This window comes from Coregonus clupeaformis, chromosome 9 (assembly GCF_020615455.1).
Source record: "Coregonus clupeaformis isolate EN_2021a chromosome 9, ASM2061545v1, whole genome shotgun sequence".
NCBI classification, from domain to species: Eukaryota; Metazoa; Chordata; class Actinopteri; order Salmoniformes; family Salmonidae; genus Coregonus; species Coregonus clupeaformis.
The window spans coordinates 44088224-44210119 of NC_059200.1; the positions used below are offsets into that span (position 1 = coordinate 44088224).

Below are 121896 nucleotides of genomic sequence, written 5' to 3' on the forward strand. Positions count from 1 at the left end.
GTATTGGGAACTTCTATAACACAAAACACCTTCCTCGACACTTCTACAGACACAAAGTTGACAACATAGGAAGATCATTCTTTGGCATATCATTTCAAACAGTGTTCACCCAAACACACCCACACACAAACACACAAACACACACACAGGTACAGGTGTCACCTATCTATTTCAGTTTCTATTCCCTTTCACTGAAAGAATTAGCGAAGCGCGTGGCTCACACCACAAACACAGATATTTAACAATCAAACATGCCCTCTCTCTCCTTTGTGTTCAGTCTGGTTAGCTCAAATGTAACTATGCAAATAAGACCTAGTGTAGTATCTGTTTATCAGTGGTTTTTGAGTCTTTTATGTCTTTCACGTCATCAATCAGTTTACAGCACATTTGCACTGTTTCGCTATGGCTGTATTCATCAATCTAGCAAGAGGGCAACATTTTGAATAATGAAGTAGTGGGCTGTGCACAGGTTCTGTTATATTGCCATGCTGGCATTGTTCTCTCTCTTACATCCTGGATCAGTGAGATAGCTCTCAGAGTTGGTGGTCTGTGATTTGTGTATAATGATTAATTTGGAGTAGACTACGGTCATACAGTAGTAGCCTGTTCGAATTGCATAATAAACCATTTGATTCAAGAACGCGATCCAGTGTCATGGACATTATTTTATTCATGATCTATCGAGGTCAATACATTGGTTGTAGTCCGAGAGTGAAGGAGGAGGCGGGGGATGAATACAGTGATGGAGGTGCGTGTGCTTGGAAGTCGGAGGATCTTGCTGAGGAGTTTATGGGGGCATCGGGGCGCAGAGACGAATAGCGGCTTCTTCTGGACGGGCTGAACGTGTAACGTCCAAGGTGCATGACGGGAAGGCTCGGGCTCAGGATGTAAACAAACATGGTGGTTCCCAGGCGGATTGGGAAGCTTTTCATGCCCAGTTTGAACTGTTGGCTTATTCAGGGGAGTGGTCGGATGATTGATAATTGAATTTAATTAGGAAATATGGCAACATTTTCAAATGTTTCTGAAATCAGAGAATGGATTTTAGAGCACTTGGGTCAAAACATTTCAGGGGATCTCTCTCTCTCTCTCTCTCTCTCTCTCTCTCTCTCTCTCTCTCTCTCTCTCTCTCTCTCTCTCTCTCTCTCTCTCTCTCTCTCTCTCTCTCTCTCTCTCTCTCTCTCTCTCTCTCTCTCTCTCTCTCTCTCTCTCTCTCTCTCCCCTCTGTGGTGTGGCTCTCCCATTGATTTCCATGCTGCAGCATACATTTGCATACAGTTACAGCGCAGCTCCGGAGGACATCAGGACACAGTACAGTCAACAGTCTCCTGGTTGTCCGAATGAGGAAGCCATTCCCATACACTGGCTGAATCAACGTTGTTTTCACGTCATATCATCAAAAATAAATCTATATTTATCCTTCTGATCATGTTACAGTTTTTCTCGATTGCTAAGACACATTTCTTGAAAGCTGCTCTCATTTTCTCTTAACTGTGAACACAAAACCCAATTTTCAAGCTACATTCACAAAACCTCAGACTCTTCTTGCAAAACCAAACTTTCACCTCAAAACAGTTCAATCTGTGCTCAAAACTGAACTATGTTTTCAAATCGTGCCCCGAGTCAATCAAAATAAAAAACACTACTGAACAGTCACTAAACACTACGTAGAAAAATAGAAAACACAATGCTCAGGACATGAAGCTGGAGAAATAAATGTTTATTGTTCACTGTAGGCTAAATGCATGTTGCAAAACAAAAAAAAACTGTGCATTTAGCACTTGTACAAAAGACAAAACAGAAATCTTGTGCATTTACATGTAGCACTTGTAAAAACAAACAGAAATCTTATGCGTTTGCCACTTGTGTACAGTAAGCCCATGTAAAAATAAAGTACAAAAATATACAAATAAGTGCATTACTCAGCCACAGCATCATGTCTCCGTGACTGGGTCAGGCCACAGGACTTCATCCATCACAGGCCACATTTTGTCTGGCCAGGCAACGGGGGAAAAAACCCTGGCATGCCGTATCCAGGCTTGGCATGCCTCCACACCTATGTCACCACAGGCAAGTCCCATGGCTTGCAGGAGATTTACCCTGGTGTAAGGTTGGCGTTCATATACCTTCCACCGCCATGAGGAGAAGAATTCCTCAATGGGGTTTAGGAAAGGGGAGTACGGTGGAAGGCAAAGATTGATAAAACCTTGGTTCATATTGTACCACTCTCTAACCTGGAGGGCTCTGTGAAAACTCACATTGTCCCAAACAACAACATAGATGGGATGCTCATCCTGCTGCCCTAACAAAGCATCTCGCATGTGATTGAGGAAAATGAGGAGCTGGTGAGTGTTGTAGGGCCCCCAGGTTGGCATGATGGTGGACAACCCCCATGATTGCTGATGGCAGCACATAATGTGACATTGTCACCACGCTGCCCAGGAACACCAACAATGGCCCGATGGCCAATCACATTACGGCCTCTCCTTCTCCTTTTGGTGAGATTAAACCCAGCTTCATCCATGTAGATGTATTGATGGGGGTCTTTCCATTGCATCCAGTTGAAAAAACCCTCTGTAGAAATAGATATAGTTTTGTAAGTGATACGGAAAAAGTGATTTAAGCCACTACAGTAAATCACTACTTAGAGTAATCAACATTGAATGTGTCTGGATATATGCCAACCTGTACATACTGGAATCTTTGCTCTTTGACTCTGTCTGAGTTGCGATCAAAGGGCACTCTGTATAGCTGTTTCATGCGCAGTCTGTTGCGCTTGAGGACACGATCAACAGTAGAGAGGCTGACACTGTTGATACCCTCAAAATGTAAATGGTCCTCAATGATCTTCTGCTGAATTTCGCTCAGTTTAATGGCATTGTTCTCACGGACCATATCAACAATTAGGGTCTCTTGGTGTGGGGAGAACATACCTGTCCTCCCACCCCCATGTGGCAGTCTTTCAGTTCTACAAAAAGAGAACATGGAGTTACAAAAATATACATGGAATACTAGGGCCTACAAACAGTTAGACCAACCCTCCATTACAATACTACAGTACATTGGTACAGTGATGTACTGAAACATATATTCACTTACAGTATACTGTGGTACAGTATATAGTATGTCATACAGTAATTGCTGTCAACATTTACATACTGTACTATAATGTCAAAAAAGGTAATTACCTGTTCTCTTCTCTAAATCTTCGGATTATGGTGGACACAGTGAATCTACTGATGTTTGGTTGTACCCCTTTGTCCAGCCTCCTCATGTTCATACCATGGACAAGAACATGGTCAATCACAGTAGCTCTGATTTCATCAGATATTACTGTTCTTTGTCTTCGCTGACCACCTCGACCTCCTCTCACACGAACTCTTCCTCTCATATTTCTATCCATTGTAGGGGCCTCACAAACCAGTGCTCTCTGAACTGGCTTACTGTATATGTTCCCTCACATCATTAGCCACAAGTGTGATCAATTTTGAGTTGTTGTGTTCAAGTGGTGATACCTGTGCTCTAATTGTGTTTGACTTTTGTCACCTGTGCTCACCATTATGCAGCACGGGTGCATCACAATGAAAATGTGTTGGCAAGTTGTGTCTAAACAGGTGAAAAGTGCTTATGGTTTTGCCAAAAGAGTGATTGATTCAATCAGTGGGTTCAGGCAACTGAGCATTTGGTTCAGACAATAGGGTTTAGTGTTTTAGCAATTGAGAAAAACTGTAAATCAACATGGAAAAATGATTGGACTTGAAAGAAGTCATCAACATAAAGACTTTTCGTGATTTTCTTTTATCCACAAAAAATATGACCTTAATCCAGTGACGTGGTTCCATTTTTGTTTATTTCACTTTGAATTCACATTAGTTGATAACTGAATCAAATATAAATCAAAATTAGACCTTGAACTGACGTCTGTGCCCAGTCTGTCAAACCTGTCTACAGGAGTCCGTAGAAATGTTATCATATTCAACTACATAGAACTACATCTTTACACACAAACATAAACTCAGGTGTGATGACTACTCTACGACCATTATGGGAATGTTTCAAACAACATACTGTAGCGATCCTAGCTATATGAGCCACGTTACAATTCCCACCACGTGGGTTAACCCTATTGGTGTGATGTGTAGGGTGTTTGCCTTTTCACGCCAGTGACTCGGGTTCACTTCCCTTCCCCCACCGTTCACTACAATACCTTCAATAGATTCTCCCATTTAGTCAGTCTAAAGAATAGGGAGGGAGACTCAGCTATTGAAATTAATTGAAAACTTTTTTGTATTTTGTGTGTGATAATTTTTTGATTATTCATAAATTGTATGCACATTACGAGAAAGGGCTAAATAAACCAACAACCCCATCCCACCCCCTCGCCCAGGACCTCCCCAACCCTTTTCAGCTTTACCTTACAGTAATAACCTCTAAGGCTTACACGATTTCTTTAGCACCATCCATGCTGACAGTTTCCTGAGGACAATTAAAAACCATTCTTAACTATGTAAAGGACTCTCTTGCTGTTGTGTTGGGATGTTCTTCTGTTGACCTCTATGGCATTTGCATGTTGGGGTTTCATGTCTGGCTGCTGCAGCTGTATTTGCCATTCAGAATCCAGTGAAATGAGCCATGAGTTCCGTTCCTCTCTCTTTCAACTATACACTCTTAGAAAAAAAGGTGCTATCTAGAACCTAAGAATATTTTTCGGCTTTCCCCATAGGAGAACCCTTTGAAGAACCCTTTTTGGTTCCAGGTAGAACCCTTTTGGTTCCAAGTAGAACACTTTAAGGGTCCATGTAGAACCCTTTCCACATAGGGTTCTACATGGATCCCAAAAGGGTTCTACCTGGAACCGAAAAGGGTTCTACCTGGAACCAAAAAGGGTTCTACCTGGAACCAAAAAGGGTTCTAACTGGAACCAAGAAGGTTTATCCTATGAGGACAGCCAAAGAACCCTTTTGGAACCTTTTTTTCTAAGAGTGTAGGACCAGTGGTGGAAAAAGTACTTAATTGTCAAACTTAAGTAAAAGTAAAGATACCTTAATAGAAAATGACTCTTGTAGAAGTGAAAATCACCCAGTAAAATACTACTTGAATAAAAGTCTAACAGTATCTGGTTTTAAATGTACTTAAGTACAGGGGTGCAAAAAGTACGCAATTGTCATACTTGAGTAAAAATAAATGCTACACATCAAATTCCTTATATTAAACAAACGAGACGGCACATTTTTATTATTTTTTATTTAAAAAATGACAGACAGACAGGGGCACACTCCAAAACGCAGACATAATTTACAAACACAGTATTTGTGTTTAGTGAGTCCGCCAGTTAAGAGACAACTTCTCATATTGATAGGTGCGTAATGAGTGTAACGAGTACTGAGTACTTTTGGGTGTCAGGGAAAAGTTATGGGAGTAAAAAGTACATATTGTCTTTAGGAATGTAGTGGAGTAAAAGTAAAAGTTGTAAAAATATATAAATAATAAAGTACAGATACCCTAAAAAACGAGTTAATTAGTACTTAAAGTATTTTACTTAGTTACTTTACACCACTGTGTAATACTACTATTACCCTAATACAGGACTACTATACCATTACAAAAGATGATTCCAAAAGAGTTTAGGGGAGTTCTGAAAAATGAAACATAGATTTCAAGGAACATGGGGCTGGTTTCCCGGATCTAGATTAAGCCTAAACTCAAAGTGTGCAGTCGAAAGTGCTTTTTGCTCTGTGTTCTGTGTCCAAGGAACTGGCTCGTAGTTTTTTTTTTGGTATGCAGATATCTTATAACATAGATATAGACATGGGCCACATGGGAGCTCACACTGGATGCATCCCAATAATATCTCCTTTTTCCTGAAGTGTATACTGGTTCCACACTGGGCACACACTGGTTGAATCAACGTTGTTTCCACGTCATTTCAATGAAATGACGTTGATCCAATATGGAATAGACGTTGAATTGACTTCTGTGCCCAGTGGGTCACTACTTCCCACAAGTATAAAAGCTTTGGAGGCATAAACTAGTAGGAGTTTCCAACCTTATTTCTTATACCAGTAATTTCCTTTCAATTCCATCATTCCAATGACTCTTTGTTTCCATTCAAGAAATCAACAGCCATGAGTGGGGATGGAACGCTAACAAATGTGTCTCTAAACCGAGCAGTCAACGGAGGGCAAACAGTAGAGGAATTAACCCTTTCTATTGCACTTGAATGACCATTGTCTGTGTTTTTTGAGTGACCTAAATCTACCAGACAATTCAAGCAGGGTGGAATAGAAAAGGTAGATTTTCCTAGCAGTTCAGGCTGTAGCTTTTCCGTGCGTGCTCCTGTTACTCCGACCGTGCCCTCTGTCCAGGCACTGCCGGCCCACATTTGCATGGCTTGAATGTGGAGGCCAGATTCTCACAGCCTGGCATGCAAAACAAGTGGGGGACCAGTTAAAAGAGGTGCACACACACAGTCAACGCAGGTGCACACCAGTAAACCCCCCCGCCCCCACCATCGCAATGAGTGCTATGGAAATGAGCCTTGTGATTTTCTTGAGTTACCTGGACAATGGCCGTTGGTTGGAGGGTATAGGAAGGGTGGTGATGGGAGGGCCGGGGAGGGGGGGGGGGGGGATTAAGGTGATACCTGGTCCTGTAGCTGAACACAAAACCAAAAGTGGTGGGACGCAGGAGCATTTAACAGTTGCCTCAGGGTCAGAAAGTTGAACTTTCATACAGAGACAAGAGCAAGAGATAAATAAAGAGAGCGAGAGGATGCCGCGGTCATTCCTACTGTATAAGAAAAAGAAGAAACAGGGGGCATGTGGAGGTTGGAGGTGGAGAGACCCAGAACAGACAGACTGGAAAGAGGACAACCGATCAGGTCAGTTCTTACTGTATTTATTAAAACATTTTTTCTCCCAATATTGCTTTGATCAATTAATAATTAAAAATAAGATGATCCATATTTGCATTTACTGATTGTAGTGTTGTAATTTTTAGGAAAGTTACAGGTTTGTTTTATCAGAGGATATAATATTATAGAATAGCCCCACAGGCAGTTTGATAATGATGTTGCCTCATATGCTGGTTATTTCTTATGAATAATATGTCTATGCATGTTCTCAGTCTGTCTCCCCTACCTTTTCAGTGAGTGAGAATGCTGAGGTACAGTCTACAACAGTCATCTGCCCTGACCACCCTAAACCTGTGGCTCTGCCAGAGCCAGCTACCCCCTCCTCGACTTCAGCACTTGGGGCTGGGCCAATAAGTAGACAAGGACCAGTACCAGTACCAGGGGAAGAACCAGGGTTAGGGCCAGACAGGGGCCATGGTTGGTCTAATCTCCTGTCCCGGACCATGGGCCAGAGCCAGAATAATTTCTATCACCCTGCTGCTCTGGCTCTGGTCTCCCGAGCCAAGGTAAACTTTTACTATGTGTCAATGAGCTATGCTGCCCATGAAATGTCTGTTAAACTTTTACTTGAAAGCTGGAAATCAAGTGATCCTCCATCATTGGTGGAAGAATCAAATGCATTATATTTTAATATTGAAGGGTGTTGGCAACAGAGAATGGCAGAGTGGCTCAGTTTGAGGTAATGTGGCATAGAGTCTTGCAGACACTGGAGATGGAGGCGTGTGGGAGCATGTGGTCTGGGCAGGTGTTATGTCGTTGATGTTTGTGTGCGTCTTTATGTTCTGTGTATATTTATATTGTTTGAAAAATAAAATCTTACATAAATAGAAGAAAATAAATCTCTGTTGGTTGCTGTAAAACTACGGTTGTATGCCTACAGTACATAGGTAGATAGTCTCGGAATGCCATCATTCCAGGTTTCGTTCATCACTCATAGGAAGCCAACTGAAAGAAAGGGTTAAAAAAAAGGGTTCCTCGGCTGTCCTGATAGGATTATTTTGGGGGGTTTGAGACAAAATCCTTTTGGGTTCCATGTAGAACCCATTGAAGAGGAGTGGGACAACATTCCACAGGACACAATCAACAGCCTGATCAACTCTATGCGAACAAAATGTGTCGCGCTGCATGAGGCAAATGGTGGTCACACCAGATACTGACTGGTTTTCTGATCCACGCCCCTACCTTTTTTTAAAGGTATCGTTGACCAACAGATATTGATTAGATATATAATATATATATATATATATATATATATATATATATATATATATATATATATATATATATATATATATATACAGTGTGGGAAAAGTATTTAGTCAGCCACCAATTGTGCAAGTTCTCCCACTTAAAAAGATGAGAGATGCCTGTAATTTTCATCATAGGTACACGTCAACTATGACAGACAAATTGAGAATTTTTTTCTCCAGAAAATCACATTGTAGGATTTTTTATGAATTTATTTGCAAATTATGGTGGAAAATAAGTATTTGGTCACCTACAAACAAGCAAGATTTCTGGCTCTCACAGACCTGTAACTTCTTCTTTAAGAGGCTCCTCTGTCCTCCACTCGTTACCTGTATTACATTCACACTCCAAACTCCACTATGGCCAAGACCAAAGAGCTGTCAAAGGACACCAGAAACAAAATTGTAGACCTGCACCAGGCTGGGAAGACTGCATCTGCAATAGGTAAGCAGCTTGGTTTGAAGAAATCAACTGTGGGAGCAATTATTAGGAAATGGAAGACATACAAGATACTGATAATCTTCCTCGATCTGGGGCTCCACGCAAGATCTCACCCCGTGGGGTCAAAATGATCACAAGAACGGTGAGCAAAAATCCCAGAACCACACGGGGAGACCTAGTGAATGACCTGCAGAGAGCTGGGACCAAAGTAACAAAGCCTACCATCAGTAACACACTACGCCGCCAGGGACTCAAATCCTGCAGTGCCAGACGTGTCCCCCTGCTTAAGCCAGTACATGTCCAGGCCCGTCTGAAGTTTGCTAGAGTGCATTTGGATGATCCAGAAGAGGATTGGGAGAATGTCATTTGGTCAGTTGAAAACTTTTTGGTAAAAACTCAACTCGTCGTGTTTGGAGGACAAAGAATGCTGAGTTGCATCCAAAGAACACCATACCTACTGTGAAGCATGGGGGTGGAAACATCATGCTTTGGGGCTGTTTTTCTGCAAAGGGACCAGGACGACTGATCCGTGTAAAGGAAAAAATGAATGGGGCCATGTATCGTGAGATTTTGAGTGAAAACCTCCTTCCATCAGCAAGGGCATTGAAGATGAAACGTGGCTGGGTCTTTCAGCATGACAATGATCCCAAACACACCGCCCGGGCAACGAAGGAGTGGCTTCGTAGAAGCATTTCAAGGTCCTGGAGTGGCCTAGCCAGTCTCCAGATCTCAACCCCATAGAAAATCTTTGGAGGGAGTTGAAAGTCCGTGTTGCCCAGCGACAGCCCCAAAACATCACTGCTCTAGAGGAGATCTGCATGGAGGAATGGGCCAAAATACCAGCAACAGGTGTGTGAAAACCTTGTGAAGTCTTACAGAAAACGTTTGACCTGTGTCACCAACAAAGGGTATATAACAAAGTATTGAGAAACTTTGTTATTGACCAAATACTTATTTTCCACCATTATTTGCAAATAAATTCATTAGGAAATCCTACAATGTGACTTTCTGGAATTTTTTTCTCATTTTCTCTGTCATAGTTGAAACATACGTTTCTCTGGTTTTACTATTTATAGGTACCGTATTTTCCGCACTATAAGGCGCACTTAAAAGCCTTTAATTTTCTCAAAAAAACGACAGTGCGCCTTATAATCCGGAGCACTTTATATATGGATCAATTGGTTAATTGGTTGATCCATACTGGTTGTACACGGCGCTCAAGGCGCTCTGTCAAAATGTTTCAGTATGAAAAACCAATAAAAACAATTTAATAATAATGAAATGTTTCAGTACGACTGGTAAACTACAAAGCCGCACCGCTTGCATCATTACGGCTACCGTAGTCAGTAAACACCGGTACTGTGCTTACTCACAGTCCCACACCACTTGTGTGTGTATAAAGACCCCAAAATGGCACCTTTCAAGAGACACGCTTACGACGCAGAGTTCAAGCTCAAGGCTGTCAGTCACGAGTAGAATATGGGAATAGAGCAGCAGCGAGGAGAATTCAACATTAATGAATCAATGGTACGGAAGTGGAGGATGCAAGAAGATGACCTGCGCCAAGTAAAGAAGACTAAACAGAGTTTCCGAGGAACAAAGCGAGATGGCCACAGTTAGAGGACAAACTCGAACAGTGGGTTGTTGAACAGAGAGCAGCAAGTAGAAGCGTCTCTACAGTCACTATTCGAATTAAGGCAACAGTGCCCCGCACGGGACATGATCATCGATGAATTTCGAGGCGGTCCTTCTTGGTGCTTTCGCGTTTTATGAAAAGACGTGAATCTCTCCATCCGCACATGAACTACCGTCTCGCAGCAACTGCCAAAAGCTGGTCACTTTTCGCGCATACTGCAAAAAAGAAAATCACTGTAAAGAAGATCCGGCCAGAGCACATCACCAACATGGACGAGGTTCCACTCACCTTTGATATTCCCGTGAACCGCACTGTGGAGAAAACGGGGACCAGTACGGTGTCTGCTACGCACCACAGGGAATGAGAAGTCATCCTTCACTGTAGTTCTCGCCTGCCAGGCTAATGGCCAGAAACTTCCACCCATGGTTATTTTCAAGCGGAAGACCTTGCCAAAAGAAAACTTTCCAGCCGGCGTCGTCATCAAAGCTAGCCCGAAGGGATGGATGGATGAGGAAAAGATGAGTGAGTGGCTGAGAGAAATTTACGTCAAGAGACCGGGTGGCTTTTTCCACACAGCTCCGTCCCTATTGATCTACGACTCAATGCGGCGCCCATATCACCGATGCTGTCAAAAAACAAATGAAGCAAACTAAATCGGAGCTTGCCGTCATTCCGGTGGATTAACTAAAGAACTCCAGCCGCTAGATATTGGTGTCAACAGGGCGTTCAAAGCTAGACTGCGAGCTGCGTGGGAGCAGTGGATGACAGAAGGCGAACACACGTTCACCAAGACGGGGAGACAGCGCCGGGCGACTTACGCCACTATCTGCCAATGGATCGTGGATGCCTGGGCTGATATATCAGTCTCAACTGTGGTCAAAGCTTTCACGAAGGCAGGAATAATCTCTGAACTGCCAGGCAACAGCAGCGACACTGACTCGGATAACGACGAGAGGGAGCCGGGCAGGTTGGATGCCATAGTCGCCCAACTGTTCAATTCGGACACTGAAGAAGAAGAATTCGAGCGATTCGTGGACGGGGAATGAACTGAAAAAGTGAGCTTTACGTGTTATACGTAACTGAACAATGTTGAGTTATGCACTAACGTTTGATTTAGTGGTATCAGACTGTTTCTTTTACTACGTGTTTACTGAATCAGGGAAAAGTTCCCTCCACGTTTGGGAGAAGAGTGAGCAAGGCTGGGAGATATTGTTAATATGCACATTAACGTTTGAACAACGTTACCATGGGAGTGAACGGAGTTGTCAGAACGCTTAATAAAGTTTGACTTTATCTGACTGTTTTGTTGACATTCCCTTTAGCACAGCTCCATCTAGTGGATGCATAACGCAACCCCAGTCAAACGTTTGACTGCAGTATCTTCTATTCTATGCGCTTTATAATCCGGTGCGCCCTATATATGAAAACAGTTCTAAAATAGGCCATTCATTGAAGGTGCGCTTTATAATCCGGTGCGCTTTATAGTGCGGAAAATACGGTATGTGTTTGGGTGAAATTAACATTTTTGTTTTATTCTATAAACTACTGACAACATTTCTCCCAAATTCCAAATAACAATATTGTCATTTAGAGCATTTATTTGCAGAAAATGACAACTGGTCTAAATAACAAAAAAGATGCAGTGTTGTCAGGCCTCGAATAATGCAAAGAAAATAAGTTCATATTCATTTTTAAACAACACAATCCTAATGTTTTAACTAAGGAAGAGTTCAGAAATCAATATTTGGTGGAATAACCCAGATTTTTAATCACAGCTTTCATGCGTCTTGGCATGCTCTCCACCAGTCTTTCACATTGATGTTGGGTGACTTTATGCCACTCCTGGCGCAAGAATTCAAGCAGCTCGGCTTTGTTTGATGGCTTGTGACCATCCATCTTCCTCTTGATCACATTCCAGAAGTTTTCAATGGGGTTCAGGTCTGGAGATTGGGCTGGCCATGACATGGTCTTGATCTGGTGGTCCTCCATCCACACCTTGATTGACCTGGCTGTGTGGCATGGCGCATTGTCCTGCTGGAAAAAACAATCCTCAGAGTTGGGGAACAATGTCAGAGCAAAAGGAAGTAAGTTTTCTTCCAGGACATCCTTGTACGTGGCTTGATTCATGCGTCCTTCACAAAGACAAATCTGCCCGATTCTAGCATTGCTGAAGCAACCCCAGATCATCAACGATCCTCCACCAAATTTCACAGTGGGTGTGAGACACTGTGGCTTGTAGGCCTCTCCAGGTCTCCGTCCAACCATTAGACGACCAGGTGTTGGGCAAAGCTGAAAATTGGACTCATCAGAGAAGATGACCTTACTCCAGTCCTCTACGGCCCACTCCATAATGGTCGTTTGCAAACCTCAGCCTGTCTCTTCTTTGCTTCTCATTTTTCTAGCTTTGCACGACTTCAGCCCTGCCCCTAGGAGCCTGTTTCGAACCGTCCTCGCCTTGCACTTCACCCCAGCTGCCGTTTCCCATTCTTTTTGTAGGTCACTTGATATCATCCTACGGTTGTTGAGTGACATTCGAATGAGTTGGCGGTCATCCCGGTCAGTAGAGTCGTTTTCGCCCTCTGCCGGTCTGTAGCTTTGTTGTCCCCAATGTCTGCTGCTTGACCTTGTTCTTATGAACTGCCGTCTTTGACATTTTAAGGATGGAAGCAACCTGACACTCACTGTATCCCTCTGCCAGTAAAGCCAGAATTGAACCCTTCTTTTCCTCACTCAAAACGTTCCTTTTCAACTCTTTTGGCATGGTCAATCAGGGACGGCTTGTTCAATAGGGCGATATGGGCGACGCACTGCCAAACGGGAAAAGGAAGGGATTTTTTTTCTAATCAATTATATCACGGCAACAGCAGTTATCAGTGTTCACGTCTGATCTGCCAGCCACTAAATGTCAAATCAGGCTAAAGTCGTGCTTCAAATGGCCCGCTTGCTTTTGGGGCGATTTCAGTCAAGTTGAAAATCGCCCAGAAGTCTCTCGTAGCCTGTCATGTAAAATCTATTTTTTTCACATTTCAAAGCTTTCAACACATTCTCTATGGGTGTCTGTGGGCTTGCACTTACGCCGCTTTACATCAACGTGACTTAACGCTGAACGTAACTAAGACAATGGCGGCTAGAAGCGTCTCTGTTGCAGACCTGCAGTGCGGCGTTATTTTATGTTTTTAATTTGTAGACTTAGTTTACAAACATTCTGCCAACCATGGATTTCCAGTGGTTGGTTTGGACTGATCTTGTTGATCGTGTACATACCCGCCACGAACGGACTAAATAATGAAAACAGCTTGCTGCCAGCTGAATCCCAATACAGCTGGGAGACTTGGCTGGATGAGTCCCGGACAGAGAAGTGGAGCCGGCCACCTTCACCCTGGTCAGAGCGGACCGCGATCCTGGTAAGAGAGCGACTCTGTACCCGACATTGAACTGCTTTCTGTGTCATTGCGACCTTACTATCAATTCAATTCAATTTAAGGGCTTTATTGGCATGGGAAACGTGTGTTAACATTGCCAAAGCAAGGGAAGTAGATAGTAAACAAAAGTGAAATAAACAATAAATATTAACAGTAAACATTACACTCAGAAGTTTCAAAAGAATAAAGACATTTCAAATGTCATATTATGTATATATACAGTGTTGTTACAATGTGCAAATAGTTAAAGTACAAATGGGAAAATAAATAAACATAAATATGGGTTGTATTTACAATGGTGTTTGTTCTTCACTGGTTGCCCTTTTCTTGTGGCAACAGGTCACAAATCTTGCAGCTGTGATGGCACACTGTGGTTTTTCACCCAGTAGATAAGGGAGTTTATCAAAATTAGGTTTGTTTGAATTCTTTGTGGATCGCTGTAATCTGAGGGAAATATGTGTCTCTAATATGGTCATACATTTGGCAGGAGGTTAGGAAGTGCAGCTCAGTTTCCACCTCATTTTGTGGGCAGTGTGCACATAGCCTGTCTTCTCTTGAGAGCCAGGTCTGCCTACGGCGGCCTTTCTCAATAACAAGGCTATGGTCACTGAGTCTGTACATAGTCAAAGCTTTCATTAAGTTTGGGTCAGTCACAGTGGTCAGGTATTCTGCCACTGTGTACTCTCTGTTTAGGGCCAAATAGCATTCTAGTTTGCTCTGTTTTTTTGTTTGTTCTTTCCAATGTGTCAAGTAATTCTCTTTTTTGTTTCTCATGATTTGGTTGGGTCTAATTGTGTTGTTGTTGTTGTCCTGGGGCTGTGTGGGGTCTGTTTGTGTTTGTGGACAGAGGCCCAGGACAAGCTTACTTAGGGGACTCTTCTCCAAGTTCATCTCTCTGTAGGTGATGGCTTTGTTATGGAAGGTTTGGGAATCGCTTCCTTTTAAGTGGTTACTATCTGCCCCGTGAGTTCCCCCAATTGTTTGTTACCGTTGTGTACTGTTGATAATCACAAGTTTACTGGAGAACTGAGACCAAGTAGAGACTTTGGACAGGGTGGATATGGTATAATAAAGGCAGTTTATTCAGAGGTAAAGATATCTGGAATCGCGTGCACGGACTCGTGCACGTGTGTAGGTCACCTAAATCATCAGAAAAATTGCCCCTCCTGAGAATTTTTTCAGGAGCCGCCACTGTGGTCAATTGTTATTTTTTGATTAATATTACTTTTGAGGTACTATTAGCACTGTTTTTGCCATCCAGCTGGTCCTATTGCAAGAGGATAGTGATGACCACAGCAGTGGTTTTTATACTTTTCCTCGTTAAATAAGATTTAGTTCATGTGATCACCTAATCAGTACCTAATTCAGTAGAATGAGGTGTGCCTGTGTTGGAATTCAACAGACACTGGAATGGAATGGCTGTCATACATGTAGAGATGCTGATTTAAGAAAAATCTGCAGTGGTCTCTTAATTTTTTCCATATCTGTATTCCTAGTCATGTGAAATCCATAGATTATTTATTTAAATTGACTGATTTCCTTTTATGAACTGTAACTCAGTAAAATCTTTTAAATTGTTTCATGTTGCGTTTATATTTTTGTTCAGAGTACATTGAGAGTATCTTCATCATGATACTGATAGAAAATAACAGCAATCTATATTTTAATCTCATGTTCATATTTCACAACCTCTGCAGGCTTTTGGAGTTGCCTATACACGATCGAGCAAAAAGACTGAGCAAAATAATAGGCTACATTTTTGCATGTTAAATGTTTCTGATCAGTGATCGATGAGCAAATGAATATATAAGCTATACCACCTCCACTTATATACCCAGCCAGAGAATTAACCAAATATAGCTACAGATGTAGATTCAGTGAAACAAAATCACATTGATTGATTAAGACAAGTCACAGGCTTTTGGTCTTTTGGTCTTTTGGTCGGGAGTAGGCTTAGTGAAGAACTTGTTAAGCTACATAGCCTAACATGCTGGCAAAATGTTCTGATCAGTGCTAATAAATGAGCCAACTAGACAAGATGATCATGAGCAGTACTCACCATAATTTAGATAACATTTCCACAGCCTAATTGTAGTTTCAACCAATATCAAAATGGAGATTCAGTGAAAAAGAAACATCTGACATTGATTGATTTATCAAGAGACCTGTGATGAGTGTGATGGAAGGAGTCAGGCGCAGGAGGGTAATCACCGAATACAGAGTTTATTCCTTCGTTACACAAAATACGCTGGAATAGCGACAAACGAAACAGGCAAAGGGGAAACGATCTACCCTGGCAATACACTGTCAAACGGTATCTCCATACAATACATAGGCACAGGGGAAATATCTACCCTGGCAACAAAATGGTGTGAGTAGCTCCACCGAGCTACACTTACTCTCACATTCAAACAATTACCCACAAGGACAAGGGGGCAGAGGGAACACTTATACACAGACTAATGAGGGGATTAGAACCAGGTGTGCGTGATTGACAAGACAAGACAAATGTGATGATGATAATTGGGGCGGCAGTGGTTAGTAAGCCGGTGACGACGAACGCCGAAGCCTGCCCGAACAAGGAGGGGAGGCAGCCTCGGCGGAAGTCGTGACAAGACCCCACACTTGTCTCAAAGCAGTGCGAAATGGTAATTAAATAGTTGACCATACTCGTGTAGGCTATTGATTCAAATGTATTATAACAATTGGATGGCTTTGGGAGTTTCAATAAGCAATAGTTTTAGTCGTTCAATTGCATTAGCCTACTTTATTCCAATAACATTCAGTGATATTTATGTAATTCTTTATGGATCCATCCAGTTGTGGTTAACAAAAATGCATGTTGTGGCTGGGCTATGCAAAGAGCTGGGTGATTCAAGTGGCATGCCTAGCAGCGTTGAGAACTGCTTGATAGTAGTAACTGGCGCTGCCTAGCAACCATCAAGACCATAAAGAGTAACTTTCATGAAAAAAATTATGTTCATCGAGAACCAGATGTTTTAGGCTTAGTTATAGTTCATGAAGGAAATCAGTCAATTGAAATAAATGCATTAGGCCCTAATCTATGGATTTCACATGACTGGGAATACAGATATGCATCTGTTGGTCACCAATACCTTTTTAAAAAAAGGTAGGGGCGTGTATCAGAAAACCAGTCAGTATCTGGTGTGACACCATTTGCCTCATGCAGCGAGACACATCTCATTCGCATAGAGTTGATCAGGCTGTTGATTGTGGCCTGTGGAATGTTGTCCCATCCTCTTCAATGGCTGTGCAAGGTTGCTGGATATTGGCGGGAACTGGAACACGCTGTCGTACAAGTCGATCCAGAGCATCCCAAACATGTAAGGGGTGACATGTCTGGTGTGTTTGCAGGCCATGAAAGAACTGGGACATGTTCAGCTTCCAGGAATTGTGTACAAATCCTTACGACATGGGGCCATGCATTATCATGCTGAAACTATGAGGTGATGGCAGCAGATGAATGGCACGAGAATGGGCCTCAGGATCTCATCGCGGTATCTCTGTGCGTTCAAATTGCCATCGATAAAATGCAATTGTGTTCGTTGTCCCGTAGCTTATGCCTGCCCATACCATAACCCCCACCGACACCATGGGGCACTCTGTTCACAACATTGACATCAGCAAACCGCTCGCCCACACGATGCTATACACACTGTCTGCCATTTACCCGGTACAGTTGAATCTGGGATTAATCCATGAAGAGCACACTTGTCCAGTGGCCATCGAAGGTGAGCATTTGCTGCAGTCAGGTCAAGACCTGGTGAGGATGACAAGCACGCAGATGAGCTTCCCTGAGATGGTTTCTGACAGTTTGTGCAGAAATTCTTAGGTTGTGCAAACCCAGTTTCATCAGCTGTCCGGGTGGCTCATTGCAGACCATCCCACAGGTGAAGAAGCCGGATGTGGAGGTCCTGGGCTCAGTGGTAACACCGTGGTCTACAGTTGTGAGACCGGTTGATGTACTGCCAAAGTCGCTAAAACGACGTTGGAGGCGACGTATGGTAGAGCAATGAACATTCAATTATCTGGCAACAGCTCTGGTGGGTATTCCTGCAGTCAGCTTGCCAATTGCATGCTCCTTCAAAACTTGAGACATCTGTGGCATTGTGCTGTGAGACAAAACGGCACATTTTAGAGTGGCCTTTTATTGTCCCCAGCACAAGGTGCACCTGTGTAACAGTGGAGGCTCCTCAGAGGAGGAAGGGGAGGACCATCCTCCTCAGTGAATTCCATAAAAATAACAATAGTGAAACATAAAAAAAAGTTATTATTTTTTAGATAAAACTATACAAAATATATTCATGTCACCAAATAATTGATTAAAACACACTGTTTTGCAATGAACATCTACAGCAGCCTCAACTGCACTCTGTAGGATAGCACTTGGTGTAGCCGGAGGACAGCTAGCTTCTGTCCTCCTCTGGTTACATTGACTTCAATACCCAAACCTAGGAGGCTCATGGTCCTCACCCCCTTCCATAGACTTCACACAGTAATTATGACCACTTTCACAGGACGTCCTTCAACCTATCAGAGCTCTTGCAGCTGACATGTTGTCCACCCAATCAAAGGATCAGATAATTAATCTAGTACTGAAAGCATAATCTACAGCTAGCTAGCACTGCAGTGCATAAAATGTGCTGAGTAGTTGACTCAAAGAAAGACAATAGTTGAACAGTTTTGAACAAATAAATGTATTCAAAAAAGAAGGAGAAGTGAGAGAGATATTTTGTCTTTTTTTCCCACTTAGTTAGCTAGCAAATGCAGCTAGCTTGTTTAGCCTACTCAAACACCCTGGCTCAAACAGAGGGATGCTATGTTAGCTAGCTGGCTATGACTATCCAACACTGGAACTCTTTCCAAAACAAGGTAAGCTTTTGATTTTACTAAATGTATTGCCACCGGGGCTCACCGGTATAACTGCTAAACTGCTTACTGACTGTACACTGTACTGCATGATTGTAGCGGGTTTACTAACGTGTTAGTTCTATTAGCTATGTTGACTATGATATTACTTTAGCTAATATGGTAACAACAATGTAGGCTGTGTGTAGCGGTTAGCAGTTATGATATGGTTTGTCTTGTAAAGTTTTTTTTTGCCTGGTCACAGACAGCTGATGTGATGTGCATTGAAGTCCACAAGCGAAGGGAAAAGGTGAGAGGAAGAGAAACCGTAGATGCGAGAAGGAATACAATGTGGCTGCTATGAAAGTGAACTGTGTTTACGTATGATCGGGGTGTATTCATTCCGCTGATTCTGTTGAAAAATGTTTCTTAAACTAAAGCAAACGGAAAGAAACAGGGAAAAACATACCTGCATTTGTCCAATAGTTTGTCCGCTTGTTTGCAACTGTTGGAGTAATGATTACACACTAGATCAGTTAGATGCATGCAAGGGTGTGCATGGCAGTATTGAATGTGTCACTGTCTGTCCATGTGTCACTGTCTGTCACCTCAACATTTAATCTTGACCTGTGTGCACCTACGTTGTAAACTTTCATTAATACGCTAGGTTGTAGGAACCTCATGATGGATATAGGGAATATTTGAGTATCATGTAGTAGCCTAAACCTATTGATGTTACATTGAACTGGGTGAATGGAATATGAATGACAGTCATCCAATATGCTGTAATAGAAATAAGACCATGCTCATAAAAAACAATATCGTCCTCCCTCATCTTAAACGGCACCGACCGCCACTGCAAACGGCACCGACTGCCACTGCAAACGGCATCGACCACCACTGCAAACGGCACCGACCGCCACTGCAGTGTAATGGTAATCACTTTTTTATATGACAGCAGTTCCATGCATCCATGTTTATTGTACTGAATAAACATACAAAACAACAAAAGGCAACGAAACGTGACGTCGGAAGGCTAATCACTAACAAGCCCAAACTCACGGAACACAAACAAGATCCCACAACACAGGCAGGAAAACTGGCTGCCTAAGTTTCAACGAGCAACAGCTGCCTCTGATTGGGAATCACACCCGGCCAAACCTAGAAATACAAACATAGAATACCACACATAGAAAAAGCACAACAAGGAATATACACACCCTGACTCAACATATAAGCGTCCCCTGAGTCAGGGCGTGACAGTACCCCACCCCAAAGGTGCGGACTCCGACCGCACAACATAAACATAACAGGGTAGGGGCCGGGTGGGCATTCCGCCTCGGAGGCGGATCCGGCTCCGGGCGTGACGACCTCTTACTCTCCGCCTCCCTGTTGCGCCCCTGGTCTGGTCTGGACCTCGGCGCGCTGCTTCCCCTCTCCTTCATCCCATGATACGCCAGGACCCGTCTGGACCCTGGTGTGGGAGACCCCGAACCTGGAGAGGGGCTGACGTCATGGTCTGGACTGGAGCCGCTGACCGGAGCTGAACCAGGCACCGGTTGAACGGGCACGGGCCGTGCCGGACTGGCGACACACGCCACTGGCTTGGTGCGAGGAGCAGGAACAGGCCGAGCCGGACTGGCGACGCGCACCACAGGCTTGGTGCGAGGAGCAGGAACAGTCCGGACCGGACTGGGAACACGCACCACTGACTTGGTGCGAGGAGCAGGAACAGTCCGGGCCGGACTGGGAACACGCACCACTGGCTTGGTGCAAGGAGCAGGAACAGGCTGGGCCGGACTGGGAACACGCACCACTGGCTTGGTGCGAGGAGCAGGAACAGGCCAGGACGGACTGGGAACACGCACCACTGGCTTGGTGCGGGGAGCAGCTACGGGGCGTACCGGACTGGGAACCGGTGCTGGAGGTGCATGACTGTCTCCGTCCTTTACACTCCGCGCCCCGTCCTCCTCCAGTGAGGACTCCTCCTATAGCCCCCACGAGTGCAGTGGTCGGGGCTCCTCTCTGTCGCTCCCCGACCACCCTTTTAGCCCCCCAAGTCTTGACCGTTTAATGAACAAAATAACTATTGATGTCATATGCATGGCGCAGCCATGTAGCCTACAGGCTGCACAGACAAGTAACATAATTACATTCAAAATATGCCATTCTATTCTTTTGAAAACGCATTTGATTAGTTTTATAATGTTTCTTAGGACCTGCATGAAATGAATGAATAATGGATTTCTTTGTGATGGTGTATATTCAATGGATTTATTAAAATAGAGGTCCATCCACATCGGCCCATGTCTACTCCCACTCCTAAACTTGCAGGCATGTGCACAGGATATATAAAAGGCTTATCCCAGCAAGAATGTGGTAAAAATTGAACTGTGAATGAATTGGGTTCTAAAAAACTTTGCCACGTTTTTTTCTATGTGATATACTGTAAAAGGAGAGTTCACAACTTACAACTTATGTGAAGAGTTTTAGAGTTATAAGGTTTGATTGAATGTGTCCAAGGTACACCTACAGTACATTGAGGCAGTGTCTGTGTCATAACCTCCGTGTCCCTTTCTTCTCTCCTCAGCCCCGCCCACGTGTCCCCCAGCTCGGGTGACTTCCTGTGTTCGGAATGTGACAAGGTATTCCCCCTGCAGCGCATGTTGACGCGCCACCTCAAGTGCCACAGCATGGTGAAGAGACACCCCTGCCACTACTGTGGCAAGGGCTTCAACGACACCTTCGACCTCAAGAGGCACATGCGCACTCACACAGGTGAGAGGCATGCAATACTCACACACACACACACACACACACACACACACACACACACACACACACACACACACACACACACACACACACACACACACACACACACACACACAATCATACACAGGTTAGGGGCATGCAAACACACAGATACACACAGAGGTGAAACTCGTGGAAACAAATCACACACACCAGGCCTGTGCACCGATAGGGCTCTCTCTACCTGTGCAGAGCACATGCCCCTTTGCCCTTCAAGTCTCCAAAGGGACCTTTTGGGTGGTGGTTTTCCCCCCAAAATATATTATTTTTGTTGTTGTTTGGAACCATGGACTGTAATAAATATGGATGAAGCCATCGATGATGTCACCCCATTGTTTCCTATGAGAATGCTTAGTGGCACATTTGAAGATCAGGAAGTGTCATTTCAGCGTGTCGCCATCTTGCTACATGGTGGCGTTTTTGGAAACATTGCATGCGCAGCTTGAGCTACTCCAGGAAGTGACATTGCAGGCTAGCTCAGTGCTGTCCCCTCTCATGGAGTATCTCAAGTTGAAGGCCGACCGAGGTACTGCAGGTGTCACGCCCTGACTCAAGGGACTCGTATATGTTGAGTCAGGGTGTGTATGTTCTATGTTGTATATTTCTATGGTGTAGTATCTAGTATGTCTATTTCTATGTTGGCCGGTGTGGTTCCCAATCAAAGGCAGCTGTCGCTCGTTGTCTCTGATTGGGGACCATACTTAGGCAGCCTTTTGGCACTAGTTAGTTGTGGGATCTTGTTCCGTGTAAGGTATGTTGTTTGTGTGCTACCTTGGACTTCACGTTTCGTTGTGTTTAATATTTAATAAACATGTACGCATATCACGCTGCTGCTTGGTCCTTCTCGTTCGTCAAAGATCGTGACAGAAGATCCCACCAAACGAGGACCAAGCAGCGTGCCCAGGAGGAGCGAGTAGCGATGTCACAGGTGGGCAAATTGTGGTCATGGGAGGAGATATTCGCGGGGAAAGGGCCATGGGCGAAGGTAAATGCCCAGGCAGGAGAGGAGTAACGGCGCCAACCGTGCCGACGACGGAGACCCGAGAGGCAACCCCAATAAAAAAAATTTCGGGGGGCACACGGTGTGGACTGACGAGGCAGCAGGGAGGCCGTTAAAGGGCGGATCTGCAGGTTAGGAGAGGAGGCCACCATGTTACGGGGGGCTATTGGTTCAGAGGGAGCAGGAGTTATTCGGTCAGAGGGAGGAGCTACAGGAGGCAAAAAGGGAGAAGGAAGGTGTAGAGGCACGGCGAGAGGAGCTGGTTAGGCAGCAGAAGGAGCGGGGGTTTATAAAGGGAACCCAGTCCCGCTCCTCGCACCAAGCAAGTGGTGCGTGTCGCCAGTCCGGTCCGGCCCGTTCCTGCTCCCTGCACTAAACCAGTGGTGCGTGGTCTCCAGTACGGCCCGACCCGTTCCTGCTCCCCGCACTAAGCCAGTGGTGCGTGTTCCCAGTACTGGTCCGGCCCGTTCCTGCTCCTCGCATCAAGCCAGTGGTGCGCGTCGCCAGCCCGGTCCGGCCTGTTCCTGCCCCTCGCACCAAGCCAGTGGTGCGCGTCGCCAGCCCGGTCCGGCCTGTTCCTGTCCCTCGCACCAAGTCAGTGGTGCGCGTCGCCAGCCCGGTCCGGCCTGTTCCTGTCCCTCGCACCAAGCCAGTGGTGCGCGTCACCAGCCCGGCCCGGCCTGTTCCTGTCCCTCGCACCAAACCAGTGGTGCGCGTCACCAGCCCAGCCCGGCCTGTTCCTGCTCCCCGCACCAGGCCAGTGGTGCGCGTCGCCAGTCCGGTACGGCCCGTTCCTGCTCCCCGCACCAAGCCAGTGGTGCGCGTCGTCAGCCCGGTCCGGCCCGTTCCTGCTCCCCGCACCAAGCCAGTGGTGCGTGTGTCCAGTCCGGCACGGCCCGTGCCTGTTCCACCGGTGCCTGGTCCGGCACCGGTCAGCTGCTCCACTCCGGAGCCAGAGCAGTTCGCTCCACCGTCGTCGGGTCCAGCTCCAGTCAGCGGTTCCAGTCCAGACCCAGACGTCAGCCCCTCTCCAGGTTCGGGGTCTCCCACACCAGGGTCCAGACAAGGCTTGGTACTTCGTGGGAGGAAGGAGAGGGGAAGCAGCGCGCCGAGGTCCAGACCTGACCAGGGGCGCAACAGGGAGGCGGAGAATAGGTGGTGGTCACGCCCGGAGCCGGATCCGCCTCCGAGGTGGAATGCCCACCCGGCCCCTACCCTGTTATGTTTATGTGGCGCGGTCGGAGTCCGCACCTTTGGGCGGGGGTACTGTCACGCCCTGACTCAAGGGACTCGTATATGTTGAGTCAGGGTGTGTATGTTCTATGTTGTATATTTCTATGGTGTAGTATCTAGTATGTCTATTTCTATGTTGGCCGGTGTGGTTCCCAATCAGAGGCAGCTGTCGCGCGTTGTCTCTGATTGGGGACAATACTTAGGCAGCCTTTTTACACTAGTTAGTTGTGGGATCTTGTTCCGTGTAAGGTATGTTGTTTTTGTGCTACCTTGTACTTCACGTTTCGTTTGTTGTTTTGTTGTGTGATTATTCGTTAAATAAACATGTTGGCATATCACGCTGCGCCTTGGTCCGTTCCGTCTATAAACGATCGTGACAGCAGGCTGCCATTAGCAACTAAATTATCCCTATAACTTTGTGTGTTTTGTAAAGTAATCGGCTTAAGGACATACATCTGGTGAAATAGAAGCAATTATTGGTACCATGATTGTGTTAGATTTATTTATTTATATATCCACGAATATTGACCACGAGGATCGCCATTTCCCCATTCACCATAATGGGGGATCCTGTTTTCTGGAAACAGTGCTGCGGTCGACCTTTAACTTGAAATCTTCAATGCGAGGGGGCAGTCGTTCTCCCCTGTTCGGAACCCACTGCCCTCAAGTCGTCGTCAAGTTCGCCACCCCCCACCCCGTCCGTTGGTTGCGCCTGTTGATCTGCCCTGTAGGGAGTTCGAATGTGCCTGGTTGTGCCTTTCCCCAGTTTTTTTTCCCAGGTATCCAAACATACATGGCTTGAGAGATGCGGTCACCGGTCGAGTGTGTGTAGCTAGCTATCTAGTTTAAATATCAACAGTACTGCCCCAGCAGCATAACATTTGATTAACACTTGATAACGCTTGATTTAGCCTACATCATCATCAATATTGGGTCTGGTTGGCTGATACATGCAGCAGAGAGAGGCAGAAAGACAGGTAAATCACAATCAGTGAAGAAATGGAGCTAGCTAACTAGCAGATTTACATCAATCATCGTCATCAATGATCTGCTGATAGCCCACCCTCTTTTCCCGATGTCAATCATGTCTTTAGGAGTCACTGTAACTAACTTGCTTACAATTTGTAATGATGATTGAGTGTGTTGTTGCAGAAATAAATAGGCTGGTGATTACTACTAAGCGGTGCCTTTTGGACCACATAACTTTTGTGAAAAAACGTATATATTTTTCATTTGTTTTGTATTCTATCAGAAAAAGGACATGTTTGACTTTCAGAAAAACATATTGATCAAGCTCAGGCACTTAAATCCTAATAAATATAGGCAGATTGTTCACACATGGACCAAGGGATATTTCCACCCTGTCAGGGATATACACATAACTATCTGAAAGTGTTAACAATGCGTGTATGTACAGTGCATTCGGAAAGTATTCAGATCCCTTTACTTTTTCCATATTTTATTACTTTACAGCCTTATTCTAAAATTGATTAAATAGTTTTTTCCCCCCACACAATACACCATAATGACAAAGCAATAATGTTGGAAGGTGAACCTTCGCCCCAGTCTAAGGTCCTGAGCGCTCTGGAGCAGGTTTTCATCAAGGATCTCTCTATACTTTGCTCCGTTCATCTTTCCCTCGATCCTGACTAGTCTCCCAGTCCCTGTCGCTGAAAAACATCCCCACAGCATGATGCTGCCACCACCATGCTTCACCGTAGGGATGGTGCCTGGTTTCCTCCAGATGTGACGCTTGGCATTCAGGCCAAAGAGTTCAATCTTGGCTTCATCAGACCAGAGAATCTTGTTTCTCATGGTCTGAGAGTCCTTTAGGTGCCTGTTGGCAAACTCCATGTGCCTTTTACTGAGGAGTGGCTTCCGTCTGGCCACTCTACCATAAAGGCCTGATTGGTGGAGTGCTGCAGAGATGATTGTCCTTCTGGAAGGTTCTCCCATCTCCACAGAGGAGCTTGGCCAGAGTGACCATCGGGTTCTTGGTCACCTCCCTGACCAAGGCCCTTCTCCCCCGATGGCTCAGTTTGGCCGGGCGGCCAGCTCTAAGAAGAGTCTTGGTGGTTCTAAACTTGTTGGTACCCTTCCCCAGACCTGTGTCTCGACACAATCCTGTCTCGGAGCTCTACGGACAATTCCTTCGACCTCATGGCTTGGGTTTTGCTCTGACATGCAATATCAACTGTGGGGACCATATATAAACAGGTGTGTGCCTTTCCAAATCATGTCCAATCAATTGATTTTACCACAGGTGGACTCCAATCAAGTTGTAGAAAAATCTCAAGGATGATCAATGGATACAGGATGCACCTGAGCTCAATTTATAGTCTCATTGCAAAGGGTCTGAATACTTATGTAAATGAGGTATCTGTTTTTGTTTTGTTTTATACATTTGCAAAAATTTCTAAAAACCTGTTTTCACTTTGTCATTATGGGGTATTGTGTGTAGATTTATGAGTAAGTCACTTTCCGAATGCAATGTATCTAGATGTAGATTTTCTAAGACATCAAATGTCCCTTACTCTATTAAATGTATTTATTTTCTTCAAATAATTATAAATCAATGATTTTTAAGCAAAACGTCTTATTTAATCGGGAACCAGCACTTTATTTGCACCACATTTTTCCTAATAAGAGTGCATAACAACATCATTTGTTCAACATTTTTGCATATGTAGTTGACCCCTTCTATCTCTACAAGTTACCACAAAAATATACATAAGATTTGATGGTATTGTTCAATTATGATTTTAAAACACAGACCTAACAGGGTGGAATGAAGCATAGCAGTGTGGAACTAACACCAATAATGAACAAAATATTTAAACAATGAAAGATGTTTCATTAGCTTAGAAATCTGTGAACTGGTTAAAGAAAAACACTACATTTATAATTAGAACCACTTTCTATGTATTTCATCTTCAATTTACTTTGTCTTTTTAAACACATTGTCAACCTAAGTTGGTAAAACAACACAAAAATAGATAATTAGAACATGAGTATTGCATTAGAACAACATAGCTAGATGTAAAACAATTGGATTGTATTTGAAAATCACTATTAGTTCAAGTTTAATAACACTAATCAGGCATTTTATTATAAACAGCCCTACTCATTTGGCTCCTAACAATTCTGGGCTCACGGTTCAAGCTTAATAAGATGGTTATTCAAAAAGTGTTAAACAGCATTTATAAAATATGTCATACATATAAGGATACATTAACTTTTAAAAAGTGCCCCCCCTCCCCTTCTTACCTCTCTCCTCCTCGCCTCTCCTCCACTTCACTACCTTCCAAAACCCTTCCCACTCCACCCCTCTCTTACCTTTTCTTCACTCCACTCCATCCCCTCCTCCACGTATTGCAAGTCCCTTTGCTCCAGTTGTAGCTCTATGGTTTCCAAAGTGGTCTTTTATGTACAGACCTTTTATTAAGTGCCTGTTGCTCTGGGATCAGGCATACTACCTGGTTGTCAGCGTACCAGCTGATGTTGTCGCATGGGTGTCACGCTCGTTGAAGGACAGGTCAGACCAAGGCGCAGCGTGAAATGCATACATGTTTATTACAACGAATAAACACACGAAACGAAAACAACGTAACGTGAAGTCCTCAGGCTAAACACAAATTCAAGCCTCTAACACGGAACAAGATCCCACAACTAATGAGTGCCAACAGGCTACTTAAGTATGATCCCCAATCAGAGACAACGAGTGACAGCTGCCTCTGATTGGGAATCACACCCGGCCAAACATAGAAACACACAACATAGAATGCAAACATAGAAATACTAACATAGATATCCACACCCTGACTCAACATACAAGAGTCCCATAAGTCAGGGCGTGACAGTACCGTGACAGTGCGGCTCCGACCGCACAAACCTTACATAACAGAGTAGGGTCCGGGTGTGCATTCCGCCTCGGAGGCGGATCCGGCTCCGGGCGTGACGACCACATTCTCTCAGCCTCCCCGTTGCGCCCCTGGTCCGGTCTGGACCTCGGCGCGCTGCTTCCCATCTCCTTCCTCCCACGATGTACCAAGCCTTGTCTGGACCCTGGTGTGTGAGACCCCGAACCTGGAGGGGGGCTGACGTCTGGGTCTGGACTGGAGCCGCTGACCGGAGCTGAACTGGGCACCGGTGGAGCGGACTGCTCTGGCTCTGGACTGGAGCCGCTGACCGGAGCTGGACTATACCCCGGTGGAGCGGACTGCTCTGGTTCCGGAGTGGATCCGCTGACCGGAGCTGGACTGGGCATCGGTGGAGCGGACTGCTCTGGCTCCGGAGTGGAGCAGCTGACCGGAGCTGGACCAGGCACCGGTGGAACGGGCCGTGCCGGACTGGACACACGCACCACTGGCTTGGTGCGAGGAGCATGCACGGGCAGGACCGGACTAGGAACACGCACCACTGGCTTGGTGCGAGGAGCAGGAACGGGCCGGGCCGGACTGGCGACACGCACCACTGGCTTGGTGCGGGGAGCAGGCACGGGCCGGGCCGGACTGGCAACACGCACCACTGGCCTGGTGCGAGGAACAGGAACAGGCCGGGCCGGACTGGGAACACGCACCACTGGCTTGGTGCGGGGAGCAGGAACGGGCCGGGCCGGACTGGGAACACGCACCACTGGCTTGGTGCGGGGAGCAGGCATGGGCCGTACCGGACTGGGAACTGACGTTAGAGATCTCCGACTGTACCAGTCTTTCACTTTCTGCGCCCAGTCCTCCTCCCGTGAGGACTCCTCCCTGAGCCCCCACGAGTGCAGTGGTCGGGGTTCTTCTCCATCGATCCCCGAACACCCTTTTAGCCCCCCCCAAAAAATGTCTTGGGGCTGTCTCTCGGGCTTCCTCCTCGGCCGGCGCCTTCTGCGTTGCCGTTGCGCCTCTCTAAACCGGGCCTCCACTGTCTCCTCCCAAGGACGGCAATCCATCCTAGCCTGAATCTCCTCCCATGTCCAGGATCTCCTCCCATGTCCAGGATGTCTGCTCCTGGGCATGCTGCTTGGTCAATTTTTGGTGGGATCTTCTGTCACGCTTGTTGAAGGACGGGTCAGACCAAGGCGCAGCGTGAAATGCATACATGTTTATTACAACGAATAAACACACGAAACAAAAACAACAAAACAACGTAACATGAAGTCCTCAGGCTAAACACAAATACAAGCCTCTAACACGGAACAAGATCCCACAACTAATGAGTGCCAACAAGCTACTTAAGTATGATCCCCAATCAGAGACAACGAGCGACAGCTTCCTCTGATTGGGAATCACACCCGGCCAAACATAGAAATACAAACATAGATATCCACACCCTGACTCAACATAAAAGAGTCCCATAAGTCAGTGCGTGACAATGGGCTTGGCCAGAATAATTGGTTTATTCCATTACGGTGCATGTCCTTGACCTGGATGTTATCCTCCTCCACATCTGTTATGATTCCTGAGTATGGCTCATTGTCGTAGGACACCACACAACACTGACCAATATGCTGAGAGTGAATGGCCTGGTCGCCACTGGGTTTCAATGGTGCACACAGATCTTGGCATCTCAGCAGCTTCTAGTTGATCTTGGAGCCTCAGGAGCTTCTAGAGTTGCTTCTTTTAACTCAAAGCAGGGACAGTCCATGACCCCCTCATCTCTTTGGCAGAGACAGGTTATGTCTCTGTACTTGATGTGACCTGGCAACACACTTATCACTTGATGCATCTTCATTGTGCCTTTCACTGCAGTTAGATGGGTTACCTGAGAAGAGATGAGACAATATACTGAGATTAGAACAACTTTGAAAACATTCCCCTACTCACACAGCCACTAGACAAGATCTGCTTCTCGCAGTTAAAAAAATGACATGCAAAAAATAAGTTCTGTGTGTGTATGCGCACACACCTACCTCAATCATTTCCTGCACCTTTGTGTCGACACTGTTCTCGCTGACAAAGAACAGCTCTACTGATGATTCCAGACTCTTGATGAGCAGTGCCTCAGCATCTGGAATGTCTTCTCCTAGGCGCACTAGCATGTTGGCTGATCTCTTCCGGGTCCTGCCAACACCATCTAGCCTCGAAGAAATTCCAGTTTATGTCGTGGAAGCCTCCCTTGAATGGTTCAGTCGAAAAGAGGAAGACGCTTCCCTTCTGTTTATACTGGCCAGTCGCTGAAGAAGTGCAGCTGGTAAACTTCTTGGTATCTCTCCTTAACCATCTCCAGAACTGGATCAAGGTGTGCCCAGATTTCTGGCGGGTCATGCCTTCTTGATGGGGAGATGGAGCAGAAGGCAGCAGGTGAAGGCTGTGCTCCTGCATATAATACTCCAGTGTGGAGGGTCGCCTGCTGATGCGATCCTCCAAAATGAACCGACTGGTATTTGCAGGAGTAATTCTTGTTGAAGTCCACATGGATCAAACAGTCGTTGTACTTGAGACTCTCCCTCAGCTCTCTGTACGCTGCATACTGCCATCTGATGTTTAAAAGGTGGTGCCTGAACCTGAAGAGCCTGTCCTGGAACTGACTGACAAGTTCGTCCTCAGTCGTTATCACCTCCTTCTTCACTGTAACGTTGGTCCTCTGTTCTTCATCTTTGGAGATCTCAACTGACCATTGGGTCAGGGCAATTTCTTTGTTTGATGGAGGTTTCACATGGGTGTGAGTGGTATGGTGGCACTCCTTACACTCACCATACGCACAGGTTTTAGACTTGGTGTTGTACACAGTGGCATCTGCCATCTCCTCAAGATTTTTGGACAATAAAAGCCCACGGCTGTAAAGGCCATGAATTGGAGATTCTCGTGGGTTTTACATTGGCACATCTCACGGTCAGCGTCTGTGGGTTCCACAACCCAAAATGGCCTAAAGGTGTAGAAGAAAGAGTAGGAGATTGAGTCTTCACTATCTGACAGGAACTTTCTGTATAGATTCTTCATTGTGTCTGTCAGCAACCTTTTTTTGCATTTTCTTTTTGTTTCGCGTGACAGTTTGTTTCCTCCCTGTAGTGATGCGACACATTATCCCTCAAAAATAAGGATTTCACTCTCTTCTTGGATTCAACAGTTGCCCAGTTTCTCTTCGTCCACACAAAGGTACAAAGATCTCCATCCAATCCAGTCCTCTTCTTTAAAAAAACCTAGAGTAGTCTGGGCAAGCGTTTTTCAGACGGTACTTCATCACTAAGTTCCCAATACTTACTCTTGCAATCATCTGCCTCTCTTTTTCTTTTCTGGTGTTGCGATATTTAGTTCTAATGTCTTCGACCAATGATGAGTGCAACAGAAGGGTTATTCTAATGGTTGGATGGACAGGATGATGTCTCAGCATGGCATTCACTTTTGAGCGAGGAGATTAGGAGTTTCCCTTAATGCGTTGGAATCTCTTCTTGTATTTTTCCTTTTCTCTTTTTCCAAGGTGGCTTGAAGTTTCTTGATTTCAGTTCATTGGTCTTGCTTTGACCTTGACGTCTTTGCCTAAAACACAGTAAGCACTACTAGTATTGTAATTAGTAAACTAATCAATAAATCAATCGACCAATCAGTTTATCAATCAGTTATTCAATGAATCAATCAATAAACCAATCAATCAAACAAAAAAACATAGTAATAGCATGGGTATGTTTAGTAATATAGAATAGAGCACAAATATTGTGAACTGTTGTGAACACAACGCAAATAGATCCTGACTAATAAAGCATCAAAGTGCCCAGCTTCAAGCTTGCTCTAACCTTGAGGGCCCTGGCATTGGGTCATGTTCAGGAAGTGGGGGAGGTGTGGGGGGAGGGGTAAAAGATGCCCTGGCTGTTGCTCTGGACTTTTCTTCTCTCTTCGTCTCTGTCAATTTTTTCCTTAGAACACGCTTCTCTCTCTCTCTGTCATACACTATCCTCTTATTTTTCTCTGTCTCCCTGTCTCTCTGCCATCTCTGTCTCTCCTTCTCAAGGTACTTTTGTCTTCTCTCTGGGTCTGCATCACGGCGTGCTCGGTAACGCCGCTGCATTTCAGGAGCACTGAGTGATGGTGCCATTCCCTAACAAATGCATGTAACCGTTTTAATATATTAGTTTTATATATATACACACAATATATGTTATATTTCAGATTCTTCAAAGTAGCCACCCTTTGCCTTGATGACAGCTTTGCACACTCTTGGCATTCTCTCAACCAGCTTCATGAGGTAGTCACCTGGAATGCATTTCAATTAACAGGTGTGCCTTGTTAAAAGTTAATTTGTGGAATTTCTTTCCTTCTTAATACGTTTGAGACAATCAGTTGTGTTGTGACAAGGTAGGGGGTATATACAGAAGATAGCCCTATTTGGTAAAAGACCAAGTCCATATTATTGCAAGAACAGTTCAAATAAGCAAACAGAAACAACAGTCCATCATTACTTTAAGACATGAAGGTCAGTCAATACGGGACATTTCAAGAACTTTGAACGTTTCTTCAAGTGCAGTCGCAAAAACCATCAAGCGCTATGATGAAACTGGCTCTCAAGAGGACCGCCACAGGAAAGGAAGAACCAGAGTTACCTCTGCTGCAGAGGATACGTTCATTAGAGTTAGCTGCACCTCAGATTGCAGCCCAAATAAATGCTTCACAGAGTTCAAGTAACAGACACATCTCAACATCAACTGTTTAGAGGAGACTGCGTGAATCAGGCCTTCATGGTCGAATTGCTGTAAAGAAACCACTACTAAAGGACACCAATAAGAATAAGAGACTTGCTTGGGCCAAGAAACACGAGCAATGGACATTAGACCGGTGGAAATCTGTCCTTTGGTCTGATGAGTCCAAATTTGAGATTTTGGGTTCCAACCGCTGTGTCTTTGTGAGACGCAGAGTAGGTGAACAGATGATCTCCGCATGTGTGGTTCCCACCGTGAAGCATGAAGGAGGAGGTGTAATGGTGTGGGGTTGCTTTGCTGGTGACACTGTCAGTGATTTATTTAGAATTCAAGGCACACTTAACCAGCCTGGCTACCACAGCATTCTGCAGCGAAACGCCATCCTATCTGGTTTGGGCTTAGTGGGACTATCATTTGTTTTTCAACAGGACAATGACCCAACACATCTCCAGGCTGTGTAAGGGCTATTTTACCAAGAAGGAGAGTGATGGAGTGCTGCATCAGATGACCTGGCCTTCACAATCCCCCGACCTCAACCAAATTGAGATGGTTTGGGATGAGTCGGACCGCAGAGTGAAGGAAAAGCAGCCAACAAGTGCTCAGCATTTGTGGGAACTCCTTCAAGACTGTTGGAAAAGCATTCCAGGTGAAGCTGGTTGAGGGAATGCCAAGAGTGTGCAAAGCTGTCATCAAGGCAAAGGGTGGCTATTTGAATAATCTCAAATATAAAATATATTTTGATTTGTTTAACACTTATGGTTACTACATGATTCCATATGTGTTCTTTCATAGTTTTGATGTCTTCACTATTATTATACAATGTAGAAAATAGTAAAAATACAGAAAAACCCTTGAATGAGTAGGTGTTCTAAAACATTTGACCGGTAGTGTATACTATATATATATACACACACACAGGAGGCTGCTGAGGGGAGGACGGCTCACAATAATGGCTGGAATGGAGTAAATGGAATGGTATCAACCACATGGAAAACATGGGTTTGATGTGTTCGATACTATTCCATTTATAATGTTCCAGCCATTACTATGAGCCCGTCCTCCCCAATGAAGGTGCCACCAGCCGCCTGTGATACACACATATTTAGGTGCTAATTACATTACATTACAATTACTAATTATAATTTCATATACATTAAAATACAATGACATATATCACATTTACGCAAATGTAAATAAGCTTAGTCATTGTAATGTAATAAGAAACAAATATGTATCTAAATATACATAAAATATAAATGTATTATGTAAGTAATAATACATATTGACATAAGTCATTATTTTTCTATCCTTTCTGCCAAAATGTCTACCCTGTTAGGTGCATGTTCCACCCAGTTAGGTGGATATGCCTAACAGGGTGGAACCTGACAGGGTGGAAATTTGGAGGCTAAGTTAGCCATAGCACTGTGAGTGATCAAGATCCAGCTAGCATAATGGTGAACACTTGAAGAGAATTTTCATTTATTTGTCAAACATATTTAGAAATTATTAAATTTGATAACATGTTCCTCTAATCAAATCAAATGAAATCAAATTGTATTTGCCACATGCGCCGAATACAACAGGTGTAGACATTACAGTGAAATGCTTACTTACAAGCCCTTAACAACAATGCAGTTTAAGAAAAAAAAAAAAAAGCAAATAATTAAAGAGCAGCAGTAAAATAAAATAACGGTAGGGAGGTTATATACAGGGGGTACCGGTACAGAGTCAATGTGCGTGGGCACGGGTTAGTCGAAGTAATTGAGGTAATATGTACATGTGGGTAGAGTTAAAGTGACTATGCATAAATAATAAACAGAGTAGCAGCAGCGTAAAAGAGGGGGTTGGGGTTGGGGTTGGGTTGGGGTGGGGTGGGGTGGAGTGGGGGGTAAATGCAAATAGTCCGGGTAGCCATGATTAGCTGTTCAGGAGTCTTATGGCTTGGGGGTAGAAGCTGTTAAGAAGCCTTTTGGACCTAGACTTGGCACTCCGGTACCACTTGCCGTGCGGCAGCAGAGAGAACAGTCTATGACTAGGGTGGCTGGAGTCTTTGATAATTTTTTGGGCCTTCCTCTGACACCGCCTGGTATAGAGGTCCTGGATGGCAGGAAGCTTGGCCCCAGTGATGTACTGGGCCGTACGCACTACCCTCTGTAGTGCCTTGCGGTTGGAGGCCGAGCAGTTGCCATACCAGGTGGTGATGCAACCAGTCAGGAAGCTCTCGATGGTGCAGCTGTATAACTTTTTGCGGATCTGAGGACCCATGCCAAATCTTTTCAGTCTCCTGAGGGGGAATAGGCTTTGTTGTGCCCTCTTCACGACTGTCTTGGTGTGTTTGAACCATGATAGTTTGTTGGAGATGTGGACACCAAGGAACTTGAAGCTCTCAACCTGTTCCACTACAGCCCTGTCGATGAGAATGGGGGCGTGCTCAGTCATCTTTTTTTCCCTGTAGTCCACAATCATCTCCTTTGTCTTGATCACGTTGAGGGAGAGGTTGTTATCCTGGCACCACACGGCCAGGTCTCTGACCTCCCTATAGGCTGTCTCATCATTGTCGGTGATCAGGCCTACCACTGTTGTGTCGTCGGCAAACTTAATGATGGTGTTGGAGTCGTGCCTGGCCATGCAGTCATGGGTGAATAGGGAGTACAGGAGGGGAGTGAGCACTCACCCCTGAGGGGCCCCCGTGTTGAAGATCAGCGTGGCAGATGTGTTGTTACCTACCCTTACCACCTGGGGGCCGCCCGTCAGGAAGTCCAGGATCCAGTTGCATAGGGGGGTGTTTAGTCCCAGGGTCCTTAGCTTAGTGATGAGCTATGAGGGCACTATGGTGTTGAACGCTGAGCTGTAGTCAATGAATAGCATTCTCACGTAGGTGTTCCTCTTGTCCAGGTGGGAAATGGCAGTGTGGAGTGCAATAGAGATTGCATCATCTGTGGAACATCATGAAACATTAAAATATAAATAAAACCGAGTGTTGATACTTACTTAGCTTTGCACTGTTGTTTTCCCGCTCAAAACATTATTGACGCTTCCTGAACATGATGTCATTGTGGGAAGGGGCTGTTTTTTTAAGGGGTATTACTACTACTCCACAGGGTGGAAAGTGAAATCAAGGACACAGAAAATCTTAAATACAGTAACAATAAATACATTAATCATGAAAAAAAAGTATTGATGACTGATATTTTAAGTAGGACTATAAAATAATGAATAAATATTGAATATTTTATTATTTAATGGCTTATATTTCTCGTAGAAGTTGATGAATAGCACCCGGGGACATGGCAAAAACACCTACATCCACTGAAAACAAAATGGTCAAAATGCATAAAATTCCCTTTGAGAACCATATCTTTGTGTTTTTATGGTAATGGACACCTAACGTTATATTTTAAGCCCTTTGGAACAACACATTTTAGACTAAATAAGATATGTTATTTCCTGGGGACAGAAAAGGCACCGCATAACAGGAATAAAAGGATATGTTCCGCTACAGAGGCATTTGGTATGTTATGAATATTGAGATAGCATTATGAAATAAAACATTCATTTTGAGCACCTACCCCCTGAAAGGTCTGTGCACGGCCCTGACACACACTATTTCATGTTCCACCTCCCCCCCACATACACCGTCCTCACTCTCTCTCCCCTCCTGCCAGGTATCCGTCCGTACCGCTGCGAGCTGTGCGACAAGGCCTTCACCCAGCGCTGCTCCCTCGAGTCCCACCTGAGGAAGATCCATGGCGTGTGCCAGCAGTATGCCTACCGCCAGCGCCGCTCCAAGATCTTCGTGTGCGAGGATTGCGGCTATACATCCAACCGGCCCGACGAGTACTTCCTCCACATGCGCCAGTGCCACCCGGGCAGCCAAGCCCTGCGCCGCTACTACCGCCGCCGGGCAACTGAGAGCGCCAACAACATGCCCGCTGAACACAAACCCAGCCCCTTTTTTATGTATACTATGGCTGGTTACTATATGAGTTGATTAACACTCCGGAGTGAAGTTTCCCCTAGGTACAGATATAGGATCAGCGTCCCATTCCCCATAACCTTAACTATTGGTGGGGGAAATGCAAAACAGAGATTAGCGTTTACAGGCAACTTTACTCTTTGATTTACACTACTTTGCTGAGCCAAGGTGTACTGCACTGGCCTGGTTTGGCATCCACCATAGTTGCTGGAACTGTGCTGGAAAGGACAATGTGAAAAGAAAATATCAGAGTCAGCATGGTACACTTTGGGTTGGTACAATAGTGTGATAGGTATGTGAGGCAGAATAGTTGTCAATCTTCCTTGTGGCTTCATTGGAACTGAATGAATGATGTACTGTATGAGAACTGCTAGACATTAGTGTTGAGCATGCTCTGAAAATGTTCTGCACTCAGAAAGTATTCTATCTTTAGCTAATAACATTCAATCAAGAAGCATTCAACATTCAAGTGTGCTAATCTGTTTCTGCCTCAAGTGTGCTAGTCTGTTATTTAAAAACATATACATTCCATTCTCAGCATCAACAAAACTCTCCCTATCCTCTATCTCAGGGGTTCTTAAACTTTTTCAGCCTGGGACCCAAATTAGAAATTCTGTGTTTTCCTGGGACCCAAGCTTATGAAAACATGTAAATATGGGTACATTGCATTGCCCTTATGGCTAAAACAAATGCAATATAGACAAAAACAAATAACAATGAAATGAAATACCCATATAAATAGCTATTCATGTTTATTGTTCCCCATTAAAAACACTCTTACATATCTGTCTAGGTTCGAACTGTTGCTGTTAAAATACAATAAATCATTTTCATTCTGAACAGGAATAAACTGATTGATCACATCACACAAATGTCTAACAGAACACACACACACAGGCTCAGTTTTTGATAGTGCAACCCTAAGTAACAGTACAGATGAAAAATGGTCAGGCCTACTGTACATCTTACTGTAGAAATGATTGGTGAAAAAAAGTATAGGTTGGAACTGTGACTGTTAAAATACAATACATAATTTTTATCATGAACTGGAATAATCTGATCACATCACACAGATGTAGACCAGCAAACACACACACACACACACACACACACACACACACACACACACACACACACACACACACACACACACACACACACACACACACACACACACACACACACACACACACATACACACACACACACACAATCCTAATGAGAGGTGTGTGGCTGGTTGAAGTTTTAAACAAGCAGGTCTATTCTGGGAATCCGTTTTTGACAGTGCAACCCTGAGGTCATGCTCAGCATTGAGTCTGTTTCTGTACTTGTGTATTAAGTACGCCAGAGTTGAGAACCAGAGTAAAATGTTCTCAGAACCTCCCTGCAACCTAAAAATAAACCTTCCCAGAACAAGTGAATTTTCACTTGTGTTCTCAGAACATTAAAAAAACTCAGTTTTAACAGTCAGGAAACTTATGGCTTCAATCCCAGAACCAATGGGAAACTAAAAAATTTACATTTCCACAACTTCCAAGGAACCAAATATGCTAGCTGGGGAGCTCAACTATGGTGCTTTTTTGAGCCCTCCTAGCATGCATTTGAAGAACTAAAGCAAGCACACTTGTAGTTTTTTTGTTTGTAACACAGCCCTTCGTCCCCAACATCACACAAATACGGTTGTTGTTTACGCAATCCAAAAACATTCCATTATCAATCGCAATCTGGGTCAGGTGAGCATAATTTGAAAGCTTTAAAAAAAGTTATAAAATAGGATCTTACAGTGTTAGGGTTAGGGGTTTCAAAAGGCACTTCAGAAAAACAGATTGTAATTTTGATTCGTCATAAGTGCATTCAAGTGCGTGTTCTGCGGCTAATGTTCTTCACAATACGACATAGGCGCATGCCACCCTTGTAACTCTGGATCAAACTTGGCGATCATAAACATTGATACTGTAAATTACATGAGTTTTCAAATATGGAAATTTGAAGTGCACATTTGGACTCATGCGTGTGTGGTTTGCTTGTATGACATCAAATTGGTATTTATTAAAATCCTCAACGTCTCATCTTTCAGAACACACCGACTCCTCTCGATTTACAGCCTTTCCCTCAATCAGACAACAAGAAATGTGCAAAAGTAGCTCAATTAGTGGGAGGGATGGGGGCATCTTCTTGTCACGTTCAGTGCTCTAGTTTATAAGGGCTGTCAGTCAAAACCCGTACAGGACTGTGAAGTGGAGAACCTGAGCTCTGACGTCATGTAGAGCATATGATATGATGATATGATATACTTTATTGTCCCCAAGGGGAAATTTGACTTTGACAATAGAGAGTGCTGCTGCTTCCACATAAATACATAAATACATAGAATCAACTGAGAATAACACCCCATCACACACTTCCCACACACACAAATAGTTCATAAGTTCATGTCATGTAAGGCTGTGACTAGGTTGCAGTTCCACATGATGAAGGCCTACAGGCCAGGCTCCAGTCCGTCATTGCCGTCTCCCTCGTCTGCCTTAATGTCTCCCCTGCTGCTAAGCAGTTCAGCCTGCATATGCACCCTATAACGCCTCCTCGATGGCATCAGCTAGAACTCTGTGTTCAATGCATGTGTGGGGTCCGATATGACCTTTCTGGCCTGTATGATGATGGTCTCCTCAAAAATGTCCTGGAGAGAGAAGGGAAGTGTCATGCCTATAATCTTCCCTGCTGTCTTGGTCAGTCTCAAGATTTGGGCTTTGAGCTGCACTGTCAGGTTACCAAACCATGTAACACGCCGTAGCGTAGGATTGACTCAATAGTGACCCTGAGTCGACGCAGGAAGTGTAAGTGCTGTTGGAATGCCTGAGCACACACTCTCCACATGGGGTGCGCCAGCACAGCCCACTGTCAATGTGGACCCCCAGGTACTTGTATGAGTTCACCTGCGTTCCAATTTAGGCTCATCAATGACAAAATCTGACATGCTCAACCCGTACACGGGAGGAAAGAGGCTGTGAGTGGAAAGAGTTAAAGGTATGTTTTTGTGGAGTGATGCCTTATCAATGTATGCTTTAAAATGAACTATATCCCTGGCACATAGGCTTTTTCCTCCTGTCCTTGCCCTCCATCCTCCCACCTGTACATAGCTACAATCCCCCCATGTTATATTGACTTGCTTCATATTTATTTGCATGATGTTTATTTATACTGCATGTTTGACGTTTCATGATGATATTTTGTGTTTTAAGAGATGTTGTGAAGCTTAAAATGCCATAAGAATTTCCCAAGCTTAGGATAATAAAGGACTTCTACACTGAACAAAAATATAAACGCAACATGTAAAGTTTTGGTCCCTTGTTTCATGAGCTGAAATAAAAGATCCCAGAAATTTTCCATACCCACAAAAAGCTTATATCTCTCAAATTTTGTGCACAAATTTGTTTACATCCATGTTAGTGAGCATTTCTCATTTGCCAAGATAATCATTCCACCTGACAGGTGTGGCATATCAAGAAGCTGATTAAACAGCATGATCCAACCAGCCTCACAACCACAGACCACACGTTGTGTGGGCGAGCGGATTGCTGATGTCAACGTTGTGAACAGAGTGCCCCATGGTGGCGGTGGGGTTATGATATGGGCAGGCATAAGCTACAGATAACGAACACAATTGCATTTTATCGATGGCAATTTGAATGCACAGAAATACCGTGGCAAGATCCTGAAGCCCATTATGAGGCCCATTTTTTTTTAAAGGTATCGGTGACCAACAGATGCATATCTGTATTCCCAGTCATGTGAAATCCATATATTACAGCCTAAAGATTTTATTTCAATTGACTGATTTCCTCATATGAATTGTAACTCAGGAAAATCTGTGAAATTGTTCCATTTTGCGTTTATATTTTTGTTCAGTATAATTCTAATTCCGATGGGATGACGTGTGCTATAATATGTTACCTGGGCTCTGTTCAGAAGGGTGCAACGTTACAGAACAGTGTAGAACAGATATGATTGTCAGGTAGAATCGTGAATCACGTCAGGTTTATACATTACATTTCTATTTGAATGTTCTGTAACGTTACCTGGGCTCAGTGTTCAGTGAGGTGAAACTTTCAAAATGTTGACTATTTGCTTATCTTTGTATGTCAACAACTATATTTCTTTGAGGCACAACCAGATACATTGGATTGTAGCTTAGGCACATATTTACTTATTGTAACTCAGGATCAGGGAAAATGTAGAATTAAAACTGCTGCCATCTACTTGTAACATCTGTACTCTATAAGAATGATCCAACAATCCATAGGAATTACTACTACTGTAAGAAGTTAGTTCAATATTGTGAGTCTATAAGAATGAGAAGTCTTCAGTGAGTGAGTTATTAATCCAAAAAGGGATTTGATAAATGGGTCATGTTCATTAGGGCACACAAGGGAAACATTCTAAAAACGTTTTGCAACAGAAAACCCTTATTGGACAAGTTCAGGAAGTTCCTCCCTATTTCAGTCAGTTTTTTCCGTTTGGTGCATAATGAACATGACCCAGGAAAGGAATAGATACCTTTTCTGGGGGCTTTGGAGAAAAAAACAATCTAACACTGTCACAACAAAACATTTTAGATTTATTATCAAAGACAAAATATTTGTCATAATAATTTTTTAAATAAATCATACAGTCATCTAGTACCTTTTATTGTACGCAGTTTATAAAATAAATCTGGAGAGCTGGTTTATGGTACATCTAAGGTAACATTACATTCAAAACACAGGAGGAGGGGAGGACGGCTCATAACAATGGCTGGAACGGCGCGAATGGAATGGCATCAGACACCTGGAAACCATGTGTTTGATGTATTTGATACCATTCTACTAATTCCGCTTCAGCCATTACCACGAGCCCATCCTCCCCAATTAAGGTCCCAGAGTACCATGAGTCATGCTGGAGTAAATTATCATAGAACTCTGGAGCCATCTTTTTCACCTGGACAAAAGAGGGATGGAAGGAGAGAGAGAAAAAGAGAGAGTGAATATTAATTAAATGTGAACGGGTGAGAGTGAATAGCATAGCAGTGAGGACTCACACAGAGGATGATAATTGATGGATCCATTAGTAGGATAAAGACACAGTATACAATATACAGTGAGGTCTGTATTCACAAAGCATCTCAGTAAGAGAACTTATCAGTTTAGCCATTTAAATTATAATGAATAAAATTACATGGACAGGGGGGACCTGATCCGAGATCAGCACTCCTACTCTGTGATGCTTTATGAATACAGGCCCTGATCTATAGCTTCAGCCGGTCACTTAAGAATGTTTTTATCTTTATTTCATGACCTCACGTAAAAGGGATTACCTAAGATTACTCTTTAGAGGAGGGGTCGGCAACAGGCGGACCGCAGGCCAAAACCAAAGTTGTTTTATAAAAAGAAAATCACTGGGAATTCAGCTAAAAATGAGTGTAATTTAGAAAAATCGGTTCCCAAGTATTCCCACAAAAATGTATCAATGTAATCAAGGTATGAACTGATTGTTATTTTCAAATACAACCTCTTTTTGGGCTTAGTTGTGGTCAGTTTGCAGTGTGCAAATTATTATAATTATGTTATGGACACCCAACCATCCACTCCGACAACAAATTGGTCCATGGCTGAATCTAGTTGCCTGCTTTAGAGGGTGGGGTACATGTTTTGTAAGGCTATCTGTATAAATCACTAGTATACAACTTAACTGATGAGTTGCTTGACCAGTGGAAGAGACAGGTACAGTTCTAGATACCAGTAGAGTTTGAGGAAAGGTGAGGAGTGTCTGAAACATAAAACTTGTCAAATAGAATGTTTAATATCGCTGCATCCATAGTAACTAAAGTCAAGCTCATCTGGGGTCCAACATAAAATATAAGTACATTGTATTTCCAACCACACATGCACACTGTTTTTATCAGTATTGTTGTCTATCACTTGTTTTCTTTGGTGCAAAAAAATCACACAAAAAAATTAAAGTATATATCCATATACAAACACATTACACACTACGGTGTTCATATGTTTTCTGTCTGTTTGCTATATGCATGAGAGACATGCCTGTAACCAGAAAACACTCCTAACAAGAATGGGCAATACGGTGGAGTTGAACAAGCCTAAAACAAGGGATTCCTGCAGCATTAATCTAAATCCCTCAAACTCAACTCTGGACCTCGAAGCCATTCCCACTGCATTTTTTTAAATTGCTCCCCTCTAATCAGGGACTGAAATTCATATCTAGAGGCTAGCAGTGAGGGATCATTGGATTGGTCTTGTTCTGTAACCACTATGGTTTTGTAACACTTTATTGTGCTTGAAGAGATACAATCCCCTAACTAACTAAATATATATATATATATATATATATATATACAGTGAGGGAAAAAAGTATTTGATCCCCTGCTGATTTTGTACGTTTGCCCATTGACAAAGAAATGATCAGTCTATAATTTTAATGGTAGGTTTATTTGAACAGTGAGAGACAGAATAACAACAATCCAATCCAAAAAATCAAGAAAAATCCATGTCAAAAATGTTATAAATTGATTTGCATTTGTCAAGGGGTGCTGAAGGTGGGTGTGGTGCATGAATCAAGCGCAGGACGCAGAAGCTCAGTCCAAAAGACTTTAGTGCAATATTCACGTAGAAAATAAGCACAATAAGCCCGAAGGCGAAATAACGGCGCACACAGGCGTCAAACAAACGGCGCACTAACATGTGCGAAAAACCTCTCCAAAACACTGGAGGGAAGTACGTAGCTCCAAACACGAAACAGAAGAGCAATCACACACAAAGACAAACACACACAACGAGAACTAAATAGGACACTAACGAGGACTAACAAGACAAAGGTGTACAACATCAAGACAAAACCAAACGAACATGAAACATAGATCGGTGGCAGCTAGTACTCCGGGGACGACGACCGCCAAAGCCTGCCCGAACCAGGAGGAGGAGCAGCCTCGGCCGAAACCGTGACAGTACCCCCCCCTTGACGCGCGGCCCCAGCCGTGCGCCGACCCCGGCCTCGGGGACGACCAGGAGGACGCGGAGCAGGGCGCGCGGGATGGTCCCGGTGGAACTCCGACAGGAGAGATGGGTCTAGGATGTCCCTCCGCGGCACCCAACACCGCTCCTCCGGGCCGTACCCCTCCCACTCCACGAGATACTGGAGACCCCCCATCCGGCGTCTTGAGTCCAAGAAGGACCGAACGGTGTACGCCGGAGCCCCCTCGATGTCCAGTGGGGGCGGAGGAGTCTCCCCTATCTCATTGTCCTGGAGTGGACCAGCTACCACCGGCCTGAGAAGAGACACATGGAACGAGGGGTTAATATTCTTATACTCAACAGGTAGATGTAACCTATAACACACCTCGTTCAATCTTCTCAGGACTTTAAAGGGGCCCCACAAACCGCCGACCCAGCTTCCGGCAGGGCAGGCGGTTGGGGTAGGTTTCTGGTAGAGAGCCAGACTCGATCTCCGGGTGCGTACACCGGCCCCTCACTGCGGTGGAGATCGGCGCCGCCTTGTGACGAAGGGACGGCCCGCTGCAGGTGGATGTGGGCAGCGTTCCACGTCTCTTCCGAGCGCCTCATCCAATCATCCACCTCAGGGGCCTCGATCTGGCTCTGCTGCCAAGGTGCCAGAACCGGCTGGTAACCTAACACACATTGGAAGGGGGGTTAGGTTGGTAGAGGAGTGGCGGAGAGAGTTCTGGGCCATCTCGGCCCAGGGAATGTACCGTGCCCACTCCTCCGGCCGGCCCTGGCAATACGACCTCAGAAACCTACCCACATCCTGGTTGACACGTTCTACCTGCCCGTTACTCTCCGGGTGGTACCCTGAGGTAAGGCTAACCGAGACCCCCAAACGCTCCATGAACGCTCTCCAAACACGGGAGGTAAACTGGGGGCCTCGATCAGACACTATATCCTCGGGTACCCCGTAATGCCGGAAGACGTGGGTAAATAGGGCCTCAGCGGTCTGCAGGGCAGTAGGAAGACCCGACATAGGGAGAAGACGACAGGCCTTAGAGAACCGGTCCACAACGACCAGGATGGTGGTATTCCCCTGAGAGAGGGGAAGGTCTGTCACAAAATCCACCGAGAGGTGGGACCATGGTCGTTGTGGAACGGGCAGGGGTTGTAACTTACCCCTGGGCAGATGTCGGGGCGCCTTACACTGGGCGCACACCGAGCAGGAGGAGACATAAACCCTCACATCCCTAGCCAAAGTGGGCCACCAGTATTTAGTGCTAAGGCAATGCACTGTCCGGCCAATACCCGGATGTCCAGAGGAGGGTGACGTGTGAGCCCAGTAAATGAGTCGATCCCGAATCTCGAGCGGAACGTACTTCCGACCCTCAGGACACTGTGGAGGGCTGGGGTCGGCACGCAACGCCTCGCTCGATTTCGGCATCGACCTCCCACACCACCGGTGCCACAAGGCAAGACTCCGGTAGTATGGGAGTAGGCTCAACGGACCTCTCCTCCGTGTCATACCGCCGGGACAGCGCATCTGCCTTACCATTCTGGGACCCAGGGATGTACGTGATTTTAAATACGAACCTGGTGAGAAACATACTCCATCGAGCCTGGCGAGGGTTCAGTCTCCTCGCTGCCCGGATGTACTCCAGGTTCCGATGGTCAGTCAAAATGAGGAAAGGGTGTTGAGCCCCTCAAGCCAATGCCTCCACACCTTAAGGGCTTGAACTACAGCTAACAGCTCCCTGTCCCCAACGTCATAGTTCCGCTCCGCCGGGCTGAGCTTTTTTGAGTAAAAAGCACAGGGGCGGAGTTTAGGTGGCGTGCCGGACCGTTGAGAGAGAACGGCCCCTATACCAGCCTCAGACGCGTCTACCTCAACCTGAAAGGGTAATGCGGGATCCGGATGCGCCAGCACCGGAGCCGACGTAAACAGGTCCTTCAGTCTCCTAAAGGCCCTGTCCGCATCAGCTGACCACTGCAGGCGCACCGGACCCCCCTTTCAGAAGGGACGTGATGGGAGCTGCCACCTGTCCAAAACCCCCGGATAAACCTCCGGTAGTAATTCGCAAAGCCCAAGAACTGCTGCACCTCTTTTACAGTGGTTGGAGTTTGCCAATTACGCACAGCGGACACACGATCCACCTCCATTCTCACCCCTGACGCGGACAACCGATAATCCAAAAAGGAGACCGACTCCTGGAAAAACAGAAATTTCTCTGCCTTGACATATAGGTCGTGCTCCAACAGCCTCCTCAATACACGACGCACCAGGGTTATATGCTCGGCTCGGGTAGACGAGTACAACAGAATGTCATCCATGTACACGACCACCCCTTGTCCCTGCATATCCCGGAAAATGTCATCTACGAAGGATTGGAAGACTGATGGAGCATTCATCAACCCATATGGCATGACGAGATATTGTAAATGACCTGACGTGGTACTAAACGCTGTCTTCCATTCGTCGCCCTCCCTAATGCGCACCAAGTTATACGCGCTCCTGAGATCCAATTTTGTGAAAAACCGCGCTCCATGCAATGACTCTGTCATGGTCGCAATCAGAGGGAGTGGATAACTGTATTTCACAGTAATCTGATTGAGACCACGGTAATCAATGCACGGGCGCAACCCTCCATCTTTCTTCTTCACAAAAAAGAAACTCGAGGAGGCGGGAGAAGTGGAGGGCCGAATGTATCCCTGTCTCAAAGATTCGGCTATGTAAGTCTCCATAGCTTTTCTCTCCTCTTGAGACAAAGGATACACGTGGCTCCGTGGGAGCGCTGCTCCTGCCTGGAGATCAATCGCACAATCCCCCTGTCTATGAGGAGGCAACTGCGTCGCCCTAGTTTTACTAAACACGAGAGCTAAATCCCCATATTCAGGCGGAATGTGCAGTGCGGGCATTTGGTTTGGACTTTCCACCGAAGTCGCCCCCACGGAAACACCCAGACATCGCCCCTCGCACTGAGCAGACCACCCATCGAGAGCCCTCTGTTGCCACGAAATAGCAGGGTTATGGGTGCTTAACCAGGGAATTCCCAGCACCACTGGGTACGCAGGAGAGTCGATCAGATACAGCTGTATAGTCTCTTCATGACCCCCCTGCGCACACATCCTAAGTGGTGCTGTGATCTCCCTAATCAACCCCAACCCCAACGGGCGGCTATCTAAGGCATGAACGGGAAAAGGTTTGTCAACAGGTAGGAGAGGGATCCCTAAATCTAAACAAAACTTCCGATCAACAAAACTCCCAGCTGCGCCTGAATCTACTAGCGCCTTATGCTGGGAATGAGGTGCAACCTGTGGAAAACACACAGGTATACAAAAGTGCGCAACAGAAAGCTCTGGGTAAGTGGGACGTCTACTCACCTGGGAGGCCCCCCCAGTGCGTGGCCTGTCGTCTTCTCCCCCGGAGAACCCTCCCCAGCACCTGGCCGCAGTGTGCCCTCCACGACCGCACTTGGTGCAGGAGACAGGCCCCCTCGGGCTCCTCCTCCTCCTTTCTCTAGCGCCGGCACCCCCGAGCTCCATAGGGCTCGGCTCAGAGGTGCCGGAGGGCGGAAAGGACGGACCCCCCTCGGGACGTCCACGGGTGGCCAGCAGGGTGTCCAGACGGATGGACATATCGACCAACTGGTCGAAGGTGAGATGGGTATCCCTGCAGGCCAACTCACGTTGAACGTCCTCCCGTAGGCTACATCGAAAATGGTCGATGAGGGCCCGTTCATTCCACCCTGCGTCCGCCGCTAGAGTCCGGAACTCTAGAGCAAACGCCTGTGTGCTCCTCCTCCCCTGTCTCAGGTGAACTAGACGCTCCCCCGCCGCTTTGCCCTCAGGTGGATGGTCGAACACAGCCTTGAAGCGGCGGGATAACTCGGCGTAGGAGATGGTGTTGGCGTCCATCTTCCTCCACTCGGCGTTAGCCCACTCCAACGCCTTGCCCGTGAGACGGGAGATGAGGGCGGAAACGCTCTTGTGTCCCGAGGGCACCGGGTGTACAGTGGCCAGGTAGAGCTCCAACTGCAGGAGGAACCCCTGACACCCGGCAGCTGTTCCGTCATACGCCCTCGGGAGCGAGAGCCGATCCCCCTGGGTTCCGGACCTGGGACTGGTGGACCGGCCGATGGGGTTGGCAGGGTAGGTGGAGGTGTGGGTACCCCGCTGGCCTCCCATCGGTGCAGGGTGTTGATGACGTCCTGTAGAGCTGTCCCCAGTTGTCGTATCTGGTCATCTTGGCCGCGAACATGTTCCTCGAGCGACTCAGGCGTAACTGCAGATCCTGCTGATTCCATTTAGGTGTGTGATTCTGTCAAGGGGTGCTGAAGGTGGGTGTGGTGCATGAATCAAGCGCAGGACGCAGAAGCTCAGTCCAAAAGACTTTAGTGCAATATTCACGTAGAAAATAAGCACAATAAGCCCAAAGGCGAAATAACGGCGCACACAGGCGTCAAACAAACGGCGCACTAACATGTGCGAAAAACCTCTCCAAAACACTGGAGGTAAGTACGTAGCTCCAACACGAAACAGAAGAGCAATCACACACAAAGACAAACACACACAACGAGAACTAAATAGGACACTAACGAGGACTAACAAGACACAGGTGTACAACATCAAGACAAAACCAAACGAACATGAAACATAGATCGGTGGCAGCTAGTACTCCGGGGACGACGATCGCCGAAGCCTGCCCGAACCAGGAGGAGGAGCAGCCTCGGCCGAAACCGTGACAGCATTTTAATGAGGGAAATAAGTATTTGACCCCCTCTCAATCAGAAAGATTTCTGGCTCCCAGGTGTCTTTTATACAGGTAACGAGCTGAGATTAGGAGCACACTCTTAAAGGGAGTGCTCCTAATCTCAGCTTGTTACCTGTATAAAAGACACCTGTCCACAGAAGCGATCAATCAATCAGATTCCAAACTCTCCACCATGGCCAAGACCAAAGAGCTCTCCAAGGATGTCAGGGACAAGATTGTAGACCTACACAAGGCTGGAATGGGCTACAAGACCATCGCCAAGCAGCTTGGTGAGAAGGTGACAACAGTTGGTGCGATTATTCGCAAATGGAAGAAACACAAAAAAACTGTCAATCTCCCTTGGCCTGGGGCTCCATGCAAGATCTCACCTCGTGGAGTTGCAATGATCATGAGAACAGTGAGGAATCAGCCCAGAACTACACGGGAGGATCTTGTCAATGATCTCAAGGCAGCTGGGACCATAGTCACCAAGAAAACAATTAGTAACACACTACGCGGTGAAGGACTGAAATCCTGCAGTGCCCGCAAGGTCCCCCTGCTCAAGAAAGCACATATACAGTGGGGAAAAAAAGTATTTAGTCAGCCACCAATTGTGCAAGTTCTCCCACTTAAAAAGATGAGAGAGGCCTGTAATTTTCATCATAGGTAAACGTCAACTATGACAGACAAAATGAGGGGAAAAAATCCAGAAAATCACATTGTAGGATTTTTATGAATTTATTTGCAAATTATGGTGGAAAATAAGTATTTGGTCAATAACAAAGTTTCTCAATACTTTGTTATATACCCTTTGTTGGCAATGACACAGGTCAAACATTTTCTGTAAGTCTTCACAAGGTTTTCACACACTGTTGCTGGTATTTTGGCCCATTCCTCCATGCAGATCTCCTCTAGAGCAGTGATGTTTTGGGGCTGTCGCTGGGCAACACAGACTTTCAACTCCCTCCAAAGATTTTCTATGGGGTTGAGATCTGGAGACTGGCTAGGCCACTCCAGGACCTTGAAATGCTTCTTACGAAGCCACTCCTTCGTTGCCCGGGCGGTGTGTTTGGGATCATTGTCATGCTGAAAGACCCAGCCACGTTTCATCTTCAATGCCCTTGCTGATGGAAGGAGGTTTTCACTCAAAATCTCACGATACATGGCCCCATTCATTCTTTCCTTTACACAGATCAGTCGTCCTGGTCCCTTTGCAGAAAAACAGCCCCAAAGCATGATGTTTCCACCCCCATGCTTCACAGTAGGTATGGTGTTCTTTGGATGCAACTCAGCATTCTTTGTCCTCCAAACACGACGAGTTGAGTTTTTGCCAATAAGTTATATTTCGGTTTCATCTGACCATATGACATTCTCCCAATCCTCTTCTGGATCATCCAAATGCACTCTAGCAAACTTTTGACGGGCCTGGACTTGTACTTGCTTAAGCAGGGGGACACGTCTTGCACTGCAGGATTTGAGTCCCTGGCGGCGTAGTGTGTTACTGATGGTAGGCTTTGTTACTTTATAATAATAATAATAATATGCCATTTAGCAGACACTTTTATCCAAAGCGACTTACAGTTGTGCGTGCATACATTTTTGTGTATGGGTGGTCCCGGGGATCGAACCCACTACCTTGGCGTTACAAGCGCCGTGCTCTACCAGCTGAGGTCCCAGCTCTCTGCAGGTCATTCACTAGGTCCCCCTGTGTGGTTCTGGGATTTTTTCTCACCGTTCTTGTGATAATTTTGACCCCACGGGGTGAGATCTTGCGTGGAGCCCCAGATCGAGGGATATTATCAGTGGTCTTGTATGTCTTCCATTTCCTAATAATTGCTCCCACAGTTGATTTCTTCAAACCAAGCTGCTTACCTATTGCAGATTCAGTCTTCCCAGCCTGGTGCAGGTCTTCAATTTTGTTTCTGGTGTCCTTTGACAGCTCTTTGGTCTTGGCCATAGTGGAGTTTGGAGTGTGACTGTTTGAGGTTGTGGACAGGTGTCTTTTATACTGATAACAAGTTCAAACAGGTGCCATTAATACAGGTAACGAGTGGAGGACAGAGGAGCCTCTTAAAGAAGAAGTTACAGGTCTGTGAGAGCCAGAAATCTTGCTTGTTTGTAGGTGACCAAATACTTATTTTCCACCATAATTTGCAAATAAATTCATTAAAAATCCTACAATGTGATTTTCTGGAGAAAAAAAATCTCAATTTGTGTGTCATAGTTGACGTGTACCTATGATGAAAATTACAGGCCTCTCTCATCTTTTTAAGTGGGAGAACATGCACAATTGGTGGCTGACTAAATACTTTTTTCCCCCACTGTACATGCCCATCTGAAGTTTGCCAATGAACATCTGAATGATTCAGAGGAGTACTGGGTGAAAGTGTTGTGGTCAGATGAGACCAAAATTTAGCTCTTTGGCATCAACTCAATTCGCTGTGTTTGGAGGAGGAGGAATGCTGCCTATGACCCCAAGAACACCTTCCCCACCGTCAAACATGGAGGTGGAAACATTATGCTTTAGGGGTGTTTATCTACTAAGGGGACAGGACAACTTCACCGCATCAAAGGGACGATGGACAGGGCCATGTACAGTCAAATCTTGGGTGAGAACCTCCTTCCCTCAGCCAGGGCATTGAAAATGGGTCGTGGATGGGTATTCCAGCATGACAATGACCGAAAACACACGGCCAAGGCAACAAAGGAGTGGCTCAAGAAGAAGCACATTAGGGTCCTGAAGTGGCCTAGCCAGTCTCCATACCTTAATCCCATAGAAAATCTGTGGAGGGAGCTGAAGGTTCGAGTTGCCAAACGTCAGCCTCGAAACCTTAATGACTTGGAGAAGATCTGCAAAGAGGAGTGGGACAAAATCCCTCCTGAGATGTGTGCAAACCTGGTGGCCAACTACAAGAAACGTCTTACCTCTGTGATTGCCAACAAGGGTTTTGCCACCAAGTACTAAGTCATGTTTTGCAGAGGGGTCAAATACTTATTTCCCTCATTAAAATGCAAATCAATTTATAACATTTTTGACATGCGTTTTTCTGGATTTTTTTGTTGTTATTCTGTCTCTCACTGTTCAAATAAACCTACCATTAAAATTATAGACTGATCATTTTCTTTGTCAGTGGGCAAACATACAAAATCAGCAGTGGATCAAATACTTTTGTCCCTCACTGTATATATATATATATATACAGTGGGGAGAAGAATTATTTGATACACTGCCGATTTTGCAGGTTTTCCTACTTACAAAGCATGTAGAGGTCTGTAATTTTTATCATAGGTACACTTCAACTGTGAGAGACGGAATCTAAAAAATCCAGAAAATCACATTGTATGATTTTTAAGTAATTAATTTGCATTTTATTGCATGACATAAGTATTTGATACATCAGAAAAGCAGAACTTAATATTTGGTACAGAAACCTTTGTTTGCAATTACAGAGATCATACGTTTCCTGTAGGTCTTGACCAGGTTTGCACACACTGCAGCAGGGATTTTGGCCCACTCCTCCATACAGACCTTCTCCAGATCCTTCAGGTTTCGGGGCTGTCACTGGGCAATACGGACTTTCAGCTCCCTCCAAAGATTTTCTATTGGGTTCAGGTCTGGAGACTGGCTAGGCCATTCCAGGACCTTGAGATGCTTCTTACGGAGCCACTCTTTAGTTGCCCTGGCTGTGTGTTTCGGGTCATCTTCAATGCTCTTACTGAGGGAAGGAGGTTGTTGGCCAAGATCTCGCGATACATGGCCCCATCCATCCTCCCCTCAATACGGTGCAGTCGTCCTGTCCCCTTTGCAGAAAATCATCCCCAAAGAATGATGTTTCCACCTCCATGCTTCACGGTTGGGATGGTGTTCTTGGGGTTGTACTCATCCTTCTTCTTCCTCCAAACACGGCGAGTAGAGTTTAGACCAAAAAAGCTCTATTTTTGTCTCATCAGACCACATGACCTTCTCCCATTCCTCCTCTGGATCATCCAGATGGTCATTGGCAAACTTCAGACGGGCCTGGACATGCGCTGGCTTGAGCAGGGGGACCTTGCGTGCACTGCAGGATTTTAATCCATGACGGCGTAGTGTGTTACTAATGGTTTTCTTTGAGACTGTGGTCCCAGCTCTCTTCAGGTCATTGACCAGGTCCTGCCGTGTAGTTCTGGGCTGATCCCTCACCTTCCTCATGATCATTGATGCCCCACGAGGTGAGATCTTGCATGGAGCCCCAGACCGAGGGTGATTGACCGTCATCTTGAACTTCTTCCATTTTCTAATAATTGCGCCAACAGTTGTTGCCTTCTCACCAAGCTGCTTGCCTATTGTCCTGTAGCCCATCCTAGCCTTTTGCAGGTCTACAATTTTATCCCTGATGTCCTTACACAGCTCTCTGGTCTTGGCCATTGTGGAGAGGTTGGAGTCTGTTTGATTGAGTGTGTGGACAGGTGCATTTTATACAGGTAACGAGTTCAAACAGGTGCAGTTAATACAGGTAATGAGTGGAGAACAGGAGGGCTTTTTAAAGAAAAACTAACAGGTCTATGAGAGACGGAATTCTTACTGTTTGGTAGGTGATCAAATACTTATGTCATGCAATAAAATGCAAATGAATTACTTAAAAATCATACAATGTGATTTTTTGGATTTTTGTTTTAGATTCCGTCTCTCACAGTTGAAGTGTACCTATGATAAAAAATTACAGACCTCTACATGCTTTGTAAGTAGGAAAACCTGCAAAATCGGCAGTGTATCAAATACTTGTTCTCCCCACTGTACAGCTGTGGAAAAAATTAAGAGACCACTGCACATTTTTCTTAAATCAGCATCTCTACATGTATGACAGCCATTCCATTCCAGTGTCTGTTGAATTCCAACACAGGCACACCTCATTCTACTGAATTAGGTACTGATTAGGTGATCACATGAACCAAATCTTATTTAACGAGGAAAAGTATAAAAACCACTGCTGTGGTCATCACTATCCTCTTGCAATAGGACCAGCTTGATGGCAAAAACAGTGCTAATAGTACCTCAAAGTAATATGAATCAAAACATAACTATTGAACATGCCAAAAGAGTTGAAAAGGAAAGTTTTGAGTGAGGAAAAGAAGGGTTCAATTCTGGCTTTACTGGCAGAGGGATACAGTGAGCGTCAGGTTGCTTCCATACTTAAAATTTCAAATACGGTGTTTCATAAGAACAAGGTCAAGCAGCAGACATTGGGGACAACAAAGCTACAGACCGGCAGAGGGCGAAAACGACTCTCTACTGACCAGGATGACCGCCAACTCATTCAAATGTCACTCAACAATCATAGGATGACATCAGGTGACCTACAAAAAAGAATGGCAAACGGCAGCTGGGGTGAAGTGCACAGCGAGGACGGTTCGAAACAGGCTCCTAGGGGCAGGGCTGAAGTCGTGCAAAGCTAGAAAAAAGCCCTTCATCAATGAGAAGCAAAGAAGAGCCAGGCTGAGGTTTGCAAAAGACCATAAGGATTGGACCGTAGAGGACTGGAGTAAGGTAATCTTCTCTGATGAGTCCAATTTTCAGCTTTGCCCAAAACCTGGTCGTCCTAATGGTTAGACGGAGACCTGGAGAGGCCTACAAGCCACAGTGTCTCGCACCCACTGTGAAATTTGGTGGAGGATCGGTGATGATCTGGGGTGCTTCAGCAAGGCTGGAATCGGGCAGATGTGTCTTTGTGAAGGATGCATGAATCAAGCCACGTACAAGGTTGTCCTGGAAGGAAACTTTTTTTGCTCTGACATTGTTCCCCAACTCTGAGCTGCGCTTCAGCTCACAGACGGATGGTCTGACATTCTCCTGTAGAATTCTCTGATACAGAGCAGAATATAACGGAAAAGTGGTGCGTGCATATGTATTCACCCCATTTGCTATGAAGCCCCTAAATAAGATCTGGTGCAACCAATTACCTTCAGAAGTCACATAATTAGTTAAATGAAGTCCACCTGTGTGCAATCTAAGTGTCACATGATTTGTCACATGATCTCAGTATATATACACCTGTTCTGAAAGCCCCCAGAGTCTCCAACACCACTAAGCAGGGGCACAACCAAGCAATTGGCACCATGAAGACCAAGGAGCTCACCAAACAGTTCAGGGACAAAGTTGTGGAGAAGTACAGATCAGGGTTGGGTTATAAAAAAATATCCACAACTTTGAACATCCCACGGAGCACCATTAAATCCATTATTATTATTATACTCACTAACTGTAAGTCGCTCTGGATAAGAGCGTCTGCCTAAATAACTAAAATGTAAATTATAAAAGAATGGAAAGAATATGGCACCACAACAAACCTGCCAAGAGAGGGCCGCCCACCAAAACTCACGGACCAGGCAAGGAGGACATTAATCAGAGAGGCAACAAAGAGACCAAAGATAACCCTGAAGGAGCTGCAAAGCTCCACAGCGGAGATTGGAGTATCTGTCCATAGGACCACTTTAAGCCGTACACTCCACAGAGCTGGGCTTTACAGAAGAGTGGCCAGAAAAAAGCCATTGCTTAAAGAAACAAATAAGCAAACACGTTTGGTGTTCCCCAAAAGTCATGTGGGAGACTCCCCAAACATATGGAAGAAGGTACTCTGGCCATCAAGGAAAACGCTATATCTGGCGCAAACCCAACACCTCTCATCACCCAGAGAACACAATGTTTTTCATCGGCAGGGAAACTGGTCAGAATTGAAGTAATGATGGATGGCGCTAAATACAGGGAAATTCTTGAGGGAAACCTGTTTCAATCTTCCAGAGATTTGAGACTGGGACGGAGGTTCACCTTCCAGCAGGACAATGACCCTAAGCATACTGCTAAAGCAACACTCGAGCGGTTTAAGGGGAAACATTTAAATGTCTTGGAATGGCCTAGTCAAAGCCCAGACTTCAATCCAATTAAGAATCTGTGGTATGACTTAAAGATTGCTGTACACCAGCGGAACCCATCCAACTTGAAGGAGCTGGAGTAGTTTTGCCTTGAAGAATGGGCAAAAATCCCAGTGGCTAGATGTGCCAAGCTTATAGAGACATACCCAAAGAGAAGTTCTGTTTTTTTGTCTTATTTCTTGTTTGTTTCACAAAAAAATATATTTTGCATCTTCAAAGTGGTAGGCATGTTGTGTAAATCTAATGATACAACCCCCCAAAAAATTAATTTTAATTCCAGGTTGTTAGGCAACAAAATAGGAAAATGTCCAAGGGGGGTGAATACTTTCGCAAGCCACTGTTGACTAACAGTGAAATGCTTACTTACGGGTTATTTTCCAACAATGCAAAGTTAAAATAGATACAGTACTAGTCAAAAGTTTGGACACACCTACTCATTCCAGGGTTTTTCTTTATTTTTTACATTGTAGAATAATAGTGAAGACATCAATACTATGAAATACACATATGGAATCATGAAGTAACCAAAAAAGTGGCTATATACAGGAGTAGAAAATAACATGGCTATATACAGGGAGTAGAAAATAACATGGCTATATACAGGGAGTAGAAAATAACATGGCTATATACAGGGAGTAGAAAATAACATGGCTATATATAGGGAGTAGAAAATAACATGGCTATATGCAGGGAGTAGAAAATAACATGGCTATATATAGGGAGTAGAAAATAACATGGCTATATATAGGGAGTAGAAAATAACATGGTGTCACGCTCGTTTAAGGACAGGTCGGACCAAGGCGCAGCGTGATATGCATACATGTTTATTATAACGAATAAACACAACGACAAAACAACAAACTAAACGAACCGTGAAGTCCAAGGTAGACACAAACAACATACCTTACACGGAACAAGATCCCACAACCCACTAGTGCCAATAGGCTGCCTAAGTATTGTCCCCAATCAGAGACAACGAGCTACAGCTGCCTCTGATTGGGAACCACACCGGCCAACATAGATCTACACATAATAGAACTACAACATAGAATGTATATATCAAAGAATATACACACCCTGACTCAACATATAAGAGTCCTGTCACGATCGTCGGGAACAGAGGACCAAGGCGCAGCGTGGAAGGTGAACATACTTATTTAATGATACACGAACAAAACGATAACGTGACGTCCTTGGTTACAATAAACACACCAACACGGAACAAGATCCCACACCCCACTGTGGCAAACAGACTGAATAAATATGGTTCCCAATCAGAGACAACCAGCAACAGCTGACACTAGTTGCCTCTGATTGAGAACCACTTTGGCCAACCTAGAAACACAACAACTAGAATCGACAAAGGAAACTCACACCCTGGCTCAACATACAAGTGTCCCCAGAACCAGGGCGTGACAGTACCCCCCCCTAAAGGCGCGGACTCCGACCGCGCCAACCAAATACCACAGGGGAGGGACCGGGTGGGCACTCCGCCTTGGCGGCGGATCCGGCTCCGGGCATGATCCCCACTCCCTCTCTAACCCCCCAAAGTACCCCTGGTCCGGTCTGGCCCTACTGGCCGGAGCTGGACCGAACACTGGTGGAGCGGATTGCTCCAGCTCCAGCGTGGACCAGCTGACCGGTGCCGGACCTGGCACCGGTGGAACAGGCACGGGCCGTGCCGGACTGACGAGGCACATCACTGGCTTGGTGTGGGGAACAGGCCGGGCCGGGCTGGCGACGCGCACCACTGGCTTGGTGCGGGGAGCAGGAACAGGCCGGGCCGGGCTGGCGACGCGCACCCCTGGCTTGGTGCGTGGAGCAGGAACTGGCCGGGCCGGGCTGGCGACGCGCACCACTGGCTTGGTGCGGGGAGCAGGAACTGGCCGGGCCGGGCTGGCGACGCACACCACTGGCTTGGTGCGGGGAGCAGGAACTGGCCGGACCGGGCTGGCGACGCGCACCATTGGCTTGGTGCGGGGAGCAGGAACAGGCCGGGCCGGGCTGGCGACGCGCACCATTGGCTTGGTGCGGGGAGCAGGAACAGACCGGACCGGGCTGGCGACGCGCACCACAGGCTCGATGCGAGGGACAGGAACAAGCCGGACCGTACTGGGGACACACATCACTGGCCCTACGCGGGGATCTGGAACGGGCCGGATCGGACTGGTAACACACCCCAGTACTTCTCGCCGTGCCTCTACACTTTCCTTCCCCTTTAATACCAGTGGCCCCCGTAACCTGGCGGCCTCCTCTGCCAACCCGTTGGACCGCTCTATCGCGGCCTCCTGCTGCCCCGTCGTGAGCCCCCCCCCTAAAAAATTTCTGGCCGGCTCTCCTCTTGGACCAGGCCTCCATGTCTCTAGCCAGACACTCACTCCACTGCTTCAAAGTCCAACCTCTCTGCTCTTCACTTGGCTTGGCCCAGTCGAGACTCTTACTCCACTGCTCCAACGTCCAACCTCTCTCCTCTTCACGCTGCTTGGTCCAGTTATGGACCTTCTGGTGGGATCTTCTGTCACGCTCGTCGGGAACAGAGGACCAAGGCGCAGCGTGGAAGGTGAACATACTTATTTAATGATACACGAACAAAACGATAACGTGACGTCCTTGGTTACAATAAACACACCAACACGGAACAAGATCCCACACCCCACTGTGGCAAACAGACTGAATAAATATGGTTCCCAATCAGAGACAACCAGCAACAGCTGACACTAGTTGCCTCTGATTGAGAACCACTTTGGCCAACCTAGAAACACAACAACTAGAATCGACAAAGGAAACTCACACCCTGGCTGTGTCCCCAGAGCCAGGGCGTGACAAGTCCCCTGAGTCAGGGCGTGACACATGGCTATATATAGGGAGTAGAAATTAACAGTACTGAGTCGATGTGCAGGGGTACGAGGTAATTGAGTTAGCTATGTACTGTAAATATAGGTAGGGGTAAAGTGACTAGGCAACAGGATAAATAATAGATAGTAGCAGCAACGTATGTGCAAAAAAGTTAGTGAGTTGGTGCAAAAAGGGGTCAATGCAGGTAGTCCGGGTAGCCATTTGATTAGCTATTTAGCAGTCTTGTTTAACAGTCTTATGGCTTAGGGGTAGAAGCTGTTCAGGGTCCTGTTGGTTCCGGACTTGGTGCACTGGTACCAATTGCCGTGCTGTAGCAGAGAGAACAGTCTGTGGCTTGGATGGCTGGAGTTTTTGACAATTCTTTGGGCCTTCCTCTGACACCGCCTGGTATAGAGGTCCTGGATGGCAGGGAGATCGGCCCCAGTGATGTACTAGGCCGTACACACTACCCTCTGTAGCGCCTTGTGGTCGGATGCCAAGCAGTTCCCATACCAAGTGGTGATGCAGCCAGTCAAGATGCTCTCGATGATGCAGCTCTATAACTTTTTGAGGATCTGGGAGCCCATGCCAAATCTTTTCAGCCTGCTGAGGGGGGAGAGGCATTGTCGTGTTGGTGTGTTTGGACCATGATACATCCTTAGTGATGCGGACACAGAGGAACTTGAAGTTCTCGACACGCTCCACTACAGCCCCGTCAATGTGAATGGGGGCGTGCTCGGCCCTCCGTTTCCTGTAGTCCACGATCAGCTCCTTTGTCTTCCTGACGATGAGGTTGTTGTCCTGGCACCACACTGTCAGGTCTCTGACCTCCTCCATACAGGCTGTCTCATCGTCGTCGGTGATCAGGCCTACCACCGTTGTGTCGTCGACAAACCTAATGATGGTGTTGGAGTCTGAGCTGTAGTCAATGAACAGCATTCTCACGTAGGTGTTTCTTTTGTCCAGGTGGGAAAGGGCATTGTAGGTGTAATAGACATTGCGTCATCTCAAATGAAATCAAATCAAATTTTAGCAGATGTTATTGCGGGTGTAGCGAAATGCTTGTGTTCCTAGCGCCAACAGTGCAGTAGTATCTAACAATTCACAACAATGCACACAAATCTAAAAGTAAAAGAATGGAATTAAGAAATATGTCAATATTAGGTTGAGCAATGTCGGAGTGGCATTGACAAAAATACAGTAGAATAGAATACAGTATATACATATGAAATGATTAAAGCAGTATGTAAACATTATTAAAGTGACTAGGGTTCCATTATTAAAGTGACCAGTGATTCTGTGGAACTGTTGGGGCAGTATGCAAAATGAAGTGGGTCCAGGGTGTCTGGGATGATGGTGTTGATGTGAGCCAGCCTTTCAAAGCATTTCATGCCTATAGATGTGAGTGTTACGGGTCGATAGTCATTTAGACAGGTTACCTTGGTATTCTTGGGCACAGGGACTATGGTGGTAGGCTTGAAACATGTACAGTTGAAGTCGGAAGTTTACATACACCTTAGCCAAATACATTTAAACTCAGTTTTTCACAATTTCTGACATTTAATCCTAGTAAAAATTCCCTGTCTTAGGTCAGTTAGGATCACCACTTTATTTTAAGAATGTGAAATGTCAGAATAATAGTAGAGAGAATGATTTATTTCTGCTTTTATTTCTTTCATCACATTCCCACTGGGTCAGAAGTTAACACACTCAAATAGTATTTGGTAGCATTGCCTTTAAATTGTTTAACTTGGGTCAAACGTTTCAGGTAGCCTTCCACAAATTTCCCACAATAAGTTGGGTGAATTTTGGCCCATTCCTCCTGACAGAGCTGGTGTAACTGAGTCAGGTTTTTAGGCCTCCTTGCTCGCACACACTTTTTCAGTTCTGCCCACACATTTTCTATAGGGTCGAGGTCAGGGTTTTGTGATGGCCACTCCAATCCCTTGACTTTGTTGTCCTTAAGCCATTTTGCCACAACTTTGGAAGTATGCTTGGGGTCATTGTCCATTTGGAAGACCCATTTGTGACCAAGCTTTAACTTCCTGACTGATGTCTTGAGATGTTGCTTCAATATAGCCACATACTTTTCCTTCCTCATGATGCCATCTATTGTGATGTGCACCAGTCTCTCCTGTTGCAAAGCACCCCCACAGCATGATGCTGCCACCCCGTGCTTCATGGTTGGGATGGTGTTCTTCGGCTTGCAAGCACCCCATTTTTCCTCCAAACATAACGATGGTCATTATGGCCAAACAGTTCTATTTTTGTTTAATTAGTTCAGAGGACATTTCTCCAAAAAGTACGATCTTTGTCCCCATGTGCAGTTGCAAACCGTAGTCTGGCTTTTTTATGGCGGTTTTGGAGCAGTGGCTTCTTCCTTGCTGAGCGGCCTTTCAGATTATGTCGATATAGGACTAATTTCACTGTGGATATAGAAACTTTTGTACCTGTTTCCTCCAGCATCTTCACAAGGTCATTTGCTGTTGTTCTGGGATTGATTTGCACTTTTCGCACCAAAGTACGTTCATCTCTAGGAGACAGAACACGTCTCCTCCTGAGCGGTATGACGGTTGCGTGGCCCAATGGTGTTTATACTTGCGTAGTATTGTTTGTACAATTGAATGTGGTACCTTCAGGCATTTGGAAATTGCTCCCAAGGATGAACCAGACTTGTGGAGGTCTACAAAAATTTTTTCTGAGGTCTTGGCTGATTTCTTTTGATTTTCCCATGATGTCAAGCAAAGAGGCTCTGAGTTTGAAGGTAGGCCTTGAAATACATCCACAGGTACACCTCCAATTGACTCAAATGATGTCAATTAGCCTATCAGAAGCTTCTAAAACCATCACATCATTTTCTGGAATTTTCCAAGCTGTTTAAAGGCACAGTCAACTTAGTGTATGTGCATTTCTGACCCACTGGAATTGTGATACAGTGAATTATAAGTTAAATAATCTGTGTGTAAACAATTGTTGGCAAGATTACGTGTGTCATGCACAAAGTAGATGTCCTAACTGACTTGCCAAAACTATAGTTTGTTAACAAGAAATTTGTGGAGTGGTTGAAAAGCGAGATTTCAACTGTAGGTATTACAGACGGTCAGGGAGAAATTGAAATTGTCAGTGAAGACACTTGCCAGCTGGCCAACGCATGCTCTGAGTACGCTTCCTGATAATCCGCCTGGCACTGCGGCCTTGTGAATGTTAACCTGTTAAAGTTCTTACTCACATTGGCTACTTGACAAGATGGCGCCGACAGACATGGTCACCCTGTTCCTAGCTCCTAAATATCTTTGCAGTATTTTGTGTGTGTGTTATTTCTTACATTATTTGCTCAGAACATTTCTTTCATTATTACCTACAGCCAAAAATAACTTTTGGATATTAGATTGGCTGTCACTCACCAGCATTTCGACCAGAAATTAGACTTTCCTGAATTGGATCCTTTTTTCGCACACCCAGAAGCATTTCCACTCATCCCAGGGGCTGCTCCAAGACGCACTCTGACTCAGGAGGCTTGCAATACCATCCACCACTTCCGAGTATATTACTTGCTAATGTTCAGGGTGAGGATCTCCTTCCAGAGAGACATCAGGGAATCGTGTCTCTCACTAGATATACTTTACCCGTCTTATGGTGTGATTGTGGCAACGTACAGGAACTCAAGTCCTTTTGTTTTCCTGATTTGGAATAGATCACTATCAAATGCCGACCACATTACCTCCCTAGAGAATTATCTTCGGTCATCGTCACGGCCTGTATATTCCCCCTTAAGCCGGCACTGTTACGGCTCTCAAGGAACTACACGCATATCCCGAGGCCGCATTTATCGTAGCTGGGGACTTTAATAAAGCAAATCTGAGGAAAATGCTACCAAATTTTATCAACAAATCTAATTTTATTGGTCACATACATTTTTTTAGGGTGTTTCTAGCTCAAACAGTGCAGTAATATCTAACAGGTGATATCTAACAAATTCACAACATATACCCAATACACACAAATCTAAGTAAAGCAATGGAATTAAGAATATATATGGATGAGCAATGTCAGAGCGGCATAGACTAACATACAGTAGAATAGTATAGAATACAGTATATGCTGTACATATGAGATATGAGTAATGCAAGATATGTAAACATTATTAAATTGACTAGTGTTCCATTTATTAAAGTGGCCAGTGATTTCTAATCTATGTATATAGGCAGCAGCCTCTAATGTGCTAGTGAAGGCTATTTAACAGTCTGATGGCCTTGAGATAGAAGCTGTTTTTCAGTCTCTCGGTCCCAGCTTTGATGCACCTGTACTGACCTCGCCTTCTGGATGATAGCGGGGTGAACAGGCTGTGACATCGGGTGCTGTAGGTGTCCTGGAGGGCTGGCAGTTTGCCGCCAGTGATGCATTGGGCAGACCACACCACCCTCTGGAGAGCCCTGCGGTGATACAGCCTGGCGGGATGCTCTCAATTGTACATCAGTAAAAGTTTGTGAGGGTTTTAGGTGCCAAGCCAAATTTCTTCAGCCTACTGAGGCTCTGTTGCGCCTTCTTCACTGTCTGTGTGGGTGGACCATTTCAGTTTGTCAGTGATGTGCACGCCGAGGAACTTGAAGCTTTCCAGCTTCTCCACTGCTCTCCCGTAGATGTGGATATGGGGGTGTTCCCTCTGCTGTTTCCTGAAGTCCACGATCATCTCCTTTGTTTTGTTGACGTTGAGTGAGCACCACACTCCCTGTAGGCTGTCTCGTCATTGTTGGTAATCAAGCCTACTACTGTTGTGTTGACTGCAAACTTGATGATTGAGTTGGAGGTGTTCATGGCCACGCAGTCATGGGTGAACAGGGAGTACAGGAGGGGGCTGAGCACGCACCCTTGTGGGGCCCCAGTGTTGAGGATCAGCGAAGTGGAGGTGTTGTTTCTTACCTTCACCACCTGGGGTGGTCCATCAGGAAGTCCAGGACCCAGTTTCACAGGGCGGGGTTCGTAGCCAGGGCCTTGAGCTTAATGATGAGCTTGGAGGGTATATGGTGTTGAATGCTGAGCTATAGTAAATGAACAGCATTCTTACATAGGTATTCCTCTTGTCCAGATGGGATAGGGCAGTGTGCAGTGTGATGGCGATTGCATCGTCTGTGGATCTATTGGGGCGGTAAGCAAATTGAAGTGGGTCTAGGGTTGCAGGTAAGGTACTACGGGGCGATAGTCATTTAGTTCAGTTACCTTTGCTTTCTTGGGCACATGGACAATGGTGGCCATCTTGAAGCATGTGGGAACAGCAGACTGGGATAGGGAGAGATTGAATATGTCCGTAAACACACCAGCCAGCTGGTCTGCGCATGCTCTGAGAACGCGGTTAGGGATGCCATCTGGTTAACACACTTAAATGTTTACTCACATCGGCCACGGAGAAGGAGAGCCCACAGTCCTTGGTAGTGGGCCGCGTCGGTGGCACTGTGTTATCTTCAAAGTGGATCGAAGAAGGTGTTTAGCTTGTCAGGAAGCAAGACGTCGGTATCCGCGACATGGCTGGTTTTCCTTTTGTAGTCTGTGATTGTCTGTAGTGTAGACCCTGCCACATACGTCTCGTGTCTGAGCCATTGAATTGCGACTCCACTTTGTCCCTATACTGACGTTTTGCCTGTTTGATTGCCTTGCGGAGGGAATAACTACAGTGTTTGTATTCTGCCATATTCCCAGTCACCTTGCCATGGTTAAATGCGGTGGTTCGCGCTTTCAGTTTGCGCGAATGCTGCCATCTATACACGGTTTCTGGTTAGGGTAGGTTTTAATAGTCACAGTGGGTACGACATCTCCTATACACTTCCTGATAAACTCAGTCACCGTGTCAGTATATATGTCGATATTATTCTTTGAAGCTACCCGGAACATATCCCAGTCCGTGTGATCAAAACAATCTTGAAGCGTGGATTCCGATTGGTCAGACCAGCGTTGAATTGTCCTTAGCATGGGTACTTCCTGTTTGAGTTTCTGCCTATAGGAAGGGAGGAGCAAAATGGAGTCGTGGTCAGATTTGCCGAAAGGAGGGCGGGCGAGGGCCTTGTATGCATCCCGGAAGTTGGAGTAGCAGTGGTCGAGTGTTTTAGCAGCGTGAGTACTACAGTCGATGTGTTGATAGAAATTCAGCAAACTTTTCCTCAAATTTGCTTTGTTAAAATCCCCAGGTACAATAAATGCAGCCTCAGGATATGTGGTTTCCAGTTTGCATAGAGTCCAGTGAAGTTCTTTGAGGGCCGTCGTGGTATAGGCTTGAGGGGGGATATACACGGCCGTGACTATAACCGTAGAAAATTATCTTGGGAGATAATACAGTCGCCATTTGATTGTGAGGTATTCTAGGTCGGGTGAACAAAAGGACTTGAGTTACTGTATGTTATCACAATTACACCATGAGTCGTTAATCATAAAACATACACCTCCGCCCTTCTGCTTCCCGGAGAGATATTTATTCCTGTCTGCGCGATGAACTGAGAACCCAACTGGCTGGACCGACTCAGACAGTATATGCCGAGAGAGCCATGTTTCCGTGAACTAGAGTATGTTCCAATCCCTGATGTCTCTCTGGAAAGAAACCCTCGCCCTGAGCTCGTCAACTTTATTATCCAGAGACTGAACAGTAGCGAGTAATATACTTGGAAGCGGTGGGTGGTGTGCACGCCTCCTAAGTTGGACTAGAAGGCCGCTCCGAGTACCTCTCCTCCGGCGTTGTTTTGGGTCGGCCTCTGGAATCAGTTCAATTGCCCTGGGGGGTGCGAACAAAGGATCCGCTTCGGGAAAGTCGTATTCCTGGTCGTATTGCTGGTAGTGCTGGTGAGTTACCACCGCTCTGATATCCAATAGTTCTTCCCGGCTGTATGTAATAACACAAACAATTTTCTGGGCTAATAACGTTAGAAATAATACATACAAAAACAAAATACTGTAAAGTTACCTAAGAGCAAGGCAGCCCTCTCTGTCGGTACCATTTTCTATAGCCCAGTGATACTGTTACAAGTTGACACAACCTTTTCATTTCCAACATTTCTATTTGGACCTAGAGATATGTCAGGGGGTTTCTTATTTACTGTTCTTTTGGGTGTCACGCATCCTCCATAGTGACTGCTGTACACAAATGGTATAGCCACACCTCTGTGTAGTCACTTTTTCAGTATCTATTGTCCCTTTGATGTCGGTCTGTCAGCATTGCCCTTTTCACACAGAAAAAGCAGCAAAACCACAGAAAATCCAGACACCACTGCTCCCCACCAATTTGCAGCTTCTGTGCCTGTATTAATAAAGCGTCTCTGAGTAGGAGTTCTGATCTGGGATCAGTTTAGCCTTTTAGTTCCTAATAAATAAGATTAAATAGACAGGTGGGGGCCAGATCACTCCTACTCTGAGACAATTTACAAATCCGGGTCTTGAATCGTTCACAATTTTCAGTTTGGAATACCATCAAGGTTTAGTGTTGCATGCCATGTGACTGATATGAGACAGCTATCATAGTGGCAAGGAGTTTGTCCTGACCCGAATGGCCAAGAAAAACTCCTGGCCCTAGTGATATTGCGTGCACATTAGCCGATAGAAAACAGCTGTTGCTACATATCACCAGTGATATCCTACATGAGTTCAAATTCTATATCAACCACATCATACATCACCATCATTCACATCCAGACTGGTTTTAATACTTGGGGAATCATTTTCAAATACTTTATATGTGCCTGTTTGAGCTTGCCTGGCTTAATAAACCAATAGAAAAGTTCCAAAACTGCAGTTTATTTGAAAGGATATTAAGTATTTGAGCCCAGGCCAGTTCATATCCTACATCAACTACATCCTACAAAATCAGTCAGATTATCTTACATGAAAAGTCAGTTACCTGAGGAAGGCGGCTGGCGGGCATGCTGGGAAAGCCATGGTGCTCCATGTGGTAGCCCACGTTAAAGGTGATATAGTTGATGAGTACGTCTTGATTCTGCTCAGGTACATGTAATGTTCTGCAATAAAGTGCCCCAATATCGGGTGCAGTCCCATACACAACAGCGAGCCTGTTATCAGATAGACCAGATGCGATGCTTCCAGAAGTACACTATAAGCGTGTCGAAGGCTAGCTGCACTGTTAAATTCAACAGCTCGAGCCTGCCGATGGGCTTGGGGTTGACCACCAGGGGGTAGAATAGTGGCTGCAGGAAGAGCCCAAGGACCGTGCGGGCGGAGGAGCTGAATAGGGGAGCCTCCAGATGGGTTCAGGACGTCCACGTCATGCCCATGGCCACCCGGATAGCAGTGGTGGTCCACGTGGTACTTATTGAAGATGATGGAGTAGGGCCCACCAATGGGTAGGTTGGCAAAGATGCCAAAGAGGCGGTTGTACATAGCGTCCTTAGTGCCGAAGACCACATTGTGAGAGATATTGTAGATGGCGAACGTGATGGAGTGGTTGATGCAGCCGCTGAACATGTAGGCCCAGAATACGAGGCACTTCCTGCTGAGGTCACAAACCAGGAAGTCGCAGAGCACCTGAGTCAGGACCATGGTCATCACCACCCACTTGAACTGAGGATCGGGGCCCATCAAGGTCTTGATCTTGGGGGAGAGAGGGAGGAAAGGAGGAGGAAGGTGTGTGGAGGAAATGATGAAAGAATGGAGACAAATTGAGGTACAGTATTACTTTTACACTAGTCTCTCGTGACACCCTTAACATTATAATATAGCCGATTTGAGTAGCTGATTTGGTTCTGGCTGCCATGATTTACTTTTACATCGAGTTGGCAGAAAAAAATAGTAATTGACTCCTTATTCATATCATCTAAAATTTCTAAATGGTGCATATTTCAATCAGAGTAATCTCAAAGTCACATTGGCCAACAGAGCCATACGATGGCTCCAAAATCTGTACAGTGGGCTAAACGTGCATCAAAATTATGGGACTACAATTTAGGAAATAAAACTTAAATGGACCTAATAGTGTGACTTTTTGTCTGGTTAGAGCCAGAGAATCAACATTATGCAAATAAAGAAGCTCCAATTTAAAAGTGTAGGGCTGGCGGGATCTGCATTTCCTTGCCTTGATCCCAAATTATGCTAGACTACTTGGCAGGGAAAACTTGTCGTACCTGTCAAACAGGTGGTTGCACCTGTTTCGGTCATGACTGTATACTCTGCCTCAAAGCCAATATTTGGTAACACTTAATTTTAAGGGGTCCTTATTACAGTGTAATTAAATATGTGATTACATTGTAACAGTTATGGTGGTAATTGCAGTCTGTAATTACAGAAGTATAACAACAAATGCTTGTTACCATGCTTGTTACAAATGGGCAAGTTTAGTTTCTTCTCAGCTGCATCTGATTCAGTATTAACTGTCACAAGGTTGTAATCTCTTGTGGACAGATGAGCTGGGGGTCCGAGATTACAAAGGTTGGAGGCTCAATAGGCTCTAACTACCTACCCGTGAATTTGCACTCTTCAAATTCTCCACTCAATGTTGTTGCTAGCACTTGACCCCCAAAAGTGTACCATCTGGGTTAACTTGGTTGAGTTTACAAAAACAGATCAGATATAGGTCAACCTCACTGACTGGTGTCTACCATACGGGTTTCATCCCAGATTGTAATAAAACAAATAATTTATAATTAATATGTATGTTAACGTTAGCCATTATGACAACCTGAACCTCCTTGCCATCCAAGTGAGAGGATAAACCCACAAGTACACCACAGAGTACAAGTAATATCTGCATAAGTACAATGTAGTTACTAGGTGTTACATAGGATTTAGCTACTTAAAATGGAGTGTATTTTGAGGGGTAATTACTTGCAATTAATGTGTACTTATATAGTACGTTACCCATCTTGACAACCTAGCTCCAATTTTCAAGCTTCTGGAAGCACCATCCAAGTCTGAAAAGAGCGGTTGGGTAGGCTGTTGGTTTCGGCCGGCTGCATTTAGGACCATGCAGACACCAAAGAGTGTGCGGACAGACTGTGTGAAGGCAAAGCTTCTGAAAGGCTGGAGAGATGAAAAGAGGTAACTGCTGTCTATGTGTGTTGCTCTTTTTCTCAGAGTTGTAAAAGCAAGCAGAGCAGAAACTGGCTACTCTTTATTTGACTGATGTAGCTGGCAAGGTAACTGATGTTTGACTTAACAGAAACACATTTTTATTCCCAGTATTGAGCTAGTAGTGTACTTAACTGACATGTAACGTTAGCTAATGTTTTATCCCCTCTCGACTGAAGTTCTGTCTGAAGTGAATGAACTAGATAGATAGCTAGTAGCTACCACAGACAGTTCAGCTCTAGCCTTTAGCTTGCTGTCTGTCAGGTAGCAGTAGCTAATAGCTGTTGTGTGTATGGAAATGTTTTGTAGCCTTTGTTTTGTCCCGTTTCAACAGAAGTAAATTAACTTGGCTAGCTTTCACCAGTTGATGTACCATTAAAGCTAGCTAAAAGTTGGCTAATGCGAGCTAGCTAAGTCACTAACTTTAGCTATTATTTTTGTCTCATTCACACATGACCTGAATCAAACGATGAAACCAGCGGCCAAACGATTGCATGGCTGTGTGCTTGATTCGGATGCTTTTGACAGTGTGAGTCAGTATAATTTGTAGAGTCAAAAGCTTGATGTAGTCATTGCGTGCTATGAATATGGGACCAAATACTTAACTTTTTCCACTTCAATACACATCAGTGAATTTGTCCCGATACTTTTGCTACCCAAAAATACTTTTGCTCCCTTATGTACAAAAATAGCTGTAATTTCTAAACGGTTTACCCGATATGGATGAAAATACACTCAAATTCAAGCTGACAGTTTGCTCTTTAACCTCCATAATCATTGGTTGATTTCAAATTCAAAGTTTTGAAATATAGAAGAAAAAGAAGTAAGAAGAAGAAATGCTTCACTGTCCCAATGTCACGGATCTCACCGGTACTGCTGCTCATTCCGTTCACCAGCTCTGGAGGTCTACGTCACCGGGTTTCTAGATGTCATTGTCCTGGTTCATTACCACCAAACCCGGACTGTCTTGTTTCATTACGCACACCTGGATCCCATTCCCCCTGGTTAGTATGTGTATATATGTGCCCTCTGTTCCCCATTGACCTCGTTGATTACTGTCCCATGTCCATTGGTCTCGTGAGTACCGTGTATTGTGTTCTTGTTATTACGGGTCTCATCCAGTGTATTGTTTAGAGGTTTACACCTCGCTCTTTTGATTGGGTTACCTCCCAGTGTTATATGGGATTCCCTTTAACATTACAAGTAACAATGGAAATCGACAACTCTGACTCCGTCTTCATTTGTTTCAAGCATTTTCTCATCCTGGAATTTGAGACCTTGTGGGAATCTGTGGTAGAGAAGAAGAATGTATGACAATTTCAGCACTCGGCTGTCCTGTTCTGTGAGCTTGCGTGGCTTACCACTTCGCGGCTGGGCCGTTGTTGCTCCTAGATGTTTACCACTTCACAATAACAGCAGAAATTTTACGAACTGACTTGTTGGAAAGGTGGCATCATATGACGGTGCCACGTTGAAAGTCACTGAGCTCTTCAGTACGGGCCATTCTACTGCCAATGTTTGTCTATGGAGACTGCATGGCTGTGTGCTTGATTTTATACACTTGTCAGCAACGGGTGTGGCTGAAATAGCCGAATCCACTAATTTCAAGGGGTGTCCACATACTTTTATATTGTAATTATCACAGCAAAAAGTGTAATAATTCCCTTCAAAATATGCATGTTTGACAATACGTTTCATAATTTTCCGATCACATAGGGGCGCTATAGGCTATGTCGCACTTCATTCATGAGCCAAGCAAGAGATGAGCCAAAGATTTTATTAGTGTAATTAATATAGTTTCCAAAAGATGATTAAATATGTGCAATAAAACCTTAAGGCATCTCAGTAATACAATATATATACTGACTATACCAAACATTAGGAACACCTTCCTAAAACTGAGTTGCAACCCCCCCCCCTTTTGCCCTCAGAAGAGCCGCAGTTCATTGGGGCATGGACTCTACAAAGTGTCAAAAGCGTTTCACAGGGATGCTGGCCCATGTTGACTCCAATGCTTCCCACAGTTGTGTCACGTTGGCTGGATGTCCTTTGGGTGGTGGACCATTCTTGATACACACGGAAAACTGTTTTGCAGTTCTTGACACAAACTGGTGTGCCTGGCACCTGCTACCATACCCCGTTCAAAGGCACTTAAATATTTTGTCTTGCCCATTCACCCTCTGAATGGCACATATACACAATCTATGTCTCAATTGTCTCAAGTTTAAAAAATCCTTAGTTAATCTGTCTCCTCCCCTTCATCTACACTGATTGAAGTGACATCAATAAGGGATGATATCTTTATCCTGGTCAGTCTATGTCATGGAACGAGCAGGTGTTCTTAATGTTTAGTATACTCAGTGTATAATGCCACCTCTTTTAAACAAAATACATTACCTTTTATAGTACCCAGTGAGTGACAATCGTGCTCTTCCACATCTCGAGTATTGCTCACATACAAAAGACCTTGCAACCTACAGTATACAGTGCATATTCTGTAGTATAGAGCCCCACAGTGGAGGTGTCATGACACCCATAAACCTAGTGGTCAAACAGGCAAATACATTGATAAAAGTCACCTTGTCCTAGAGAGATTTACACGTCTATCAAAATGTCACGCCAGGGTAAGCCTATACGAAACACAGCCCTTATTTTAAGTGTTTCTAAAATCCCCTATAGGAAAAATGAATGGTGGAAAAACGATTAGAACCATTTCCCTGTTTGACCACTAGGTTTTATGGGTATTATGACTCATACTGTGGTACTCTATACAGTTTCTCTCACCAAAATCCAGTATTATTCTCTTTCATGCCTCAATGTCCAAAGGAACATTTTAGGCCTATATGATTTAAAATGGCTTACCAAACAGCAAGGTGTATTTACAAAAGCATTTTGACAGCATAATAGCTAGCACAGGACACATCGTTTGTCTTTTTCTTATGGTGTCTTCTTTGTTTTCAGTGCTCGCTTTTACCTCTGTCCGCTCAGAGATATAAATGTATACATTGTGACTCTCAGACAGCCACAGGCAGCAATTGGTAGTCCAGGAGGAGATGTCCTTCATTTGATTCTTTCCACCTCCTCATTCCTTTTAGTGACAGTCCTTAGCTTTCCCATGTCTGTCCAACTGCCTGGAAGTTTCCATTTCTGCTGTCCCCATTGCTCTCAGTTTATTTATGCCCCAGTACTCTGCTCAGTGCCATGAGTACCATTGTCTTTATCACCCACCCACCATACTCAAAACTCTCTCATTCAAAGATACTGTAATAGGACTCCTAGGTGGAATAGATAAGTCTGTCATTCCCCACTATAGTTGGGGGGGGGTTCAGGAGATCTCAGCACAGCAGTGTCTGTCCCAGGCTTGTGGCTCTCCCCCCTCCGCACACACCAACAGGTAGGACTCAGTCCTCTCCTGTGGCCAGCGCACCTGAGAGAGAGGGTGAGAGGGAGAGAGAGGAGGCGAGAGAGGGAAAGGAGAGGGGGAGGGAGGGAGGGAGGGAGGGAGGGAGGGAGGGAGGGAGGGAGGGAGGGAGGGAGCATAAAGGGGAGAGATGTAGAGAGAAGACATTGTGGGAAAGATGGGGAGAGAGTGCAAGAGAGCGCAGAGAGAGAAAGGTGCAGTCAGTAAGGGAGGGATAGAGAACATGAAGAGGAAACAAGAGAAAATAAGAGTAATTTTTTCATCAAGTATATATCGCTCTAAAGATTTGAACCACTGTGTGTCCCAAATGGCACCCTATTTCCTATATATGGGTCCTGGTCAAAAGTAGTGCACTAAATAGGGAATAGGGTGTAATTTAGGATGAAGGCATTGTTTCTAGTCCCCATGTAAATGTTGCCATCTCCTACCCTGTGGAACAGCAGCAGGTGGCGGTGGAGAGGGATCACCAGCGGGTAGTGACAGGCAGGGGGAGATCTTTTCCCCTGAAACACACTCACAGTCAGGCACTGAACAGGATTGCAGGCCAGGGTACAGATGCAGTCTTTTTTTGTGTGCGAGTCACAGCACAGCACAGCACAGCATGCCACACTCGCCTGGGACAAAATCCGTGAAAGAAAGGCAGAAAATATTGTTTTATTTCCCTGGGGATGATGAAGACACGTGGCATTGGTAAATTCTATTTAATGCAGCAAAATAGTATTCCCCAGGCAATTTTTCCCCAGGCGAGCGTGGCATGCTGTGCTGTGATGCCCGCAAAAAATACTACATTTGTAACATTTTATTTAGATAGTACCCTACAGATGGTTTACAGGCCACATTTATCCAATCTCACCCTACCCCTAACACCATCAAGGGGTACAGACCAGAAAATTGTATGAATCATCTATAGAGGACTATCCAAATAAAGTGTGATACATTGCAGGAGCATAAATAGGGGTTTGTATCGATTGTGAGCTTGTTTTCTTCTCTTTACATTACCTCTATATCCTCATGAAAATGTACACACACATTCTCTGTATATACCCCAAATAAGGCTAATATTACTTGCTAAAACAAGACATTTCCAAACTGACAGAGCAGACAGCCAAACAGGTTTTTTGTATGCCCTCAGAAAGCCTTTGATCATCTCAGAGAGAGAGCGAGAGAGAGAGAGAAAGAGAGAGAGAGAGCGTGAGTAAGGCTTACATTGTCCAGACAGTGGGCAGGCAGAGAAAGAGACGACGGGCAGACACGTAGTTCTGTGATTGGAGAAGAAGAGTTATATTAGAACAGCCCAAGACAGCAGGGGCCTGTTCATGATGTGAAAACGTTACAGGAACGTTCAGATATAAATATATTGTGTAGAACAGATATGGTTGTCTGTCACCTAGAATTGGGGATTAGCTCTATCGTGTCAGCTCTATTCATGACATTTGTATCTGCAACGTTCCACAACGTTTGCCTACTGGACGTGGCACAGGACTATGTAGCGCCACTGTTGCAGGCGACTGTTTTGAGTGGGAGCACGGCTGATGAGCCAGCTGAATTTGCCATCCATGTGAAAAAGACACAACAACAACAAGAACAATTTCAGCAGGAGTGATTGCGTGAGTGAATGGGTGTGTGAAAGTGAGAGAGAGAGAGAGACAGTGATGAAAGTGGAAACGGTGATAGGCATTGCCAGTATTTCTTGAAAACCTTAAAAAGGTACAGTACATATTTCTTGAAAACCTTAAAGGACCCTTCCAGAGGAAGTTGCTGTCACTCTTTTGACTTAATTCCTAGTGCAGAAATGTTGGTTTAGTTTCAACCTTCGAACACCGACGTATGGCTCCTTATAAATATTGATTGATCGGGTGTGCACATCTACACCTTCCTCCGTGTGCACGACCCATACGGTCTCAGGCACAGCCCACACTCCGTGAATTGTAAACACACCAAAAAGCCAGGGTCAGGGTAGCTTTGCATGTCGATAACTTACAGAGCACAGCACAGCTAGCTAGGACAAGCGGAGGACCATCCACTCTTCTCCTCCCTCTTCTGCAATGGAATTGAATGATCAAGGATAACTACAGAGTTTAGCGGTAATACTGGAGTTTTACCGGCGAAGCTAGAGAGGCTAGCTAACCTACTCCCTGGACCAATAGAGCTAGCTAGCTAGCCAAGTAGCTACTGGTAACTATTAATTTCCAGTGTTGTTTCAAGCATAAGAGTACCTGTAACTACGCTAGCTAGCTACCATTTAGAAGTTCTGATAACCTCATTATCTGAAGAGTCAAGGTTAGGTAGTTAGTAGCTAGCTACTGTACTCAAAATGAAGCTAGCTTGTTAGGTACCTGGCTAGCTAACTAAACAACAGCTGAAAGGACCTAGCTGTAATGTTTACAAGTATCCCACAAGTTGGCTACTAGACAGCCAATATAACAGTTGGCACTTTCGGATCCCCAGCTGCATGGCCCCACCCACAGTTGACACACAGTGCTTTCTCTATCCCAACTGGACACTCCCTCTGACTATGCCCTCCTGCACATTTCTCACATCGTGGGATTTCCCTTCCACACACTGCTGCAACATGTCCGTATCCTTGCCACCTAAAGCACTGTAGCGGGTTCGAACATAGGCCCTCACAGAATAGCAAATATAACCTAACCTGACCTTATCAGGTAGAAACTCTGTGTCAAAGCTCAACAAGACAGACAGGGTATTCTCAGTCTCGTCATTGCCACTGAGTCTACGTCTCATCAAATGGTGGGTGTCACAAACACCAGGAATATTATTTTTCGTTTGATCCACCTCTACACTCAACGCTACCCCACTACTCACTCATTTGAGCGGGCCTTGCTCCGGAGAGCAAAGCACGACACAGGTTGAACCCCAAGATGCGTGACACGCAACGCCCGCTGCCTCTGGGCAGAGGATGCACAAAAAATCGAAACAATTCCACTTCTCGAAATGTTCACAGATGTAACCGCTCCCAGTTTGTACTTTACCCAGGCTGAAACAATGTATGGTCAGCCAAAAAGCAGCTATCCACCAGAATCTACTAGTCCAAAATCATCTCTGATAGGACTCCCATGGCAAGCGCTGGAAGTGTCTACCACACCTGTCGTCGCAGGTACTTTGGTCTGGTTCAACTTCAGAGCACTCACTACTGCTGACCGACTTATAGGTAATTTTACTTGGTTTGTACACAGGAGACGAAGGATTGAACGAAGGTTTGTACTCAGGAGATATAGGTATGTACTTTGCGCCATTTTTACTCTTTCACGTCATCGCACCGTCCTTGGGTTCAACCTGCTCTTCTTCTAGAGGTGCTGGAGCACCTGCCCGTTTGCCTTCCTATGAAAAAAAGTGCCATTTTGACTGGTAGCATTTTCTTTTACAAATTGTATTTTTTTTTATAGTCTCTTTTCTCTCTTGTAACTTTGAGAAAAAGGAAGAAACCTGCACACTACCCTTGCTAGTCTCACTGCTCTTTATTAAGCTTTACGTATCGGCCTTCTTCAGATCTTTTGTGAGTGTTTATAATTTGCACCCTTATGTAGACATTGCTCCATCCACATCCGTTCAATGCATCGAATGGGGTTGGAGTCGAGGGAAAATAAGCAAGTGTTACCAAATATAACAATGTGCATTTCAGAAGTATTCTAATAAAGTGTGTACATAAAACGTATTAAACACGTCTGTAAAACCCCAATGAGGACATCGACCTATCAAGTAAGCGTTCATAAATCATTGGGTACAGTGCAAGAAAAAACATCAGAGTAAACTGAAGTGGTGGCATTAATTCATGTTCACATTTACAACATAACATGCATGGGAATTTCATCCTTAAGACCTTTTGGGAGGGTGAAAATCCAAAAACATTATCTTTTGCTCAGAGTATTATTTATATCACCTCCCCTGTCTGATATATTGACTTTCTCTATGCCACAAAATCTAAAGGTAGAAAGGTCATGTTTTTGGTCATTAAAATGTACTGCAACTGGATAATCCCTGTCGTTTTTCCTGATTTTGTGTTCACTAATTCTCTGTTTGAGAGAACGAGAGCTTTTACCTACATAACACATGGACATTTTTGTAGATAACCTGGGTGGTGGAGCATGTAATAATGTCATTTATTTGGAACCGTTTTCCTGTATGTGGGTGGCATAAATATTCACACTTCATCATATTGTTGCACTGTGCGCAACCTCTGCATTTATAGCTACCATTCGGAAGAGGGCGTAAAAGAGCCTGGCTCATCCTGAGTAAAAAATAAAACAACACCCCATTCCACTATTTAACCCTATCTAATCCTACTCCAGACCAACGGTCTGCCAGGACAGAAAACTACCACTCAACACCCCATGCAACTGTTCTGCAGTAAATCCTCGCAATCCCAAGTACTTCTCAGCCGCTGCCACCACAACCTCTATTTTTCTGTGACTTCCGATCCATTTTTGCAGTACAATTGACAATAATAATAGTAATATGCCATTTAGCAGACGCTTTTATCCAAAGCGACTTACAGTCATGCGTGCATACATTTTTGTGTATGGGTGGTCCCTGGGATCGAACCCACTACCTTGGCGTTACAAGTGCCGTGCTCTACCAGCTAAGCTACAGAGGACAACCATGGCTATGAATGCTAAAAAGCCCACCCTACTGAATCACATATTCTTCCCATCACTCTCTCTTTGTCTTCCTACTTACAGGAATCCTCTCAGTATCCCTCACCCTATAACCATCTTCCTCTACTCTCTCCACTGCTTCGGCATACAACACTTTCTGTACTACTCTAACCCTGGCAACCTCATCCTGCCTTTCTCTCACTGGACACCTCCGATCTCCAGTCCCATGGGCATCCCCACAACTAACACACACTATCTCCACTGATACTGCACATTCCTTTGTCTCATGCCCTCCAGCACATTTCTCACATCTAGGACTCTCCTTCCTACACACTGCTGCAACATGCCCATACACTTGACACCTAAAACACTGTAGTATTTTCGGAACAAAAGCTCTCACGGAAATAACTTACACTTAATAACTTGACCTTGTCAGGCAAAGACTCTACATCAAAACTCAGCAGGACAGACAATGTCTTCTCCATTTCCCCACTCTCTCCACCGGTTCTGCGTCGCACCAAACGGTGGGCGTCACAGATACCGGGAATCTTCAATTTCAACTGATCCTCCTCAACACTTAATGCCACCCCAGTTATCACTCCTTTCAATGGCGCCCTGCTCCGGAAAGCAAAGCAGGTCAAATGTATTTTCCCTAATCGTGTGATCCGGAGCGCCCGCACCCCTCTGGAACACAATAAATCATCACTATTCCACTCAGAGTTACAACTTAACAGTCCCCAACCTCTTCTCCACCCAACCTGACACCACATATGGATCAGCCAAAACGCAATGATCCATTCTCTCCACAAATCTCACTCCCACTGGGCCAGAATCATCCTTTTCATCCTCGGGACGAGGCCTGAACTAGTCGGTCCTCACCTGCGGTCCTCACCGCAGGTTCCATCTCTGAGCTACTAGAGCACGTATCCCTCTTTTTGCACTTGGCGCCAACCTTCCTCACCACACTGCTTCCCTCGACACTCAGCTCCTTCTCGGCGGTCATCATTGCACCTGCCACCACAATGAATTCCCCCTCACACTCTTCACGTTCACTTTCCTTGTCTAGCTCTTCTAACAGTTCTGTGCGATCGTCCATTCCATATTCCCTCAAAACATATTCCACTTTTCTCCTTTTTTACTTATCTGCCATCTTCTCCTTCAACAGATCTTTCAGAAGGCTAGTGCAATCCCCCACTCCATATTTATTCATAATATGTCCCACTTTCTTCCTTTTTTCCTTGTCCGGCATCTTCTTTCATCCTACCTCCATTCACCCCCACACGGTGATCTTCAGTAGTAGGTTACTTTGGAGTTGCTAGTATATGTTGTCTCATGGTCAGGGACAGGGAAGCTGATTCATCTAGTCTACATTCGTGATGATCAGCAGATGCAGCCCAATAATTGAGTAAAGGAGCCTAATGTTACTCCTTATAGTCCCAGGACCATACATGTTCTGTTTAAAGGCGATTTGGCACTGGAAGCCAAAACAGCCAAATACTCCATCTAAACGTGAATTGATTCTCAATTGCAGTACGATTCTAGGAACATAAACCCCTTTACTTTCATATCACATCAAAATAATTTCACAAATGCAAACTACACACTTACTGCACAGTACACTGTTTTAACCGGATTTAACACAGTTGCAACCGACAGTATTTTTCAGTGACAAGACGTTTGTGGCGTCCATTTCCGTTTACACACAGGGTTTGGAGACGCAGACAGCTACAATTAGCACAGGTAGTCCACTCTGCCTTCCGTCTATTTTCCGTAAACAAGCGCTGTAACATGGAAATATGGCTGTGTGGAAACCATAACCCTATCAAGGCGTGTATCAATTTAACCTTTACTTTTTTCTATTATTATTATATCTTGCTGATATGAAAGATAAGGTCCTTATGCTTCCAAAACCGTACCGCAAGCGACGTGTGCTAATGTTCAGATTGAGCGTCGGGGCTCTTAACAAAACTCCCCCTTACAGAAGACGCCTTTGTCCAATGACGCTTATGTGTAATGTAATGGAACTGAGTGGTATGATCGGTGGGCTACAGCTGATGTAGCCCACCTCGGTAGTGTTTCTAGCAAAGATCCTTTAGTTTAAACTAACTTGCTTTTATCTGTGGTTCTAGCCCTTGATCATGCCACTCAATTGCATTACATTGCAAATAAGAGTCATTGGATGAAGGCATCTTCTGTACGAGGGAGTTTTTGTGTTATCTTTCACATCAGCAAGAAATAATTTTCAAAAAACAAAAGGTTAAATTGATACACACCTTGATAGGGTTAGTGTTCCCACACGGCCATATCTCCATGTTACAGCGCTTGTTTACGGAAGACAAGAGACGACCACCTGTGCTAATTAGCTATCTAGCATGCTCTGAACACCTGTGTGTAAGTGTAACTCAGGAAGTGTAGCAGAAGTGTAGTTTCCTCGGATGGAGGCACCCATAACTGTATGGATCTGTGCACAACTGCTATAGTAAGTATCTTTTTTATTTGAAGGATTCTTTCTCGCTGATGAAAGATAAGGGCCATATGTTTTGAAAGTTGCATCGAAAGCAATGATTATTGACATTTCTAAACGTTAAAACACAGCGTCGGGATTGTAGTTCACATGAGGTAGTCGTGGGCGAAGCTAATGGCTGAAAGCTCTAGGGAGAAGGCAGAATGCTGCCTAGAGTTTTCGAGAGCTACTGTGGTGGTTCTAGCTTGCTTAGCCTACAATATGTGATGGACGAAAAATATTGGAGAATTTGGCTACGGGAGCAGTAGAAAACTATTTTTAAAAAATGGAATTAGGTCAACTCTTTTCGTTTGTGTGTGTGTGTGTGTGTGGTGGTGGGGGGGGGATTCCACTTTGAGCACCTGCCCCACCAAAGGTATGCCCCACCAGACATCCATCCATTGGAAACCTTCCCCGGAGAGGAGGGAGACCCCCTAACACTGCTTATTTAAAAAGCTCATTATGCTGTTTTGATTTATAGTCAGGGAGGGCCAACGGCTGCATACCAGACCTGTTCTTAGAGGGGATACTTATCGTTTTGTTCTGGCCAAGGGTTCCAACATAAGCAGATGGAGCTCGGTGCTTCTGCTATGCTCCTGCTATGCAACACTCTTTTTTCACAGTATGTGGCTCATATGGTCTGGAATTCCTACCATCTCACATTAGTCTAGATGTTACACACTGCTGCTAGTGAAGAAATGCTATATATATATATATATAATTATTATTTTTTATTTTTTCATTTTAGCAGATGCTCTTATCCAAAGCGACTTACAGTTAGTGAGTGCATACATTATTTTTTATTTATTATTATTATTTTTTTCAATCATACTGCCCCCCCCCGTGGGGGTGTCTATAGGATGAGTTAATGCTGTACACAATACAAGAGTTGTGTTCATTAGGGATCAAATGTAAGAAAACTGACTGAAAAAGGGAGGGACTAGCTGGATGTGTCCAATAAGAAATGCTCATTTTAGTTTTCCGTTGCAAAGCGGTTTAAAACTTTTTCAGTTGTGTGCCTTAATAAACACAACCCAGACCTTATCTTACTGAACTTGACTAGAGAGGCCACAGGTCAAAAGTTAAAAATGATCTCTCAAATGGATGGAACAGAAACCCAAGGAAGGATGATAGAACAGGCAATGATTCAGGTATTCATTTTTTTTAAGAGGAGATGAGGAGGGATGAGTGCTAGGTCCCTTGCCTGTCTCCTTGGGGGACTTCAGGCCCTCGATCTCCACCCTCAGTCTCTCCATCTCTTTCTCCAGCTCTCCATTCCTCTTCTCTGCCTCCTGTAGCCTTCTATGGGGATGAGTGGATAGGGTCAGCTTTGAATACAAGTGCTCTGGTATTGGCTATGAATACTCACCTAAATATCAAATGACATCATTACATTATGGCTACCTATATAATATACATGTACATTACCTAGATGTCAGAGTTGTCAAGTCTGAAGGGAAAGGTGAGCAAGACCCATTTTTAGCAGTAGAGCAGTACATACCTGTATCGTGTGTGTGTGTGTGTGTGTGTGTGTGTGTGTGTCTATCTGTCTGTGCACACTCAGGGTTGATCTAACCTGTGCAGGTCCTCATCAAGTCCTGAATTCAGGTCTGTCTCCACCTCTTCCTCCTCTATCGTGGTGTGAGTGGACTCTGCAGTACCCTGCTCCAAGGCTAGGGGGAGCTCAAGCAGGGCAGGCAGGTTGGCAGTCGATGTCAGAGCGTCTCTGAGCTGCCACATCTGACTCTGAAAGCACCACCACCCTCAGTGTCAGAAATACATGGCATGGTAAAGGTAAACATATCAGTTCCCTGAAAATAACATAATCTAGTAGCCGTTAATATATCTTGCATGCCTAACTCTCTGATGCATGCCACAGAACACATCAGACAATCAAGACGCCGCTAGCTCAAGAAGCGCTAAGCATTTGTGTCACAGCTGACTGACACACTTGAGATGAGGTTAACTATAGCAGTTAGCATAAACAAACTGACATGTACATGTGTAACAGAGCTACAGCTAACTAGCTAGTGATTCCACATCGGCTACATGAGACCACTCAAATTGTCTTAACTAGCCTAGCTAGTGGTTAGTATTTAGTCTAGTTCTGACTATTACAACTCAACTCAGCTAGTCGCTAGTGTGGATAGTCAACCTACCAGCTTGTCCTGGAAATTTTGGCTTGGCAACCCTAAATGTCGCTGGTGGTCAATCTCCATCATGATGTCACAACTGCGGTCCAAGGCACCTGTCTGTCTGTAAGAGATTGAGCAATTGGCGGAAAAAAACGTAACTGTTTTGACATCATTTTGTATGATACCCCATTAATTTGAAGGACGTTGATACTGAGACAGTATATGATATGAATGTGACCTTGTAGCTGTGTAGGAGTAGCCAACAAAAGCCAGGTGAACACCGATAGGGGCCCTGTCCATCACGTCACTCAGTGTTTCCTGCAGGACAAAAGACAGCATTACATCTAGTGTGCTTTATATGCATGTCAGGTATGGCCGATTCCATGCCAGCGCAGATGGATAATATTTTTGGTATCTCAGATTGTAATGGCAATTCTCAAATAGAAACTTCATTGGGAGGAAGGATGTTTGACATGCTTTTATACATTTGTATCACAAACAATTTAAGGCACTTTTAAGACCTATACATGCCTCCTGTAAGACTGATCTGTGAACAGTACATGATACAGACAACATCTTGGCGTCATTATACTCTTTATAATGTGCCCAAACTCGGTCCTGGGGCCCCCCCTGGGTGCACGTTTTGGTTTTTGCCTTAGCACTATACAGCTGATTCAAATAACCAACTCATCATCAAGCTTTGATTATTTTAATCTGCTATGGAGTGCCAGGGCAAAAACCAAAACATGCACCCAGGCGGGGCCCCAGGACCGAGTTTGGGAAACCCTGCTCTAACATATGGAGTATGTCTAGATTCTGAAATACACATTTTCACACTAATTTATTCAACAATTAAAAATATCTCAAAAGTACCCTTTTAGATTTTCCAGGGTCGGTTCTCTGCTGATTTTGAAGTTCTGATACATTTTATGAACACCACAAACACAGCAAATGGTAAATGTTTTCAAAGGGAACTCCCTCTGCTGGTGATTTGCTGAATGTGCAATCCTAAAGGAGTGCTGTGATTGGTTAATGACCTATTGTATAATGTCCATTCCCATGTATACTGAACAAAACTATAAAATGTAAAGTTTTGGTCCCATGTTTCATGAGCTGAAATAAAAGATCCCAGAAATGTTCCATATGCACAAAGGCTTATTTCTCTCAAATGTTGTGCACAAATTTGTTTACATCCCTGTTAGTGAGAATTTCTTCTTTGCCAAGATCATCCATCCACCTGACAGGTGTGGCATATCAAGAAGCGTATTAAACAGCATGATCATTACACAGGTGCACCTTCTGCTGGGGACAATAAAAGGCCACTCTAAAATGTGCAGTTATGTCACACAACACAATGCCACAGATGTCTCAAGTTTGTAGGGAGCGTGCAATTGGCATGCTGACTGCAGGAATGTCCACCAGAGCTGTTGCCAGAGAATGTTCATTTCTCTACCATAAGCTGCCTTCAATGTCGTTTTAGAGAATGTGGCAGTACGTCCAACTGGCCTCACAACCGGAGACCACGTGTAAAAACGCCAGCCCAGGACCTCCACATCCGGCTTCTTCACCTGCGGGATCGTCTGAGACCAGCCACCCGGAGAGCTGATGAAACTGAGGAGTGTTTCTGTCTCTAATAAAGCCTTTTTGTGGGGAAAAACTCATTCTGATTGGCTGGGCCTGGCTCCCCAGTGGGTGGGCTTGGCTCCCAAGTGGGTGGGCCTATGCCCTACCAGGCCCACCCATGGCTGCGCCCCTGCCCAGTCATGTAAAATCCGTAGATTAGGGCCTAAGGAATTTATTTCAATTGACTGTTTTCCTTATATGAACTGTAACTCAGTAAAATCATTGAAATTGTTGCATGTTGCGTTCATGTTTCTATTATGTATATAAAATGGGTCATATCTTTAAAAGTACCAGAGAGCCCACTGTGGAAATTTGACGTGTTTGAAGAGTAATAACAATATGTTTAAAAATAAGCAAAATCAAAAAGGGTACTTGTGAGATTAATAGTAATATTTTTATGTTTAATAAATTAATGTGCATTTCTTTTCTCCTGAATCTACACATACTCTATATTTTAGAGGGCCCTATAAGGAGTATAATGACACCAAGATGTTGTCTGTATCATGTACGGTTCACAGATCATAGGATCTTACAGGAGGCATGTATCGGTCTAAAAAGGGCCTAAAATGGCCACTTTCATCATGATTTCCTCAAAAAGGGTTTGTGATACAAATGTAAAAAGCATGTCAAACATCCTTCCTCCCCATTAATATTCTATGTGAAAATTGCCAGAACAATCTGAGATACCAAAAATATTTTCTGCCTATGCTGGCATGGAATTACCAGTATACGTTTTCTACTTTTTTTGCTTTCCAGGCTTGCTTCTGGAGCCATGTCATATTCTATGGGAGTCGCTCTATATTGGTTCCCTTTACATTTGAATTGATTGTATATAGATTATAAATAGGCTTTTCGGATTAAAACCATTTCACTGAGGCAGTCGTCCAACACGTCAAAGTTGGAGGTGTCAGTGGCGTTGGAGACTTCAGGTTCGAAGGGTGCTGGAAGTTCATGCAGGGAGCCCCAATCTAGTCCACAGAAGAAAGGGTGGCTCCTGAAGTCCCCAGAGCCCCCAACCCCCATACGATCCTCCCTCTCGCAGATCAGCCCCATGATGAGGGAACGGGCCTTGTTTGAAACCTTGGGGCCAGACGGGGGGAACTCGAAGTGCTCCTGGAGGGACATAATGATTGGTTCCTCTTAGTTCAAGTTTGCAGCTCTTCTTCACAATTCTTTAGGTTTGAGCTCAATATATACCTTTTTGCAGTCTTTGCAGATGTATAAGAAAATGGTTACAAAGGCCCAATCCCAAATCGACTTCTACACCCTACGTCCTATGCACTTGTGAAGATCTGATTAGATCTGTACTCCTGAGTGGCGCAGTGGTCTAAGGCACTGCATCGCAGTGCTAACTGTGCCCACTAGAGATCCTGGTTCGAATCCAGGCTCTGTCGCAGCCGGCCGCGACCGGGAGACTCATGGGCGGCGCACAATTGGCCCAGCGTCGTCCAGGGTAGGGGAGGGAATGGCCGGCAGGGATGTAGCTCAGTTGATAGAGCATGGCGTTTGCAACGCCAGGGTTGTGGGTTCGTTTCCCATGGGGGGCCAGTATAAAAAAATATGTATTCACTAACTGTAAGTCGCTCTGGATAAGAGCGTCTGCTAAATGACTAAAATGTAAATGTAGATTTGACAGGTGTAAGCAATATTGTAATAGCTCTACCTTGCCCTCTGATAGGTGGAAGTAGGTGGAAGTTTCACAATGTTGCTTATACTAATCAAATTATCTAAGATCTCCACAAGTGCATAAGTTGTAGGGTTTAGGGGTCGATTTGGGATTGAGTCCTATTGAATATTAGCTCTTTTTAGACATCCCTTCCTCCTCAGATCTCCCACCACTCTTGGCACCGATATGTACAGTACCAGTCAAAACTATGAAATAACACATATGGAATCATGTAGTAACCAAAAAAGTGTTAAACAAATCAAGAGGAGACTGTTTGAATCAGGCCTTCATGGTTGAATTGCTGCAAAGAAACCACTACTAAAGGACACCAATAAGAAGAAGAGACAATAACCCAAAACACACCTCCAGGCTGTTAGGGCAATTTGACCAAGAAGGAGAGTGATGGAGTGCTGCATCAGATGATCTGGCCTCAACCCAATTGAGATGGTTTGGGATGAGTTGGACCGCAGAGTGAAGGAAAAGCAGCCAACATGTGCTCAGCATATGTGGGAACTCTTTCAAGACTGTTGGAAAATCATTCCTCATGAATCTGGTTGAGAGAATGCCAAGGGTGTGCAAAGCTGTCATCAAGGCAAAGGGTGGCTACTTTGAAGAATCTAAAAAATAACATATAATTTGATTTGTTTAACACTTTTTTGGTTTCTACATGATTCCATATGTGTTATGGATTAGTGTTGATGTCTTCACTATTATTCTACAATGTAGAAAATAGTAAAAATAAAGAAAAACCCTTGAATGAGTAGGTGTCCAAACTTTTGACTGGTACTGTATGTACATTTTCTGATGACCCTCAACATGTTCTCCTGATCAATCTGTAAAATGTGTTTCTCTCAGTCACCATCTTACCTGGAAGTTCATGATCTTGGCGTAGGTCTCAGAGATGGACTCTGCGTAGAAGGGTGTGGTCCCCTGCAGCATCTCGTAAGCACAGATCCCTAGAGCCCACCAGTCACACTCAAGGCCATAGCCTCCCCCTCCCTCCACTGCACGCAGGATCTCTGGGGACAGGTAGTCGGGTGTGCCTACCGCCAGGGACGAGTGCACCTGCAAATACAGTGACATGTCAACACACACAAATGCATTAACAAAAGTATGATTCTATCCTTGGGATGCAACACGTTCACATTGTAGAAGAGAGGATCAATAGACAAGTACATCTGCTGTATTTAGTGGTTGTTCAGTGATTCACATCAATGCATTGAGTCAGAAAAAAATAGCTGAAGAGAACTACATGTAATTTAAGTAAAACATGTAAAAGCTATGTTTACTTGATAGCTACCTATACATAACTAGCTACCTAGAATAAAATGTGTTTAAGATAAAAATTCATTCCCTCACTGAAAGTAGTAGTTCTAACACATTAGTAGCAACATAAGTCGCACACTGTCACACTATAACACACAGAGGAGTATACCTTTGTGTCACCAAGATGGTTTGGTGAATGAGTAACCCTACCTGTTCCCTAAAGACTTGTGTTAGCTCCCTGAGCCTTGGCTTTAGCTCAGAGGGCTAACACAGCCTTCCCACTGGGCACGAACTGGTTGAATCAACATTGTTGCTAGAGCTGCCCCGGTCAACTGTAAGTGCTGTTATTGTGAAGTGGAAATGTGTAGGAGCAACAACGGCTCAGCCGCGAAGTGGTGGGCCACACAAGCTCACAGAACGGGACTGCCGAGTGCTGAAGCGCATAGCGCGTATAAATCGTCTGTCCTCGGTTGCAACACTCACTACCGAGTTCTGCCTCTGGAAGCAACGTCAGCACAATAACCATTCATTGGGAGCATCATGAAATGGGTTTCCATGGCCGAGCCTAAGATCACCATGCGCAATGCCAAGCTGGAGTGGTGTAAAGCTCGCCGCCATTAGACTCTGGAGCAGTGGAAACGCGTTCTCTGGAGTGATGAATCACGCTTCATCATCTGGCAGTCCGACGGACGAATCTGGGTTTGGTGGATGCCAGGAGAACGCTACCTGCCCCAATGCATAGTGCCAACTGTAAAGTTTGGTAGAGGAGGAATAATGGTCTGGGGCTGTTTTTCATGGTTCGGGCTAGTCCCCATAGTTCCAGTGAAGGGAAATCTTTAATGCTACAGCATTCAATGACATTCTAGACGATTCTGTGCTTCCAACTTTGTGGCAACAGTTTGGGGAAGGCCCTTTCCTGTTTCAGCATGACAATGCCCCGTGCACAAAGCCAGGTCTGTACAGAAATGGTTTGTCGAGATCGGTGTGGAAGAACTTGACTGGCCTGCACAAAGCCCTGACCTCAACCCCATCGAACACCATTGGGATAAATTGGAACACCGACTGCGAGCCAGGCCTAATCGGCCAACATCAATGGCCGACCTCACTACAGCTCTTGTGGCTGAATGGAAAGTCCCCGCAGCAATGTTCCAACATCTAGTGGAAAGCCTTCCCAGAAGAGTGGAGGCTTTTATAGCAGCAAAGGGGGGACCAACTCCATATTAATGCCAATGATTTTGAAATGAGATGTTCGACGAGCAGGTGTCCACACACTTTTGGTCATGTAGTGTATCTACAGCTACGATTTGGTCTCCCTTCCAGGGTTTTAACCAAGCCCAGCCCTGCTCTGCTTAGCTATGATATTTGTCTCTGACTATTACCAATGTGCCATCGTGAGAATGATTGTTGAGAGACCTCCACTTAAAAATGAAATTGATTCACAGTTGCTATTGAAGTCATCAACAGCTATAGTTTCAATTCAATCCAGGATTCAACAAAACATTTAAAATACATAGGCCTAGGTTTTCAAGCTCTGGTTGATTTCAAATGTAATAATTTTTTGTGATATTGAATTATGTTTAATTGTCAACGCAACCAAATATGAACATTTGAAAGAGATGTATCTTCTGCTTGGATAGTTTCATATGTGCCACTGACTTGGTCTGGCTTTAATTCCAGTTTGTCTACAAATGACTAATTGATAGTTTGGATTCACATCTTCATCTCAACCAAAAATCTAAATCAAAGAATAGATCTAAATCAAATCAAACTTTATTTAAAGTGCATTTATAGTTTGATTCCGCCATTAGGCTCCTAAAGTTGCCGGTAATAGGGTACACCAGTTGTAGGCAAACTTTTCCATTTGGAGTGCCAAGTTATCGTACCATTTATATTGATCTGCATGCTAGTTATTATTTTCATATGCACATTTTGTGGAAAATTTCATTAATAATAAAGTATTCATATTTCAAAATCAATGTTATGTGGTTAATCAAAATTCTAAATGAAAATGATACACATCTAAAAGTAACTTCCATTGCAATTGCAAATATGTAAAAATAGCCTTCATAAACCAACAAATAAAAACATTGCATCCTGCAGGTAGAAAATATCCTGATACAAATAAATATTCTATAAATCACATTGGCTACGCATGGCCTGTCTGCAAGGAACTTGAAACATTATATCAACTATGAACTTGGCCCAGCCCGATCATGCTAGCAAACTTGCAACATTGTATAAAATATTTTATACAGAGTTTCCTGCGCTCCAGACAGATACAGCTGTAGAATATTTGCACAGAGGATAAGAAGTAATCAGGTAGGCCTATTTTATGGCGTTTCCACTGGATCAGAGCATTACATGCTGAGTGGTTATCAAAAAGGAGAGAGCTGGAAAGATTTTTACAAATAGGCTGTTGGGGAACTATTTTCATTCTCAATGGATGAAAAAACAGACTTTGTTTACTTGCTGTTTGAGGCAAAGACAAAATTAGTTTGAGAAGCTACACAGTGATGGTGAGATAAGACAATCAGAAATACTATCAGATCCCCAAATGGGCACACTTATTGGCCTACATTTACGCGCAGGCCAGGTAGCAACAGGCCTACTTATATGCGTAATCAGGTGCTTTACTTACTGAAGAAGACAATTAATAAATTCACAACTCATAAATGGAATGAAATAAACAGAAAAAAATGTCTCACAAGTGTAGCCTAGGTTGTGCGCTCTGCAAACAACGTGTCCAATACAGCCTATAAACCAAACAATCGACCAGTCGACTGAATGGGGTCAGACCCAAATTTTTTTTGGGTGCAAAGCATGCTGTGTTTTATTCTAATGAGCTCCGCCCCGAAACAAGTACACATTTGGTCGGTGAGGCCCAGATCCAAATCTGAACGAATCATAGACGTCTAGCTAATGTTTCAGAAGTTTGAACACAGTACAGTACGGCACAGTTTAGTACAGTAGAGCTCAGTAGAACACAGAAGAGTACATTACAGTATGGTATGGTACATGACAGTAGAGTTTAATTCAGTAGAGTAGAGTACATTAGAGTAAAGTAGGGTAAAATACAGTACACTATGCTTTACTTTTCTTTACTGTGCTCTACTGTGCTCTATTGTATTGTACTGTACTTAACTCTACTGTACTATACTCCACTTTTTCTTTACTGTACTGTGTACTGTAATGTACTGTACTCTGCTGTGCTCTACTGTATTGTGCTGTACTGTGCTGTCCAAACTTGTGACCATAGATGTCCCAGACCGGACCAAATCTGAACCAATTATAGACTTCTATTTTTGAGCTAAATTCAAGGCCGGTCTGACGTCTGTGGACGTTTATGATTGGTTCAGATTTGGTCCGGATCGGACCAAAGAAATACCCCAAAAGACGGAGGACCTGTCACGATCGTCAGGGTAAGGAGTAGACCAAGGCGCAGCGTGATGAACAAACATGACTTTAATTAGTTAAAGCGTCAAAATACAAAACAAAACACGACTCGTGACGTCCACGGTATCAGTGACCGAACACGGAACAAAAACCCACAACCACAAAGGGAAAACATGCAGTTTAAATATGGCTCCCAATCAGAGACAACCAGCCAACAGCTGACACTCGTTGCCTCTGATTGGGAGTCACTCAGGCAAACATAGAATACAACAAACTAGAATGAACACCAACATGGAAATACACACATAGAAATGAACACACCCTGGCTCAACATAATGAGTCCCAGAGCCAGGATGTGACAGTACCCCCCCCTAAAGGCGCGCCTCAACTAAACAAACCAAGGGAGGGCTGGGCGAGCATACCTCCTCGGCGGCGGTTCTGGCTCCGGCCTTGACCACCACCCTCCAATACATCATAGTACCCCTGGTCCAGTCTGGCCCCGCCGGCTGGAGCAGGACTGGACTTAACAGGAGCGATCCTTACCAGGCTGTCGACTCGCACCCCTGGCTTGGTGCGTGGAGGAGGAACGGGCCTTACCAGGCTGACGACGCACACCCCTGGCTTGATGCGTGGAGGAGGAACGGGCCTTACCAGGCTGACGACTCGCACCCCTGGCTTGGTGCGTGGAGAAGGAACGGGCCTTACCAGGCTGACTCCTCGCACCCCTGGCTTGGTGCGTGGAAGAGGGACGGGCATTACCAGGCTGACTTCTCGCACCCCTGGCTTAGTGCGAGTGGCAGGAACAGGCCGGACCGGGCTGGCGACGCGCACCGTAGGTTTGGTGCGAGTGGCAGGAACAGGCCGGGTCGGGCTGGCGACGCGCACCGTAGACTTGGTGCGGGTGGCAGGAACAGGCCGGGTCGGGCTGGCGACGTGCACCGTAGGCTTGGTGTGTGGAGCAGGGACAGGCCGGGCTGGGCTGTCGACGCACACCGTAGGTTTGGTGCGTGGAGCAGGGACAGGCCGGGCTGGGCTGTCGACGCACACCGTAGGCTTGGTGCGTGGAGCAGGGACAGGCCGGGCTGGGCTGTCGACGCACACCGTAGGCTTGGTGCGTGGAGCAGGGACAGGCCGGACTGGGCTGGCGACGCACACCATAGGTTTAGTGCGTGGAGCAGGGACAGGCCGGGCTGGGCTGTCGACGCACACCGTAGGCTTGGTGCGTGGAGCAGGGACAGGCCGAACCGGGCTGTGGAGACGGATAGGAGGCCTGGGTGAAGAGCGGCCACCACCCGTCCTGGCTGAATGCCTACCCTCACACACTCTGTGTGAGGCATCCGCACAGGAGGTACAGGGCGGTGTACCCCTGGCCTGGTGGCCTTCTGGATCCGCCCCCCTTTTCTCCTCCGTCAGCCCCGTCGTCCATGCCGTGTCCCCCTAAAAAAATTTCTGGGGTTGCCTCACGACCGTCCGACGGCGACCCTGATCACGCCGTAGCTCCTCTCTACGGCGCGCCTCCACCGTCTCTTCTCCCGGCGCATCCTCCCATGTCCAGCCCAAGAGCTGCCCCTGGACACGCTGCTTGGTCGTTGCATGGTGGGTTTTTCTGTCACGATCGTCAGGGTAAGGAGTAGACCAAGGCGCAGCGTGATGAACAAACATGACTTTAATTAGTTAAAGCGTCAAAATACAAAACAAAACACGACTCGTGACGTCCACGGTATCAGTGACCGAACACGGAACAAAAACCCACAACCACAAAGGGAAAACACACAGTTTAAATATGGCTCCCAATCAGAGACAACCAGCCAACAGCTGACACTCGTTGCCTCTGATTGGGAGTCACTCAGGCAAACATAGAATACAACAAACTAGAATGAACACCAACATAGAAATACACACATAGAAATGAACACACCCTGGCTCAACATAATGAGTCCCAGAGCCAGGGTGTGACAGGACCTGAAAAATATGTCAAAAAGACGTCAAATGCTTAGTGGGTAGAATCATTTTGGATGTGAAGTGCATTATCAAAAGCCGTTGTCCTTTCTTTATAACAAAATGCAATTTACCACTTGGCTGTCTATTGTATCAACCTGTCACAGGACCTCCCAGTCAATACCACCTCATAAAATGAGAAAGTACAGTGGGGAAAAAAAGTATTTAGTCAGCCACCAATTGTGCAAGTTCTCTCACTTAAAAAGATGAGAGAGGCCTGTAATTTTCATCATAGGTATACGTCAACTATGACAGACAAAATGAGAAAGAAAATACAGAAAATCACATTGTAGGATTTTTAATGAATTTATTTGCAAATTATGGTGGAAAATAAGTATTTGGTCAATAACAAAAGTTTCTCAATACTTTGTTACATACCCTTTGTTGGCAATGACACAGGTCAAACGTTTTCTGTAAGTCTTCACAAGGTTTTCACACACTGTTGCTGGTATTTTGGCCCATTCCTCCATGCAGATCTCCTCTAGAGCAGTGATGTTTTGGGGCTGTCGCTGGGCAACACAGCCTTTCAACTCCCTCCAAAGATTTTCTATGGGGTTGAGATCTGGAGACTGGCTAGGCCACTCCAGGACCTTGAAATGCTTCTTACGAAGCCACTCCTTCGTTGCCCGGGCAGTGTGTTTGGGATCATTGTCATGCTGAAAGACCCAGCCACGTTTCATCTTCAATGCCCTTGCTGATGGAAGGAGGTTTTCACTCAAAATCTCACGATACATGGCCCCATTCATTCTTTCCTTTACACGGATCAATCGTCCTGGTCCCTTTGCAGAAAAACAGCCCCAAAGCATGATGTTTCCACCCCATGCTTCACAGTAGGTATGGTGTTCTTTGGATGCAACTCAGCATTCTTTGTCCTCCAAACACGACGAGTTGAGTTTTTACCAAAATGTTCTATTTTGGTTTCATCTGACCATATGACATTCTCCCAATCCTCTTCTGGATCATCCAAATGCACTCTAGCAAACTTCAGACGGGCCTGGACATGTACTGGCTTAAGCAGGGGGACACGACTGGCACTGCAGGATTTGAGTCCCTGGCGGCGTAGTGTGTTACTGATGGTAGGCTTTGTTACTTTGGTCCCAGCTCTCTGCAGGTCATTCACTAGGTCCCCCCGTGTTGTTCTAGGATTTTTGCTCACCGTTCTTGTGATCATTTTGACCCCACGGGGTGAGATCTTGCGTGGAGTCCCATATCGAGGGAGATTATCAGTGGTCTTGTATGTCTTCCATTTCCTAATAATTGCTCCCACAGTTGATTTCTTCAAACCAAGCTGCTTACCTATTGCAGATTCAGTCTTCCCAGCCTGGTGCAGGTCTACAATTTTGTTTCTGGTGTCCTTTGACAGCTCTTTGGTCTTGGCCACAGTGGAGTTTGGAGTGTGACTGTTTGAGGTTGTGGACAGGTGTCTTTTATTACAAAGCATAATGTTTCCACCTCCATGTTTGACGGTGGGGATGGTGTACTTGGAGTCATAGGCAGCATTCCTCCTCCTCCAAACACGGCGAGTTGAGTTGATGCCAAAGAGCTCGATTTTGGTCTCATCTGACCACAATACTTTCACCCAGTTCTCCTCTGAATCATTCAGATGTTCATTGGCAAACTTCAGACGGCCCTGTATATGTGCTTTCTTGAGCAGGGGGACCTTGCGGGCGCTGCAGGATTTCAGTCCTTCACGGCGTAGTGTGTTACCAATTGTTTTCTTGGTGACTATGGTCCCAGCTGCCTTGGGATCATTGACAATATCCTCCTGTGTAGTTCTGGGCTGATTTCTCACCGTTCTCATGATCATTGCCACTCCACGAGGTGAGATCTTGCATGGAGCCCCAGGCCGAGGGAGATTGACAGTTATTTTCTGTTTCTTCCATTTGCGAATAATCGCACCAACTGTTGTCACCTTCTCACCAAGCTGCTTGCCGATGGTCTTGTAGCCCATTCCAGCCTTGTGTAGGTCTACAATCCTGTCCCTGACATCCTTGGAGAGCTCTTTGGTCTTGGCCATGGTGGAGAGTTTGGAATCTGATTGATTGATTGCTTCTGTGGACAGGTGTCTTTTATACAGGTAACAAATTGAGATTAGGAGCACTCCGAATTAGGAGTGTGCTCCTAATCTCAGCTCGTTACCTGTATAAAAGACACCTGGGAGCCAGAAATCTTTCTGATTGAGAGGGGGTCAAATACTTATTTCCCTCATTAAAATGCAAATCCATTTATAACATTTTTGACATGCGTTTTTCTGGATTTTGTTGTTGTTATTCTGTCTCTCACTGTTCAAATAAACCTACCATTACAATTATAGACTGATCATTTCTTTGTCAGTGGGCAAATGTACAAAATCAGCAGGGGATCAAATACTTTTTTCCCTCACTGTATATGTTTGTCAGATATCACCTATCCTAACTGCCATTGGTAATAGAACAGTGACTGTGTATGTGTTCATAGATGCATCTATCAAGCCAGCACTTGGAGACTTGCAAGATGATGTGATGGAGTCCTGACCGATAGACAGGCTTGATACTGACGTCTCTGAATGGAGAGAGACCTGGCACTCAACACATCCACAATGTGGGACTGAAGGGGATTACTAATATTACAGTACAGCAGAAATGTCCAGTATTTGCAACACCCTTTTCATTCCATGGGTCACTGGTGAGCTCTGCCTCTACTCTGACTATTTCTACAGATGGAGAGGACTGTAGATGCTTTTGCCAGACGCCAGCTTTGACCGTTTGATGGGGAAACCATCATTGGGTAGGTTTTATCTGACCTGTTCAAACTTCAACATAGTACCGGTTTGTGTGTCAGATATTACCTATCCTAACTGCCATTGGTAATAGAACAGTGACTATGTGTGTGTGTGTTCACAGACACATGTATGGAGCCAACAAATGGAGACTTGCAAGATGATGTGATGAAGTCCAGGCTGACAGACAGGCTTGATACTGATGTCTCTAAATGGAGAGAGAGACCTGGCACAAAGCATTAAAATGTTACTAGACATAACTATTAATTGTATTGTCTTTTTTATTGAATTAAATGGTATCAGTCAATATGGAGAGGGAGAAACCCTGTGTATTCTGCACCAGGATCAGGGAACTCCTGTTGTATACGGGACACCAAACAGGAAGGTATGACCACTCTGACATGTTTGCCAAGGTAGCCCCATTACCACCAGACAAAATGCCGATAGGCACAGTATCTGTATTGGCTGGGAATGACAATGAAAGGTGAAAGGTGGACATCGTTAAACTAGCAGAACACTGCTTCTATGGTATTATGTAAAGGGTTGTTTATTCTACATTGACCTGTTACTCCATTTGAAAGTCATCAAAACACTTAGTTTAGAATATCTACATAAATTCAGCAATTGCATTCTTCTCATATTACTCTGTAGGCTACTGACCTATTCAAAGGCTCCTCCGGCTCAACATACATCTGCCTGTAGGTTAGTTTGTTGTGATTGAGTGGGAAACAGCTGGGGGCAAGGTTCTGACAGATGGGTGTGTGGCAAGGACACACCCAAGAAACACCCACATCAAACCACACCCCCAAGTCAACTCACATTTGGCTTCTGTCATGGACGCCTGCATTTCATGAGGAGCAAGCCAAAAAACAAGGCCAAATCAGCGGGTGATGATCCCCTTTAACTTGTCGACAAGTAAATAAATGATATGTTGGATTCCGAAGCACCGCGTTATATTTTACAGAGAAGGCTGCAGCAGAAGCGAACTCCTTTGTCGGTGACTCTTTCGTCTGTGTGCGCGATTTGCTGGGGTATAATACGTGTACGCGATTGGCTGGGCAACGACGGCTGGCTGGTGGTAAATTGGTTCATATGGCAGAATATTGTATAGAACAGGGTCTAAATAAAAAAAAAAGTGCTGCATTCGTTGCCTTCCTTTTAGACAGAATAAATAAAACAGGGTTGGGCGAATAACTTGAAAATGTAATCCATAAGCCTACTAATACATTAGTGGGTAAACTCATTTAAACCTGTCTGAAGGCTCTCATATATAGGTTCACTTATGCCCTAAAATACATTTGTTCATATGGGCAGAATATTGTATATACATTTGTTCATATGGGCAGAATATTGTACATAAATTCATTCATATGGGCAGAATATTGTTTAAAATAAATAAATAAAAACATGCTGCATTTGTTGCATTCCTTTTATACAGAATAAATAAAACAGGGTTGGGCGAATAACTTGAAAATGTAATCCATAAGCCTACTAATACATTAATTAATTAATTAAAAAACGTGGGACGAAAGTCTTGCTGCGTCCATGAGATGGTGCACTATTAACGGCAGCACAGCTTTATCAAATGTTCTTCTTGATGTTTTAAGCTACGCCATTAAAACAGTTTTTATGGGCACACAAATTCAAAATGATGTGTGCAATTGCAAAATCGAATGCTTCTTACCGAAAGAGTCACCTAACTTGCATGGTTCTTCAATAGGCTATGTGTAGGCTAATAGACCTACTTGTTGGATGCATGTTTGGTATCCAGCTGTTTAGTTAGGCCTAGTGATATTGTCGACCATCATCAGCTGATCCAGTAAAGTGACAAACAACTGTTGTGCTATAGCAAGGGATACAAAAACAGCCAGTGTGGGAAAACGCTGGCCAGAATATGTTGATGTCTCATTTGTGGCGCCAGTGAAGTTGTGATCCATGTTGGATCCAATCCAATACCCATACATTTATGTTGATTATCTGCTATTTTCTGCTTGATTTACAGCAGGGTCTAGAAGATTTAACAGAGAAAGCATAAAGGCAATGAGTTAATGGTTTCATATGTTTCTGTGCATCGGATTGGACACCGAGGTACTGTGCGTAATTGTGTAGGATAGCCTAGGCTATTGCGCGAACACCCAATAGTTTTTTACTTTCTATTATTCAGGACATTTAATGACAACAAATGAGTAGCCTAGTAAACAAAATGATTTGGTAAATTTGAATGATGTAAATAATGAAAATGATGATGGTGAGAGCCCAGTAACAGATAGCCTCTTAATCATAGAGGCTATCGTTACTTTGTGTCTCTAAAATCACAATGTTTCCAATTCTATTGTCATGTGACAAAGAGTCTTTTTTCAGTTGAAATGACCAAATGTCGGCCTTTTACCAGATCCAAATATTTTCACGTGAATTGTTTATTTTCATAAATTCGTTATCCTGTGCTACAAAATATAGGCTTAATATTCTGCCCATATGAAGAATAGACTAAAGAACAGCGACATGATTTAATGAAAAGCAGCAAACAGACACAACATTGTTTCACATTCTCATAAATATAAACAGGCAATGGGCAACAACTGGCTTCACAGTTTGCCCAACAAATAGGCCTACAAGGAAACTCGATGTACTTTATGTTGACAACGTTGAGTGCCTGGGGTCTGTACGCAGTGTAGTACCTTCCACAAAAAGTTTTGCTCGACAAAATGTCACATCTCCAACTCAACCAAAAATGTAAATTAAAGAATGGGATTAAGCCGTTGGCTCAGATGGAATTATCCAAGCACTAGATACATTTCCTTTAAATGTTAATATTTGGTTGCATTGTCAACCAAACACAATTCAATATTACTTTTGTAATGCATGGAATCTCAAACGGCATTGATGGCTGGCATTGATCGTGTACTTTTAACGTAATCTCAACTGCAATCCAGGTCATTTTGGTTCTGCTAGTAGATGAAGCACAGTGATAACACAATCTGTTGAATAAATAAACAATTTGACATTGTATTCCCATTTGAACATTGCTGTGCTTTGAAATGGTTGAAAGCGCAGTGATAGACATTTGGGTGACAACTAAACCAAAAATTAGACATTGTTTTTCCATTGGAATTTGGTTGTGCTTTTAGATGGTTGAAAGCATAGTGATAAAACATTGGAAATTCAACAAGCTTTTAGTTGTCTTTTTGAGTGGGTGAATATAGGTTGTAATCTCATTGATCAACGTCTCAACGAAATGCCCAATTATCCATGTTGAAATGACGTGGTGTGCCCAGTGGGTTGTGACAATAGACCCAGGTTCTATACCCAGTCCGTAACTTTTGCACGGCAATATTGTTAACAGTGGAGTGAATTGTGAGTGTTTTGTGGCCCTTTGGGGCCTCTCACCATGCCATCCTCCTGGACCCTCTGACAGGAACCAAAGTCCCCCAGCCTGACGTGGCCATCTGCCGTCAGCAGGATGTTGTCAGGTTTGATGTCCCTGCAGAAGGGAGAGTGAAGGATGCCAATCTGTCTATGTGCTTTCAACGGTCTTCCCGTTCCCAGGCCATCTATATGGGATTTCATAGCTAATGTTGCCATGGTTCTTGGAACCCTGCACTCATTTGCGGTGCATGGAACAAAATTAAACCATCAGATGCAGTAGACGGTCCACAGTAAAAAACAAATGCAAGTTATTGTATGCTTATATATTCATCCATTCTAGAGTCAACAATGTTCTCGGAACTTCCCTTGTAGGTGTTCCAAAGTAAGGAACAATAGTCCCAGTCGGTATTAAATAGACGTACGGCCCCGCCCACCTGTGGGGAAAACAACCTGTGGTTACCTTGGTTACCCCATTGGCTCACAAAGAAAAACGTAACCTTTTTCAAACACAATTTTCTTGTTGTCTGCTTTTTAAATCAATTACAAACCTACATTTAAGAAAAGTACAGCTAGCTACCAACCAGAACATCATTAAGCTAGCCAAGACCAACAACACAAAAAAAACTGACTATAATGCTTCAAGTAGTGAGTGGAGTTACAAACAGACTATATTACACAAGTTAATTGTCTTACCTGTCATGAAATGTTTTCCACACACATAGCTACGTCTAGCCTACTTGAACACCGGGTCCCCACAATTTCCGACTCTTACACACTGAATACCCTGAAGCCACAGGGCTCTTCTCGCAGGCTCAGTTTCCCTACGTGGGAGCATTGCGAAATAATGATTGTTTTCCCCAATTTGTGGGCGTGGTCAAGGGGAATTCCTTCTTATGTAAATAGTCTGAGTGTTCTGAGAACATTCCTTCTAGAAACAGAAAAACTTTAGGGGGGCATTGTTTTCAGAACTTTAGGGGGGCATTCTAGGAACACCACAAATGGTTTGCTGGATGTTGTCGTCTTTCCGGGTGTCTCTGACTAACTAACCTGTGCACATAGCCCATCCTGTGGATGGAGTCGATGGCCATGACCATCTCAGCCAGGTAGAACTGCGCCATGTCCTCAGGGATACGGTCGCCAAACTTACTGAGCAGGGTCAACAGGTCACCACCCACATAGTAGTCCATCACAAGGTACTGAGAGAGAGAGAGAGAGAGAGAGAGAGAGAGAGAGAGAGAGAGAGAGAGAGAGTGTGAAAGGGGAGCGATAGTGCCAGTGATGGTGGAAAGTAAAGAGAGTGAAAGAGAAATTCATTCATTTTTCCTTGGTGTATTTTAAGGGAAAGAAACTGAGGGAAGCTACATTTACACATTTACGCTTCAGTCAAACTAGACAGGGGTTATCCCTAAAGTGACACTGATGAACAGAACAGACAAGAATCTGCCACTGAAACACACAAGGTAGACTGCAGTGTCAGACTTGAAGGTCGAAGTGACCCTGGTACTGAGAGTTTGTTACTGATACCCACCAGGTAATTGTCATCCTGGAAGGCATAGTGCAGCTCAGTGATCCAGCGTCGATCACCCTTCAGCAGAACCTCTCTCTCCTCCTGGTAACAAGCTGTCTACAGGACACACATACAGACACACAGAAACGCAACACAGGTAGAAGGGATGACGTCACATTATGTTTTACACTAGAAGCGAGAAGCCACAAAGGAAGGAAGTCCGTGCTAACACAAAATGTATCCGTTATGTGAATAGGGAGAATGCAGTATACTAAAAAGTTCCTGTGTGTATGTGTGTTTATATTTACCTCTCCTCGCTTCAGCATGTCCCACTTATTCATAACCTTCAGGGCGTACACTTGCTGTGTGCTACGCATCCTCGCCACAGCCACCTATAAATACAGCAACACAAACATGTCACCACGGAGACAAGATTCAATTGTCCAATGTGCACCTTGACCTTCGGCGGTGTCCTCTCACCTCACTGAAGGTCCCTCGACCAATCACCTTCAAGATGTGGAAGTCATCCCTCTTGATGCGCGTCTTCTTCACCTGCCTCACCAGGGGCTCCGCTGTGATTGGATGATAGAGAGTTGTTATTGGACGAGAGAGGGTGTTTGAATAAAAGTTCATGCTAACCAGGGCCGGCATTTTTTATTGATGATGTTTTGTATGGTGAAAATGTTTTATACATTCACGTCCTCCAAAAGCAAGCCTGACACACACTGTTAACAAGAAGGCATTCGGGCATGCTGGCAAGAGCCGTCCGTTTCCTTTTACCTTTCATACAAACACTTCTAAGTGTCATGGGTCAACCAGCCTCCCATGAAATACAACATAGAGAAAGCCAGCACATGCATGTGTATGTCTGTGACTCAGTTGGTAGAGCATGGGGCATGCAATGACAGAATTGTGGGTTCAATTCCTGCTGCACTTATGACGGTAACAAGCACCCACTTCCCCTTTAAGACACTGGTGGTCTGAAATAGTCTAAGAATAGCCACCACGATTAATACCTTTTAAATAAAAGTTTTTCAGCCCATTCGTTTTTCTTTTTTTTCTCCCACGCCTTCTTGTGTGGGGAGGAATGCGTGCAAGACCAAGGCAACATTGTTTTAGTGGGGGGAGAGAGAGAGAGAGAGAGAGAGAGAGAGAGAGAGAAGCTTCCAGACCGACTCAGCCTTTCAGGCTTGTTGTGGAAACAACAGAATCCTGCAGAGTCCTGTGGCTTCCTTGACTGTGGCTTCTGGCTTCCTTGACTGGGTCCCAAATGGCACCCTATTCCCTATACAGTGCCTTCGGAAAGTATTCAGACCCCTTGAGTTTTTCCACATTTTGTTACGTTACAGCCTTATTCTAAAATTGATTACAGCAATCTACACACTATACCCCATAAAGGACTAAGATTGAATCGTACTACACCGGCTCTGACGCTCGTCGGATGTGGCAGGGCTTAGAAACTATTGTGGACTACAAAGGGAAACCCAGCCGCGAGCTGCCCAGTGAAGCGAGCCTACCATGGAGCTAAATGCCTTTTATGCTCGCTTCAAGGCAAGCAACACTGAAGCATGCATGAGAGCACCAGCTGTTCAAACGACTGTGTGATCACGCTCTCCGTAGCCGATGTGAGCAAGACCTTTAAACAGGTCAACATTCACAAGGCCGTGGAGCCAGACGGATTACCAGGACGTGTCCTCAGAGCATGCGCGGACCAGCTGGCAAGTGTCTTCACACCATCATCCCGGAAACCCTAGACCCACTCCAATTTGCATACCGCCCCAACAGATCCACAGATGACACAATCTCAATCGCACTCCACACTGCCCTTTCCCACCTGGACAAAAGGAACACCAATGTGAGAATGCTGTTCATTGACTACAGCTCAGCATTCAACACCATAGTGCCCACAAAGCTCCTCACTAAGCTAAGGACCCTGGGACTTAACACCTCCCTCTGCAACTGGATCTTGGACTTCCTGACGGGCCATCCCAGGTGGTAAAGGTAGGCTACAACACATCTGCCACGCTGATCCTCAACACTGGGGCTCCTCGGGGGTGCGTGCTTAGTCCCCTCCTGTACTCCCTGTTCCACCACCACTGCGTGGCCAAGCACGACTCAAACACCATCATTAAGTTTGCTGACGACACAACAGTGGTAGGCATGATCACCGACAACGATGAGGCAGCCTATAGGGAGGAGGTCAGAGACATGGCAATGTGATGCCAGGACAAAAACCTCTAACTCAATGTGAGCAAGACAAAGGAGCTGATCGTGGACTACAGGAAAAGGAGGGCCGAACAGGCCCCCATTAACATCGACGGGGCTGTAGTGGAGCGGGTCAAGAGTTGCAAGTTCCTTGGTGTCCACATCACCAACAAACTATCATGGTCCAAACACACAAAAACAGTAGTGAAGAGGGCATGACAACACCTTTTCCCCCTCAGGAGACTGAAAAGATTTGGCATGGGTCCCCAGATCCTCAAAAAATTCTACAGCTGCACCATCGAGAGGATCCTGACCGGTTGCATCACCACCTGGTATGGCAACTGCTCGGCATCCAACCGTAAGGCGCTACAGAGGGTAGTGCGTACAGCCCAGTATATCACTGGGGCCAAGCTTCCTGCCATCCAGGACCTCTATACTAGGCGGTGTACAAATTACCTTGACACATTGACTCGGTACCGGTACCCCCTGTATATAGCCTCATTATTGTTATTTTATTGTGTAACATTTTTTGAGTATTTTCTTAACTCTATTTGTTGAACTGCATTGTTGGTTAAGGGCTTGTAAGTAAGCGTTTCACCTGTTGAATTCGGTGCATGTGACAAATACAATTTGATTTGATTTGATTTGAATGACAAAGTGAAAACAGGTTTTTAGAAAATGTATTAAAAATTAAAAACAGATACCTTATTTACATATGTATTCAGACTGTTTGCAATGACTCAAAATTGTATCCATTGATCATCCTTGAGATATTTCTACAACTTGATTGGAGTCCACCTGTGGTAAATTCAATTGATTGGACATGATTTGGAAAGGAACAGACTTGTCTATATAAGGTCCCACAGTTGACAACGCATGTCAGAGCAAAAACCAAGCCATGAGGTCGAAGGAATTGTCCGTCGGGCTCCGAGACAGGATTGTGTCGAGGCACAGATCCACAAGCATTGAAGGTCCCCAAGAACACAGTGGCCTCCATCATTCTTAAATGGAAGAAGTTTGGAATCACCCAGACTCTTCCTAGAGCTGGGAGACTAATCAGGATCGAGGCAAAGATGTACAGCGCAAAGTACAGAGAGATCCTTGATGAAAACCTACTCCAGAGCACTCAGGACCTCAGACTGGGGCGAAGGTTCACCTTCCAAAAGAACAATGACCCTAAGCACACAGCCAAGGCAAAGCAGGAGTGGCTTTGGGACAAGTCTCTGAATGTCCTTGAGTGGCCCAGCCAGAGCCCGGACTTGAACCCGATCGAACATCTCTGGAGAGACCTGGAAATAGCTGTGCAGCGACGCTCCCATCCAACCTCAGAGCTTGAGAGGATCTGCAGAGAAGAATGGGAGAAACTCCCCAAATACAGGTGTGCCAAGCTTGTAGCGTCATACCCAAGAAGACTCGAGGCTGTATTCGCTGCCAAAGGTGCTTCAACAAAGTACTGAGTAAAGGGTCTGAATACTTATGTAAATGTCATATTTCAGTTTTATATTTGTAATACATTTGCAAAAATGTCTAAAAACCAGTTTTTGCTTTGTCATTATGGGGTATTGTGTGTATCAATTGTAATCAATTTTAGAATAAGGGTGTAACGTAACAAAATGTGGAAAAAGTCAAGGGGTCTGAATACTTTCCGAATGCACTGGGGCCCATAGGGCTCTGGTCAAAAGTAATGCATTAGTGCACGTTTATACTTTGAATGTAGCATTTTCTCTCTGCAGTGGATTTATGTTTATCTGATATAGAAGAACACTAGAAGCTTTTTATTTATTTAAATATAAGGTTTGGTTGGCGTCCCCATATTGTGATAGCATCCAAGGGACTCCCAACTCAGGTCTACCGGACGGCGCCTCTCGGGGGTAAACCTTTTTGTCCCTCGGCATACTGGCCTTTTCTATTTTGTTTCTTCTGTTGGTTATGTTTATTTTACTTTAAACACTATAGAATATGTGTGCATTCACAATTTTAGACTGCACGATCAATTTGGGGTTTTATGTTATGTTTTTATTTTATGTGTTTGTCTGAACAATATTCCTATCTCAACTCTGTGCAAAGTGTTTTCAAATATCAGGCTCTTCGATATATTTACATCTCAGGCCAACTCATGGGTAGTCTTAACCTCTTAACTTTAAATGTTCGAGGCTTGAACTGCCCTATCAAGAGAATTAGGTGTTTAGAGTATTTACGACGTAAAAATATAGATTTTGCCTTCCTACAGGAGACCCATTTGAAAGCCACTGATATCAATAGATGTTAGAACAAATTTGATAAGACAATAGCCTACTCTTTTGCCCCATGCAAAACTTAGGGTGTTATGATTGTAATTAAGAGGAAACTTAATATGAAGGTGGGGGTCTCTGGGGGAGACACTGAAGGACACTATTGTTATGCCTCTGTATCAATTAATAACTAAATTATGTTTCCATTTATGCACCAAATGCTTTTGATAAATCGTTTTTTTAAGACCTGTGTCACATTGTATAATGATTAGAAGACAGGCGCAGGAATACGTATTAGGGTTTTTTATAACTCCACCCAACACAAGGTACGTCATGAAAAAAGACAGGGACGAAGCCCAAAACAAACACATATACTGTATATATAACACAGGGATGTAACACAAACATAAGAGCGAGGTGTAAACCTCTAAACAATACACAGGATGAGACCCGTAATAACAAGAACACAATACACAGTACTCACGAGACCAATGGACATGGGACAATAATCGACAAGGACAATGGGGAACAGAGGGCACATATATACACATGCTAATAAGGGGAAATGGGATCCAGGTGTGCGTAATGAGACAAGACAGTCCGGGGTTGGTGATAGTGATCCAGGTCAGTGACGCCTAGAAGACCGATGACGAAGACCTCCGGAGCTGGTGAACGGAACGAGCAGCAGTACCGGGGGGATCCATGACAACCTGAAGCTTAAATTGTTAGACTTCCCAGATTCCGTGACCATTCTTGGGGGAGATTTTTATTTGACTCTAGATCCTACTATTGATACTACCAGTGCTAATATCTTAGCATGCAGGGCATCTTCAAATTATATTAAGAGCTTTGTAGATGACTCGAACATTGTGGATACCTGGCGCCTAAGAAATCTTAGTATTAGAGACTACACATTATTTTCTCTTGGTCATAAATCTTTTTCACAAATAGATTTTTTTTTAACCTCCCCTGTTTTTCTGAAATGTATATCCCATGCAGATATTTTACCTATGCTGTTCTCTGACCATTCTCCATTACTGATTATTATTTATTTTGAGATGATGGCGTTTTAATGTTTTTCTTTTGCAGGTTAAGGAATTTTTGCAGGCATTAAGGATTAAGGATTTCTTACAGGTTAATGCACAACCATGGGTAGACCCACATACATTATGTGAAGTAACAAAGTGTTGCATTAGAGGAATATGTGCTTCCTTTTCACATCAGAATAAAAAACGCAACCTTCAGATTTCTTAATTAGAGCGAGAAATAGCCCATCTAGAGTTGATGCAAAAGTCTAACTATACTGAAGATGGGCAGAGAGAACTCACCGCATTTAAAATTGAGCATACGATGGTGACTAGTTCTAGGGCTGAATTTATTCATTTGAAAGCGAGACAGAATGTCTATGAGAATGCGGATAGACCGAGTAGGCACTTGGCAATAAAATTGAAGCAAACTGAACATTTGTCATCTGTTTCTGTCGTTATGAACAATAACGGTGAACTTTGTACCCTTCCCTCCCAAATGAATCATAGCACCAGGCTGGGAAGACTGAATCTGCAATAGGTAAGCAGCTTGGTTTGAAGAAATCAACTGTGGGAGCAATTATTAGGAAATGGAAGACATACAAGACCACTGATAATCTCCCTTGATCTGGGGCTCCACGCAAGATCTCACCCCGTGGGGTCAAAATGATCACAAGAACGGTGAGCAAAAATCCCAGAACCACTCGGGGGGACCTAGTGAATGACCTGCAGAGAGCTGGGACCAAAGTAACAAAGCCTACCATCAGTAACACACTACGCCGCCAGGGACTCAAATCCTGCAGTGCCAGACGTGTCCCCCTGCTTAAGCCAGTACATGTCCAGGCCCATCTGAAGTTTGCTAGAGTGCATTTGGATGATCCAGAAGAGGATTGGGAGAATGTCATATGGTCAGATGAAACCAAAATATAACTTTTGGTAAAAACTCAACTCGTCGTGTTTGGAGGACAAAGAATGCTGAGTTGCATCCAAAGAACACCATACCTACTGTGAAGCATTGGGGTGGAAACATCATGCTTTGGGGCTGTTTTTCTGCAAAGGGACCAGGACGACTGATCCGTGTAAAGGAAAGAATGAATGGGGCCATGTATTGTGAGATTTTGAGTGAAAACCTCCTTCCATCAGCAAGGGCATTGAAGATGAAACGTGGCTGGGTCTTTCAGCATGACAATGATCCCAAACACACCGCCCGGGCAATGAAAGAGTGGCTTCGTAAGAAGCATTTCAAGGTCCTGGAGTGGCCTAGCCAGTCTCCAGATCTCAACCCCATAGAAAATCTTTGGAGGGAGTTGAAAGTCTGTGTTGCTCAGCGACAGCCCCAAAACATCACTGCTCTAGAGGAGATCTGCATGGAGGAATGGGCCAAAATACCAGCAACAGTGTGTGAAAACCTTGTGAAGACTTACAGAAAACGTTTGACCTGTGTCATTGCCAACAAAGGGTATATAACAAAGTATTGAGAAACTTTTGTTATTGACCAAATACTTATTTTCCACCATAATTTGCAAATAAATTCATTAAAAATCCTACAATGTGATTTTCTGTTGACGTGTACCTATGATGAAAATTACAGGCCTCTCTCATCTTTTTAAGTGGAAGAACTTGCACAATTGGTGGCTGACTAAATACTTTTTTCCCCCCACTGTATATCCTTGCTTTTGAAAGGTGGCAAGGATTCTCTTGAATATTCAAGCTACAGGCCCTTATCAATTTTGAACTGCAATTTTAAACTCTTGCGAAGGTCTTGTCAAAAAGACCTTGGTTAATCCTGAACAATCAGGATTCATAAAGGGTCAGTTAGCCTGAAACAACATACACCGCATATTTCATATTATAGACTCCAACGCCTCTCAACAACAGGCTTGCGCTGTCTACTCATTAAATGCAGAGAAGGCGTTTGACCGTGTGGAATGGGAGTATTTATGGGCTGTTTTGGAATGTTTCGCCTTCGGGTCATTGAATTGTATTTTGTTTTTATTATGGATCCCCATTAGCTGTTGCCAAGCAGCAGCTACTCTTCCTGGGGTCTGGCAAAATTAAGGCAGTTATTTCACAACACACTAAGTGTGTGCCCTCAGGCCCCTACTCCACTACCACATATCTACAACACAAAATCCATGTGTACGTGTGTGTATAGTGCGTATGTTATCATGTGTATGTACGCATGTGTCTGTGCCTATGTTTGTGTTGCTTCACAGGCCCCGCTGTTACATAAGGTGTACTTTTATCTGTTTTTAAAATCTAATTTTGCCCTTTTTCCCAAAATGTAATTGAAGGTGCTCCAAAGCTTTTTACTATCATTCCTATGTAAATTATCTTTGTTTCATAGTGCAGTTTCTTATTATTTTATTCAGTTTAGTCACATGATTTCTCAATTTACAGTATGTTTGCCATTCGGTTGTGCAGCCAGACTTATTTGCCATTCCTTTTGCCTCATCCCTCTCAACCATACAATTTTGCAATTCCTCATCAATCCACAGGGATTTCACAGTTTTTACAGTCATTTTCTTAATGGGTGCATGCTTATTGGGTGCATGCTTCTTTGTAACTTATCATAATGTATTAGTATGGTCCACACCCTATATACAGGTCCCACTGCCCGTGTTCAGACTGACCATCCCTCTGCCACAGAGTTTGTCCTACAAAGATCTACAAGACAGGGTTGTTCTCTGAGTCCCGGCCTATTTGACCTGTCATTAGAACCGCTAGCCCAGGCCATTAAAATATAAATATTTTACCTATTAAAATCAAAGAAACAGTCCACCATATCTCCCTGTATGCTGATGACATCTTACTGTATTTGTACGATATCTCTAATTCTATACCACACGTGCTTGACCTCTTTAAAGAATTCGGCTCTTTCTCTGGCTACAATATTAACTGGTCCAAGTCTATCTTAATACCTCTAAACCCCACAGCTAAACAAGTTACTTTACCCTCTTTACCTATCACTTTAGAAAATAAGGGATTTACATACCTGAGCATTCAAATTTGATCTAATTTGCAACTCATGATTAATGAGAATTTCGTAGCAACATAAAACAAATAAAAAAATATGTAAGTAGATGGTCTCCACTTCATGTTACTCTTTATGGGAGAGTTCCGGTTATTAAAATGAATGTCCTCCCCCGTATTCATTTCCTGTTTTCAATGCTTCCTCTTCCACCCCCAGCCTAGTTTTTTAGGGACATAGATATCTTGGTGAGAAATATTATTTGGAATGGGAAACGTCCTAGATTTAGTCTCTCCACCTTACAAAGTCCAACAAAGTTTGGAGGGCTCTCTTTACCCAACTTTAAACTCTATTATTGGGCATTTCACCTGAGGTCACTAAGTATTTGGCTTGACTCTTCATCTGATGTGCCTTGGCAGAAAATAGAGGAGGCCAAGTCTCACCAAATTAGAATTCAGGGCCTTCCTTCTTCTGGGATAAAGCAAAAAACTGCCTCATCTTTATGGGATCTATTGTTTGGTACCAAATCAATAATTATCTGGGCCCAACTTGCAATTTTCATGAGTTATCTCCTATTTGGAATAACAATTTTATTTGATCTGCCTCTGTGCCCTTTACATTCCCTCCTTGGTCTAAACAAGGAATTCATGTTTTGAAGGATATCTTCAACCTGCAAGGGCTTCGTTCCTTTCAAGATCTGAAAGAGTCATATTCTCTCCCTGGTTCTTCCTGGGGGGTTTTTAAATCTCAGACTGCGTACAGCGTTGAAAACTTACGGTGTACCATGGGATACTAAACCAAACTTTAATGTCCAGGGAAAGCCGGAATGGTGTCTTCACTATGTGATAGGCTAATGACTCATAATATAAAACATCTACCTGTTATCGATCTGGGAGAAGGACCTACAAAGTGCAGGGTTTGAACCACGATATGGGGCAATATTCTTGCCTCTTCTAAAAGCCTTGCCCATCAACTCATTCATTTCAAATTTGCTCAAAGGTTTTATTTAACCCCAGAGCAAAGGTTCAAAACAAAGTTTGTGGATAGGGATTTTTGTAATAAATGCACCCAATCTGAGGTGGGCAATTATACTGCATGCACATGTTTTGGAGTTGTGTACCGGTAAAGTCTCTTTGGGTTCATGTTGTTTGTGTTTTAAATGGTATTCTTGGCAGGAACCTACCTGCTTGCTCATCCCTCCTCCTGCTGGGTTGTAGCCCTAGCATTTCGTTATCTAATCAAGAGAGGCGGATTGTTATGGCTGCATCAACAGCAGGCAAAAAAACTATTCTAAGGAGTTGGTTTGAACCGTGTATTGCCCTTTGCAGATGTTGGTTGCCTATGTACTTGGACAATGTGCAGCTGGAAAGATCCACTGTCAGACTGCGTAGGGCTAAGCCGGAAACTCTGATCAATTGGTCACATGCTATCTCTCACTTGCAAGATCTAATTTAACAACAATGTGAGACAGCTTTGCCCTGCTCTGTTTTTTTCTCAGTTTTCCTATGTGGCTATGGGTTGGTAGCCGTTGATAATGACATTTGAATAGATCGTTTTAATTTGGAAAAACTGATAACTATTTGTCTTTAATCTATTTTGTTTTGTCCTTTTTCAGTTGTATGGTGTTGTTTTTGTTTTTGTGTTTTGACATTTTGTTTGTTTTCCCCCTACTGAACTGTACATATTTATATCTATAAATGTAATTGTCTAGGATATGCAAGAAAAACTAATAAATAATTGTTAAAAAAGGGAAAAGTGGGCCATTTGGGATGCAATCATACACTTACTTTATAGACTATTAAAATGGAGCGATGTACTAGTGCACAGCGGCTGCTGTGACTGACATGTGACTGTCGATTTGGGGAATCTGTCCAGGATTTACATCTGGACCTATACCAATAATATGGGCAGCCATCTTGAGGCTGTACCAAACCATAATCTCTTTAGCCCATATCAATGCTTTGGAACACCCTAGAACAGTGCATTGCAAGACTTTGCGTGCTGTGACCTATCCAAAAAAGTAATTATGCAGCCCTCAACACATTTCTTGCGACCCTCCAGATGAACAAGGCAATTTCTAAAACCCAGCCATAATCAATAGGAAGTGGTCACAATCCTCCAGTGGTTTTCAAAGCCCCATTTTGGAAACACTCCACAGAGTTTCTGATAAGATTTCATAGAAGTCATTCACAGGTTGTTCACTGTCTTTGGACCAGTGACCATGTTTACATGCGTACAGTATTCTGGATAATAGCTCATATCATATATTATAAGAGCAACTGCCCCTAAAAAACAACTACTCATTTAGAAAACAGCCTATGTGCCATCGATATGAGTCAGAAACATTTATTATACTGTCAAAATTGACTACAAAGTGTAAATAGGATAATTTTAGTCATTAAGTCAGTCTCATCCAAAACTGAGTTTTGTACCTGAGTATGTCACAATGTAAATGAAGATTGGTTTATTTAAATCCTGCCCACATGCCCACAGCTGGCAGCACACCCGTAATCTTCAATTTGGAGTGTAGCTGTACGCAACCCGATCGTAATGCCCGTGGTAAATTTGTTTCACTTTGGATATCCCTATTGGGCAAGTTAGGGACCATCAGTAAATGGACAATATGTAAAATGTCCAATAGCTCTAAATTTCGATGACCTAAAGGTCATGCACAGTCATCGTATTTTCAAGTAAAAATAGCATTTGAATGACCAAAACATCACCCATAACAGACAAACAGCAGCAATACACAATTACATTTCTATTATTTTGTAACTAATACACTTCACTGATACACTTCTTCACAAGAATTTGTCAAGCCTGAGTTACCTTAGAAGCTTAGACATAAGGGAATGTACATGGAAACAGCATACAATATGTTCCGAATTGTATGTACTGATCAGACATTTATTTTTACATTTTTTACATGTTAGTCATTTAGCAGATGCTCTTATCCAGAGCGACTTACAGTTAGTGAGTGCATACATGTTTGTTTTTCTCATACTGGCCCCCCGTGGGAATCGAACCCACAACCCTGGCGTTGCAAGCGCCATGCTCTACCAACGGAGCTACAAACAAAATATTGATCAACATGAACAATCATGAGAAATAAAGGTGAGAAATAATGGTGAAACATCATTTGACATAAAAGATCATTAGAGCCATAAGCCTAATATAGTCACCAGGCCGCCCTAGAGTGATTTGAACAATTTGTAACACTCATCTCCCGTCCGAATGCTTGAAAATATATATAAAGTGAATTACTTAGGCTTTAGGAAATGCAACCAACTACAGAGATTGTAACTGAACTAAATGACTATCGCCCTGTGACACTCACCTCTGTCATCATGCTTTGAGGGACTATTCAAGGATCATATCACCTCTACCTTACCCGTCACCCTAGACCCACTTCAATTTGCTTACCGCCCCAATAGATCCATGCAATCGCCATCACACTGCACACTGCACACTGCCCTATCCCATCTGGACAAGAGGAATACCTATGTAAGAATGCTGTTCATTGACTATAGCTCAGCATTAAGCTCGAGGCCCTGGGTCTGAACCCCGCCCTGTGCAACTGGGTCCTGGACTTCCTGACGGGCCGCCCCCAGGTGGTGAAGGTAGGAAACAACATCTCCACTTCGCTGATCCTCAACACTTGGGCCCCACAAGGGTGCGTGCTCAGCCCCCTCCTATACTCCCTGTTCACCCATGACTGCATGGCCAAGCACGCCTCCAACTCAATCATCAAGTTTGCAGACGACACAACAGTAGTAGGCTTGACTACCAACAATGATGAGACCACCTACAGGGAGGAGGTGAGGGCTCTGGGAGTGTGGTGCCAGGAAAATATCCTCTCACTCAACATCAACAAAACAAAGGAGATGATTGTGGACTTCAGGAAACAGCAGAGGGTGCACCCCCCTATCCACATCGACGGGACCGCAGTGGAGAAGGTGGAAAGCTTCAAGTTCCTTGGCGTACACATCACCGACAAACTGAAATGGTCCACCCACGCAGACAGTGTGGTGAAGAAGGCGCAACAGAGCCTCTTCAACCTCAGGAGGCTGAAGAAATTTGGCTTAGCACCTAAAACCCTCACAAACTTTTACAGATGCACAATTGAGAGCATCCTGTCGGGCTGTATCACCACCTGGTACGGCAACTGCACCGCCCACAACTGCAGGGCTCTCCAGAGGGTGGTGCGGTCTGCCGAACGCATTACCGGGGGCAAACTACCCGCCCTCCAAGACACATACAACACCTGATGTCACAGGAAGGCCAAAAAGATCATCAAGGACATCAACCACCCGAGCCACTGCCTGTTCACCCCGCTATCATCCAGAAGGCGAGGTCAGTACAGGTGCATCAAAGCTGGGACCGAGAGAATGAAAAACAGCTTCTATCTCAAGGCCATCAGACTGTTAAATAGCCATCACTAGCACATTAGAGGCTGCTGCTGCCTATTGAAATCACTGGCCACTTTAAGAAATGGAACACTAGTCACTTTAATAATGTTTACATATCTTGCACTACTCATCTCATTTGTATATATTGCATTATATTCTATAATATTCTTTTGTATCTTAGTCCATGCCGCTCTGTCATTGCTTGTCCATATATGTATATATTCTTAAATCCCATTCCTTACTAGTTTTGTGTATATTGGGTATATGTTGTGAAATTGTTAGATATTCCTGCACTGTCGGAGCTAGAAGCACAAGCATTTCGCTACACCCGCTATAACATCTGCTAAACACGTGTATGTGACAAATACAATTTTATTTTATTTTATTTTATTTGTAGTTGGTTGCAGTCTCATTTCAATCAAGCAGGCTTCAGTCAACCCCAAGATTGAAACGGGAGACAAATCCAGCTATGGCCTCCTCCAGGCCTCTCACACTGGGCAGACAGGGGTCCTGGGATGGACAGCTCGCACAGCTTCCCCACATATGACGCTGGATCAAGGGGGACCTCGTTGAAGAGGAGATCCAGGAGTCTGTCTACATAGCCTGTTTTGTTTTAGAAAATGTTTGTTAAATGGGTTGTGAATTTCCTTTTACAAATGTATACAAAAAAACATTTACATAAGTATTCAGACCCTTTACTCAGTACTTTGTTGAAGCACCTTTGGCAGTGATTACAGCCTCGAGTCTTATTGGGTATGATGCTACAAGCTTGGCACACCTGTATTTGGGGAGTTTCTCCCATTCTTCTCAAGCTCTGTCAGGTTGGATGGGGAGCGTCGCTATTTTCAGGTCTCTCCAGAGATGTTCGATCAGGTTCATGTCCGGGCTCTGGCTGGGCCAATCAAGGACATTCATTGCCTTGTCCCGAAGCCACTCCTGTGTTGTCTTGGCTGTGTGCTTAGGGTCGTTGTTCTGTTGGAAGGTGAACCTTCGCCCCAGTCTGAGGTCCTGAGCTCTCTGGAGCAGGTTTTCATCAAGGATCTCTCTGTACTTTGCTCTTTTTTTTTTGTCATTTAGCAGACGCTCTTATCCAGAGCAACTTACAGGAGCAATTAGGGTTAAGTGCCTTGCTCAAGGGCACATCGACAGATTTTTCACCTAGTCGGCTCGGGGATTAGAACCAGCGACCTTTCGGTTACTGGCACAACGCTCTTAACCACTAAGTTACCTGCCGACCCATCCCCACAGCATGATGCTGACACCACCATGCTTCACCGTAGGGATGGTGCCAGGTTTCCTCCAGACGTGACACTTGGCATTCAGGCCAAAGAGTTCAATCTTGGTTTCATCAGACCAGAGAATCTTGTTTCTCATGGTCTGAGAGTCCTTTAGATGCCTGTCGGCAAACTCCAAGCAGGCTGTCATGTGCCTTTTACTGAGAAGTGGCTTCCGTCTTGCCACTCTACCATAAAGGCCTGATTGGAGGAGTGCTTCAGAGATGGTTGTTCTTCTGCAAGGTTCTCCCATCTCCACAGAGGAACTCTGGAGCTCAGTCAGAGTGATCATCGGGTTCTTGGTCACTGCCCTGACCAAGGCCCTTCTCCCCCGATTGCTCAGTTTGGCTGGACGGCCAGCTCTAGGAAGAGTATTGGTGGTTCCAAACTTCTTCCATTTAAGAATGATGGAGGCCACTGTGTTCTTGGGGACCTTCAATGCTGCAGAAATTGTTTGGTACCCTTCCCCAGATCTGTGCCTTGACACAATCCTGTCTCGGAGCCCTACGGACAATTCCTTCAACCTCATGGCTTGGTTCTTGCTCTGACATGCACTGTCAACTGTGGGACCATATATAGACAGGTGTGTGCCTTTCCAAATCATGTCCAATCAATTGAATTTACCACAGGTGGACACCAAGTCGTAGAAACATCTCAAGGATGTTCAATCTAAACAGGATGCACCTGAGCTCAATTTCGAGTCTCACAGCAAAGGGTCTGAATACTTATGTAAATATAACAAAAATGTGGAAAAAGTCAAGGGGTCTGAATACTTTCTGAATGCACTGTATGTAATGCTTGGATAGTTTCATCTGAGCCGCTGACTTAATCCTATTCTTTAACTTTTATTTTTGGTTTAGTTGGAGACGTGAATTGAACATATCTTTGTTAACTTGTCAACAATTTAATAGGCTATTTACTGTATTGCAAAAGTTATATTGAATTAGTAATTACGTTAGTAACCACTTTATAATAGCAATAAGGCACCTCAGGGGTTTGTGGTATATGGCCAATATACCACGGCTAAGGCTAAGAACAGCCCTTAGCCGTGGTATATTGGCCATATACCACACCCCCTCGGGCCTTATTGCTTAATTATGTTCTTACTCCCCGACCATCCGCTCAAGAACAAATCGTCCCACCGCTGAATCTAGTTGATGATCCCTACTCTAGGAGGTGCTGCCCAGCCTATTGTTTTTATTTTCTTCTGATAGTGGATATAACGTTGAAGATCTGACATTGTTTCAAAGGTACAAATTCAACATATTTTATACAAGGTTTTGCTATGTTGAGAATTCATTTCAATGATGACACAATCTTGTGGTTGAAATTACGTTGAAATTACATTGATACAGCGTTGATTCAAGCAGTTGTGACCAGTGGGCAGTTATTATTCCAACTACTACTGTTCCCATCTGAACCTCAAAGGTGATACTATGCCACAGTATCCCGTCTAAGATCTGAATATCCCAGGCATCTTATTCGGGTTTCTCAAAACCGGGATAGGAGCTTATTAGTGTTATTGTAAACGGGATATAATAACAAGATACTGGTGTGCATGTAAATGTAAATGTGGTCAATGATAGAGTTTCTACCCATACTAATAGCCCAACATTATGAACCCACCAGACCTGGGTTCAAATCTTTCAAATCCTTTGAGCATTTGATTTAGCCAGCCTGGAGTGCCGGATGGGCCGTGTTTGCAAATGTTCCATTGTGCCAATGGTTCCATTGTGCCAGGCAAGCTCATCAATCACAGTGTAGGAACCCAATAGCCTCTAGCTACCTCTCAGAGAATGGCTATGGGTGAAGTATCCCCTGGATGCTGATCTTAGGTCAGTTTCTGCAATAACGGTTAAGGTTAAGATTGGGGGAGAGGAAGCTGATCTTAGATCTGTACCTATGGGAAACTTCACTCTGGAGTGTCAGAGAATGTGTCCCTGTCAGCAGGACATGCTTGGTTTATGAGAGATGATGATTGTAATGCCACAGGAGAGGATATGAGGTCAGAAATAATCATTCTCGATTTCCACCCATCCTGACCAGCTTTATCCCCCTCCACACACATATACATCAGTGACATGCGGTGAGGTCGATGGCTGGGTAGGCACTGGCTATTATCAAAGCCAGATTTACTCACAAATAAACCTTGATGAAGCCCAAGTTAACCATACAACAGATAGCTCCAAAATTGACAAACAATTTCCAACCAATGTAAATACCAATGTAGCAAAGGTACACAAGTGATAGTCTCTAATGGCGGCATATTTCATATCATCCAACAAAATGACACACTGCTCAACTCAGCTCCGCCATAGACCAATGTAGCATCCACAGTTACAACCAAATATATGGCACTAAAAGACCAATATATGGACACATTTCATCCGAATAGTTTGCAAAGCAAGCTCCATTCACAATGGATTTAACAATTCTTCCAATGCACCACGTACAGCGCGCACAAACACACACACCCAATAATATTATTATGTAAAATGTTATTACACACACATACTGTATATAATAAATAAGGTTCAAATTAAATGTCCACATCAACAATCAAAATGACTGAAAAATGCTGTTAAAAACGTCACAAAAGTGTCTCATCAAAATGAAATTCTAGCTTGATATATCAAATGCATCAAAGGGATGTTGTCTATTCCCATGTTCATTCAACAGTAGCCTAGGAAAATCAATTTAGGCCTACCTTTACTTGCAAATTAAGTCCATGAATCTGTCCTTCAGGGTGAACCTCTCGGTGACGGCATTGTAGAAGTCACGGACATGGCTCTGCTATTATTGTATTCTGCATGCACACAGCAGGCCCATGGTGGTGTGAGAGACACATCCCCAAGGCCTCCTTTGGTTCCATTTTCACAATGACACAAAAAGTTACACACACACACACACAAACAGTAGCTGGTAGCACAGTTCTCCCACGCAGCACACATGTAGGCATCCATTAGGGCATCCAACTGGTCAGAAAGCAGAATCCTCCTTTAGTGGCGAGAGAAGCCCCATTTCCATTACATCCACAAAGCAAATGTATATGTCCAAGGTGTGTAAAAGTCAGGGTAAAAAGTATTAATTGGTAATGACATTTCAGACAAGTGGACAATCCAGTACTCACTGTTCGCCTGTCCGACAGCTAGCAGTGAGTGAGATGGTGGTTACCTGTCATGAATAAAGTAACTTCTTGTAGAGCTCCTGTATGCTGCCTCTGTCTAGTCTTAACTTTCTTTATAGTTGACATTCCCCTCTTCGAACCCTGCAAATGGCGCGTTAGATTTTTCCAACTTGGAAAATTGTTTGAGGTGCAGTATAGTGTCCATTTGTCAGGTTGTTTTTGCTAGCTAGCTAGCTTCACCTTCGTTCAGTTCAAGGGATGCGAGCGCCAAATTATGTAGACACGCCCAAATGTACAGAGTTTACCCCAGGTTTCCCACACAATATGTTTAGGCAATTACCCCATGCGCCAAAAAATATGAAATTGTCTCAATGCAACGAACTAAGCTACTTCAAGCTAGGCAAAGGAGCGACGCCTATGCTGACCATATCCATTAACATTGATTGGAGTCAGGAATGGTCGCACGCGTCAACAATTTGAATGGATTTGAATGGATGGAAAGGATGGCATGAATATCCTGCCGCCTTTCCTGAGGTTTTGATGCAGTTTTAGCAACAACAACAACAACATTTGAGCATATAAACTACCAGAATCATTGAGACAAAACATTAGATAACAAAAAATTAAGAATTTTTTGTATGTAAGAAAATGTTTTATTTGGCTTTTCATAGCAGCGTAAATTTTTTTGGATTATCACAGGGTATGCACTGTCTATGCTGCCTACGCTGACTACAAGTCACTGACATATACACACACCAGAAAAACACACCCCAGGGACACACACACACACACACACACATTGGTTGACAGAGAACAGGGCCCTGATGGAAGTATGGTATGGGGTGGGGGGTGACGCTGAGATTCTTTCCGCTCCTCTGCCTGCCCGCCTGTGTTGTTTACCCCAGGCCTTTACTGGTGGAATTGTGCCAACCCGTCCAATTGCCTCATACAGATGTAGGATCTTAATTGTATCACTTGTTGATGAGAATTTTCCTGCACAGCAGGAAATGCTAACTTGTAGTGTATTCAAGGTTTAAAAAGGCTTCTAAAGTGAGTAATATCCACTTTAACATTTCAGACTTCATTTGCCCTAATTGAAAATGTATCAACCCCTACAGAAAAGTCCATGAATTATAATACACATAATCATTCACATTTCCTGTTGCTGCAGGATTACTTTCCTGCTGTAGCAAACTGGCTCAAATTAAGATCCTACATCTGTAAATGGAAATGTCTTTCCTCCAGGGAGATGGACAGAGACAGGACAGAGACAGGAAAGAGAGGGACAGATAGAGAGAGAAAGAGAGAAAGAAAAAAGAAAGAGAGAAAGAGAGAAAGAAAGAAAGAAAGAAAGAAAGAAAGAAAGAAAGAAAGAAAGAAAGAAAGAAAGAAAGAAAGAAAGAAAGAAAGAAAGAAAGAAAGAAAGAAAGAAAGCGAGTCAGAGAGAGAAAGCGAGAGAAAGAGAGAGTGTGAGGGAGGAGGGGTGGGAGTCATACCTGTTGCTATGTTTTTGTGTACATTTTTTTGGAGATGAAGATTCTTAATAACTTGAAAGAAGTAGAGGAGCTGACTTGATAAGGTTGAGTGACATATTGGTAAGTTAGGTGACTTTTTACATCATCTACACAGCATACTTTACTTTTTACAGCATCTACGCACCCCCTCCTCTAATTGACACCATAAAACACAGATCCTGATTTGTTGGGAGATAACATAATAATCCCAAATAATGATGCAAAATACTAATATCATAAAGAGGATAAGGAACTATCCCAGGTTGAGTACGCATATAGCTCCTCTGTAGCTGCTGATACATAGTCATTCCAAGATATATAATGTTACATGATTCATGCAATACACTTGTAGGCAACCATGACATTGCATTCTCAAAGCGGGAGCAATGATGTTATATGTTTTCCCCCTTGTTACATGCAGTCTCTTCATTGAAAGGTCAAAAGGAGGCAAAACCAAGAATAACACTTTAATAAGACACAAAACCCAGATTTAGACACGCATCGTTCTAGTCCTCCTGAACTACATGTCAACACGACTGGAACTTGTTGTTAGCGACATTTTTCAGGTCCAAAAAGTCTGAAAGCGGAAAAGGAGGGTGATTGAGCCACAGCTTGTTCCTGTGCATGTTGACTCTGGCCATGTCCCCATCGAAAACTCATCCTGTTATGAATGCCATGTAGGGAGTGACCAGACCAGACCAGAACCCACCCAGAGAGAGAGGGATGGAGAGAGAGAGAGCACGAGAGAGAGAGAGAGAGAGAGAGAGAGAGAGAGAGAGAGAGAGAGAGGGCACACACACAGATACAGACAGAAAGATGCACAGTGAGAGAGAGAAAGAAAGAAAGAAAGAAAGAAAGAAAGAAAGAAAGAAAGAAAGAAAGAAAGAAAGAAAGAAAGAAAGAAAGAAAGAAAGAAAGAAAGAAAGAAAGACAGACAGACAGACAGACAGACAGACACCCACACACACATAACATTTTATTCTATCCTCGTAGGGACCTAAAATTAATTTCCATTCAAAATCCTATTTTACCATAACCCTAACCCTAACCTTAACTCGTAACCCTAACCCTAAACCTAAACCTAAACCTAAACTTAAACCTAACCCCTTACCCTAACCCTAATTCTAACCATAACCTTAATTGTAACCCTAAACCTAACCCCTAAGCCTAAAATAGCCTTTATCCTCATGGGGATGTCCCCACGAGGGAGAACTTTCCTTGATTTACTATCTTTGTAGGGACTTTTGGGGATTTTAGGTCCCCACAAGGATACAAGAACCAACCAACCCACACACACACATACACACACGCAGACATGTTTGTCCAGACAGAGAAAGCCTCTACGTCCCTTAAATTCAACTGTAGACCACGAAGCCAGTTCCACTGCGTTTTGTCATTGTTCCCCTCTAATCAGGGACTGATTTAGACCTGGGACACCAGGTGGGTGCAATTAATGATCAGGTAGAACAGAAAACCAGCAGGCACCGGACCTAGTAGGGTAAGAGTTGAATACCCCTGCTCCAAGGTATAAACTGCTGACAGATAATAGGGGCTCCTTGACTCTCTGATGCCTGTTTGACCCTTGTTGACTATGTCAAGCAAAGATTAACTGAGGTCTAACTCACTCAGCCTACACTAAGCCCACGACCCTGCTGCATCACTGGTCAACGTTCCACATCTGACACTCTACACTCATCCCTCAGCGAGACTGGACACATGCTGAGACCAAAATAGGAACCTCCATCTCTGTGACATATGATATCCTTCGGCCACTGGACTAAATTGCACACACACAGAAGCATGCATACACGCGCAATTGCATGCACACGCACGTACACACAATTTTGTGCACACACACACTCACTCAGTCGCATCACATGTTTACGAAGCATTTTGAAATACTGTACAGTAAGAGTTTATTCAAAAGACCACAGGAGAAATGAAGTTTAAGCACAGATCTGACATGATATGGATTAGTGATGGCGGTGTGGTGGAGCGCTATCCAAAATCAGGGATTACGTCAAATGAGGGAGGAGGGACATTGTACAGTATATACTGGGACATGTGGAACCATTCACCATATATGTTACAGTATATACAAATATATTTGATTGAAATATCACAGAATATACAGTCAGGTCCATATTGGCACCCTTGATAAAAATGAGAAAAAAATACAATAAAATAAATCATACAAATACTGAGCTATATTGTATGCAAAAACAAAAAGTAATAAAAACTAATCGCTAAAAGCTAGGGGTCAAAATTATTGCCACCCCTGTTTTTAATACCTTTCAATACCTCACCTTGCAAGGATAACGGCACTGAGCCTTTTTCCTAAAATGTTTTATGAGATTGGAGAACACATTGGGAGGGATCTTAGACCCTTCCTCCATACAGAATCTTTCCAGATCCTTGATATCCTTTGTCTGCACTTGGACTGCACTCTTCAATTCAAACCACAGGTTTTCAATGGGGTTCAAGTCAGGAGACTGAGATGGCCATCGCAAAATGTTGATTTTGTGGTCAATTAATCATTTCTTTGTGGATTTTGATGTGTGCTTGAGGTTATTGTCTTGCTGAAAGATTCACTTGGAGCCAAGTTTCAGCCTCATGGCAGAGGCAACCAGGTTTTTGGCTAAAATGTCCTGGTACTGGTATTTCTTCCATAGTATCTTTTGCTCAATATTATCAAGCGTGGCAATAATTTAGGACCTGACTGTATATACAGATACATGTATGACTTTGTTATTGTCTTGGGTGACAAAAGCCAGTAAGATAGAGAGAGAAGACAGAGACAGAATTGGAGGATTAAGGTTGAAGGGTTGAAAAGAGAAGTGTGAAGATGTGAGGAGTTCTTTTCACATAGTCTATGTCCAACAGTGAGGCCAATGTTCTCAATAAAACAGTTCTCAGTTTTAGTAGTCTAGGGGAGCAATGTGATTTCCTACTGTAAAGTGTGTGTGTTAGTGTGTGTGTGTGTGTGTGTGTGTGTGCAAGTGTGTGACTGCTGGTGGGCTTAACAGGCTGACACCAGCTGAGATATCATGGGGGCTCACGAGGGCTGGCAGAGGGTTAACAGAGGGGTGTTGGCTTACATGACCTTGTGTCTGCACTGCAGTCTTATACTGTAAGGACACTTTATTCTCCCTCCCTTACTAGAACACAACATGACTCAGTATGCTACTCTGGGGAACACATCACATGCACTCACCACAACCAGGGGTTGACTGCCCTCTATAAACATAGAACTAGTCGTAATGGTGTCCATTCAAGGGACATTAAACTTTCTAATCAAAGTTTGTCCAATGTTTTCAGACCTCTAAAGTAGTCTAATGTCAAGATGAAACCACATCCCACAAAAAGTTACAGATACACAAATATCATGCCCCCAAAACATCCTAACCTCCCACCATTACCAATAACAGGGGAGGTTAGCATTTTTGGGGGGGTATAATCTTTGTGCCTCTGTAACCTTCTCACTCATTATTATTCACGATTCATTCATGATTATCCGTAATCATGGTAGCATCCACTTTAATGTAGACATGTTCAGAAACATGTTATATTCTGGTTTACAATAAAAGTGACTCCAAAATGACACAATACATTATTTACCATTCATTTCTATTGGGCACAACATAGTATAAAACACAACCTAAACAAACTGCAAGTGCATTCAACAAGTTTGTAGAGTCACAAGCTTGATGTAGTCATTGCGTGCTAGGAATATGGGACCAAACACTAAACTTTTGACTTAATTTAATACAATAGAAGTGAATTTGTCCATGTACTTATAACACCTTCTAATAGGGGGACTAGATACATAAAGTGCTTTCATTTCTAACCAGTAAAATATATATGTATGTTACCCTCAAATAAAAGGTGACATTCTGTACTGCCACCTCATTTAAAACAAATCCAAAATGCTGGAGTCAAATTAAAAGTTTTAGCTTCACTGTACAAATTAATACGTAGGGTTGTGTAATTGTTTTCTTTCAAATACTTTGTGCTTAATTTAGTTTACCCGGAGAAATAATCCCAAAAGTGCAAACTCGGCCCACTCGGCATGCCATGTAAGCAAATTCAAACACAGGCAGGTTTTAAACCATTAAGTAGCCATGCAAGGTTACATTTGCACAAACACATACAATTGCACACACGCACAATTGCACAGACACACACACACACACACACACACACACACACACACACACACACACACACACACACACACACACACAGTAAGGCTTTGTAAGTAAGGGACTGACCCCATTGCAGGAAGCCCGCAACGTACTTCTCCCTGGCAAGGGGTGAGAAACGGAACTCTTGGTACACCCCCACTAGCAGGTCCAACAGTGTCTGCAGTCCCACCGGCCCTGGGGCCTGGAGTTCCAACAGCAGTAGGTCTGAGTCACGAGGCCCAGGGTCCGCCGACATGCTGTCCAGCAGAGCAGGGCCTGACTCCCTGAAGTCAATGGAGACTGGAGGCTGGTGGCTGGTTCTGGACTGGAGCTCTTCTAGTCCCTTGTTTGTTTGACACTGGGGCTTCCTGTAGTTTACAGTGCCCCGTCTTTTTCTCTCTTCCTCCCTGTCTGTCACTCTCTTTCTCCCTCCCTCCCTCTTTCTCTCTCTCTTTATCCCTCTCTCTTTGCTCTGTTCCACTCGCTACTCCACTCTCATTTGTTCGTTCTTCATGCTGTACAGTGTGTGTGTATGTGTGTGTCTCTCTCTCTCTTACCCTTTGGCCCCCTCTCTTGGTTTCTGTTTTTGTCTCACTTCTACCACTTCTTTACTTTTCTCTTTCAGTCTATCTGTCTTTCTCTTTCTCTGTTTCTGTCTCTGTCTCTGTCTCTCTCTCTCCCCCCCACCTTACTTTTCTCTCCCTGTGGCTCTACGGCGTCCGTTAAGCATGCAGTTACTCCAACTCTGACTCCAGCCCTTTTTTGGTGTGTCTCTCAACCTCTCTCTCTCTCCCTCTCTCTCTCTCTCTCTCTCTCCCTCTCTCTCTCTCTCTCTCTCTCTCTCTCTCTCTCTCTCTCTCTCTCTCTCTCTCTCTCTCTCTCTCTCTCTCTCTCTCTCTCTCTCTCTCTCTCTCTCTCTCTCTCTCTCTCTCTCTCTCTCTCTCTCTCTCCTTTCCTTCCGTCTAAACTCAGTGTGTGCAATATTATAGTAGATGG

At 44.4% G+C, this 121896-nt stretch overlaps 2 protein-coding genes and 1 pseudogene across 4 annotated transcripts; 1 reads left to right on the plus strand and 2 right to left on the minus strand.

Annotated features, from left to right (window-relative positions):
• Window positions 1–21177: 21177 nt before the first annotated feature.
• On the plus strand, window positions 21178–36187 carry zgc:171929 (uncharacterized protein LOC100124596 homolog). The gene is made up of 2 exons (XM_041886866.2): window positions 21178–21307; window positions 35862–36187. The coding sequence occupies exons 1-2, from the start codon at window positions 21193–21195 to the stop codon at window positions 36185–36187; spliced, it is 441 nt and encodes a 146-aa protein (XP_041742800.1). The 5' UTR covers window positions 21178–21192.
• Window positions 36188–65501: 29314 nt separating this feature from the next.
• LOC121574238 lies at window positions 65502–70150 on the minus strand (annotated as a pseudogene).
• Window positions 70151–70429: 279 nt separating this feature from the next.
• LOC121573990 (myotonin-protein kinase) lies at window positions 70430–121656 on the minus strand. 3 transcript variants are annotated; one of them, XM_041886437.2, is made up of 15 exons: window positions 120988–121656; window positions 98441–98532; window positions 98269–98352; window positions 97982–98077; window positions 97501–97649; window positions 96475–96568; window positions 84540–84737; window positions 82871–83119; window positions 80622–80701; window positions 80408–80504; window positions 79825–79994; window positions 79453–79550; window positions 72339–72391; window positions 71561–71635; window positions 70430–71138 (listed from the first exon to the last, which is right to left on the minus strand). In XM_041886437.2, exons 1-15 carry the CDS (start codon window positions 121154–121156, stop codon window positions 71037–71039), a joined length of 1806 nt encoding a protein of 601 aa, XP_041742371.2. In that variant the 5' UTR covers window positions 121157–121656; the 3' UTR covers window positions 70430–71036. The 3 variants fall into 3 exon arrangements, with proteins under 3 accessions (XP_041742371.2, XP_041742370.2, XP_041742372.2); XM_041886436.2 differs by having other exon boundaries at window positions 71561–71746; XM_041886438.2 differs by lacking the exons at window positions 72339–72391; window positions 79453–79550 and having other exon boundaries at window positions 71051–71138.
• Window positions 121657–121896: the final 240 nt, after the last annotated feature.

Coding starts and splice junctions, on each gene's coding strand:
- zgc:171929 (XM_041886866.2), top strand. CDS start 21,193: ATGTTGACGCGCCACCTCAAGTGCCACAGCATGGTGAAGAGACACCCC. Junction 21,308..35,861: donor GCACATGCGCACTCACACAG/GTGAGAGGCATG, acceptor CCCTCCTGCCAG/GTATCCGTCCGTACCGCTGC.
- LOC121573990 (XM_041886436.2), bottom strand. CDS start 121,156: ATGTCGGCGGACCCTGGGCCTCGTGACTCAGACCTACTGCTGTTGGAA. Junction 80,505..80,621: donor TACTCCTACACAGCTACAAG/GTCACATTCATA, acceptor AATCTCTTACAG/ACAGACAGGTGCCTTGGACC. Junction 71,139..71,560: donor ACCTGCTGCTGTTCCACAGG/GTAGGAGATGGC, acceptor CCTCTCTCTCAG/GTGCGCTGGCCACAGGAGAG.